We start from the raw sequence: 142113 nt of genomic DNA, 5'->3' as shown, positions 1-142113 counted from the left end.
TACTCCCGAGTGGCCCCTGTTGACTTAGCTGCTCTTGCCTTCTAGCAGCTTTGTGCACACGCGCGCTGGCTTCCCTTGTTCCTCTGCCTCGCTGCTGCCAGACTCCGGAGGCTCCAGAGTCAGCACGCAATTCCCAGATGGTCCTGGCCCCATCTCTGCATCGGATGCAGGACCCTCGTCCAAGTCCTCTCCAGACTGGTCCTCATTCTTCCCCACTATCTGATTCCACTGCTGTCTGCACAGGCAGCCAGTGAATCACAACGACACTGTCAGTAGTTAGGCCCTCCCTTTCCCAGCTGTTTTGCACAGCATATTTCATTTGGGTTACTTAATTGACCTAACTTCTTAGGTTTATACAATGTGTTATATATATATATATATATATATATATATATATATATATATATATATATATATATATATATATATATATATATATAGATGTGTGTGTGTGTGTGTGTGTGCGTGTGTCTGTGCATGTGTGTATACATATATATATATATATTTTCTTAAGTTTTCAAGGGTACTTACATGTATGGTATTCAGCTTTGTTCGGGTATTTTCCCACGGCATTATAGTTGTGCTTTTAAAGTTGTAGCAACGTTTCGCAGAATCTCATCTGCCATCATCAGGCTTCTGTATTGTGTTTGTCTTCGAGTCAGACTTTTACAGCCGTTTCTGTTTTAAATTTGGGGCTAGCCTTGTGCTTTGTTAGAATGGTTTTTTTTCTTCCTCCTGATTGGTTGGGAGTCTTGGTCTGTGTTTATTGGTCTTGGAGTTTGCTGTGTTCTGCTTGATTGGTGTTTCTAATATCTTCTGTCTGTTTTGTGGCTTTTTTTGTCTTGATTGGCTGGCAACATTGTGTTTCCTGTATTGGAGGCTTTTAGTGCGGCTTGGCTGTGAGTAAACGGACGGCTATCATTTATTAGGAAGCTAGGTTTCATCTGGGTGCCTGGCTGGGGTGTGTTTGAGCTGGAGGTATCAGAGGGGGGTTGTTTGTGCCCAGGTGTTTGCCTGGCTTGTGGTGTGGAGATTTTTTTGTTTGTGAGTGCAGGCTTCCAGATACTTGACTGTCAGGTGGAGTCATCTCTTCTTCTTAGGATGGCTGCTATTTTTCTGTCTGTTTTGAAGGCAGTCTTGATGTGATGCCTGTGTAGTATCTTACTGATTTTACGTTGCTACAACTTTAAAAGCACAACTATAATGACGTGGGAAAATACCCCAACAAAGCTGAATACCATACATATAAATACTGGTCAGAACCTGCTGAAAACCACCTCTGCTCCAGGCCTGTCCTGCCACTGCCTTCTCTGCTTGGGGGAGGAGAGGAAGCGGTGTGTGTGTGTGTGTCTCCTCCCTTTATCTAATAGCTCTGGGATTTCCAAGTGTTAAAACACACCTGGGCATACTTTAGCATTTTGGGGACCAGCGAGGTTTGCACCTGATGCTCCGAGGAAACACTTTAACGCCAGTCCTAACCGCCGGTTTTCTTCCAGGGTGTTTTGTTCCTAACCGGGACGGTGGGGTCCGAGGTGGGATGCCAAGCCAGTCCGGTGCCCAGCAGCTCCTGCTGCACGGTTCGAGGCTGAGGGAGGGCCCCTGGACCCTGTAAACTGACCACTCTGCCTCCACTCCCTTTCCTCCAGGGACACGGCAGTCCACGACTTTTGCTCTTCTTCCGTGTCTCACCTGGTTATTGTGTCCTGAAGGAAGCCCTGGCTACCGGTGCAACGGACCACGATGGGTGACAAAAAAGGAAATGGACGATGGAGCGGATTCTCTCGTCCCCTCCGCCCCTCCCACATCCCCGTCCTGTGGTCGTTATTTTTTCTTTTCACGCCCTCTTCCTGGAGCAACCCTTGCTGAAGCGCAATGGCTTTTGAACAACCTTGCCAGTGGCTTTGTTTTTCCTGCCAAAACAAAAAACAAAAAAAGAAAGAAAGAAAGCAACAGCCACCGTCTTTCGTCCTTGCCTCTCGCCGTGGACCAGGCCGTTGCCAAGGGGCTGCATGAAATCCCTTCTTTTAGCGATCCATTCTCTGCAAATTTTTGGGGCTTCGGGGATGGAGGGCTGGCTTTTCTGGGGACATGGCCGAGAGATGTCTTCCCGTCCACTCAGCACGATTGGCTTCGAATTCATCCGCTCGCTTTCTTCTTCTTTCTTCCTTTTTTTCCCCTTTTGTCCCGTTGTCTTTGGCGAAGGGATGGGGGAGAAAGGGAGATGGCCTGCTTTTCCACCCCCACCCCTACTCACCCCACCTGTATCTCTGCTCGTGAGCAGCCTCTCCGCACTTTCATACACAGCATGCCGTGTTTCCGTTCGAACTGTCTTAATGTAGCTGTGTTCTTCGGGGCTTCTCTTCCTCCTCCTCCTCTCCCATCCCTAGCAAGTTTACAAAAACCCAAGCGGTTACCAAGCAGAAAAAGCTTTCACCAAGAAGCAGTGGTACCCCCAGCCCTCCCTTCTCGAGAGTTACGAGGGATGGATGTCCGAAAGGATGAGTGGGCTGCAGATCCTCCCGATAACTCTGAAATTGTTTTTGTCTTCATGCTGGAGAGACAGAGAGCCCTGCGTTAGACAACGCTCCCCAAACATCCGCTCTTTTGAACCATAAATACAAGCCAGAGAGGCTTCCACAATCCTTCCAGAAAGCTTCCAAGTGGTGAGGGAGGGTCCTTTTTTCAGCCTCTTCACCAAATGACCCCTAAAATCGATGGCTGGGAAATTGGTTAAACCGAGCAGCCGAATCGAGTTTGGAAACAGGGAAAATAATTCAGGATGTTGTCATTGTTGGGGACAGTTCCCTTATTTGCACACACACACCCTCTTGCTTTCAGATTGGAGCCCTGTCAAATATCCAAAACAATTTGTGCACATTTGTGCAGTTTGCATTAGGGGAGGCAGTAGAGACTTGGTGGGGGGTTGGAGTTAGGATACGCAAAAGGGCTCGTGGCAAAACCCATCTCTCTCTCTCTCTCTCTTTTTGGGGTGCATTTTTTTCCATGGCAGTTTACAGCAATTTTAACCCTCATTGATGAGAAACTACAAATGTCGGAGACGGAGGGCAAAGTAATCCTTGGAGAGGAATCCAGTAGTTGGACTGACGCTGAACTTGTAGTAGTTGGGTTGGGAAATTAACTGGCCACTTTGGATGTGAGGTCTAAACGCATCCTAGTCAGCCATTCTAAATTTGCACATCCTGATAGATGGCACTAAATTCTGAGACCGTGATTTGTTTGGAAAATGAACTGGCCACCTTTGCCTCTGTGAACTGAAGACCTAAGTTGTTTTGTTTTTAAATTTCTGTGCAGTGTCATCTACATTTTAGAAACACCTTTTAGTCCCTTGTACATTACATTCTAGTTCTATCCCCATTCATGCCTTCCTAAACTCTTGATTGTACCATGCCTTCGTGATCAAAGAAGAAATAATAGCTTGTTGCCTTCAAAATATATATTTCAAAAGGAAAAAGAAAGAAAGAAAGAAACTGAAAAAGAAGAGAAAAATTCAAACCACCACACTGTGATAGGTTCAGATCATGTCTTGCACTGTGTTAGCGTTTTCCCAGATAGACACACAACTACTGCTTAGATGTTGCCTTTTAAAGCAGACACATGACTTGGATGTCTGGAGCGCAAGCTGGTTAATTGTGAGTTTACATAAAGCTGTTCCTGTATGTATGTTTACCTTACTTGTATTCCTCTATGGATTATCAGTCTTTTCTGTAGTTGAAAAAATAAAAATGAGCAGAAAAAAAAGAGAGGGAAGCGCGCTAGAAGAAAAGAGCATTATACCAACGCCGTCAATGAGGATCAGATAATCCATCAAGGAATTTAGCATTTGCACAACTCACTAAGCCAACCAATTGCCAGGCCTGAAATGTGAAGCTATGTTCTAACCAAGCTCAGTCATAAATCCACTAATTTTAACCTTGGTTCTCTGAATCATCTGGACCTGGATGGAAATAATGTCCTTATGGACACCTTGCAACAAAAGAGTTGGGAGGCTAGAGTGGCTAGGAAAATGGGGCCATTCTAGCTGCAACCCTTGTCCTTCTCTATCTATTTTTTCCCCCCTTATACAATTGTCCAAGGGGAGGGAAATAGCTTCTCCTATCCCATCTACCGGTGGTTCTGATCCGAGCTGGGCTACTGCTGTTTCTAGTTTTAGTTTTGCAATCAGAGATTTATTTTTTTTAAAAAAAAGCAAAGGGTAGCTGTTGAAAATGGAATGGGATGACTCACCACGGCCAACTCGCTATGGCACAACTCGGGACAATTCACCAAACATAAAAGTGAAATGAATTTCGATGGAACCGTGGTGTCAGGATTCCAGCAATCGCCCTAATTAAATCATGATTCTCGAGCCAAACTTCAAAAACTTCAAAGGATTCATTAGAGGCGACAGACTGGCACCGCCCTGGATGAAACCAACTCTGGCATACGTCATTCACATATGCCCCCCCCCCCTGAGTATGTCATAAATCACATTCTCCAATTAAGCACAATTCATGGGCTGGGTGTCATCATTCACGTTCTCCAATTAAATATATTCGCCGGCAAAAAACCCTGGTATTTTAGTTACAATCTTTTAAAGATAAAGAGTTGGAATGTACTTTCGCTTTCAACTGCTCTTCCAGATTCCCCCCCCCCCTTTTTTTAATGGCAACTATCAAAACAGGCATAGGAATATTTTATGAGTTGACACGTGGCTAGTAATCATAAAAAAGAAAGTCAATCCAGAAATACGAGGCTTACAGTAATTTTGACAAAAACAGAGTCACCGAGAATAAAAGTGACTGAATGAAACAGTTGACACATGTCGAATGGTGCCACAGCAAGTTGTGCTGCGGCGAGCTGGCCATAGTGACTTGTGGTTGAGTTGTCCTGAAAAAGTGGCTAAGCCACTGGCCACCCTTTGCTGCTAACAGGAAACTGAGCTGGCTTTGGTTTGCTGTATTATCTACATCAACTCGGGGCAAGAAACGGGACCACGGAAACAAGCGAAGAGACCCATCCGTGGGATGCAGGCAGCACATGAAACCAGGCCCCCTCCGGTCCATGGAAAAACCTCTCTCCATGGAACTGGTCCCACGGTGCCCCAAAGTTTGGGGGCCACTGATACACACACACACACACACACACACACATCTCCCTGGCTGTGGCTGGACTGCGCTTAGTCTGTTGTGCAAATCTTTGTTTCTCGAATTCTCCTGAAAAAAAGATGATCAGAACTTTAGAAGGGACCTCGTCCGTTTCTTGCCTGCTGCCTCCTTTTTCTCCTCGCCAAAACCAAGGAACCAAACGATGTTTACAGCCTTTTATTTTCCTTGTGCGCCTCCGATTTCTCTCCCGTGTACAACAACAACAGCAGCAGCAGCAGCAGCAAAAGTGAAGAATCCAGTTTCACAGCAAAGGTTTTCTCTCTCTCTCTCTCTCCCCCCGCCACCTTCCTGGTCCAGCGTGTCCCATGGTGTCCACGAAGCATCTTTTGTCTCGTGAACAATCTCGCTTTGTTGAGCAAAACCATGTGTCTTTTCCGACAGGATCATGGGTGCCCAACAGAAGAGAAACAAGGCAGTTTAATCCAGGTTGATCCCATGCAAAACAGCTGTGTGGAGACTGGGCAAATCGGATTCTGTTGTCCTGTAACTTTCAACACGTTGGTGTGCCAAAAAGGGGGTTGCGGGATGAAGGAAGACCTAATTTGGGGGCGGGAAACAGCAACCTTATAACATAGGCCGTGCTGAAACGTTTAGAGGTGCCCGTCTCCTGGCAGATTTATACCCTTCTCCTCTTCCTCTTCCTCTTCCTCTTTTGCCTTGTCTCCCCAATGTGCCTTTACTTTACTGGTGGCTGCCACCCCTCTTTGAAGATGTTCAAATCCCCGTTGCATTTCCAAACGCAGGTGGGCAGAGCGAGATCGATAGCAGAATAAGAAGAGTTGGAAAGGGATCCTTGGAGGTCTTCCAGTCCAACCCCCCCCCCCCCCGCTCAAGTAGGAGATCCTCTATGATTTCATAGCCTCTTGGAAAACAAGCATCCCACCCCACCCTATTCCACCCCTACACCAGGAAACCTTTTCTTGGGAAGGAGGGAGGGAAGGAAGGAGCTGTGTTCGGATCATAACAAATGCTTCAAGCGGCCGCCCCCCCCCCCTTTTCCTCCACCACCTCCTCCGAGCTCTGAATGCTGCAAAAATCTCCATTTGTATACCGTGCTCAGCACCTCTCTCATGGACTGATACCTGCTCATGTTTGCGAGATATTCCACACTGTTCTACAAGCATGCACCTTTATGTATAGTTTCGATCTGATTTTATGGAACTCCAAAAAAAAAAAAAAGGAAAAAAAATATACTTATGCCTGTTCGCATTGCAATCAATTAAAAATAATAATAATAATAAAAAATTCCATGCCTCGTGCTTGTCCGGCCTTGTGTTTTTTCAAGCTGCTTTATAAATTTCATTCGTTAGAATGGTTATTTTAGCACGGCTGCGGTTTGGATGAGAATTACGCAGCCTCCGGGAGTTAATACGGTTGACATGCATTTGGCTTAGCCTGGAGTGCGGGGGACGGTGGTGGGATTCAAAATTTTTTACTTCCGGTTCTGTGGCCGTGGCTTGGTGGGCGTGGCTTGGTGGGCATGGCAGGGGAAAGATACTGCAAAATCTCCATTCCCTCCCCAGCCCACTAACCTGCTTTCCGGCCCCATTCTCCTGTGCAGGGCAACCAAAGGAGACCCAGCCGATCAGCTGGGACTTAATGGGAGGCAGAGAATAGATGGTGGTGGGGCCAGTCAGGGGTGGGATTTGCCAGTTCTCCAAACTACTCAAAATTTCCGCTACCGGTTCTCCAGAACTGGTCAGAACCGGCTGAATACTGTTGAGGTAATTCCCCGTTAGGAGAATGAGCGCACACAGGGAGACGTAGTGAGAGTGGTGAAGAATAACACACAACCAGCACACAGATACACTGTATAGTAAAATGTAGGTATTTACTTCCAGTAAACGGTTAAGCAAAGTCCAACAAGCAGTCCAAGTCATACACAGTTATAGCAGTCAGTTTTCAGTCCAGGGATAATCCAATAACAAAGTCCAGTATCATAAACAGCTCAGTAGTAGACTCACATCAATCCAAGAATAACGATGATCAGCAACAGTCAACAGGGAAATGCAGGAACCAAAAATAGTGAACATCAGAACATGGACCAACTAGCAACTAGCAACACTCCCTGGGAAACCAGGTTTCTGGCTCCATCTTATGGCCGTTTGAGGAACCACACCCAATTACAATTTTAGCATTTCCTTAAAGAGAATCTAGCCCCTGTGATTTTTGTGCACTCTGATCATGGCTTAGCACCATGTACAGGCACCGCCAATGGTGGGGCTGCTAACAAACTGTGGTTAAATTTATGATGGCTTAATGTGCATGGTAGTGTAGGAAAACATTCTGTAAGCAGTACCTAAAAATGGAGAGCTAACAACTACAGGTTTATTAATAGAAGATTTGGGTTAAATTGTAGGGGCCTTGGCGCCCTCTGAGCTTGGTTGTTTTCTTGCAGACATATTTCATGACCCAACTAGGTAATGTCATCAGTGCTGCAAGGAAGTGGGATTGGAGGAGGAGGGGGGAGGGGAGAGGGGGGGGAGCAGGAGAGGGAGAGGACTGTGGCATTCTTGGTGTTCTCTGAGCTTGGTTGTTTTCTTGCAGACGTTTCATTACCCACTAGGTAACACCATTAGTTCCCTATAGCAAACCCCACACACTCACTAGCACTGATGAGGTTACCTAGTTTGGTAATTAAACGTCTGCCAAGAACACAACCAAGAGAGCACCAAGCCCCCCCCCCCCCCCCAAAAAATACAAGAGTACAATCTATTCTGGTTGCTTGCAGATTTGTTAAGCTCCATTCTCCAACTTGTGGCATTCCAAGGAGAGTGATTTTTAAGGAGTATTTTTAAGACAGCCTTTCGCCATTGTATCATGAAAAGCAGGGCAGTCTCTAAATCCACTAAAATGCTGGAGCCCCCCACATTCTTCCCAGCATTAACATCCCTCCTCCTCACCCTTCTGCCCTAAATAACTGAGAAGACGTATCTTTCCCCCATTGTTTTTATGTGTTTATTTTAATGAGGAGCTCCGAGGTGTGTGGACGGAAGGGCGGGGGGGGGGGAATTGAGCTGAAGGTTGCTGAGATTTCAGCATGAACCAAGGGATCCCCCCACCCAAAAAAGGCAAGCTGCTGAAGAGATCATATGATTGCACCATCAACGAGAAATCCTGTGGTTCTTCTGGTTCTGTGGTTTTGGCCGGGAAGCCAGCGGGTCAAGAAACGTACCCACAAATGTGAGCAAAACTTTCCTGGGATATATTGCAGGATCACTGAAAAAACCCCACTTCCCCCTGCAGCCAAACCTCTGGAGGAATCCGGTAGAATCCACTTTTCCAACTAAGAAATATTAAAAACATCGAGTTGCAGTTCATGGCAGGGAATTCTGGGTTGGGCTTGATGACCTCCAAGGTCCCTCCCGACTCTGTAAAAGCGGCCGGAAAGCCTCCTGCGCCTCTCGAGACGTCCCGCGAGGGAGAGGCGGGGGGAGGAGAACCCTCCCGCCGCGCATGCGCAGGCCCCTCTCTCTCTCTCTCAGGGAGGCTCCCCGGCAGCGGCGGCGCAAGATGGCGGCGGCCGAGCGGGAGGCCTGTGAGGAGGCGGCCAAAGAGGCCGAGGAGCAGCGGGCGGGCCCCGGATCCGCCCCGGCCCCGGCCCCGCTCGGCTTGACGGAGCTGCCCGGAGAGCTGCTGGAGCTCATCCTGTGCTGCGGCTCTCTGGGCGCCTCCGACCTGGGCCGCCTGTCCTGCACCTGCCGCCACCTGAGGGAGGCCTGCCAGCCCCGCGGGAAGGTCTGGCGGGAGCAGCTGCGGCGCAGGTGGGTGGGCGGGCGGGCAAGGGTGCCTCTGGGCGTGGGCAGAGCGCGCGGGGCGGGGAGAGAGAAGCGTTTGGCACCACGGGTGTGCAACAGAGTGCCTGGGCATGTGCAGAGTGCAGGGATACAGGAGGAGCGTCCAGGTTTCGCGTCACTGGAGCACCACCAGGGTGCCTGAGCATGTGCAAAGTGCAGGGGTAGAGGTGCCTGAGCATGTGCAAAGTGCAGGGGTACTCCCAAGCAGGTGGTGCTTCCAGGTTTTGCACCACGAATGCACCAGGGTGTCTGGGCATGTGCAGAGTGCAGGGATAGAAGACAGGGTACTCCCAACCAGGAGGTGCTTCCAGGTTTTCATCAGGGAGCATCAGGGGGTCTGGGCATGTGCAGAGTGCAGGGATACAGGAGGGGGTTAGTCCCAACAAGGAGGACTGTCCAGGTTTCGCACGTAGGTGCTGTCTGGGCATGTGCAGAGTGCAGGGGTAGAGGATGGGCTACTCCTAACCAGGTGGAGCTTCCAGTTTCACACATGGGTGCACCAGGGTGCCTGGGCATGCGCAGAGAGCGGGGATAGAAGAAAAGGATACTCATGAGGAGGAGGAGGAGGAGCTCCCAGGTTTTGCACCAGGGCTGCCCCCAGGGTCTCTGGGCATGTGTAAAGGACGGTGAGGAGGAGGAGGAGGGTGTCCCAAGTCCAAAGAAGCTGCCTGGTTTTGCAACTCATGAGGATGCACCAGGAATGGAGAGATTGATAAAGAGACGCTTCTGAGCATGGCCAGGAACAGAGCGATGAGGCTTCTGAGCATGGGCAGAAGGCCTTGTGGGGGAGGCAAGGAGGACGGATGGAATCCCAGCTGGGAAAGAGCTTCTGGGTTTGCAGCATGCGATGCAATCGGGGTGTCAAATTGGGAACGGGGTGTTTTGGGGCATGTGCAGAGAGCCTCTGGGGCAAGGAGGAGGGTGATGCCCCAAACCTAAAGGACTTTCCAAGTTTGCAACACACGGCTAGGTGGCGAAGGGATGCCTCTGGGCATGGGCAGAGGGCGACCATTTTTTCACACGAGCTTTGTAGCATCTCCACAATCACTTGATCCAAAATTCAGACGCTTGGCAACTGGCGTGTACTTACGACCGTTTGTAGTGTCCCGGGTGTGTGTGTGTGTGTTGCATGATCCCCTTTTGCGACCTTCTGGCAAGCAAAATCAATGCCGGATTCACTTAACGACCGGTTTACTAACTTATCCACTGCGATTCACTTAAAAACTTGGGCAAGAAAGATGGTTGAATGGGGCAAGACTCAACAAATGTCTCGCTTAACAACAGACGTTTTGGCCTCAATTGCGGTCGTAAGTCCAGGACCACCTGTGTAGGTGCCACTTTTTAAAAATATATCTTTTGTGTGCTTCGTTTTTTTGGTTATTCAGAGATTAGAATGAGTCAGTCCTGTTGGCCTTTTCCAAAGCTTTAAAAACTTGGCTAGGTACTTGGGCCTGGAGCTCAGAATGTGTTATTTGGCTGTACCATTAGTTGGTTAATCATCATGGCTGCTGTTTGTGGATGTTTTTACTGTTTTAATGACTCGTTTTGATTGTTTTATAATTTTAGAAGTGTAAACCGCCCAGAGTCACTTGTTGAGTTGGGCGGCTATAGAAATTGAATGAAAGAAAAACAACAGAATGATGGAGTTGGAAGGGACCTTAGAGGTCTTCTAGTCCAGCCCCTGCTCAGGCAGGAAACCCTACACCATTTCAGACAAATGGTTATCCAACATATTCTTAAAAACTTCCAGTGTTGGAGCATCCATAATTTCTGGAGGCAGGTTGTTCCACTGATTAATTGTTCTCACTGTCAGGAAATTTCATCTTAGTTCTAACTTGCTTCTCTCCTTGATTATATTCCATCCATTGTTTCTTATGAATCGTGTGTGTGTGTTTGTGTGTGTGTGTATCTTGCGATCTCCGGAACTAAAATTATATTTATTATACTTAACTAAGCTTTCATCAGCTTCTGCTGACATTGTCCAGAATATTAAGCTTTGTGTGTGTGTGTATACATACACACACATACACACACATCATACATATATACATACTACCATGCTAGATTATCATTTACCTATCTGTTCTCTCTTATTTCAAAAGCTTTCGGCTGAGTCGCCAGTGACATGTTTCCTAGTTAAAAATACTTTTATCTACTCTCTTTAATAGGCATCTGGTTGTCCTTGCTTAGGTTAAACTTTTTTTTTTTTTTATTTTACTATCTGGAGTTGACAAAAGGCAGGGTTTGTGAGGAATGCTTCCAGTAACTGACTTTGCTATTCCCAAAGCTTCTCCTATTTTTTGGATTATTATTATTTATTTTTTTGTATCTGCTTGCTTTCATCTCTGCCTTATGCAGTTCCTTTTCAGTGACAGATGAATTGAGTGGCAATGAAGGCCAGCGGGTGCCAAATGACTCTTTGCCTGGAATACGGTCACACACACACACGGCTACGTTATTATTGCAACTGTTTATTTTTTAGGCAGCGGGTAGAGAATAATTCCTCCCGACCCGAATTTTGCAGGGAAGAGGATTTTAAAGGCCTCCGATGTAATTACTTCAAATGGAGCCCGGCCCAAAGGAACAGGTCAATAACTCCAGAAAGTCTGCCAGAAAGTCTCACGTTCAAAGAAACGGCTGCTTTTGGAAGGCAGGCCTCCATTCTCGCCAGCCCACACGGTTGGATTTGAATCTTCGGATGGTCCAATTTGGCTGCTTGGCAGGCTAAAGCCAATCTCTGAATCGCGGATGCCGCTTGGAAGCAAACTCAGAGTTTTAGCTCGCTGAACTCGCTGGTGGTTCGGCCTCTTCTGCAGGTGCAGACAGTATATCTGCTTCCTTTGAACTGTTCATTCGGAGTTTTACAAGCCAACTGGCAGTTGGAAAAAGGAATTTTTTTTAAAAAAAGGCTTGTCTTCCTTTGCCAAGACATGAACAAAGCCAGGCAAACTTCACCTTCTCCCTGGAAGAGAAAATTTACATATATCCCTTTCCAGCTCTCTTTTGTCATTATTGACTCTGCAAGTGTTAATGCAAATGCTTGCAGGAGTTATATTTCACTCTCCAGCAGGGAAAGAAAGAGAGATTGGTAAAAGTCCTGAACTAAAAAGCAAAAAACATTGGAAGTAGGTTGTGTGGCATCATTGCAAGCTTCCATGGATATAGTGATGTGGTTTATTGGAGTTGTCCCTGGAGATTCTCAGCCATCCAGGCCATAGTTATCCCAAAGGTGCTTTTTTTTCAAGAGGCAACTGGATTGACTTTGTTTTTCCCTTGAAGACACTTCACTTCTCACCCGAGAAGCTTCTTCAGTTCTGAGTGGGTTTATTTGAGATGCATCCTTTTATTTATTAAAAACGTTTATGCGGCCATCCAGATTGAATCAGGCCTCTTCAGCCTATGGACCTGAGTCGTAAATAAATTTAGCAGAATTTGGTGCTTTGGATTACGTTAATCCAATGACATCTTTTAGAACGTTCACATAGTACGGCAAATAAATTTGATAATATTTATTCAGTCACACGTGTATATATGACCCTTCTTTCCCTTTGACTAGGCCATTATAGTGGTTTTTTAGGCGCCAGTGCAGCAGCCTCCCTAGCTGATGGGAAAGGAAGAAGGAATTGATGGCTGCACCCAAATAATATCATTAAGCTGTTTATTTTATGTAATTAGAAGGTTCTGTCATTGAGGAGGATGTGGTGGGTCTGTTACTGATCGGGATTCCCAAAATAACAGCTCTGCAGAGCTGAGTGGAAGACAATTGTTTCCATACTAAGCCATTTGTTCAGGCTCAGCAGCCAACTTTGAAAAATCTCCCATCTTCCCACCCCCACCCCCGCCCCTTCCTCCTCACCCAAATTCAATGGACACTCGGTGTTTCTCAGTCTTGGCCACTTTGAGATGGGTGAACTTCAATTCCCAGAATTCTGGGAGTTGAAGTCCATGCATCTTAAAGCTGCCATGGTTGAGAAGCACTGCTCTACTGTTAACTTTTGGTAGATGGGCAACTACGTAAACTTGTTTAATTTAAAAAAAAAGTCTCTATAGCAAACCTAAAATAAATGGGTAACACTTTCCTCCCCTAACCTGCTAACAAAGGACAACCTTGGTTTGGTCTGCCCGAAGGTTAGCGTTTTGCTCAGATTTTTTAACTACTGTGCGTCGACTAGAGACAAATTTTCCATTCGGTTTGTCTTTCTCTGACACAGGTGGCCTTCTTTAATGAAATACTACAATCAGGCAGACAGTGTGAATTGGCTGGAGCAATATAAAGAAAGACATAAAGCAGGATTGAAAGCTCAAACGGTCGTCGCCTCGTTTTCCAAAAGGTTTTTTTCAGAGCACGTAAGGTGTTTTTTTTTTTCTTTTCCTGGTTGATCTTGCAAATAAAACCCAATGTATTGTCGTTACCTATTTGTATGCTGACTGGGGAATTCTGGGTTTCAAAAATCCACCTAAGCAAACTGGCTGGGGAATTCTGGGGAGTTGAAGTCCACCCATCTTAAAAGTTGCCAAGATTGAAAAACTCTGATCTAAGCAGTGCCTCTCCCTCCTGTCTTTCGAAAGCCGCTGCCACATTTTATCCCCTTTGGAGATAAAATGGAGATTGCTGCCTGGAGTTCCTGGATATCAAATCTAAATAATCGCATGTCAAGAATGCAGGTAGTCCTCAAGTTATGGCCATTTGTTCAACAACCAAGGGCCTCCTCCATCCCCCGAGGAACCCCACGGTTCACCTAATGACCACAACGGGGAGAGCCAGGATTGTGGGGACACCTTGCTTAATGACCACAACAACTTACCACACCATAATTCTGGGTTCAATGGTGGTAAGTCAAGAACTACGTGCAATTTTTTTTAAAAAAAAGGTATATATGCCCCATGAATCAAAGAAAACTTGTTTTCATTCTCAGTTTGGGAGCCCCCCAAACATGGAAACTCTGCCCCACAACCACAATAATTGAAGCAGTTTTGCTTCAAACTCTCATTTATTTATTTTTTTTGAATTTTATTTGGGGCTTGCAGAAATCAAATCTGCCAAAGTGATTTTATTTATTTATTTATTTATGAATTTGGGACTGATTATTCTTGAAAGCTATGCTTTAGCAGTGGAATAATTGCCCCGTTTTTTCCATTTAGGTGCCCTGCGATGGCTTCACTGATATCGAGACCCTCGATTGCCCCAGCCACTTCTTTGAAGATGAGCTGATGTCCATTCTTAATACAGGAGGCAGGTGAGCTGAGTCTAAAACCCTAGGAAAGAACATTTGGCGGTTTCTTCAGGGTGCGTGGCATACACATCGACTTTACGTTTTATTTTTAAATTACACTTGTGGTCCTGCATCTTCCCCAGGGAGCTCAAAACCAGCCTAACTTATCTTGCTAACAAACCTTTGAGGTAGATTCAGCTGAAAAATCATGATATACCTTAGAAGAATTAAGGATTTCTTTATATACCACTAAAAACTCTCGGATATCAGATAGTCAGAGTTGGAAGGGACCTTGTAGGTCATCTAGTCCAACCCCCCGCCCAAGTGGGAGTCCCTACACCATTTCTGACAGATGGGAGTCCAATCTCTTCTTGAAAGTCTGAAGTGATGGAAGCTCCCACAACTTCCGAAGGCAACTTCTGTTCCATGGGTTGATTGTTCTCACTGTCAGAAAATTCCTCCTTATTTCTAAGTTGAATCTCTCCTTGTTCAGTTTCCATCCATTATTCCGTGTCTGGCCTACAGGCGCTTTAGAAAATAGATTGACCCCCTTTCTCTCTGGGGCAGCCCCTCCCTCAAATATTGGAAGACTGCTATCATGTCTCCCCTGGTCCTTCTCTTCACTTCTCTTCTTGTAAGCTTTAACTGCGTAAAACGATGCATCACAGGGCAACAGTTTTTGAACCCAAGGTAACCTCAAATGGGTTGACTTACAGAACGTGTTCAAAATCCTGGACTCTCGTTCGGCAAATTTTATAAAATGTTTTATGACACACGAATGGTCATAAAACGGTTTATGGCATCATACAAAATGTCATAAAATATTTCCTGTGCTGATGTTTGATTTGGCTGCTCAGTTCAGCAAGGGGCTACTTTCAAGATAGATACATCTCGGAATATCTCCTTGAATTTTTAAGAATTGTTCCAGTACGTTAGAAGCTCTGCCGTTGTCGAAGGCATTGAGGGATCTGGACCTCTGAAAGGATGAGCCAAGGGGCCACAAGCTGGATTGGATCTAATCACTTTCAAGTTAAATAGCTAAACAGAAACTTTTCATATGTATTTGTGAAAATATTTCAGATATATAGTTCTCAAGTCTGCAGGGTGCGATTGTTTTTAAATGGGACTGTAATTCTGTGGTGGAGAAACGGTTAGAATACAGCATTGCAGGCTAACTCTGCCGACAGCCAGCAGTTCGATCCTGACCAGCTCAAGGTTGACTCAGCCTTCCATCCTTCCGAGGTGGGTAAAACAAGGAGCCAGATTATTGGGGGACAATAGGCTGACCTTGAAACTGCTTAGAGAAGGCTGTAAAGTAGTATAACATGGTATATAAGTCTCTTTTCTATAAGCTTCCTATCATAAGTTGATATATAAACAAAAAAAATGCTAGTATTTTAATAAAAACCTGCTTTTCTCTCTGGGCTCTTGATTGTCTTTCCTGTTCTCACTTTCCTATTATCATTTTTAAACATTGATCCAGGATTCCTCTTTACAATTGTAGTCTGTTTTCCACTCTTCCAGGTGTTTTAGATGTTTCCTTTAAATGATCAAACCTCTACGCTGCCTGTCTTGCTAAGGTGACTCACCACGGTGGTTTCCTTTACCCTGCAGGAAGGGCCTGACCTGGAAATACTATGCAAAGAAAATTCTTTACTTCCTGCGGCAACAGAACATTTTAAAGAAACTGAAGACTTACCTTGAGTACTCAGCCGATGAGCAATCCTTTTTAGAAGGTTGGTAACGTCCCAGAAAGATTGCCATGGACACTGTGTCACATTTGTAAGGCTGGAAGACACATTTGTAGGAAGCAGTCTGAAGAACTGTACAAAAATAAGGCAGAAGGGTTGCTTAAAGGAATGGGAGATTAGCATAGACGATTCTAAAACTGAAGAGGAAAGAAATTCCAAAGAAGAGCAGTTGAAAAAGACAAGTCTTTCAGTGAAAAAAAATGACCCTGTTAAAAAGTTTAAAAATTTAAATGTTAAAATATATCCATATATTTCACACTGAGGTTGGGCAGCCAACTCTATTTTGGCGTTTCTCAAGCATGGCCAGTTTAAGACATAGGGATGCTGGCTGGAGAATTTTGGGAGTTGAAGTCTACACAACATAAACTGGCCGAAGTTGAAAAACACTGGTCTAGTTTGGTTTCAAGCACCTACATTAGTGGGGCCTTCACCTAAAGGTCTGCTCTGTGATTCTTACCATTCTGTATAAAAACGACGTTTCCGCTTAGGATTGTAGTCTCTCATATCTGTCCTATGTAGATAGATAGATTGCAGTTGATCTGTCTACAATGAGATTCTGAGCTATGGTGGCGCAGTGGTTAGAATGCAGTATTGCAGGCTAATTCTGCCGACTGCCAGCAGTTCAATCCTGACTGGCTCAAGGTTGACTCAGCCTTTCATCCTTCTGAGGTCAGTAAAATGAGGAGCCAGTTTGTTGGGGGGTGGGCAAGAGGCTGACTCTGTAAACAGCTTAGGGAGGGCTGTGAAAGCACTATGGAGTAGTATATAAGTCTAAGTGCTACTGCCCTTCCTTCCCTCCCAGTGGTTAGAATACAGTATTGCAGGTTAACTCTACCCATAGCCAGGGGTTCATTTCTGACTAGCTCAAGGTTGACTCAGCCTTCCACCCTTCTGAGGTCGGTAAAACGAGGAGCCAGATTGTTGGGGCAAGAGGCTTAATCTGTAAAACTACTTAGGGCTGTAAAGTACTGTGAAGCGGTGTATAAATATAAGTGCTATTGCTGTCTGCCCTCCCAAACCCATTTCCTGGATCTGTCTTTGTCTTTTCGTAGGGGCCGTGCTGGTTGACCAATACTGTAACCCTTTGTCAGACATCTCCCTCAAGAGTATCCAAGCTCAGATTGATGACATTGCTGCTAAAGTGTGTACATTTCTCAAATCCAAAAACCCCAGGCATCCCACAGTGGAGCGAAAAGCAGGTATGGCGTTAAGCCCAGTTCTCTTGGGTCAGCTTTTTCTGTGGCAGACCTGCGGTGAAACCCATCCAACCGGGGTAGGCAGTCTCGGCCGCAAATTTTGGACCTGACTCATGGATAAATTTAACCCGTGAGTGCGTAACTTGGATTATCAAGTTATGGGTGGCTAGTTAACTCCCAGAGTTCCCCAGCCAGTATGGTTGATGCTGAGCATTCTGGGACGTGAAGTCCACGCATCTAAAAGTTGCTGAAGGTGGAAAAATAAAGATGTGACTGCACAGCAGCTTCCAGCAGCAAGAGGTCCAGCAGCAGAGCATGCTGGGAGTTGTCATTCATCCACACCTGAAGAGCATAGGTCGACTCAGCCTTCCATCCTTCCAAGGACCATAAAATGAGGAGCCAGATTGTTGCGAGCCAGAGGCTGACTCTCTAAACCACTTCGAGGGGGCTGTCAAGCACAGTGAAGCAGTATATAAGTCTGTTATTGCTATTGCTCTTCCTTCCTCCCTCCCTCCCTCCCTTCCTTCCTGAAGCAGTATTAGAATGCAGTATTGCAGACTAACCCTGCCCACTGCCGGCGGTTTGACCCTGACCAGCTCAAGGTTGACTCAGCCTTCCATCCTTCTGAGGTGGGTAAAAGGAGGACCCAGATTGTTGGGGTTTGCAAGAGGCTGACTCTGTAAACTGCTTAGAGAGGGCTGTAAAAGCACTGTGAAGCAATATATAAGTGCTATTGCCCTTCCTCCCTCCTTCCTTCCTTCCTTCCTTCCTTCCTTCCTTCCTTCCTTCCTTCCTTCCTTCCATCCTTCCTTCTTCCTATCCATCCATGGTGCACAGTGGTTAGAATGCAGTATTGCAGGCTAACTCATTGCTCATTGCCAGGAGTTCGATCCTGACCAGCTCAAGGTTGACTCAGCCTTCCATCCTTCCGAGGTGGGTAAAATGAGGACTCAGATTGTTGGGGTTTGCAAGAGTTTGACTCTGTAAACCACTTCGAGAGGGCTGTAAAAGCACTGTGAAGCGGTATATACGTCCTAGTCCTAAGTGCTATAATGTCTCTATCCTCTGATAGTTTTGTGGAAAAACAGGAAGAGGAGAGGTTACCTACTCCAAAGGGAGAAATGAACTATCGAACTAAGAATTGCCTTCGCTAGTTTAAATAAACCAAACGAGATGATGTGGTGGAAACTCTCGTACCTTTATTTTATTTCTCTTATTAAATTTGTATGCTGCCTATCTGGCTTACAAGGTCCCTTTAGGGACCCATCATCCATCCTCTTATCAACCTGACCAGCCTTGCTGAGAAAACTCGGTGACAACTCTAATGGAAGAAAGATGAGGTACAAATGAAGGAGAACCTTCCTTTCTCTTATTTTCGTTGCCTTTCATTTTATTTTTAAGGAGAGGCCTTGATCGTCTCTCAGGTGGAGCTGCAGAGGCAGGTTCTCGACGCCATGAACTGCGTCCTCTATGAGCAGTTGAAGTACCGAGGGAACGAGGTGGATTATTACAACTGTCAGAATTCATACATCCATCAGGTAAGGCGTTGTTGACCAGGCAAGGATAAATGTTTAGCCTAATATTTCGGTTTTCCATTCACTTCAATTTATTACAGTCCCTAGACCAGAGATCAGAACAAATAAAAACGCTCCGTAAATGTACCATTAAAAATTCTACTACGAAATAATCAATAAAAACTAAAATCACCGTATATAAATCGCCTCTTGGAAAAAAAAAAGCACTGTTGGGACAACCATGACCTGGATGGCTGAGAACCTCCGCCGACCTTCTCGTTCTTCTCTCTTTCCTCCAGGTTTTGATTCGCAGGACGGGAATCCCGATCAGCTTGTCGGTGCTGTATTCGACGATTGCCAAGCAGTTGGGTGTCCAGCTGGAGGCGGTCAATTTCCCCAGTCACTTTCTGCTCAGGTGGTGCCAGGGTAAAGAAGGGTAAGCTTTATTTCCACCCCCTTCCGTTCCACTTCCGTACGTAATTCCTCCCCGGCGAGCGAGAGGGGAGACTCTTGAGACAAGCATAATCTCAAAAGTACCTTTGTTAGAATAGCACCTGGCACATCTGTGGAATCTCAAAACTGAGAGTTTCCCGGACTTCCCACAATGTCCCAAACTACAGTCCATTCCCTTTGGTCTCCCATCATCCCATCCCATGGGCCAATCACGATCTGTCCCAGAGTTAAGATCCTTTTTCTCTGCTGCTTAATAACCTTGAACGAAGCAAAGAATTTTATTTTGTCTACTTAGAACTACTCAATTGAAATCACACACACACACACACACACACACACTTTCTCAGGCAATGTGGCAGCATGGAATATGGCTTCCAAAGCAGACAGGTACATTTAAACCAGGGGTGTCCAACCTTGGCAACTTTAAGCCTGGAGGACTTCAACTCCCAGAATGCCCCAGCCAGCAAAGCTGGCTGGGGCATTCTGGGAGTTGAAGTCCTCCAGGCTTAAAGTTGCCAAGGTTGGACACCCCTGGTTTAAACATTGCCAGGTTGCAATTCTCTTGTTCAACCGTGCCAGAAGATGAAGTCATCGTTTTGTTTTTAAAGAGGGGGGGTGGTATAAATGTGTTTCCACCCATGTGAAAGCAAAATGGTGATGCTCGGTTTAAGAAAGGCCCTGTTCCTTCGTAATAGAGAAATCTGTCCTCGCGAACATCGTCCTACAGCCTCATGAACGCCGGGAGAAGAGGTTGGCATGGGAACGGAAAGCTTATCAATCCAGCCCAATCCTAAGAGTTCGCTTCCCAGGGTTACAGACCCCGATGAGGGCACAGCTGCCTGGAAGGGAAAGAAGCAGATTTTTCCCCGGCCCATGAAGCATCTTTTTTTACTCGCGATGCTTTCAAAATGTTAAGCGGCGCCATTTGGCGCCGTCCAGCCTCACGGGCAGCAGACGGGCGCCTCGCCCTGCACCCCCTTTGCCTTTTGCAAAACCTCCACCGAAGCTTCCCAAACGGCTTTGGGGTCAGCCCTGCAAAAGAGTGCAGTCTTACGCGGTCGGTTGAGCCCAAAATTTATGTTGCTAAATGAGGCGGTGGTGAAGTGAATTTTTGGCCTCATTTTGCGACCTTTCTCGACACCGTTGTTAAACCAATCACTGCAGTTTTTAAGTTAACGAAGTGAATGTGGCTTCCCCCGTTCGATTTTTCCTTGTCGGAGTGGTGCAGTGGCCTAGAAGTGAAGCTCTCGCCTAACCCTCAGGAGGCTGTGAGTTCAGTTCCAGGTAGAGGCAGATATTTCTCTCTCTGGGCACAATGAGGATATATCTGCTGAACAAAACTCCGCACTGGCGACAGGAAGGGCATCCGGCCAGTGAAACACTCCACTCCATTCAGTTGCCCAAACTCCACCCCACAAGGGATTAGGGGGGTCATTAAAAGAGGATGATAGATTTTGCTTGTCAGGAGGCTGCAAAAGGACATGACCCCAAGGCACTGCAACCATCATAAATATACGCCAAATTTTGATCATGTGACCACAGGATTTGCAACGGTCGTGTTAAAAACGGTCATAAGTCACTTTTTTCAGAGCCGGTGTAACTTCCGGTCACTAAATGAACTGTTGTATGTCGAGGGCTAGCTGTGTTTCTCCCCTTCTTTCCTTTCTCCTCTCTGGGAAGCTAGGAAGGTCCAGTCAGGCGCCAGAGATGATGAGCAGAAGCAGGATCAAAAAGGAATCCCCCCCTCGGTTTCGTTTCTCTTTTGTCAGGAGCACAAATATATTTGACTACACGTACATTGATGCTTTTGGGAAGGGGCGCCAGCTGACGGTCAAAGAATGTGAATACTTGATTGGGCACCACGTGACGGAGGAATTTTATGGTGTGGCAACAGCCAAAGAGGTTCTGCAGCGAATGGTGGGCAACCTGCTAAATATTGGAAAGAGGTAAGAATCTAGCAAAGTTAGCATTAGCAGTCCCATTGCATTAGAGGAGTTCCAGGTCCCCATTGACCATGGCGGTCCAAGTCCTCATTGACCATGGCGGTCCAAGTCCTCATTGACCATGGAGGTCCAAGTCCCCATTGACCATGGAGGTCCAAGTCCCCATTGACCATGGAGGTCTAGGTCCCCATTGACCATGGCGGTCCAAGTCCCCATTGACCATGGAGGTCCAAGTCCCCATTGACCATGGAGTTCCAGGTCCCCATTGACCATGGCGGTCCAAGTCCCCATTGACCATGGAGGTCCAAGTCCCCATTGACCGTGGAGTTCCAGGTCCCCATTGACCGTGGCGGTCCAAGTCCCCATTGACCATGGAGGTCCAAGTCCCCATTGACCATGGAGGTCCAAGTCCCCATTGACCATAGCGGTCCAAGTCCCCATTGACCATGGAGGTCCAAGTCCCCATTGACCATGGCGGTCCAAGTCCCCATTGACCATGGAGGTCCAGATTCTCATTAACTATGGAGATCCAAGTCCTCATTGACCATGGAGGTCCAAGTCCTCATTGACCATGGAGGTCCAGGTCCCCATTGACCATGGAGGTCCAGATTCTCATTAACTATGGAAGTTCAAGTCCCCATTGATTATGGAGGTCCAAGTTCTCACTGACCATGGAGAAGTTGTGGTGCTCCACTACTGTAAGCTTTCAAGAAGAGCCTGGATAGCCATTTGTCAGCAATAGTATAGGGTGGTCAATTGTCTGTCCAGTCTCTTCTTGAAAGCTTCCAATGAGCAGAGGGTTGTACTAGAAGACCACCAAGGTCCCTTCCAGCTGTGTTATTCTGTTACTGTTAGAGAACACAGAAGGGTGGTTTAAAAAGGCAGCAACATTTGAGCCAACCGTTGAAAGAAACTTCAAAACTACAGCAGTTGCTTGAGGGTGAAAGAAAGGACTAGGTGCATCATAGCTCTTGACCAGCGGCAACGTATAAGCAACAGCATTAATTATGCATTTGATGCAACGTCTGGGTTGGTGACTGGTCAGCTAAGGGTCAGCTGACCAGCAGATCAGCTAAAGGTCAGCTAACATTGTAGTTAGTTGGCAGTGGGACATCACAGCTAGGTAGTGGTAAATGTATCTATGAAAACATGACTTGGATTTGAACCTGTTGGTGTCCTGTTTGCTAGGGAAAGCACTGACCAGTCATACCCACTCCTGAGAGACTCTTTGGACTTGTATTTGGCCATGTATCCGGACAACGTCCAGCATCTAATGCTCCAAGCGAGACTCTATTTTCACCTCGGAATCTGGCCAGAAAAGGTACTTTTGATTCGTGCTATGTAGGTGAGGCATCCGATGCATGAAATAATCAAAGGGGTGGATGGATGTTGCTTGGAGCGGTGCAGTGGCCTAGAGGCAGGGGTGGGATTCTACCAGTTCGCCCCTATTCGCTAGAACCGACTGTTAACATTCTGAGCAGTTCGGAGAACCAGTTGTTAGAAGAAATTACTGGCCTAATCCTGTAAGGAAGGCAGGAAGGAAACATTCTGGTGTTGCTTACAGAAACCGCCTCTCCGTTAACCCTTATTACATTCTTGGCAGGACTAGACTTCCTGTCTCTGCAACTTCTCTGGAGTTTTTTTTTCCTTCCTTTGCTGGTGCTTTGCTTGTGTGGAGCGACCATTCAAAGTTACAATGGCACTGAAAAAAGTGACTTAGGACCATTTTTCACACTTACGACTGTTGCAGCATCCCCACAGTCATGAGAGGCCAGGCGAGGAGATGCGTGCCTTGTTGTGAGTGATATTGAGTTGGCCACGCCCAGCCAATAACATTAACACCAAGCCATGTCCACCAGTCACATGACCACCAAGCCACACCCACCAACTAAGCCACGCCCACAGAATCGATTGTTAAAAAATTTGAATCCCACCCCTGCCTAGAGGGGGAGTTCTCGCCTCACAATCAGGAGGCTGTGAGTTTGATCCTAGGTAGAGACAGATATATTTCCCTCTCTGGGCACACTGGGAATCTATCTGCTGAACAAAACTCCTCATTGGCAACAGGAAGGGCATCCCGCCAATAAAACACTCTGCTAGCTCCATTCAATTGCCCAGACTCCACCCCACAAGGGATTAAAAAAAGATGATGGTGGTGGCTGATGGATGTTGCTTCTCCTAAAGAGCTTGGTTGTTTCTCCTTCTCCATTCTCTTCCCTTCTGAAAAATTGGAGCACATTAAACTCGGCCACTTTGTATTTTTGACTGGCCAAACTCCTATAAACCTTAAAAACATTGTTGGCAAGCACTATCCTATTAAATCCTCTTTCTCTCTCTCTCTCTCCCTCCCTCCCTCACTCACTCTGTCCCTCCCTCCCCCTCCCCCCTCTCCTTTTCTCTCTCTCTCCTTTTCTCTCTCTCCCTCTTTCTCCCTCCCTTCCTCTCTCTCTCCCCCCTCTCTCTCGTTTTCTCTCCCTTTCTCCCTCTCTCCCTCTCTCTCTGTCTGTCTCATGACTGCATTGTGAGTGCCTGCATTTTTGTTTTTTTGCAGTGCAATTTATGGTTTTTTTATTTTTTATTTTGGCCACAAATCAGCATTTATTTCTGGTTTATGCACACACAAAAAATCCACCCATGGGTTCGCTTACCGATTGCAAATTTGCTTAATGACCACGGTGATTTGCTTCATGATTTTTTTTTTTATAAAATTGAGTCAGTCGCGTGGTAACCTATTTCAACGACCGGCATGACTTAACAGTTGTCATTCTGGGCTCGGTCACCGTCGTGGTAAGTTGAGGATTAGGTCGCCCTATGCTAAACATCTGAAAAGGATGAAATAAATATCCTAAGATTGGATTTTCTAAATGCGGAGTTGTAAGATGATGATGGATTGATTGGGAGCTGTTTCCCCTCTCTTAAAAGGTTCTGGACATCTTGCAGCACATCCAGGCCTTGGACCCCTCCCAGCAGGGAGCAGTGGGCTACCTAGTCCAGCACACCCTCGAACACATCGAGCGTCGGAAAGATGAGGCTGGCCCGGAGGTGAAGCTCCATTCCGACGAGAAACACAAAGACGTCGTCTTTTCCATCGGCCTGGTTATGAAGCACAAAAGGTGAGCCGGGCCTGCCTGCCCATCCCGTCCCACCAGGATTCTGTCGCTGCAGAAGTAGGAATCAACACCCGTAGAACCAAAAACAACAACAACAACAGTGCAAGAGAGGTGTGATTTTGTCAGCCTTGTAAGGTAGACCAGTTCAGGAAAACACATGACCAAGTGAGACTGTTATTTTATTCTTATTAGAGTAATAAGTAGAAGAAATGAAACAAGAATGAATTCCTAAATAGATTATCTTATCTGTCTGCCTTTCTCTGTCTCTGTCTGTCTGTCTCTCTCTCCTGTCTCTTTCTCTTTCTCTCCTGCTCTCTTATCTCTTTCTTCTCTCTTTCTCTCCCTCTTTCTTCGCTCTCTTTCTCCTTTGTTTCTCTCTTTCTCTTTCCTTCTATCTCTTTCTCTCTCGTTTCTTTCTCTCTCTCTTTCTCTCCCTCTTTCTCGCTCTCCTTTATTTCTCTGTTTCTCATTCTCTTTCCTTCTATCTCTGTCTTGTTTTTCTTTTTCTCCTTTGTCTTTCTTCTGTTTCTTCCCCTCCCCTTCTCTCTCTCTCCTGTCTTTCTTTCTCTCTCCTGCTCTCTTCTCTCTTCTTCTCTTCTCTCTTCTCTCCCTCTTTCTTTCTCTTTCTCCTTTGTTTCTCTATTTTTCTTTCCTTCTATCTCTTTCTCTCGTTTCTTTTCTCTCTTCTCTCCCTTCTCGCTCTCCTTTATTTCTTTATTTTTCATTCTCTTCCTTCTATCTCTCTGTCTCTTGTTTCTCTTTTTTTCCTACTCCTTTCTCTTTCTTCTGTTTCTCCTTCCCCTCTCCTCTCTCTCTCTCTCTCTCCATCGTCTCCCAACCAACATTTCTTAGAAGACAAACTTTTGAATAGTTGCTTGTCCCTGTTTCTTAATCTCCCAGGACCTCCTCCATCACCCCAGTTTATTTTTATCCTTCTCCCTACCCCCAGCAACTGGGCAGGCTTCCATACAGCTCTGACCTGCAGCCTTTTCCATCTCTTGTTTGGTTAGAGTATTTCTGAAATCTAGCTTCATGCGAAAGTCTTCTGAAAATAAAGGTGCAGCCCAGTGCAGATAATCTACTTTCCATTTTGGATCATTTTTTTTAAAAAAAATATAGTTAAGTGAATCAGAGAACATGGTGGGAACTAAGGGACATATTGGTGAACGCTGTCTTTGCAATGCCACACTTTTTAAGAGTGGAATATCAGAGGGGAAAGTTCTGGCTCAGAACAAACTCTGCTTCCTGACTTTCGCCCTCTCTTGTCAAGCCAACCAAAACAAACAAACTCTTAACTGCTAGATGAAGCTGCTGACAAGTAACAGCTCCAGAAAGGACATAATCAGTGAAGAAATATGTACTAAATGTGGTTGCAGGAGAGGTGCTTTCCACTGTTAGCAACAAGAGGAGAACATGAATTGTTCTAAGTTGCAGCACGTGGGTGAACCTTCCGTCAGTCATGAATGAGGTTGTGAGCTTATATGTCTACGATAAAGGAGAATATTTGTAGCTTGGTGTGGACATGAGGGGTCCTTGTTGCTCCCTGAGCTGGCCTTTTTTCTTGCAGATGGTTCATGGCCCAGACTAGCTAATATCATCAGTTACGTAGTAGTAGCACTGATGATGATGATATTAACCTAGTTTGCGTCATGAAACGTCTGCAAAAAAATAAGCTCAGAGAGCACCAAAGGACCCCACCATCCTTCTCCTCCTCCTCCACCACTACCACCACTCCACAAACCCCACTCCCTTCTAGCACTGATGATGTCACCTAGTTGGGTAATGAAACGTCTGCAAGAAAACAACCGAGCTCAGAGAGCACCAAGGACCCCACAGTCCTCCTCTTCCTCCCCCCCCACTTCCAACATGCCAAAGAGTTTCCACCCAAGCAGACATCGCTTACGAAGATATTCCGCAGTGTCCATCCTTGTTCTCGATAGAGAATCTCTCAGCCTGCCTCCAACCATTGATGGCGTTGGGCACCCTCTTTCTGCTTGAATTTAGATACGGCTACAACTGCGTGATCTACGGTTGGGACCCAGCGTGCATGATGGGACATGAATGGATCCGGAACATGAATGTCCACAGCCTGCCTCATGGGCCTCACCAGCCTTTCTACAATGTTTTAGTGGAAGATGGCTCGTGCAGATATGCTGCCCAAGGTAGGCCAGCAGTATTCCCAGCAAACTTGTTTATGGTTTGCTTATCCACCACTTGAAAGGAAAAAAATTGGAAGGAAGGAAGGAAGGAAGGAAGGAAGGAAGGAAGGAAGGAAGGAAGGAAGGAAGGAAGGAAGGAAGGAAAAGTAAGAGAGGGAGGGAAGAAAGAAAAAGAAAGGAAGGGAAGGAAGGAAGAAGGGAAGGAAGGAAGGAAGGAAGGAAGGAAGGAAGGAAGGAAGGAAAGAAAGAAAGAAAGAAAGAAAGAAAGAAAGAAAGAAAGAAAGAAAGAAAGAAAGAAAGAAAGAAAGAAAGAAAATTGAAAGAAAACAGCCCAGTGCAGGATAGTTAATTCATATAAAGTTTCCCTTTTCAATAAGTCATGCTCAGAATTAATAGGGTAGAGCTGTCACTTCTTCACAGAGTGGGAGACAAAGAAAGTGGCTGTTGCCACATTTGCCTGCTCAGCAAATCAGGCTGGCAAACTTGAGGCTTCAAGGATGCATTTTGCTCTTGAAGTAAAATGGCCATCATACAAAAGGTAGACCCTTAAATATTAAGGTGTTCCATCTCAGGAATTGATCTCAGTGCAGAAGCGAAGAGTTGCACTGTCATTCCACAGCCCAGACCATTCTTGGGGTCTCCAGTTTCATATCATTTGAATAAAGAAGAACATTCATACTCAAGATTTGAAATGAGGGGAGAACCCTTCATGTTCTCTGGGCTTGGTTGGTTGTGCACTGATAACGTTGCTTAGTTTGGAAAAGGAAACGTCTGCAAGAAAAGAAGCTCAGAACAACAAGGACCTCACAGTCCTTGTTCCTCTTCCTCCTTTCCTCCTCCTCTCTGCACACCCCACTCCCTTCTAGCAGTGATGATGTTGTTTAGTTAGGTAATGAAGCATCTGCAAGAAAACAACCAAGTTCAGAGAGCACCAAGGACCCCTCGTATCACTTCAACAGCAGGATTTTTGGTGATTCCAAATCCATCGGTCTGCAGGACCATTGATGGGATCCAGCAGGGTTCTTTTTACAGCTAATAGTAGATCAACGTCCCATTCAGTCTCTGCTGCTTCTTGATGGCGCTGGGGAAACTTCCAGTGACTCCCAATCAACCGGTGTCCACAGTGCTGGTTGAAATGGAAATTCAGCCCAAGAGAGCTTTCCTGCAGAACAAGTGTTCATAGTAGCGGTTGTGTGTTCCTGCAGAACATGTGTGGGGCTTATCCTTCTTTCACAACGGTCATTGCGTCTTCCACGATAAGAATAGCATCAGAAGGAAAACCAACCTGCAAAGTTCCTGTTATTTTTGGTTACTTTGATCTTTATCCTTATTTAGCTATTTTAGGCTTAGGATAAATCAGTTCCCCCCCAGCAGATGGCACTCTGTACAACTGCAGATTGTGATTGCTAATAAGTTTTTCCTCCTATCTGCCTTTCTTCCCTTCGCCCTCCTCTTGCCTCAATAATCTAAACTTGGTCTACAACTCAACTTCGGTTATAGGGATATAAAAAAATCTCCCTCTCCAGGGAAATGACATCCAGGAATCTCATCAAAAACACACAGGAGCATAAAAGCCTCATCATCAAAGTTAAAATAGGATAACCACGGCATAGAAACAGGGCATGAGAGAAGAACGTGTGGCAGCCACCGACACATGTAACTGTGCAATCTTTCAGGACACATGCGCGCAGCCATATTCTTTTCCCCCCTGTTCCCCTGAGAATTGCCCTGTCCTAAAATTGTTCTTTCCTACAAGAAGGAAAAAAACGCAGCAGCCTTTCTATAAAATGGGCATAATAAATGCAAGTGGCAAACAAAATGTGATTTTGCAAGAAAAAAGGAGATTTCAGCAGCCTGGGCTTTTATTCAGCACCTTCGTTTCAAATAACTCAAGTTGATGGAGAGCAGCGAGCAGAAACTTCCTTCCTGGAAAACCACAGATATTAAGTCCCACCCAGCTTGGCAAGGTCAAATAAAAATTTTTTAAAAAAGGAGCAATTGCATAGATTCCAGAAAGGTGAATTTAATATATTGGCAGTCCTCGACTTATGATCACAATTGAGCCCCAGATTGCTAAGTGGAACATTTATTAAGGGAGTTTTGCTCTGTTTTGTGATCTTCCTTGCCACGATTGTTAAGTGAACCACAGGAGTTACTGTATTTTCCCGAAAATAAGACCCTGTCTTTTTTTTTTGCTACCAAAAAAGGCACCAGGTCTTATTTTGGGGGAGGGGATGTCATCCATTGACTAACATCACTTGCACACATCGCCCCCGGCCTCCTTTTCGCTATCAGAGGCCTTCAGGAACTCCTTCTTCTGTGGCCAGCAAGGCTTTCTTGAAGGCCTCTGCAGCCAGTAATGGAACTCTGGATCGATCCGGAGCTTTATTATCAGCTACAGAGGCCTTCAGGGAAGCCTTGCCAGCTCCAGAAAAAAAATGGGCCAGCAAGGCAGGTGTCGGGGTGTGCGAGGCCTGGCTACAACACCCCAAAGGTAAGTAGTAGGGCAGCTCCACACACACACCCCTCATCCCCACCCTATCTTAATTTTTACCTGTGCATCCTGGAGTGGACGGGATCTTAATTAGGGCTTATATTGGGCGCACGTGTCAAGCTAGGACTTACTTTCAGGGCAGGTCGTATTTTTGGGGAAACAGGGTAGTAACATGGTCATTACGCGAATCTGGCTTCCCCGTTGAGTTGAGCCGCCCAAAGAGCCGCCTCTCGTCTCTCGAGCTCCCTCCGTCTCTCGGTTGCTTCTCTCTTACGCTCCTATCCATGACACTCCCACCCTTCTCACTTTTCCCTTCCTTTCGCAGAGAATCTGGAACTCAACCCAGAACCTCACGAGATCCCTCACCCAGACATTGGTCGCTACTTTGAGGAGTTTGCCGACGCGTACTACGTGGCCAACCCAGAGCTGGCAATCCGATACCCTGAGGATATGGCGCTCACGCGTTTAGCTGGCCAGAAAACGGAAGAGAGCAAAGAATGAGACTTGTTTTATTTATTTTCCCCCTTTCCATCCCCTTCCTCTCTGCAAGGACAGAAGAAACTCTGTACAGTGGTGGTGGGGGATTTCATTACGGGGAGGAGAACTGCTGGTCTGAGGAACTGCACTTTGCTAGCTGGTAGTGAAACTCCGTGTTACATAACCTCTCGATTGCGTTGTGCTGACACTTGTCAAAACCATGTGGGTGGAGCAAAGTTTAGAAACCTCCTCCTCCCCCCCCAAATGAAGAGCTTCTGAGACTTAAAAAATAAGTCCTCATTCTGGAAAAGTTGAGTGACCTGCAAATGGAAGGCAGTGGATAATTTCCAGGTAGAATTTTCTGGAACTAACCCAACATCTGTCTCAGTTCAACTTCAACCAACAATGAGGTGCCAAAACCTTAAGGAAGGACGTTGATGCTTCCTTACTCAAAAGGTCTCCTAGAAAACCCCATCAGGATTTCTCTCCACTGCTTCAGGCCAACAACTCAAATTTTAAAAAAATAAAACCTGCCCTGGATGGATGTCGTTTTCCTGCAGGTTTCTCGGACTCGCACGCCATCCCACAAGACACCGTGCCACATGGGTGATGAATCTGGAGGTGAGCATTATTCTCCTTTTTTGTTCTGCTTGTTCGCTCATGGCTCACTCCATTAAAAAAGAAAGAAAAAGGATAAAACAGCATCACCCTGGGAAGGCAAAGAAAGCACCGAAGGACGTGGCCATCAATTGTCTAAAATGTCCTTTTCTCAGGGAAAAGATCTGGGAAGCTGGTCGATTTGCAAAAGCTGTCTGGCAGAAAGAACTGATCATGCTTTCATCAGTTGTTGTAAATAATATATTTCAAGGCTGTGGAATGTGTAATTTCTGAACTGGGGTGTCTGGGCAGAGTGCTGCTGACACTGGCTGGAGGAGGCAAGCTTTTAATCATCGCATTGTCAAGGATAAAATGATACGCTTCTCCGGTCTTAAAGTCCTGAACGTGGCTGTTTTGTAGCGGTGAAATTGTTATTTTCCAGGATCACCCCTTCATTTGCATGCTGTGTTTTCACGCACTTCGGCAAGCGCATTTCCCTGTGAAATTTAGTGCTAACCTACAGGGAGCAACAGCTCAGAGGTTCGAGTTAGACCGTCGCTCTAGGAACACGTGTGCGCCCTTCGACATGTGTACAGGTAGTCCTCGACTGGCAACCATAATGGAGCCTGCCCATTATGGTCATAGGTGCTCCAATACGAGGCCCAAAACTTGGAAGAGTAAACCTTTGGTTCTGGTGACCGACTCGAATTGGATCCTAATATCAGGTTTCCACATAATATACCCATAGCAAGCGAAACTCCGAGGCAGGTAGATTCCTCAAGGCATAGTTTTACTAGATACATCAAATTGGCACAGATCTGGTGAAAACCGACTCTAAAAGTTCCCACGGTTTTCACCTAATTGAAAGTACGTTTTTCCTCTTCCCTAGTCAATGGTCGACTCCTCTCTCTCTCTCTCTCTCTCTCTCTCTCTCTCTCTCTCTCTCTCTGACCAGGTATGAGAATGACCTTGATTCCCAGGAGAAAGTATTTTGTTTCGACTACAAAGCCCCAGCTATCTATTCCTCCCCTCCCTATCCCTCAGCTCCAGTGTGGCAACACTGAAATGTCTTCAAAATGGCCTCGGTCAGGTCAGCTTCAGGGTCAGTCATAAAGCAGGTCATCCCACAACCAACTCAATTTTTACGCTTTCTTTTGTGTGCTGTGGCCATTAAGCAAATCACCATGGCTGTTAAACGAGGCCATTTGTGCACGATGGGGCATTTTTGCCGAAAACCAGAAGTTACATGCTTGTTTTCGGCAAACACATAGTTATTTGCAGTCAGGACACCGCAAATGATTGCCCACCACCCGAAATGCAGGCACAGAACCGGGAGGACGTAAATCCCTTTTGGGAGATCCAGCGTAATTTTGAACAGTCGCTAAGCGAACGGCCGTAAAATCGAGGACTACCTGTAGATCTTTGGATCGCGGCGGTGGGGAGCCGAATCCACTGGTGGGTTGCCTGCCAGACTGACATAATTCTCTCTCGCAACAGCAGCCGCCAACGAGGATGACCTCCCTGGAGACGTGAGCCTGTGCCGACTCCCGGGCGCAGGGCCGTTGTCAGAATCGTCCTGCGAGATCCAACGACGCAGAAGCCTCAAGGGGGGCCGCGCAAGACCACCCTTCCTTCGCGGTTCCTTTAAAGCCAAACAGGGAGAGCTAACCTATGCAGTTCACGCAGCCCAGCCCTCTCGTTCGTTTTGGAGTGGCTTTAGCAATACACAGTCCACCTTTTAGCAATACGTGGTCTCTCTCGTCGACGGTGCAGCTGAAAAAACGAACCACGAAGCTGCCTCAGACTGCACCCTCCAGCCTGCAGCTGGCTGCGGGTCTCTGTTATCCCTGGTCGGATAATCTTGATCAGAAGTGGTTTCATTTCCCCCCTCTGGATTGTTGTGGGTCTGATGCATGCCTGCCACTCTCTTTCTTTCCTAAATTTCTGTTATTACTTTTTCCTCTAGCGCTTAGAATTTCTCCTTCATCTGAATGGTGCTATATAAATCCATCTTTCTCCCTCTCTATCTATCTATCTTTCTATCTATATCATCTATCATCTCCTATCTATCTATCTATCTCTTTTTGTCATCTATATCATCTATCTAATCTATCCATCTACATCATTCATCTACCTACGGTCCCTATATTTCCTTCTCATTCCATGTGTCCTCATTCTCTCTCTTTTTCCCCCTCTGTCTCTTTCTCTCTCTTTCTCTTTTTCTCTCTCTCTCTTTGTCATCTATATCATATCTATCTATCTACCTATCTACCTTCCAGCATTTTGAAGATATAAAAAAAAGCAGAATTTGTACAGCCCATCAATACCGTATGTAGTTTTGAACATAAAATGCACTAATTATTTTTAGGAGAGTTACAAATGTAGGAATATGTTTCTCTCCCTCCCTCCTTCCCAGCACTTCATGGTATTTCTGGAATAAAATGACACCCTTTTCAGCTTGTAACTGTGCCATATTCTTTCTAATATAAAGCCATTTCTTTTTTGGGGGCGTTTTTTTGGGCAGAAGTCAATGGGAAGCCCTACTCGTAAAGAAACTCGATAACTGTGATTACCAATTTAGGAAATTTGAATCCATGGTAAGTGTTAAGAACATTTGAACTGACTGTCACTGACTCTCCAAAAATACTTTGTGAAATAATGATATTTTACTCAAGAACTGAAAAGGGGTTTTGGCTCTCAGACAATTTGGAATTAATTTCCTTTCTGTCTGCCTTCAGCTAAATGTAAAAGCTCTATGCTTTTCTCTTAAAAAGATAACACATTTTGTACATTGCTAGAAGTATTTTATTTTTTCTCAATCACTTCATATTCCCAATCTACACTCTCCTCCTGAAAATAAACTCTTAAGTCTCAAAAACAGTTGACCCCTGGATTCCATAACAGTAGCTAAACCTTGATCCATAAAAATATTACACATTCAAGTGGGGGGTAAAAAGCATAAAGAATCAAAACTAAGACTGTTACCTTTAAGATTATATTTATTTATTTGGAAAAAATTATATTGCCACCTACTCGCTCACAGCTACTCAAGGTGGCTTACAGGAAATAAAAACCATAAAAGAAGTAAAAATGATAACCTCCCCACCCCCAATAACAACACACTGTCATATCAGCCACTTAATGGGCTCCATCCAGCTCTGGGTTCTCCAGGCTCACTGGCAGGACCACAACTTCAGGGCCTTCCAAAAGATGGGCTACATTCTGGAGGGATGATATTCCAGAGAGAGGTGTTCTGACCTCGGCTTTCCCCCAAAAGCACTAAGCAGACTCTTTGTCCCGGCAAAACCCCTTTTATTAAACAAAGGTGAATTTCTTGTGTTCACATTCAGCCAAAGGCCTGGCCAACAGTCTTTCAAGGGTGTAATTAGAAGCAGGGACCTTATCTAGCTTGGAGAGCGGCCAAGTAAATATTTCCAAACGCAGTGCTGACAAGGAAGGGCTCGGCACAGCGTCTCTTGAGATGCACAGACAGATCTTCACACTGCTGCAATGGAAAAGTTTCCTGCAAAAGCCCCCTCCACTTGCTCCTCTTTTAATCCTGGTGGGAGGGACCATTCACCGTCCACCTGTGGCCTTACTCCCACGTCGATCCTTAGTTTGTAATTGTTCTTTTGGCAGCTACGTGCAGGCTGGGAACCAGCTCCAGCTACTCCTCCACCTCACTGCTGTCCGACTCCGAAGGCAGCTGATGACTGCCAGCCTGCCCTGTCTCCATCTCTGCCTCTGACGCAGAGCCCTCATCCGAGCCGTCCTCAGCCTCCAGGACTGGCCCAGGTTCCTCCCCAACCTTCTTACTGTCTGACTCTGCTGCCAGCTTCACTAGCCGCGGAGAAGGTCCTTCTGTGTCCCACCAGTGTTATCTCCTTTGAGGATGGGACCCCGCAACATTCTTTGCCTTCCCACTCTAGTGGGTTGGATGGATGTGACACATATATTTGTATTGCATTGAGTTTCGGGGGGATTTGCTTCCAAGCATATGAGCAGGTGCTTGACTGAGAAGAACACAGAAAAAGAAGACTACCCTGCCATAGGAACGGACTAGCTGTTTCAGCAGTGACCAACCTGATGTCTCAAGGTTCAGGTATGAAAGACCCAGATTTTTCCTCTTCCTCAGGAATACTGCCTGTTGAAATGACTGTCTTACAATCACGATGTCTATGGAGATTCTCAGTCATCGTTTGCTTGTCCCACAGGTGCAATTGGACTTTTCTTGTTGTTTTTTCTCCCTTGAAAACCTTTTGCTTCTCATCCAAGAAGCTTCTTCAGTTCTGACTTCAGCACCTTGGGGATTACAATAACGATCTGTCCACTGTAAATACACAACTTTGTCTAACTTGGTGTGCTGGGTTTGTCGATGAAATCAAGCAGCTGCATTTATTCTGGATCTCAGTTTCTGACTAGTGCCTGCCTGATACTTCAGGGAACCACAGATAAGGGTCTGGTCTGTTGTACCTAGCTCACTCAGACTTCCAACGAAGATTTTGGGCTTAATTGTGGTCGTAAGTCAAGGACCACCTAGTAGTTGCAGCTGAACTTGCCCTGATCTCAACTGAACCTGTAAGGCAAAGTTTGCAAACCAAGGAACGTGTGTTTTTGGGACACAGAATCATCTTATTCGTGCACCCCAGCTGTTCCCAGATGTTGATTAGCATCTGCATTGCAGAAGGAGAGTCATCAAGGAGAAAAGTGGGGTTTCTGAAGTAGGTGGTGGAAATTTATAATCAGCTTTGGAAATGACTAGTAAGATCTCGGGCAGAAACGGCCGTGGTGGGGTTTATTTTTCTCCCAAGACGAGCTGCGAATCAAAGCAGCTCGTTTCAACGTCATTAAAATTGCTTTGAAATTAACGTTTGACATTTTCTCGACACCCTTGATTGAGCTTTCAAACAGCCGAAGCTTCCAGTTCTGGTTGATGATAATGCTGAACATGAGTCAGCCATGAAATGTGACGGCCAAAACAAGAATCAACTCGATTTCCAAACCGTGGGAAGCAACCGTTCCTGTTCATTTTTCCCTGTTTAACAAATCCAGTTCAAGTGTGAGGACCAATTTCTTGAGGGCCGCATTTTCAGAAACATTTGAGAACAACTGGAAAGTGCCCTCTGCTGGGAATGATGGAGAGAAAAGCAGCAGGAGGAGGAGGAGGAGGAGGAGGAGGAGATGGCAGAGAAGGAGGTGGCTGGACGGAGTCCCAGAAGCAGTCGCCGTGAGGTTCAATGGACTCTGGAGGATGGTAGAAGGCCTGGAGGAACATGGTCCATGGGGTTGTGATGGGTCGGACATGACTTTGCGACTAACAACAACAAAGCTGGATGGTTCAAGCAGAGGTTGGGCAGCCATCCGTAGGAACTAAAACATTACGAACATTAAAAGTTGTTAACCTAATCATACGTAGCTTTTTCTCTGGTAATATCACACTACTAACTAGAGCATACAAAACATTTGCTAGACCAATACTCGAATACAGCTCATCAGTCTGGAACCCACATTACGTATCTGATATTAATACAGTTGAGAAAGTCCAGAAATATTTCACAAGAAGAATTCTCCACTCCTCTACTCGTTGCAAAATACCCTGTGCCATCAGACTTGAAATTCTAGATCTAGAAAACCTAGAAGTACGCTGCCTTCGGTCCGATCTAAGTATGGTATATAAAATCATACATTGCAATGTCCTACCGGTCAATGAATACTTCAGCTTCAACCATAACAACACTAGAGCAAACAATAGATACAAACTCAAGGTTAACCGCACCAAACTTGATTGCAGGAAATAGAGTGGTCAATGCCTGGAATACTCTACCTGACTCTGTGGCTTCTTCCCCAAACCCGAAAAACTTTCACCTTAGACTGTCTACGATTGACTTCACCCCTTTCCTAAGAGGTCTGTAGGGGGCGTGCATAAGCGCACCAACGTGCCTACTGTCCCTGTCCTATTGTTTCTTTTTTATTTTTCTTATATGTATCCATGTATTCATAACTATGTATTTACTTATACCTATTATCTTGTAAGCAATTGACAAACCAAGTAAAATAAATAAAATAAAATAAAATAAGTAAACTCTCTTCACCTGAACGCTTGCCCTGAGCAACAGGCTGTAGGAAAGGGCTGCTTCTACCTCCCACTTTCCCACGGTGTAAATTGACCCCTAAGGGTCAGGCTGATGAGTATTCAAGATCAGGTCCTGTCCATCAAGCTTTGAAAAGTCTGGTGGGTCGGGCTGTCTCCTCCTGCAGGCAAAATGTTCGTCCGTCTGGCTTGCCTCGTCTCCACGGAAAGTAATAGTTTGGTCTAATTGTTACTGTCTCGATCCGGATGTGCCCGGCCAGGTTTCTTTTGGTAGATCATTAAAAGGCTTTTAAGGAGAGCGTGGATCCGAGCTAAGTGGCAGTGGCTTCCAGCGACATCAGGAAGGTGGCGTCTTGGGATTTAATAGACCCAGGCTGTGCCTTGAGCTCCAGCCGATAAAAGCCCAGGTCGCCTTTAGGTAAGGAAAGGGCCAAGGAAGGCAGCCTCTATGCCACAAATAAATAAATGTATTTCAGAGTTGCTTTTCAGAATCAGTCCTGTCTCATTCTGTTAATCTTGGGCAGGACTAGAACTCACCATCTCCTGATGATTGGCCTGAAGTCACCCAGCCAACTTTCATGCTTAAGGCAGAACTAGAACTCTCAATCTCCTAGTTTCTAATCTGGTGCCTTAATCACCAGGCCAAACTCTATCCTTTCTTCTATCAAGAAGCCACTTTGGAGTTATTATTCTTGACTATTTGCCCACTAGACCCGGTTGAAGATTTGCTCCAGCAGCCAAGAAATAAAACAGGAGCAGTTAGGAGAGGAAAAAATAAATAAATAGAACATTATTATTATTATTATTATTATTATTATTATTATTATTATTATTATTATCTCCACTTACTCAGTCTTAACAGCACTCTGATTTAAAAAAAAAGAGTTTTGGAAAAGCCATTTAAATGCAGGTCAGGAAAACCTCTCTGTTCCTTTAAAAGCATGGAAGGTTTAGCTTCAGCATCTGAGGAGTTAATTGCTAGTCTTGTCCAGCAACACCTGTGAATTTTGGGGTCTTCCTGCAGCCATTTTCTTATTTTTAAACACCAAATGTGGACTTGGGCCTTACTGTGCAGGCTTGGAGAACTTTTAGAGGTAAGTTCTCTCAATTTTACTTTTTTGGGGGGCTATTTCTCAGTGGCCTTTATGGAAACCAGTTGGGACAAAATTAATATATTTTTTTGTGTTGCTTGGGGCAAGTTAAAAGGGCAGATAATTTATGTTGACCCACACCTGGCTTGGAAACAATTTTTTATTTTTTTTGCAATGTGTGTAAGGGGCAATGTTGGGTGCAAGTTTTTGGTCCTTGCGTTGTGGGTTGTTGTTTTTTTTTGGTGCTGATAGAGGAATTTGACCCTTTGTGTTTGTTTGTTTATTTTCCTTTCCAAAACAATTTATTTAATCTGTCCGGTTTTCTCAGTCAAGAAACTCAAGATGGCAACCTCATTGCTGGTTTCCTTTGTTTTAGATTATTTATCCTGCCTTTCTTGCTTTATAAGTAATTCAAGGTGGCGAACATACATAATACTCCTTTCTTTTCCCATTATTCTCACCACAATAACCCTATGAGGTAGGTTGGGCTGAGAGAGAGCGACAATATTAACTTTCACGCCAAGAGCCAAGGTGAGTGTAGAATTCACAGCTTCCTGGTTTCTAGGCCAGCACCTTAATTATTATACCAAACTGTCTCTGCCAACCTTTATTTTTACCTTGCTTTTATTATTTTTATAACTAACTCTAGACAGCAACATACCTCATATTCCTTCCTCCTCCTATTTTCCCCCCAAACAACAGCCCTGTAAGGTAGGTTGGGTTGAGAGAGGGATTGGTCCAAACTCACCCAGCCAGTTTTTCATGTTTAAGGTAGGACTAGAATTCCCAGTCTCCAGGATTGACCCAACGTCACCCATCTGGCTTTGATACCTAAGGCGGAACTACAACTCACTGTCTCCTGGGGATTTGCCCCAAAGTCAAGTCTCCAACCTTGGCAACTGGCTGAGGAATTCTGGGAGTTGAAGTCCACAAGTCTTAAAGTTGCCAAGGTTGGGGACCCCTGACCCGGATCACGTTCATGCCTAAGGTAGAACTAGAACTCACTGTCTCCTGGCAATTGGCCCACCCAGATGGCTTTCACACCTAAAATGGAACCAGAACACCCCATCTCCTGGTTCCTTGCCTGGTGCCTTCACCACTGGACCAAGCTAGCATCATAATACCTTCCTTACAACAGTCTTACAAGGTTGCTCTTGCAGTCAGGCCCAAGGTCAGCGGAGGCTTTCAGGGATGTAGTAAATTTGCAACCGGCCAGCATGTTCCCAGTCTTATCTTAACATCCGAAGCATTGCACTATCTCTCTGCTGTGCCTGCAATATATTTTTAGGTTGATTTTAAACTTTATTCACAGAAGTCTTTCCCCCTTGCAACGGCAGGTTGAGGCTTTGCACTGGCTGTTACCATGAATAGAATTGCAAAAGGTTTTGTTTTTTTTAATCCCTACGTGCAGAATTTCCTCCTGGTGTTTGGGGAGTGTTTACTGATAAGGAAGCACTGGAGGAAGTCCGCGTGCCACAAGCCTGCCCAGAATAGATAGAGAGGGGGCCTTTCTGCAAGAGGCATACTAGCCATCTTCCAGGATCGCAGGAAACCACAATTCCCAAATCTTTCCCTTTCAAAACGTCTTTCCAGGGATGCCCAACCTTGGCAACTTTAAGACCTGTGGACTTCAACTTCCAGAATTCCCTGCCATGAACTGCAGCTCGATATTTTCATATTTCTTAGGTGGAGAAAGAGGCTACCACCCAGAGGTTTGGCTGCAGGGGATTAACAGGAACTCTCCTCCTCCAATTTAACAGATTTGCCCTTAACAGAGTAACAGAGTTGGAAGGGACCTTGTAGGTCATCTAGTCAAACCCCACGCCCAAGCAGGAGACCATACACCATTTCTGACAAGTAGCAGTCCAGTCGCTTCTTGAAAGCCTCCAGTGATGAAGCTCCCACAACTTCCGAGGGCAACTTCTGTTCCATGGGTTGATTGTTCTCACTGTCAGAAAGTTTCTCCTTATTTCCAGGTTGAATCTCTCCTTGGTCAGTTTCCATCCATTGTTTCTTGTCTGGCCTTTGTGTGCCTTGGGAAATAGCTTGACCCCTTCCTCCTCTCTGTGGCAGCCCCTCAAATATCGGAATATTGTTATCCTGTCTCCCCTGGTCCTTCTCTTCACTGGACTAGCCAGGCCCAGTTCCTACAACCATTGTGGTCCTTTGTGTCAGGGAAGGGAGGTAGAGATGCTTTTTACTGAGCTGCCTTGCCGTTTATTCCTCGGTATGCAGTTACTGCATTACTGCTGTGGTCTGGTTGCTTACCAGAAATGGCTTGGCACCGTGTCCAGCCAGCCACAGCCAAACGGCGCATTACGTCTGCTGGCCTGGCACCATCTTCTGGAATGAGATCTACCTTTCAAGCTCTCTCCTGCAGGCTTGCATCAGCAAGTTTGTTGTTGTTATTCATCACACAGTCAGCCAGGCACAGCTGATCATAGGAACAGCTGATCGTCGGGAGAGGGAAAAAAGGAAATACCTTAAGGAGTGGGGAAGAATGCAGTTGTCAGCCCCGCTGGGTATGTGATGATTTGTACTGAAAAACCACAGTACTCATGATTGTAGTTTGCAGTAACCAGGGTTTATTTGCTCAGTTAATTTCCCAAAAGGCACTGGATCAATTCCAAGCAAAACTAGCACTGAGAACTACTGCCTCTCAGCGCTTATTATAGCTGCCTGTCAGCCTCACCCTTCCAACCTACATCCGCCCGTCTCCACCCGCATCTCCACCCCACACCTACTTACGCCTAGCCTACCCAAACCCATCACCTACACCTCCCAATACCCCAAAATCCTAACCAGAAAAGCACTACCCCCAATATACTATACATAAACAGTCAAATCCGCGCCCCCAATCCGCTCCGCACACCACAGAGCTGATAGCTGTCAAAACAGGACCGCCAAACAGCTGTGAGTCCTCTCTAGTGTTTCCGCGCAGCCGCAGCGCAGACTTTGATCGGCATGGCAGCCATTACTGTTCTCTCGGTGTGAGCAGTCGCACTGCCGCAAGTGTTGAGGGACAGGCGGCTAGCGAGCGTCGAGACGACACGAACAGGTATGCCCTCCTAACTGCCATGCTAGACACCACAGGACGTTGGAGATAACCAGCTGGCGAGCGTCGGGGCAACATGCTTGATTGTCGGGCTCCAAGGATCCCACCGTAAGTCCGACAGCAGTCAGCAGTGTCAGGCATATGCACAATTTTGCGCATGCACAATAAGGACTGAGTGGGCGGGGAGGCGAAGGGTGGGAAGAGAGAGGCAGGGCCATCCAGGGGCACGATTTGCCAGTTCTCCAAACTGCCCAGAATCATAACAACCGGTTCTATAGAACCGGTACGAACTGGTAGAATCCCACCCCTGGGTCAAGTGATCCTGGGACATGCCAATGGTCGTAACTATGAGTCAATTGCCACATGTCTGAATTTGGATCATGCGACTGCGGGGATGCTGCAATGGTTGTAAGTGTGAAAAACAGTCGTAAGTCCCTTTTTCCTGGTCCCATCGTAACTTCCAGTGGCCACTAAACAAGCTGCTGTAAGTCGAGAACCTGTATTGGCGGATCCTTATATTTAGTATATTCTATTTCCAGGTGGGGTGGTTCTTCATTGGAAACTTCTGCTGTGGCCCACTGTCCCGGTTTCACGACGGTCAACCTTGCGAAATTCAGATAATATAATCGGTAGAGAAATGGGACAAGGCGTTGAAGTGATCGGCCGTTTTAATTTTGTCCAACTGGGGTAACTGGGGGGAAATATTTCGGCTGCTTAGCCCACCTTTTCCAGTTCTAGATTCTTCTTTTGGTTGGCGAAATCTGGATAGATCAGTGCAGTGGTGGGATTCAATTTTTTTTACTACCGGTTCTGTGGGCGTGGCTTGGTGGGTGTGGTGTGGCTTGGTGGGCATGGCATAACAGATAATCAGAGTTGGAAGGGACCTTGTAGGTCATCTAGTTCAACCCCCTGAACAAGTAGGAGACCCTACCCCATTTCTGACAAATGGCAGTCCAATCTCTTCTTGAAGGTCTCAAGTGATGGCGCTCCCACAACTTCCAAAGACAACTTCTGTTCCATGGGTTGATTGTTCTCACTATCAGAAAAGTTCTCCTTATTTCCAGGTTGAATCTCTCCTTGTTCAGTTTCCATCCATTGTTCCTTGTCTGGCCTTCAGGTGCCTTGGAAAATAGCTTGACCCCTTCCTCCTCCCTGTGGTAGCCCCTGAGATATTGGAAGACTGCTATCCTGTCTCCCCTGGTCCTTCTCTTCCCTAGACTAGCCAAGCCCAGTTCCTGTAACTGTTCTTCATATGTTTTAGCCTCCAGTCCCCTAATCATCCTGGTTGCTCTTCTCTGTACTTTTTCTAGAGTCTCAACATCTTTTTTATAATGTGTTGACCTAAACTGGATGCAGTACTCTAGGTGTGGCCTTACTAAGGCCTTACTAAGGCATGGTAGGAATGGTGTGGCTTGGTGGGTGTGGCATGGTGGGCGTGGTGTGGCTTGGTGTGCGTGGCAGGGGAAAGATACTGCAAAATCCCCATTCCCTCCCCACCCCACTAACCTGCTTTCCAGCTCCGTTCTCCTGTGCAGGGCAACCAAAGGAGACCCAGCTGATCAACTGGGACTCGATGGGAGGCAGAGAATAGATGGGGTTGGCGGGGCCAGTTGGAGGTGGTATTTCAAACAACTCAATGTTTCCGCTACCGTTCTCCAGAACTGGCCAGAACCAGCTGCATATCACCTCTGGACCAGTGGGTAGTGATACCGCTTTCATGTTGTGCCTCTGTAGGAAAAAGTCATAGATTAGATATGAGCTGAACAAGAGGAAAGGTGAAACAGGAACTCTCCCTGCGTCATATTCATGCACACCCTTCTACCAACACAACCAGCCATATCTCTATAGTGAAAGAATTGTTCCAACCTAACATAGAATAGCAGAGTTGGAAGGGACTTTGAAGGTCTTCTAGTCCAACCCCCTGCTTAGGCAGGAAATCCTATACCACTTCAGACAAATGCTTATCCAATCTCTTCTTTAAACTTAAAAATGTATCCTTAAAAGAAAAAAAGAAATCTATTGCATGTGTGGCTTTTTTTTAAAAAAACACTTTTTATTGCTTATCTGGAGTTGAATTTTGGATCCTTTGCATTTTGCCTCTGTTGTTAATTTCTAGCTTTAATGGGAAGTTTAGAGAGAATTGGTACAATCCTAGATTAAACTCGCCATAGTGTCATCTCACCACACTTAGGAAGGCTATGGAAAAACGCATCGTTGAGACTCTAGAAAGAGTGCAGTAAAGAACAACAACAAGGATGATTAGAGGCCTGGAGGATAAAACATAAAGGATTAGATTAACAGAGTTGGAAGGGACCTTGTAGGTCATCTAGTCCAACCCCCTGCCCAAGCAGGAGACCCTACACCATTTCTGACAGATACATACGAAGAACAGTTGCAGGAATTGGGCATGTCTAGCCTAGTGAAGAGGCTCAGCAGCTAAGATTCTGAGCTTATTGATCAGAAAAAGGTCGGCAGTTCGGTGGTTCGAATCCCTAGCGCCGCGTCACGGAATGAGCTCCCGTTCCTTGACCCAGCTTCTGCCAACCTAGCAGTTTGAAAGCATGTAAAAAAACATGCAAGTAGAAAAGTAGGGACCACCTTTGGTGGGAAGGTAACAGTGTTCCTTCGGCGTTTAGTCCTGCCGGCCACTTGACCATGGAGACGTCTTCGGACAGCGCTGGCTCTTCGGCTTTGTAACGGAGATGAGCACCGGCCCCTAGAGCCGGAAACGAGTAGCACGTATTATGTGCGGGGGGAAACCTTTACCTGTACCTTAGTCTAATGAAAAGGAGGACGGAGGATGATGTGACAGCTGTCTTCTGGTACTTGAGGGGCTGTCACAGAGGAGAGAGATTTGACCTATTGTCCAAAATACCTGAGGAATAAGAAGTAGTGGATGGAAGCGTATCGAAGAGAGATCCAACCCAGAATTAAGGAGAAATTTCCTATCGGTGAGAACAATCGGTGGAACTCCTTGCCTCCAAAAGTTGCGGGTGCTCCATCGCTGGAGGTTTCCAAGGAGAGGTTGGACATTCCCTTGTCTGGAATGGCATCTAGGGTCTCCTGAAGGTCTTATTCTAGGTTTTATGTTCTAACGTCCAAGCTTTTGCAAGATCCTCAGTTGCTGGGGTTGTCTAGCTTCCTTTGAGTTGAGTTTGGACTCCTGGTGGATCCAGTAACTGAAGCCTGTCTTCGAATGGCCTCCTTACAAGAGTTTGTTGTTTTCTCATGGAAGAGGATGCTGTTCTCCTTTCCTCCTGCCAAAGCTGCGTTGGCGTAATTCGCACCACCTACAATTTGTACCAGTCTTCCCTCCAGACACCAGGTGCGAAGCCAAAAGGATGAGTCAGAGGGAACAGTTCTGGATCATCTGTCTCCCTTCTTGAGGTTCTCCTAAAATGGTACGTGTTCTTTCTAAGAACATCAGTTGCAGGAAAGATTCATCGCTATGAAGAACCTGACCTGCCCCCTTTTTCCCTCTTGGTCTCCCCAAACAATTAATCACCCCTTGACTTTACACTTTTCCTCTTTGATTTTCCTCCTTAACAGAAGCCGTTTCTGAATTGTTTTGTCTTTTAGAGGTCAAAGAATAGTCTAAATAAATCAACCGTGTCCTTGATTTTTGCCTGGCTTCTGTGTCTCTGGGAGATGTTTAAAGGGTTTGCTAGGGTGAGCTGCCAACATATCTCAATAAGAGGATTTTGTTTCAAAAACAAAACAAAACAGAGAAGGGAGGGAAAAAATAGTCTGGTTTTTCTCCCTAATAGAATAACAGAATTGGAAGGGACCTTGGAGGTCTTCTAGTCCAACCCTGTGCTCAAGCAGGAGACTCTATACTAGGGGTCACCAACCTTTGGGACCTCAGGGACCACCAAACTCATAATTTTAAATCCCACGGACCAGAGACCCTGGGAAAATGCCAAAAGAGGTCTGCAGGAAAATTCCCCATTTTCCTACTGATCAATCATTCTTTATTTGGGATCACAGGATACCCTCCCAGCTCCGTTCTGGGCCTCTCTTCCTTGGGAGGAGGCAACCCCGTAGGCCGCATGATCCAACTTTGAAGAAACTAGATGGTTTTCTTTGACAAAAACCCTTTTCCCTTTCCACTGTCTTTCTCTCCTTTTTGAAGAGCACATGAAGACCAGGGATGAGGTTCACTGCACCGGCTGGCTTAACCTGGTGCCAAACAAATGCCATTTTCTCCAGACGTTCCGCCTTGTTTCTCTCCGTAACGGCACCCCGTGGCAAAGCAATTTACAAAATTGAATGAAAAAGCAGCTCCTGGTCGACACAATTGCTTATCTTTGCAAGTAAGAAATGAAGTGGTTTTTTTTTTCCCTTGGCCACAACTGCCTGTTTGTCTAGAAAGCCTCAATATAGTTTGCCAGCTCCTAATTCTCCCAACTTTAGGACACAGTGGAAGGCAGGAGAGCCTGCTGTACAGAGGTGGGTATTCAGCCGGTTCGGACTGGTTCTCCAGAACTGGTAGTGGAAAATTTGAGTGGTTGGGAGAACCGGCCAATCCCACCTCTGACTGGCCCCGCCAACCCCATCTCTTCTCTGCCTCCCATTGAGTCCCAGCTGATCGGCTGGGTCTTCTTTGGTTGCCCTGCACAGGAGAACAGAGCTGGAAAGCAGGTCAGTGGGATGTGGAGGGAAGGGGGATTTTGCAGTATATCCTTCCCCCACCATGCGCACCAAGACACCAAGCCACACCCACAGAACACCACGCCCACCAAGCCACGCCCACCACTGATCGGCTGGGTCTATTTCTGAAGCCCTGGTCTGGAGATGTGACCTCCTGGCTCCTAAAAGGAGGTCACATCCCAATGTTCTTCTGATGTTACCCCATGGGAAAGATGTGCTCCCTGAACCACCCAAACCATCCACTCATGGCTTTCTTGTTACATTATGGCCAATAGGAATATATCACTATCAAAGTCTCGTCTGCTCTTGAGACACACTTTTCTAGCCAAGATGATGAGTTGCCGCTTTGTCACAATTGTGGCTTATCTCCTTTTGCAAACTGGGATGCAAACCTCACCAAAATCTTGTGGAGTGCGGTTCCATGGGCTTGCAGCTTCATGGAGTAGTGTTTCTGTCATGACTGGCTAGGATCTTCAAACAGGGCAGCTTGAAGACTTGTGGACTTCAACTCCCAGAGTTCCTCCTCCAGTCATGTTAGCTCAGGAATTCTGGGAGTTGAAGTCCACAAGTCTTAAAGCTGCCAAATTTGAAGACCCTTGATCTGCTGTCTGTCTGTCTATCTGCCTGCCTATTCCTATTCTATTCTATTCTATTCTATTCTATTCTATTCTATTCTATTCTATTCTATTCTATTCTATTCTATTCCATTCCATTCCATTCCATTCCATTCTCTCTCTTCTACCTCTTTATCTATTCTATCTATCTATTCTATCTATCTATTCTATCTATCTCTCTTTCTCTCTATCCTACCTCTCTTTCTCTATCTATCTATTCCAGGGGGTCTTCAAACTTGATAGCGTTTAAGACTTGGGGACTTCAACTCCCAGAATTCCTCCTCCAGTCATGTTAGCTCAGGAATTCTGGGAGTTGAAGTCCACAAGTCTTCAAGCTGCCATGTTTGAAGACCCTTGGGCTAGGGAATTCTGGGAGATGAAGCCCACCCATCTTAAAAATGGCCAAGGTTGAGAAAACGCTATCTTACAGCAGGAATGTCTAACCTTGGCCCCTTTAAGACGGGCAGACTTTCACCTCCCAGAATTCCCCAGGCAGACATGCTGGTTGGGGAATTCGGGGAGCTGAAATCCACAAGTCTTAACAAGTTGCCAGAATTGAACCCCTTGCCGCACACAGGAGCCTGTTCAATTTGTCTGATCTCAGCCGAGATCACACACATTACACGACAAAAAAAGGGCCCAAACTCTTGTTGCATTCAGATTCTCCTTTCCATGCCCCAGTGGCAACCCAAGATAATTCCTTCCCTGGGTGGCTGGGCCAACCCTGGGCAGCCTCCAGCTCCCAATATGAATTAATCATGATTTGTTAGCAAGCAAAAGAGATCGGAGAAGAACATCCAGTCCTCGGTGAGCTAATGGATCAAAGTTCCCACTTCTGGAGGGGGCGGGGGGGGTGTTCGAGGCTTTGAGCCAGACCCTCCTCTCCCTCCTTTGCTGACTTTAAAATGTCTCCCCCCCCCTCCAAATAAATAACATCTTTTACTTCCCCTCTTATCACATTTGCAAGCGATGGAAATGTTTTCTGGTTGCTACGCGCTGCCTCTCACCCCCAGGGACAGCGGGGACCAGTGGGGGGAAAGGCGCATTCCCCCAGGATAGCAAGGCTGTTTAGACAAATCAGCGCAGCTCCTGCGCTTTGGTGTGTCTCAGCCACGGGGAGGCGGGCGTTGGGACCCTGGGGAAGCCTTCTTCTTTCCTTCCTCCTCCTCCTCCTCCTCCTCTCTTTCTGGATATTCTCCTTCGCCTTCATGCTTCCCCCCAGACTTAAAACTCCACCGCCGCAGCCAAGTGGGCGCTCCGCTCCAACACTCCGGGGCCCATGCGCCCCTTCCCCGTCTCCCACGCTCGCCCCGCCGCCTCTCCCGCCGCCCTCCCCCTGCCCTGATCCAGCCGGGACCCCCCAACCCTCACCCAGGCATGGGCTCTTCCCACTCGATCCCCGAGGAGACCCGCGAACTCGCCCACAAGACCGGCTGTGAGTACAAGGAAGGGATTTTCCCTTCGTGGGTTTTGGACTCTTGACGTCCCCCGAGGGGCCGGGGGTGGCATCTCCAGCCCCTTCCCCAGGAGGAAGAGGAGGAGAAGGAGGAGGAGGAGGACGAGGCTGATGCCCTCCTCATCCTGCACCGCCCACCCACCTCTTGCTGGGCGGGAACGGCACCCTCAAGGGCACCCGGGACTGGGTCGGGGGTCGCGGAACGGGCCAGGCGTCTGGAGCAACTTTGCGCTCGCTTTCTCGCCGCCGCGAAGGCTTCCGACAGCGCCCTGCCAGTTTGGGGAAGTTTGTTACCGGGGGTGGGGTGGGGTGGATGGGGGGAACCTTCGTGCTTGTTAAGCAATTCCTGCCCACGAGCCTTGGTGTCGCGGCGGCCTTTGCAAGCTGCTTCTGCTTTGCGCTTGGGAAACTCCCTCGCTGAGGGTGGGGTGGGGAATCCTCGGGAGTTTGGGAGAAGTGTGCCCTGAGAATGAGAGAGAGAAGGAGAGAACGGGAGAGAGAGAGAGAATGAGAGAAAGAGAGAGAATGAGAGAGGGAGAGGGAGAATGAGAGAGAGAGAATGGGAGAAAGAAAGAATGAGAGAGAGAGAGAATGGGAGAGAGAATGGGAGAGAGAGAAAGAATGAGAGAAAGAGAAAGAATGAGAGAGAGAGAGAGAGAGAATGAGAGAGAGAGAATGGGAGAGAGAGAAAGAATGAGAGAGAGAGGAAATGAGAGAGAATGGGAGAGCGCATGGAGGAGAGAGGGGGAGAGAAAGAGAGAAAAAGAATGAGAGAGAGAGATGGGAAGGTTTTCAGGGAAACCCTGGAGTTTGCAGAAGATTGTACAGCCAGAATAAAAATAAAAGTCCTTGGGAAAAACAGGACAAGCCAAGAAGGAAGGGAAAGATTAAAATGGCGGTGCAACAGCCCACCCTTGGCATGGGGGAGCCGAGGAGAGGGGAGACTGAGAAACTTTAAGGAGAAGGGTGCAATGGGCTGGGGGCTGGCAGGCACCATGCATGGGAATAGTCTACCTTGCACCATTCTGCAGCAGCACACAAATCAGTTTACGGAATGGAAACAAGGCTGGGAGATTAAGTCTGTCCTGCCTTCCTGGATTTAAGAAATAAAAAGCTGAAGAGGAGGAGGAGTTGTGCTGTAAGTAAGAGACACCAGAGATTCTCAACAGCCCAGGTTGAAAAGGCTCAGAAATGTATTTAATTTGGCTGCCTCCTTCATCACCAGTAAAATTGGGCGGCAATGTCTTGCAGACAGACTTTCGCCAAGGAGGAAAAGATTGATGTCCAGTCTAATGTATCGAACGCTTCCCTTTTAAAAAGGCAGCTCTCGTTTCTATTAAATTTTCCACCCTTAGCGCCCTAGGTAAAACTGGCAAGTGGAATGCTTTAGTTTCTGTATTTTTATTTCATTGTTTATTTGTTTGTTTATTTGTCAGATTTATGTAGCCACTCCTCTCACAATCCAGTGACTTTGCCCTGCGCACAACAAGGCTAAAAAAAGAATGAGTGAAGTTTTTCTCCAGAGTTGGCTCTTAATCTCGAAGCGCTTTTGAAACCCTTCTTCTGGGTTTTTATTTGGGGAGAAATTTTGGAGCGGGTTTATTATGCCAGGAAGCAGTCAAGAGGGGGTTGTTGTTGTTGTTTTGCTAAAATAGGTTGGGGTTTTTTTTGAGTCACCTCTTTGGTTCAATAGACAGGCTGGCTGCCCAGCGGTGTTTCCAAGCTGTAAAAATCTCCTGGAAAAAAGTTTTTTTTTGTGAATTAAGTAACACTGAAAGCCAGGGAATCTATCAAGCGATAAGACAAAACAAAAGGATATTCGCGCCAGCTCTTTGCCCTGATGTGGTGGGTCGTTTGTGTTTGAATCTTGCAAGCTGTCCATAGTCCCTTGTGGATAGGTCAAGAAATAAGAATTATGTCGCTAAGATGTACCCGAACAAGCAGAACTCACCTGTGCAACTTCTCCCAAGAACAAGACAAAAAGTAACAAAATGGATGCTTATCAAAGAGAGATCCAACCTAGAATTAAGGAGAAATTTCCTGACAGTTAGAACAATTAAATCAGCGGAACAACTTGCCTCCAGAAGTTGTGGGTGCTCCATCACTGGAGGTTTTCAAGAAGAAACTGCACAATCCAGAAATGGTATATAGAGTCTCTGACTTGAGCAGTTGGACTAGAAAACTCCAAGGGTCCCTTCCAACCCTGTTCTTCTGTGAAGGAGGAAAATACGACCAATTCTTTTTCCTTCACTTTAGTTTTTCCTTTTAAAAAAAGGCAGAAAACCTCTTATTGAGATGTAACTGGTTTGAGCTGGTAGTTTCTGTTTTCCCCACAACAACCCTGTGAGGTGGGCTGAGAGGGAAGGACTGAGCCAAAGTCACCCACCTGGTTTTCATGACTAAGACGGGACTAGAACTCACCGTCTCCTGGTGATTGGCCCAGAGTCAGCCAGCTGGCTTTCATGGCTACGGTAGGACTTGAACTCATGACCTCCCACTTTGTAGCCCAGCACTTCAACCACTTGTTCCAGCAGACAGACAAAGCCACTCTTCCCACATCTAGCAAGGCAAGCCATCTTCTAAAGATGGTTATTGCATTCCAGGCTCTCTTCCTGCTTCTGTTTTCCTGGGCAGAGATGAGATTTTGGATTAGATTACAACAAAACAACAAAACAAGAGAGGATAGTTTCTGGGGAATAAAGCAACTGTACACAACACTCCAGGCTGCCATAACATCTTCCATCCAAATGTCCAATCCACCCTCTTTTTCCAAACAGACTGAAATTGTTTTCCTTGGGGCCCTTTGGCTGAGCTCACGGTGGCTGATGGGCGCTGGAGTCCAGCAGTAGCTGGAGAGTCACGGCCTCCCCTAAACTGGAACAGAAGAGGTGTATAAAGATGGAATAATTTATGCCCCTGTTACAAAACTGTTTGGCATCTAAGAGGAGCCAAAAACTTTTATTGCCTGCAATTGGGCAAGGCTGCTAAAAGGTTGCATTGTTGAAACGCGGGCTAATTAAAAGAGGGAATAAAATGGAATGGGCGAAAGTAACTGGGAAAAACATCCATTATGAAATGAGAAGAGAGAAAATGATGCCGGTCATTTGGGTTTAGTTTGTCTAACTGTAACCAATGGGTAGAAAGACAGGATATAAATCTAGTAAATAAACCCCATTTTGTGTTTATGGAACACTTTCTGATTGCTGTACTCAAAGAGGTTTGCAATATGTTTACACCATCTAGAATTACTATGCATCTCTCTCAGCCCCCCCTGTGTGTGTGTATGTTATGGAAGACAACATTAAAAAGAACCATAACTATAGCAGAAAGACAACTGTGAAAAAATAAAATTCTTTTTGGGGGGGTGTTTTACAAACATCCGAAAAAGCAGGTTCCAAATCAACAGTGAAGACACACACACACACACACACACACACACACACACACACACACGTGTGTGTGTGTGTGTGTGTGTGTGGCATCAAAGCTGCATTTGCTTTGCTTTTATGGATATTGTGTGTGCTGCTCTTTTGAAGATTTTGTTTTTTGTTTGGAAAAAAATACTGTGCTAAGTTTCCAAATAAAAATAAAATACAAAAATTCAGAAATTAAAAAAATCAAGAACATTTAAAAGTAGAGGTGAATGAAAAATAGATAGATAGATAGATCAGACTTCCTAAGTACAAATACAAATAGTTAATCAGGTAATGTCTTACTCTAAATTAAACATTACACAAAACATGAAATGTGGGCTTAGTTTTATGGTTATTCACATGCTTTTATGTTGCTCAGGGATATCGGCGAGATATGCTCTAGAATAAAAATAATCAAATTAAACGTTACATGACTTGGCTATTCTTGAGCATATCTTACCAATACCTCTGAGCAACATAAAAAGCATATGAATAACCATAAAATGAAGGCTTTTTTTCCCAAAAAGCATTTTTTTTTACAATTATCTCTAGTGTCAGCAGTTAAAACTGAAGTGCAAATAAGTCCCCAGTGCAAATACAGTATAAATAAAAGCTGCTTGAAATAAAATTGGTCTTCAGTGAATAAGGGCCATTTGTACCTGTCAAAGAGAAAATTTTAAGGAAAAATATCCCTCTCTCACTTCTCCAGTAAACAAACTGGATGTTCAGGCAAGTTTATGCAGATAATTTACCCTGCAATTACTCTAGAGCTGAGCTGTCATTCGATGGATAACAGGAACTTCATAAAGATTCTTGGCAACAAAAAAGACATGTCAATATTTATGATGAACAGGCATCATTCAAAAAGCCTGCGGTTTTAGATAATTTGTATTTTCAAACAGTTATCATCAGCCAGTGCCAATTTTAGTGCAACGTATCTTTATTCCAGACCAGAGGAAAATGCAGTAATAATAATAATGATTTAAGGGTTTAGGAAATGCAAATACCTTTGGTCTGGAATTACAAATAATTTGCTGCTCATTTATTAATCCTGCCTTTTTCTCACGACACCTATTTATTTATGCTATTGATTTTACAAACAGCCTGGCCTGGATAAAACAGAATGATAACCATATGTTATTTTTAAAATATCATTTGAAACATGAGCCTTTCATAGAAGCAGATTATAAATTGATAACATTGTTGTAAATAAAGAATATAAACCTACCCTAAAACCGCAAAAGACAGAAAGGCCGTTTGATGAATATTCTCTAAATATTCAGATTTAAAGTTCCCCGGAGCTACTAAACTGTTAGAATTGACTTTGTACCAACCATTCTCTTGAGCCATGACCTGCCTTTATAGGTTAGCGATGAGAATATGGGATGATTTAAAAAGAAAAACATAACTCTTAATAGGACAAGTTATAGTGAAAGACTGAAAAAGTATCACTAGGATGAATATTCACCTATTAATAGTAGAGAGGGCAATGCAGCAGACTTAAAACAAGAATGAAAGATTCACAAACCCAGGCTACAGCTTTGGATAGAGAAATATTCATTTCATAAGTGAATGTTATGACCCTATTTTGCAGGAAAGGTACCCTGTTTGTAATTGCAGCTGGTGGCTTATTCTCACATTCCAAGTTGGCTGCTAATGGAAGAATATTCTTTCAAATGTGGGATCCCTCCCTGCATCCTAATTGCAACCTCCCCCCACCCCGGCCATCCTCAAGAGAGGAGGAAGGAAGCTTATTTCCCTCTCTTGATTGCCAGAAGAAACTTCAGCTCTCTGTTTACAAACACAAAACCTTCGTATTTCCCTGCAAATTTTTGCTTCTGTTCAGATGTAGGAAAGGGAGTCGGTAGGGATATGATTCTAGCATAGTGCTTCCTAAAGTCGATCCTTCGTTAGCCAAAAATACTTGTAGAACGTAGGATAATAATATCAAAAGGGATCTCGGAGGTCTTCTAGTCCCACCCGCTGCTCAAGCAGGAGAATCCATATACCATTCTGGACAGTTTCTTCCTTCTTCTTCTTCTTCTTCTTCTTCTTCTTCTTCTTCTTCTTCTTCTTCTTCTTCTTCTTCTTCTTCTTCTTCTTCTTCTTCTTCTTCTTCTTCTTCTTCTTCTTCTTCTTCTTCTTTCTTCTTCCTCCTCCTCCTCCTCCTCCTCCTCCTCCTCCTCCTCCTCCTCCTCCTCCTCCTCCTCCTCCTCCTCCTCCTCCTCCTCCTCCTCCTCCTCCTTCTCCTTCTCCTTCTCCTTCTCCTTCTCCTTCTCTTCATTTCTTATTTTAATTATAAGAATAAACAGGGTGCAGCTGTTCTGGCATTATAATTGTTATACATATATAAATTTTACTTCACCATTTACAATCCTCTTGTTCGATACATCGTTTACTAATTATTCTAATCATCATAGCTACTTATGTTCCAACCTTGCCTTCTTCTATGCAACCACTGATAGAATTTATTCCACGTTTCATAGTACTCAGATTCCCTCTTATTTTTTAATTCTAGGGCTAACCTGTTGGATTTTGCACAGGCCATAATTTTCCTTATTATCTCTGTTTTGCTTTGCTTCTTCCAGTATTGTGCATATAGCCATTCTAGCCACTGTTTCTTCTTAAAAGCCTCCAGTGATGTTTTCCACTGGATATAAACAAGAGAACAAATCCCACTGGGGTCTCCAGGTTCATATAATTTCAATAAAGACAAATATTCATACTCAAGGTTTGAAATGAGGGGTCCTTGATGCCCTTTGGGCTTGGTTGGTTGTGCACTGATGATGTTGCCTAGTTGGGTAATGAAACGTCTGCAAGAAAACAACCAAGCTCAGAGAGCACCAAGGACCCTACAATCGTTGTTCCTCCTCCTCTTCCTCCTTTCCTTTTCCTCCTCCCCCTCCTCCTTTCCCCCTCCTCCTCTTTCCTGCAGACCCCACTCCCTTCTGGGACTGATGATGTTACCTAGTTGGGTCCTGAAACGTCTGCAAGAAAACAAGCAAGCTCAGAGAACTCTAAATACCCCCGCAGTCTTCCTCCTCCTCTCTTTCTCTGCAACTCCCTTCTAGCACTGATGGTGTTACCTAGTTGGTGAATGAAACGTCTGCTCCGCAAAGCCCCAAGGACCCCTCATGTCTACCCTGAGCTGCAAATATCCTCTTCTATTGGTAACAGAAGAGTTATATTTTTTTGCAAGGAGAGGAATTGCAATCAGGTTTTTGGCACAGCACAGCTTTTCCGGGAGAAAGGTCTTTCTCTCCAAATTGATGCCCTCTGACAACAGGAAGGCATTCCTGGAGTTTTGTCGTGCACAACATTTCTTCCACCCAGGTGGTGTTTTTTCCTCCCCAACTTCCCCAGGAATTTCCTGGTGACCTTTCTTCCAATTATAACTAGTCCTTCGTTGCTTCGCTGTCCCCAGCCATTTTCAAAAACGTCTCTCCGTGGGGTGCCTCCCCCGTCACAGCTGGGATTGTGAAAGGGAATAAAGTCACGTCTGAATGGTAGATTAGGTGACTTTGATGTAGATTGGCGGGACCTTCCCTCCTTCAGTCATTAGCTACCCTGTTTCCCTGAAAATACAACCTACCCCGAAAGTAAGTCCTAGCTTGATTTTTTACACATGTGCCCAATATAAGCCCTACCCCCAAAATAAGCCCCAATTTAGACCCCAACCACTCCAGAGTGCATGGGTAAAAATTAAGCTAGGGTGGAGATGGGGGGGGTTGGAGCTACCCTAACTACTTACCTTTGGACAGTTGTAGCCAGGCCTCGCACACCCCGACACCTGCCTTGCCGGCCCATTTCTTCTGCAGCCAGCAAGGCTGGACAAGGCTTTCCTGAAGGCCTCTGGAGCTGGTAACAAAGTTCTGCATCGATCCTGAAGGCTGCAGAGGCCTTTATAAAAGCCTTGTTGGCCACAGAAGAAGTTCCTGAAGGCCTCTGACCGCGAAAAGGAGGCCGGGGACGATGCACACAAGTGAGGTTAGTCAGTGGATGACTTCCCCCGAAAATAAGACCTGGTGCCTTTTTTGGTAGCCAAAAAAAAATAAGACAGGGTCTTATTTTTGGGGAAACATGGGTATAAAGAAATATCTTCGCCTGACTGCCTTTTTATATCACAGTGCCTCTGGGTTTTCTCTTATTATCTAACATTTTCTAATCATCAAAACCACAAGTCATAAGTGCCAAAAAAAAAAAAGGCTATCCGGAGTTTCTAGCCAGCTATAAATGTAGATATTGTCTATTCAAGGAAATCAGTTTAGCCATCTATACAAGTACCGTCAACTTTACTAAACGTTCTTCCATTGTAGGAAAACTCAAACTTTCCCCACTTTTGAGCATGCATCACAACCTTCCCTGGGTGGGGGAGAAAGGGTTTGAAAACCATTTCATCGATATTTTTTTTTTCCTCTTCCATCTGAATTTTATGTATTTGCCTCGAGTGCTCAGCGAACCGAGGAGAGATTGTATATAGGAATGTGCATTTCAGTCTTAAAGTGTATACAGTACTGCAATAATATGGAAATTGTGACAAGAACATTTAAAAGGCCAGTATTTATAAAAGCAAATTCTTGGAAAAGCCAGAAATAGAGAAATCGTTTTAAAGAAATCCAAGAACATGAACTAGGTATTAACAAACAAATTTCACCGGCTGAACATTCTCTCTTCAGCTGCAGTTTGTGGAGGAGAATTCTGAAAAGTTCCTGATGTGTTTTTGCCAAACTGCTTTAAAAAACCCACAATCTTGTTTGTCTTCTCTCGGTAGTCACTACGGATCAAATTGAGAATCTGCACAGGCGATTTAAGCAGCTGAGCGGAGACCAGCCAACCATCCGGTAAATCCCTCTGCCTACTTTTAAACCATGGTTAGCATCCTCCTCCTCTAACCCTACACAGGATACAGAATAACAGACTTGGAAGGGACCTCGAAGATCTTCTAGTCAAACCCCCTGCCAAGCAGGACACCCTACTATACCAGTGATAAGTAGTTCCACTGGTTAATTGTCGTCACTGTTAAGTTTCTCCTTAATTCCGCATGAAATGTGAGTCAGTTGCCCAAGCGTCCGAATTTGGATCATGTCACCATAGGGATGTGGCAACGGCAGAGGTGGCATTCAGCCGATTCAGACCGGTTCTGGAGAACCGGTTGCAGAAATTTTGAGTCGTTCGGAGAACCGGCCAATGCCACCTCTGACTGGCCCCGCCCCCATCTATTCCCCGCCTCCCACTGAGTCCCAGCTGATTGGCTGGGTTTTCTTTGTTGTCCTGCGCAGGAGAACGGAGCTGGAAAGCAGGTTAGTGGGGTAGGGAGGGAATGGGGGTTTTGCAGTATCCTTCCCCTGCCATGCCCACCCTGCCACACCCACAGAACCAGTAGCAAAAAAAATTTGAATCCCACCACTGGGAAATGGTCGTAAATGTGAAAAATGATCCTGTCCCTTTGTTTTAGGGTGATAATGACTTCGAACAGCAAATGGTTGTAAATTGAGGAGTATCATTATTTACAACTCTCTTATAGAAGCTCTACCCCAGGAATCTCCAAACTTGGCTGCTTTTAAGACTGGTGGACTTCAACTCCCAGAATTGCCCAGCCAGCATGACTAGCTGAAGAGTGCTGGGAGTTGAAGTCCACAAGTCTTTAAAAGTGGCCAAATTTGGAGCCCCCCTGCTCTACTCAAACTAGAACAATTAACCAGTGGAACTCTTTGCCTCCATAAGTTGCGGGTACTCCATCACCGGAGGCTTTCGAGAAGAGATTGGACAGCTGTTTGTCCAGAATAGTATAAGGGGTTGGACTAGAAGACCTTCAAGATCCCTTCTATCTCTTGTTATTCCATGTTCTATGTTCCAGGGCATTATTCTGAGGGATCTGGGGTGAGCTGCAGATGTGGAAAAAAATGTATTGTTTCAGGGTAGCTGAGCTGTAAAAATCCAAGGGTGAGATAATCGTTAAATGGTAAATGCCTGATCTAATCAGTTGCAATATCTAGTGAAGTGAACAGAATATTGAATTAAGAAGCATGTGGAGCTTCCGCTGATTCAGGCTTTGAATGGCGTCTTTTTCTCATCTCGGTCACTTTACTGTCTCTGAGACCAAGAACGCCAAGAACATCCAGCTTCCTTGGGAGAAATTCACCAACGATGTTAGAAAAAGGAGTTTTTCCCAGTAGAAGGATGCCGAGTCCATTGTACTAAATGGATGAGAATAAATTACAGAATGTCAATATACAGAGTTTCAGTTCCCTTTACAAAATAGCAATCAAAAAGAGAAAAAATGTTATAAAATATGTTGAAAGAGTACACAGACAGAGAGAAAGAGAGAGAGAGAAAGAGACAGAGAGAGAGAAAGAGAAAGAGAGAGAGAGAGAGAGAGAGAGAGAGAGAATGAAAGAGAAAGAGAGAGAAAGAGAGAGAGAGAGAGAGAATGAAAGAGAAAAAGAGAGAAAGAGAGAGACAGGAAAAAAGAGAGACGGAGGACTCATTGAATGAGAAGGGAGATATAGATAGAGACTGTAGTTGGATGGATGAATAGCGATGATAGATAGATGTAGATGGATAAATTAGATAACGATAGATATAGGTGATAGATGGATAGATGGAGATGATAGATAGATAGAGGGATAGTCCTTGACTTACGCCTTGGGTGCTTGGCTATTTATGACAATTGCAGCATCCCATTTGTGTGACTTTCCTAGCCAGCTTCCCCACAAGCAAAATCAATGGGGTAGCCAGATTTGCTTAACAACACTGTGCTTCACTTAATGACCAAGGTGGTTTCTAACTGCAGCAAAAGAAGGCTGTAAAATCTCCCTCCTTCCCTCTCCCTCCCTCTCTCTCTCTTTCTTCCTCTCCTGGAAGACATATCTGCACAATTTAAACTTAATATCCATGCATACCCCCTGTGTGTGTGGGTGTACGTGGGTGTGTCTATGTTTGTATACTTGCATAATACATTTCAAATGTGCAACTGTATCTTGCAAGCATTCTCTTTTGCACTTGGGTTCAAAAGAGAACAATGGCAGGAATTGGACAGGTCGAGAATAATGAACAGAAGGATTAGGAGTGATGTGATAGCAGTCTTCCAATATTTGAGGGGCTGCCCCAAAGAAGAGGAGGGAGGTCAACCTATTTTCCAAAACACCAGGAGAAGAAGCAACGGATGGAAACTAATCCAGGATAGAAGCAACCCTGGAACTAAGGAGAGCTTTCCCGACCGAACAATGAATGGCTTGCCTCGTGAAGCTGTGGATGCTGGAGGTTTTCAAGAAGACACCGGGCAGCCGTTTGTTTGAAATGGTCTAGGGTTTCTGCCTGAGCAAGAGGGCTGGACTAGAAGACCTCCAAGGTCCCTTCCAACTCTGTTATTCTGCCTCCAGCTGCTCCCAGAAAATGGAGCAGTCAGGGAAAACACGGCTCCCTCCCAGCTTTGACAGTTCTGCCTTCTCTCTCCTGGTGGTTCCTTCCTTCCTCTGCCTGCTTCATTAGGGCAGCTTCTGCTGTGCGGAAACCCCAGGGCTGACCTTTCTACAGGACGTGCAAAATGCAGGCTGGCACCACGTGCCCTGGGGGCTGGTGGTGGTGGTGTGAGGAACAGGGGGACTTCTGGCAGGGAAATATTTATTTTATTTATTTATGACTCTTGAGGAAGGTATCTTTCTTTTATGTACACTGAGAGCATTTGCACCAAGACAATTTCCTTGTGTGCCCAATCACACTTGGCCAATAAAGAATTCTACTCTACTCTACTCTACTCTACTCTACTCTACTCTACTCTACTCTACTATTATTGTACCCTATGTATTATAAATTGTTGTACCTTAAAATTCTTGACAAATGTAGCTTTTCCTTTATATACACTGAGAGCATTTGCACCAAGACAATTCCTTGTGTGCCCAATCACACTTGGCCAATAAAGAATTCTACTCTACTCTACTCTACTCTACTCTACTCTACTCTACTCTACTCTACTATTATTGTACCCTATGTATTATAAATTGTTGTACCTTAAAATTCTTGACAAATGTAGCTTTTCCTTTATATACACTGAGAGCATTTGCACCAAGACAATTTCCTTGTGTGCCCAATCACACTTGGCCAATAAAGAATTCTACTCTACTCTACTCTACTCTACTCTACTCTACTCTACTCTACTCTACTCTTATTGTACCCTATGTATTATAAATTGTTGTACCTTAAAATTCTTGACAAATGTATCTTTTCTTTTATGTACATTGAGAGCATATGCACCAAGATAAATTCCTTGTGTGTCCAATCACACTTGGCCAATCAAGAATTCTATTTAATTTGTCAAGCATGTATGAGAAAACAAGTATGAACATAACATATAAACATATAAGTGTGAACAGGTATAAGTATATACATAATAAATGAGTATGAATAAATGGGAACAGTAGGATAGGGACGGTAGGCACGCTGGTGCATTTATGCACGCCCCCTTACAGACCTCTTAGGAATGGGGTAAGGTTACAGTAGATAGTCTAAGGTTAACGTTTTGTGGGGGGTTGAGGATGTAACAACAGAGTCAGATAGGGAGTTCCAGGCATTGACCACTCTGTTGCTCAAGTCGTATTTTCTACAATTGAGTTTGGAGCGGTTTACATTGAGTTTGTACCTATTATTTGCCCGTGTGTTACTGCGGTTGAAGCTGAAGAAGTAATTGATAGGTAGGACGTTGTAGCAGACAATTTTGTGTACTAAGCTTAGATCAGACCGTAGGTGGCGTAGTTCTAGGTTGTCCAGGTCCAAAATTTGAAGCTTGGTAGCTACAGATTAAACTTGCCGGGATGGGAGGGGAGAGAGAGACAGCAAAATGTCATTTTTTCCCAGAATTTTCAGGCCTCAAGGAAGAACCATAAACTCTTTTTCTTTTTTCTTTTTTTGCCAAGGAGGAATAAACTAAAACTGGGAAAAAACAAAAACAAAGAAAGAATCCCATTTTGTGGATATTGGCAAAGTGTTCTGTTAGCAGTGAAGCTAAGCGTAAGATTTCACCCCTGGCAACACAAACACACAAACACACTCCCAATCGTCTGACACTTTGTCCCTCGGAGGTCAAAACAAACCAGAAATAATTTGGGGCGGGGTGCAGAACTGACCCCACCTCCCAATAACTTAAGAATAGGGTAGGGCTGAGAATTCATGGCCACCACAAGAAATCAATCTCTACTGCTTGCACTGGCACTAAAGTTAGAAACAAAATGGTTGCCTAGAATTAGGATATAGTGGCTGGTTGAGCCAAAACACTTAATCCATTAATTATTAATGTCTTTAATAAAAGACACATGTTCCCCTGACATGATGTGGGGCCAGCATGGCATTGGATGAACCTTAAAGTGGACCAGATAGCACAAGCAGCTGGAATTATGGGTGGGTTTACTAGGCTGAATTGTAAAATGCCTGATATGATTTAATCCTAGTTTAACTGAATTGTAGGATTGTAGTTTCTCAGTTTCAGGTACTTTAACACGTATGGACTTCAACTCCCAGAATTCATGGCTGGCTAGGGGATTCTGGGAGTTGATGGCTTCAGCCATAATAAGGCTGCTGGGAATTGTAGTTTAGCAACATCTGGACAGGTTTTCTGCCTCTGCAGAAAACATTTTGTTCTTTGTATTTATTATCTATTGACCTTCCATCCTATAATCAATCAATTAATCAATCCTATCCATCCATCCATATCTATCTCTATCTCTCCCTGTCTCCATCCATCCATATATATATATATATCTCCCTGTCTCCATCTATATCTATCTGTCTGTCTGTCTGTCTGTCTGTCTGTCTATCTATCTGTCTGTCTATCTATCTATCTATCTATCTATCTATCTATCTATCTATCTATCTATCTATCTATCTATCTATCATATCTATCTATCTATCATCTATCTACCTACCCACCCACCCAAACCCTCCATATCTCTCTCTTTCTCTTCCTGTTTCCATCCATCCATCCATCCATATCTTTTTCTTTCTTTCTTCCATATCTTTCCTTCTTTCTTTCTTTTCTCTCTCTTTCTTTCCTTCTTTCCTTCTTTCCTTCTTTCTTTCTTTCTTTCTACTTACCTACCTACCTACCTACCTATTTTTTAAAGTGCTGAATCCTGGGTACTTAAAAGCAGGAAGTTTATTTTTTTTATTAAATTAATACGTCACCCAACTTGTGGTTTGAGGCGGTATTGGGAGGAAGCTAGAATCTTCATTTCACTCTCTCTTTTTTTTGGCAATAATTTTTATTAAATATTTTTCAACAGTTTATAACACATGTACATTCTTCACAACGCTACAGCATCGCAAATACTCATATATACATAATAATTACATTGTTAGTCTTTACTTTTATTTTTCCAGCCCTTTTTTTTTTCTTAACCAACTTTCTTCCTCTCTGTTTTCCAGCAAGGAGAACTTTGATCGTGTTCCTGACTTGGAATTCAACCCAATTCGGTCAAAAATTGTCCAAGCCTTTTTTGACAAGAGGTAAGCAGGAGGGGGAACTCACTCTTCACCCATTTATAGGGGTTTTATTTATTTTTTACAAATCAGAAAAATGGACCTCTAAACATAGCCAGGATAGCCAGACTAGTCAAGATTCATAGAATCAAAGGGCTGGAAAGGATCTTAGAGATCTTCTAGTCTACCCCACTGCTCAAGGAGGTGACCCTAAACCATCCCAGTCAAATGGCTGTCCAGTTTCTTCTTGAAAACCTCCAGTGAAGGAGCAGCCACATCCAGTTCAGGTAGTCCTTGATTGGTTGACCGTGATGGGACCGGCAACGGGAGCACTAAGTCAGACCACAACTGTGTTTTTTGATCCTAGTTCTGCTTTGCTTCGCTTTACTGACCTGCAAAAGTCATAAATGGTGGCACAGTGGTTAGAATGCAGCACTCTGGGCTAATTCTGCCCACCTCCAGGAGTTCGATTCTGAGCAGCTCAAGGTTGACTCTCAGGCTTCCATCCTCCCAAGGTCGCTAAAATGAGGACCCAGATTGTTGGGGGTAAAAGGCTGACTCTGTAAACTGCTTAGAGAGGGCTGTGAAAGCAGTATAAAAGTTTAAGGATTATTGCTGTTGCTATTCCCCTTCCTTCCTTCCTTCCTTCCTTCCTTCCTTCCTTCCTTCCTTCCTTCCTTCCTTTCTCCCTTCCTCCTTCCCTTCCTTCCTTCCTCCTTTCCTTCCTTCCTTCCTTCCTTTCTCCCTCCCTCCTTCCCTCCCTATCTTCCTTCCTTCCTATCTTCCTTCCTATCTTCCTTCCTTCCTTCCTTCTTTCCTTCCTATCTTCCTTCCTTCCTTCCTATCTTCCTTCTTCCCTTCCTCCCTACCTTCCTTCCCTCCTATCTTCCTTCCTTCCTTCCTATCTTCCTTTCTCCCTCCCTTCCTATCTTCCTTCCTTCCTATCTTCCTTCTTCCCTTCCTCCCTACCTTCCTTCCTTCCTTCTTTCCTTCCTTTCTCCCTCCCTCCTTCCCTTCCTATCTTCCTTCCTTCCTATCTTCCTTCCTTCCTTCCTATCTTCCTTCTTCCCTTCCTCCCTCCCTCCCTTCCTTCCTATCTTCCTTCCTTCCTTCCTATCTTCCTTCCTTCCTTCCTTCTTCCCTTCCTCCCTACCTTCCTTCCTTCTTTCCTTCCTTCCTACCTTCCTTTCTCCCTCCTCCTTCCCTTCCTATCTTCCTTCCTTCCTTCCTATCTTCCTTCTTCCCTCCCTCCCTCCCTACTTTCCTTCTTTCCTATCTTCCTTCCTTCCTATCTTCCTTCCTATCTTCCTTCCTTCTTTCCTTCCTATCTTCCTTCTTCCCTTCCATCTTCCTTCCTTCCTTCCTTCCTATCTTCCTTCCTTCCCTCCTCCTTCCTTCCTTCCCAACTTCCTTCCTTCTTTCCTTCCTATCTTCCTTTCTTCCTTCTATCCATCCATAGTCCACCCATTCTTCCTCCCCTTTCTTTCATCCATCCATGGTGCACAGTGATTACAATGCAGCGTTGCAGGCTAACTCATTGCTCATTGCCAGGAGTTTGTTTGACCCTGACCGGCTCAAGGTTGGCTCAGCCTTCCATCCTTCCGAGATGGATAAAAGGAAGGGTCAAGAGGCTGACTCTGCAAACCGCTTAGACAGGGCGGGAAGCGCTGGGAAGCGGTCTATAAGTCTAAGGGCTTTTGATCATGGCTGTAACTGCAAGGGACCACCAAATGAGGCAGCCACTAAACAAGGACGACCTGTAACTCGCTGTGGCATTGCTCAGCGACTATTACATTTCCCGCCTGTTGCGTTCACATTTCTAAGCCACCTTCCTGTGATTAAGTTTGTCTAGCACCTTTAATCTGATTACTGGCTTAATCCAATGATTGAGCCATGGAGTGAGTCACAAGCTAGGTTAAGGGTGTGTGTTTGTGTGCCTTGCTTGATGTGCTAAAGAAAGTGGGGGGGAAACTAGCTGAGCTGAATGTATGGTCTGAATGCGATCGCTTGTTCTTTCGTTGATTTTATTCCCTGGAAATATGGGAAAGATACTAGACAAAAAAAAACTCCCCAAACAGAAAAGCAGAATAAGCGTAAAAGAAAGGGTAAGAGGTAAGCCAGTGGCACCTACCTCTCTAGTCCTCGACTTACGACCACCATTGAGCCTGAAATTTCTGCGGCTAAGCAAGACAATTGTTAATTGCCTCATGTTACGACCTTTTTTTTTTTGCCCCAGTTGTTAAAGCAAATCTGTTCTGACCCAAACCTGGTTCCAAGGAAACAAACACGAAACAGAGGTAACAGCAAAACCTTTTAATGATTCTTTACAAATTCTGTTCTTCCCGGTTAAAAGGCTGTTTCAAGCTAATTGTCTCTGATAAGAACGAGCCTTGCCAAGGTGGTGCAAGGCTGCCAAGAACACTAGATAAAGTTACTAAGAAATATTTCAAACACAAAGAGTCTCCAAACACCAACCAAGATATTCCAAACATCCACAAGGCTTGAGTGCAAAAACTTCTTTGCTTCCTGCAAAGAACTCCGGTTTCTCAGCTGGCTTTTATCCCTTAAGAGAGGGGCCATCACCTTGCAGCCTTTCTCCCGAGTCGCCCGTGCTGCTGCAGCTGCTCTTTCCTTCGAGCAGCCCTGCGCGCATGCGCACTGGGCACAGGCTCCTCAGGAACCTCTTCATCACTGCTGCCAGCCTCCACAAAATCCGTAGGCAGAACTCCACTCCCTGATGGTCCTGGCCCCATCCCTGCCTCACATGCCGGCCCCTCGAATGAGTCCTCGCTCTCCAAGACTTCAGCCGTCCACACCTGCTGCTGGCGAACCATAACAGAATCAATGCAGTTAGGATGTTAGTCACATGGTTGTTAAATGAATCCCCCCCCCGCTGGCTTTGCTCGTCTGAAGGTCACAAAAGGGGCTCCCTGGGATGCTTCAACCGTCATAAACGCGAGTCAATTGTCAAGCACCCAAATTCCCAGGCTTGGCAACTGTTCCGTATTTATGACGGCTGCGGTGTCCCAGAATTGTGGGATGGCAACCTTCAGATTCAACGGGGGGAAATGTATTCACTCACAACGGCCGTGTTACTCCCTTAACAATGGCAGCGATTCACTTAACAACCGATGTAAAATGGGGTGCAAACTCGCTTAACAAGGGTCTCAGCAGCGTAAATTTTGGCCTCCAGGGTGGTCGTAAGTTGAGGATTCCCCTTAGAATAAGCCCTCTGCAGTTCAAGTTTTACGAGCTCGCTTGGGGTCGGGAGAAAGCGATGCGCAGCCAGCAAAGCCGGCCCTGAATCTCTTCTCCGCTTGCAGGAATCTGCGGGCAGCCTCGGAAGGTTTTGTGGACGAAATCAACTTCGAGGATTTTCTGACCATCATGTCCAACTTCCGCCCCATCGAGCTGAACATGGATGAGGAGCAACAGGAGCGCTTCAGGAAGCAGAAGTTGAAATGTAAATAGAGGAGCCTCTTTTTGAACCCGGCATAAGTGTGTCTGCAATCGGGGTTAATGTGAACCCAGCCCAGACGTGGCTTTAGCGCATCCTTTTGAACCTAGCTTGTTTATGCCGTCGTCTTCTAATTAATATATATATATTTTTCAGTCCCTTAGTAAGAGGCTGTCTTTTCTTAGGGTTCCCAAGTGATTTGAGTGATTTTTGGTAATGCCAAAAATCAATCAATGATTTTTAAAGCGGCAATCAATCCATCAAACGTTGAAAAACAGATAAAACAAAATAGTAGGTCTCCCACAACAATCCCATCTTTGGTAATTGATGTCCAAGCTGACATGCGTTCATTTTCAAGCATCCGCCACAGCAGTTGCTCTTGGTAGTCCTTCGATCCTGCCAAAAATTGGTCCAATCCAGTCAGCTAAAAGGGACATTTCCGTCATTTCCCCCCTCCAAAAAAAGTTAGCACTGACACACACAACCCACTGCATTTGGGAGAAAGCTGTGTTAGTCCCCAGTATCCAAAAAAACAACTGGAGGGTTTAATTAGCAGACTAACGGGTTTTTATTAAAAGGCATTAGCTTTTCTGAACTGCAGATTTAAATGCACGTTTCTCCCCCCCCCCCCATAAAATGTGTTAATCTGAAAAGGCGCTAACAGATGTTTGCTACTGAATCTGGAATCTCAGTTGCGGCCAACGCCAGCTGATCATGAATATTTCTGCCTAAAATCTCGCCCTCCCTTACCTACCCCCCCACCTTCAGAGTTGTAGAGATTGTAGAATTGTGTTATCAATCTTGCAATGGAGAAAACGTGTTATGGAGAAGACATGTTGGCAATCGTGTGCATCCTGGTCGTAACCTTGCGGGACGATAACATTCTACCAGAATGTTTCTGAAGATCCTCAGTCATCCAAGTCGTAGTTGTCCCAAAGGTGCTTTTTTTTTTTCAAGAAGCAACTGGACTTTCTGGTTTTTCTTTGAAGACTTTTCACTTCTCATCCGAGAAGCTTCTTCACCTCTGACTGGATGGTGGGGGAATGGAAGGATTTATACTCCTTGCAGACAGCTGGTCATTTGCATCCTTTTAGAGGGTCGTTGAGGCCACTTGGAGGTTTATCTATGTCCTCAGTTGTCCCAAATGTGCTTTTTTCAAGAGGCAACTGGACTTTCTCATTTTTCTTTGAAGACGTTTCGCTTCTCATCCAAGAAGCTTCTCCAGCTTCGATTCTACCACCAAGATGTATTTGGTAGAACTTGGATTCTACCAAGATGGACCAAAACTTGCATTATGGGTCTCAACCCAGGTTGGGTTTTAACTGTTGCACCTCAACGGATTCAGCAGTTAATGATGGATGTTTATCTTGCGATCCAGGCTTATTTTTTTCTCTTTGTCTCTTCCAGTCCTCTTCCACATGTATGATGGAGACAGTGATGGCAAGATCACCTTACAGGAATACAGGAATGTAAAGTATCAGTTTGGCCTTCCACTCAGCCTTTTGCTCTTTCGGTGACCTGTTGCTCCTCCTCCTCCTCCAACCGGTTTTACTTGTTTCTCCTGGCCAGGTGGTACAACAGATGCTCTCAGGAAACCCCCACCTGGATAAGGAATCCGCGAGATCCATAGCAGACGGAGCCATGATGGAGGCCGCTAGCATCTGCGTGGGACAAATGGTAGGTTGGGGAATGTTCCTCCAGAAAAGAAGGGGCTGCAGCTTGGCCATCAAACATGGAGAGTTCTTTCCCCAAAAAGATGCTCTGCCTTTGGTCAAGTCATTCATTCATCCAAAAATATTGATTTATATTCTCCCATTTATTTATCCAACTTGACCCCGGGGCAGCCAACACAGAATTAACATAATAGCCAAGATAAAGCAAAGCAGAAGTTCAAATCCAAGATAGGTCACCCAAAATAAGAACGTCTATCTATCCTGCCCAAATGCCTTGGGGAAAAATTAGACATTTTTTTTTTTGACTTTGGAGAGATTAACAGGGCTGGGACCAATGGAATGTTGGTTCTGGTTAGGGCACTGCTTTTTTTAAATACTAATTTGGCTGTTGTTTGAAGTCGCCTTCAAATTCCTCAGCCCTTGGATGTAGGTCAGGTCAAAAAAACCAACACCAGAAGAATGCTGGAAGTCTAGTTTACTGAGATAAGCTCTTACAGCATCGTGAAAGCCTAATATTTTCCCTTCCTTCCTTTTATGCCAAGGGTAGCAAAGTTAAATGTCATTCTCATGTGGTCTTGTTTTCTTGCGCTGACCTCATGTTTTGCTAATGATCTCTGACTATCTTCTCCAAGGTCAAACTTATGTTTGTCTGTGCCGTTTCTCTTTCAAATGGTTGGTATTTTAAATGGATTGTGTTGCCCTCCATGGATGGAGGTGTTCTAGGATGCCACACCTTCACAGAAAGGCCTTGCGCAGCTACACAAAGGATGTTGTTTGCAAGCCATGGATTCCTTGCTCGTAAGGACCGGGTCCTTGGGTTGACTCTGAGGATGCGTTGAGGACTTTCTCAGATGTGTGTCCTTCCACTCTGGCTTTCAATGCCACCATCAGAAGGGTTGGGTAGCTGTGCCCAGGCCTGTCACAGCACAGGCCAATTTTACAAGCAACTCCATGGAGCATGTCACATTCCCCAAGTAATATTGGCAAACTGAGGGATGAGAAATGATGAAGAGCTTGGTCTGGTCTGGTCTGGTCTGGATGGAGGGAACTTTGGTGCCTTCTAGGGTGATTCATCTTGATCCGCATATCAACTTTTATTGTTTGCTCATCTTTATCAAGGGCATGCTAGAAGAAAACTAGTCATCATGCTGAAAATAGATTTCCAGATGTTGTTGGACCACAGTCCCCAGCATCCCTTACTCTGGCCTGAGGCTGCTGGGAGTTGTAGTTTAGCAACATCCGGACAGGTTTTCTGCCTCTGCTACTATTTTGTTCTTTGTATTCATTCTCTATCTATCGACCTTCCTTCCTATAATAATCAATCAATCAATCTATCTATCTATCTATCTATTATCTATCTATCTATCTATCTATCATCTATCTATCTATCTATCTATCCATCCATCCATCATGCACATCTACCTACCTACCTATCCATCCATCCACATCTATGTATCCATCCATCCATCCATCCATCCATCCACATCTATGTATCTATCTATCCATCCATCCATCCACATCTATCTATCTATCTATCTATCTATCCATCCATCATCTATCTATCTATCTATCTATCTATCTATCTATCTATCTATCTATCTATCTATCTATCTATCTATCTATCTATCTATCTATCTATCTATCTATCTATCATCTATCTATAATTCAATCATCTATCCATCCATCCATCCACTTCTATCTATCTATCTATCATCTAGCTATCTTTCTTTCAATCATCTATCCATCCATCCATCCACATCTATCTATCTATCTATCTATCTATCTATCTATCTATCTATCTATCTATCTATCTATCTATCTATCTATCTATCTATCAATCATTAATACATCCATCCATCTATCTATCTATCTATCTATCTATCTATCTATCTATCTATCTATCTATCTATCTATCTATCATCTATCTATCTATCTATCATTCAATCATCTATCCATCCATCCATATCTATCTCTATCATCTCTCTCTGCATCCATCCATCCATTCATCATGCACATCCATCCATCATGCACATCTACCTACCTACCCATCTATCCATCGATCCATCCACATCTATCAATCGATCTATCTATCCTTTATCTACCTCTTCTGTCTTTCATCTGTCTGTATCTCTCTTTTGTCTATATCTCCACATTTTATCTCTCTTTATCTCATCTATATTTCATCTGTTTATCCATTTTCCTATTCATCTCTCTATGCCTCTTCTTTTTCCTCTTTCTCACTCTCCCCCCAAAATCTTTTTTTTTTTTTTTTTGCTTGTAACCCATGGAATGGAGTGGGGTATTACACGTATCATAAATTGAAAATATGCTTTTTGTAACGTAACTGCTGCTAAAAGTGAAATGAATGTGGTAGTCACCATACACCAACACTATTAAAAATACCAGTTGTGTGGTCTCTCACTGGCTGAATGATTTAAGAGACATAGTTGTTATCGTGTGTGTTCAGTTTTCCTTCTCCCTCCTTCCTTGTCTCTTTCCTTGTGTCGTGTCATCTTGATATAAATGTACAGGCCGAATGGTATGAAAAACTTTTTTGCAGGAATGTTAGCAGCTTCGTTAATATAAGATAACAATGTGATCCTTCATGCAACCCATGTAAAAATAGACAGGTGTTGATAGGATGAGCACAACTGCCCTTGTGACTTTTTTCCAAGCTCCCTGGAGGGTTGTGTAAAACACACACACACACACAATGCTCTTGTATCCCTTTTTTATTTAAATAAATACCAAAAAAAAAAAAAGCACCTAGTTCTAAGAGGAGAAGCTAAAAAGAGAAATGAAAACATGCAGGATATATATATATTTACAGAATGTCTCCATCAATAAACGGAAGTGATGATTCATTACAGACTTTCATAGCTAGTCTATATTAATCAATTGTGCAAACCACAGAAGCCTTGCGACCATATGTTTGTCTTTCCAGTGCTGAACAATACAGTAAGTCGCTCAGCTATAAATGTATTTCAGTTGTGCAGATTTCAATTCCCACTTGCGAGAAAAACATTTCCAAAGGATCTAAACATCTGAAAATATTAAATCTTAAAAAGTCAAGTCATTGTACGTGGATTCCTTCAGCCCTAAAAGGAACAATATATTTAAATAAAGCATTATTTTCATTGCAGTTCTAACAACATGAAGGCCTCAACCACAATATTATTTCTGGTTGAAACAGATGTAGAGTAGAGTGGAGTAGAATACAGTAGAGTAGAATAGAAATAGAAATAGAATAGAATAGAATAACAGAGTTGGAAGGGACCTTGGAGGTCTTCTAGTCCAACCCCCTGCTTAGGCAGGAAACCCTACACCACTTCAGACAAAATGGTTATCCAATCTCTTCTTAAAAACTTTAAAATGTAACCTTTAAAAAAAAAGAAATCTATTGGATGTTTGGCTTTTAAAAAAACCTTTTTTATTGGTTAAGTAAAAGCTGCAAACAAAATTGTTGCAATTTTTAATTTTGTTCACAAAGTCACTTCTTGAGATAGGAGCCACACAATTTGAATTAATAAATAATAAATAAATAAAAAGATAAAGCACAGAAAAAGATGCCTATACATTACTGGAAGGATTTAGAAGAAAAAGAAAAAAAAAAAAGATTTCAAAATTATTATAAGAAGGGCATTCTATTTCTATACCCCTCCCCTTTTCCTCCAAACGTTCAACTGATTGTTAAATATTTTTATACTTTGGACATTTCTGTTTGCATCATTTTAATTATTATAGAGTTTCTTTTTCATCATAAACCACATTTTAGCTTGCCTTACTGTGTGATGTGTTGCACATAATGAAACCGCCTGTGTGAATTTGGTTAGACTTCTGCTGTACATATACAGTATTTAGTCAGTATTTCCATTGCTGTATATTCTTTCATTTTTAGTGTTCAAATCCTATAGTTTTCCTACCCCAATGTGATTCTTATATCTTATATCCCTTAGGGTCAGACCTAATAAAGATATCCCTTGTTTGAATTCAGATTTCATCTTTAGAATTTCCTGAATGTTAAAGAGGGTGTATTTCCTTTTCGACGACTTCTGATTATTTCCTTTTTATTCTCCCTTCCTGAAATGAATCTTTTTTCCTTCCTAATCTTAGGAGCCGGACCAAGTCTACGAAGGGATCACATTTGATGATTTCCTGAAGGTGACTCAATCTTTTTTTTTTTTGCATTTTTATCGGCTTAGACGGAAAGAGGAGGCTGGCCTCCTGCCCTTCAGGGACGTATCTCTACTCAGCTCTGCCAAGCAAACCCCTTGCAATTTGTTTTCAAAAAATAGTCATTTCCAAATTCACAGAAATAATCTCCAGTAATGGGTTTTTTTTCCCCCCAACACAAAGTCTCCCAAATAATCAGTGTAGGGTAGAGGTGGTGGATTAGGGTTGGAAGTCCTCTGTTAGCTATCTTGCAAAAACTGCTATACGGGTAGAGTTTCTCTGCCTACAAACTTTACAAGGGGTGGGTAGGATTAAGTAAATTGACGAAAGGAAAGCGGAGAAGATCCCTCCTTAAAGGATATGGGCAAAAGGTTCACAACAGAAGACTTTGGGTGCCTCAAACAGGACCAAGCGGAGATAGGGAAGTCCATGCATAACCTTTGGATTGCAACGTTTGCTCCTTTTTTGAAGCACAATTTAAAATGATTGCAGGATCGGAGATTGTCTTCTCCTCTACTAACTCTGGGTTCTTCCCCCCTCTTTCAATGCCAGATATGGGAAGGCATCGACATAGAGACCAAGATGCACGTTCGCTTCCTCACGCTGGAACCCATGGCGCTCTGCTACTGACGGCGGCGAAGTAGCTGCAACCGGGTGGTTGGGAGGCTTTGGAGGTGGGTGGGAGGGCCACGTGTCTGATGGGGCAGCTGCCACGGATCCATGAAGTCCAGACCCATCTGGACCAGCCACATGGATTCCCACCTTGAAGACCAACCTTCTGGCCTCCAGTAAAAGGACCTCAGTTCTGATGCAATTGTAGTGCTGGCTGTATGTGTGCAGGCTGTGTTTTACTTCTAGCTTCCTGGACTGAGATCAGCCCCCCAAACACTAACAGGACCCTTTATTCCAAGTCAGAAGGGGGTGCTATCTCTGCCCACGGTAAGTCAGCTTTTGGGGGCAAATGGGTATATATATTACAGGTAGTCCTTGACTTAACGACCACAAGGGAATCCAATTGTTCGTCAGTGAGGCATTTGGTTACAAGCGAGTTTGGCCCAAGTTACAGCTCTTTCTTAAGTGAATCCCTGCAGTTGTTGTTGAGTTAGTAACGTGGTTCTTAATTGAACCTGGCTTCCCCATTGACTTTGCTTCTCGGGTCAGAAAACACGATCACGTAATTCCAGGACATTGCAACCGTCATATATGCATATATATCTCTCTCATAGAATAACAAGAGTTGGAAGGGACCTTGGAGGTCATCTAGTCCAACCCCCTGCTCGAGCACAAGTCTATTCCAAATATTAGCCTCTACCTAGGATTGAAGTCACAGCCTCCTCATTGTGAGGCGAGAGCTCCACCATGTGTGTGTGTGTGTGTATATATATACACACACACACACACACACACAAACATATATTGGGCCAAACACTTTTTTTTCTTTTGTGTGTGTGTGTGTATCTTTGGTTATTTGGGTTTTCTCCCGCATAAAATTGGTATTCCTGCAACATATGGACATTGCTTCGTGTGCTGTTCTCTTCTTTGTCTCTTGTGGAGGACAAAGGTCCTACTGGATCTTTATCTGGGTTTAATGAAGGCCCAATTGGGATAGCCACAGGTTCTGAGGGCCTTTGATGTGTTTTAGTTCTTTTCCCTCTTTGGTAAACCTTCAGCCTTGTAGGGTAGAGCAGGGGTCTCCAACTATGGTCACTTTAAGCCTGGGGGGGGCTTTAACTCTGGGAATTCTGGGAGTTGAAGCCCCCCAGACTTAAAGTGGCCAATGAGTCCCATGTTTTTGCTCCAGTGGATGGTGAGAATAAAATGTAAAGACAATGTGAATTTTCTGTTTACTTCAGTGTTGAATCTTATCCTGATGCGTTTGTTCTCCTATGTCGTGCCATGCGTTTGTGGTTTTATTCACAAACACATGGCACAACACAGCAAAACAAACCCATCAGGCCAAGATTTAGCAGTCCATCTGTCTATGGAGATTCTCAGTCCTCCAGGTCACAGTTGTCCCAAATATGCTTTTTTTTTTTCCCCCCTCAAGGGGCAACTGGACTTTCTGGTTTTTCTTTGAAGACGTTTCACTTCTCCTCCAAGATGCTTCTTTAGTTCATCACTTCAGCTGAAGAAGCTTCTTGGATGAAAAGCGAAACCTCTTCAACAAAGGAAGCCCAGGTGCCTCTTGAAAAAAAAGCACCTTTTGGGACAGCAGCCCCGCCGAGTTGGAAAGACGAAGGTTGCTCTTCTCAAGACAGCAACGTCCACATTCTGGACAGAAAGGGGGGCCCCAAAGAGGTCATCTGTGTTAAAACCAACAGCTCTTTCAACAGAAAGGGTTACGATGCCACCCATCTCCAGCACAGACCTCTGCACCCCGATTTAGGTGACCCCGAGAGTACAGATAAAACCCCCAAGTGGCTTCGATGACTCTCAAGAGAGCTAACGGCCAATCTTTGGAGCGCCAATGACCAGATGAGTGCGAAGAATATAAATCCTTCCATCCCCCACCATTCTGTCAGAACTGAAGAAGCTTCTTGGATGAGAAGCGAGACAGCAAACAAACAAAAAAACCACCCCAAAACATAAGCACCTACCCCACGCACACACATTCAATTATAGTCAAGTCAAGGAGTGTCTGGGCCATTGCCATAGGTTAAGACAACACCCCTATTACTGTGTGTGTGTCTGTGTACATTATCACAAGATACATACAGCCACATAGGCAAAGGTGTGTCAGGGCCTTCTTCCTAATAGATCTCAGCCTATATTACTCTATGTGCCTGTATTAAGACACAGTGATATAGGCTAACATCTCCTTAGGAAATCCCCAATAGATCTTAGCTTAGGTGACTGTATGTATGTGTGTTAATGTACACAGACACATACAGTAATAAGAGGTATATTCCCTAATATATGGCAATATGTTTATACTTCTACATATTACCATATATTAAGGTGTGTATACCACATACTAAAGTTACAAGTTCTGGGCTGCAAAGGAAGAAGAAAGCCACTAGAGGGCAGCTAAACTTTATTTTTTGGGCCCTCTAGTGGCCTACCATGTTTCTACAGCCCAGAGCTGGTAACCCTTAGAGCAGTCTTTTTCAAACTTGCCAATTAAGACGCGCGGCTTTCAACTCCCAGAATTACTCTGCGTTAAAGAGTTTTTGAGAAGGAAGTTCCTAGAAAAAGGAAGTGTCTTCATGGGGGCATCAGTCACCTCCAGCACACCAAAACCATCTTCCTATTCTGGAAAAGGTTCCTTTGGGTAAGTGCTCGACTTACCTGTGGTGAAACATGTAGCAGGACGTTCTCTGGATCTTCTCCCAATTTGGAGGTTTCCAAAGCAACCACTGACAATAAGACAGCCGTTTTTCAAGCACACCTACCCCTCCCCTCGTCCTGAGACCATCGCTTAATAAAGAGATTTTATTTACAAAAAAAAAAAAACAAGCATTCCCGAAGTCCCTTCTTCTCCAGATGTTGCAGGAAGTTCTCCAGATGTTGCAGGTAGCGTGGGTGCCTGCTCCAGAAAAGCAGCGCTGAAACAGGTGCAAGGAATGGACACCCCCTGCCCCCAGTGTGGTCTTTGTACGTGTGGGGAACAGACTTTATTACCACCTCCTGGCTCTTGAGCTATCGCCCTTATTATTACCACCTGATTCTTGGGCTACAGCCTTTGTTATTACCACCTGATTCTTGGGCTACTGTCCATTGTTACTATCTCCTGATTTTGGGGCTACAGCCTTTGTTATTACTTCCTGGTTCTTGCCTATCTATCATGGTTCCTGTGGGCCACCATCTCTTCGTTCCTACAGTGCTGTTATTAGAGCTTTGGGGAGACTCCACGCGTCCCCCTTCTGATGCTGCCTGCTTGGCAGCCCGAGTCCCCTCCCAAGACCTCCATCCTTGGGGGGTTCCCCTTCTCCAGAGTCCAGCTTAGTTGGTCTTTGCCCAAAGGTGCTTTTCCAAGAGGCCACTGGGCTTTTCTTTCCCTTGAAGACGTTTCGCTTCTCATCCAAAAAGCTGCTCAGTTGAGAAAACAGCAACAACAAAAAACAACAACCAGAAAGTCCAGCTGCCTCTTGGAAAAAGCACCTTTGGGACAACCATGACTTTTGGCCTTCCCTTCTTCTTCTTCCCGCGCTGCCTAGATGTTGTCGTAAGGGACCACAAGGCCAATATTGTAGTTGTAGCCCGTCGTTTCGTTGTATGAGGAACGGCAGATAGGAAGGACGCTCTCTGCCACCAGTTGGTCCACGGAGAACTCGTAGGAGTAGATGATACCTCGATGCCTACGAGAAGCAATGAGAGAGAAGGGAAAATAAAATAACCAGAATGCTTTTCAACCCACCTGGTTCCTAGCAGTTCAAAGCCCACACATCTTAAAGTGGCCAAGGCCGAGTAACACCAGTCTAAAAGTAGAATAAAAGTAGAATCTCCCTCTTTGGAAGAGCTTTAGAGCTCCCGCTGCCTTAAGAAAGTTCAAAACATCCTCAAAGATCCATCTCGTCCTGGAAACCCTTTTTTTGAACTATTACCATCTGGCAGACGGTACAGGATAATAATAAAAACAAGGACAAATAGGCTGAGAAACAGCTTCTATCCCAGGGCAGTAAGTCTATTGAATTCTACTGTATAGTGCAATATTAATGCAATATCAGGGGTTTTCAGTTCAATTGTCTAGAATGTGATGTGTGTTTGTGTTTTATTTTCATAGTCATGATGTACACTGAAGATGGTATTTGATTTTGTTGTACGAGGTGCAATGACAGTAAAGTAGACTGATAACGAAGGACCATCAAGAGTGCTTCTTCAAGCCCATGGGCCAACTTTGAATTGATGTGTCTTGCATTTTAATACCTCCTCGGCCCTAGAGAGGAACCAGAAACCATGTGCTTCAACCTTGGCAACATTAAAAAATAAAATATAATATTTACAATATTACAGTAATGATATGACAATGTAATGATATGCTATAATTGATTTCAATGAAACGAAATGATATTATGAATTAGGTTTTGTAAAGTTGAGATCTGCTCGAAAAGGATGGTATGAATTTATAAACAAAGTCTAATAAGAAGTTATAATATGTATAGTTGATTTATATAATATAAATATTTAGTAATGCATCTTGAAGGGAAAGACTGTTGATATTGTGCACAAAAGATATCTACCAACCGACAATGGGAAGATGGTTTTATTTGATGTTTTATGTTTGTATTTGTTAATGTTTGTTGTCAAAATAAAATAAAAAGCTTTTGGGGAAAAAAAAACCTTGGCAACATTAAGATGTGGGCACTTCAGTTTCATGCTGGCTGGGGGATTCTGGGAGTTGAAGTCCGCACACCTTAAAAGTGGCCAAGATTGAAGCACGTTGTTTCTGGATCCTCTCTAGGGCCAAGGAGATATTAAAATGCAAGCACACCAATTCAGAGCTGGCCGATGGGCTTGAAGGAGCACTCTTGGTGATCCTTGGTTGTTCTATTTTTAGAGGGGTGTTTCTTGATCTTGGCCGCTTTCAGATGTCTGGACTTCTATCCCCAGAAGCCAAGGCTGAGAAACACCACTCTAGATATGTCAACTCTCTGGTATCCAGCTTCTTGGGAGTCTGCTCAGAATATGAGGAAACAGGTAGGAAGGGAGAAGGTGATGAGAGATAGAGAAGAGAGGGAAGAGGGGAGTGGAGAAGAGATTACAGAAGAGAACAGGAGTAGAGTAGAATAGAGTAGAGTAGACAGGAGAGATTTATTTAACTTTTTTTAAAGATTTTATTTAATATTGTCATTGCACCTCGTGCAACAACATTAAATGCCATCTTCAGTGTACATTATAAAACTATAAAAATAAAACACAAACACACATCCTTCACATTCTATACAATTGAATCGAAAACCCCTGATATTGCATTTATGTCTGTCTGTCCATCCGTCCGTCTGTCCATCCGTCCGTCTGTCCGTCCGTCTATCCATCGTCCATCTATCCATCCGTCTGTCTGTCCATCCGTCCGTCTGACGGACAGACGGAGGGACGGATGGACAGACGGAGGACAGACGGACAACTGAGACGGACAAGAGGGACGGACAGACAGAGGGACGGACAGACAGATGGACGGACGGATCGACAGACAGATGGACGGACGGATCGACAGACAGATGGATGGCGGATCGACAGACGACAGACGGACAGATGGCGGGCGTACAGACAGATTGACAGACGGACGGATGGACAGGACGGAGGGACGGATGGACAGACGACGGACAGACATACGAACAGATGGACAAACGGATGGACAGACGGACGGAGAGACGGACAGACGGACAGAAAGACAGATGGACAGACGGACGGACAGATGGACGGACGGACAGACAGATGGACGGACGGGCAGGGACAGATGGACAGACGGCGGACGATGGACAGACGGACGGACGACAGATGGACAGACAGATGGACAGCGGACGGACGCGGATGTACAGACAGACAGATGGCGGACGACACGACGGACGGATCGACGAACGACAGCGGACGTACAACAGATTGACGAGCGGACGGATGGACAGCGGAGGACGGATGGACAGACGGATGGACGAACATACAGACAGATGGACAAGCGGATGGACAGACGGAGAGAGACGGACAGACGGACGGAAAGACAGATGGACAGAGGACGGACAGATGGACGGACGACGACAGATGGACAGATGGACAGATGGACGGACAGACAGAAGATGGACAGACGGACGGACAGACAGATGGACAGACGGAGGGCGGATGGACAGAGATGGACAGACATACAGACAGATGGACAGACGGATGGACAGACGACGGACAGAAAGACAGATGGACAGCGACGGACGACGGACGACGGATGGACGGACACAGACAGACAGACGGAGACAGATGGACAGACGAGACGGACGGACAGAGTAAAGAAGAGTAGAGTGAAAGGAATGGGAAGGGGAGGGAAGAAGAGAAGATTTGAAACAAGATTTGGGTAGCTAAATTGCTCTGTATTCCAAGAGGAGGGGAGGCCAATAGCAACGGAACTATAATTCCCATCACCCTTAGCCAGCTCAACCCATAATAATGGGTGCTGGAACCTCTTGCCACCCTTCTCCCATCATGTAACATTGCCTAGCCGAGACTGCTGGGGATTGTAGTCTAACGACACTGAGAGAGTGATGTCACAGGGCGCCTCCTGCCGGTTTAGATCAAAGTACCACTGGGAGTGGTCAGTTCTCACCTTCGGTGAGCGGTCAAATCATCGTCCGTGATGCTGGCACCTCGGGGAGTTTTTTCATTGGGGATGTTGGCCGTGATGAGACTGTGGGAGTTGAACCGGAGGTGGCGAACTGGGTGCCTGGGGAAAAAGTGACAGTAGAATAGAATTAGAATAGAATATAGGAATAAGAATAGAAATAGAATAGAAGCTGGAAGGGACCTTGGAGGTCTTCTAGCCCAATCCCGTTCAAGCAGGAAACCATTTACCCTTTCAGACAAGTGACTGTCCACTGTCTTCTTAAAAACCTCCAATGATGAAACACCAATGATTTCTGAAGGCAACTTCTGTTCCACTGGTTAATTATCCCCATCCCTGATGGTTGTTAACTTCACCACCACAGTGATTGATTCAACAATGGTGCCAAGAAATGTCCTAAAATGGAGAGAAACTGCTTAGCAACTGCCTCGCTTAGCAACAGAAATGTTGGGCTCAGTTGTGGTTGTAAGTTGAGGATGACTTGTATGTATGAAAACCTCAACGCCCCTCTGATTTTTCTTTTTCTTTTTGAACTTCTCCCCCAGGGCCTGGAGGATGTCCCATTCTGCCTAAGTAAGGCTGACCCGTGGGGGAAAATACAGTTTGCTAGAAATGCCTCTCGAAGCGAACACGAGACTGGCTGGCTGGCTTTGTAAAGTCGGGCAAGAAAATAGAGAGAGGAGACAGCAGAAAACTCACGTTTCTGAAAGGAGAAAAATAGTTTTGAGCGCCCTCAAGTGGAAGCTTTCTGAAATGCAGCTGCAACAGGAAGAAATGGAATAAGAGAGGAGGAGAAGGAAGAAGAAGGAAGAAGGGAGGAGGAAGAGGAGGAGAAGGAAGAAGGAGGAGGAAGAGGAGGAAGAGGAGGAAGAAGGAAGGAAGGAGGAGGAAGAGGAGGAGAAGGAAGAAGAAGGAAGAAGGGAGGAGGAAGAGGAGAAGAAGGAGGAGGAAGAGGAGGAGGAGAAGGAAGAAGAAGGAAGGAGGAGGAAGAGGAGGAGAAGGAAGAAGAAGGAAGGAGGAGGAAGAGGAGGAGGAGAAGGAAGAAGAAGGAAGGAGGAAGAAGAGGAGGAGAAGGAAGAAGGAAGGAAGGAGGAGGAAGAGGAGGAAGAAGAAGGAAGGAGGAGGAGGGGAGGGGAAGAGGAAAGTGAAGGGTAAGTGGAAGAAGGAGGAAGAGGAGGAGGAGGAGGAAGAGGAGAAGGAAGAAGGAAGGGAGGAGGAAGAGGAAGAAAAAGGGAGGAGGAGGAGGGGAGGGGAGGGGGAAAGTGAAGGGTAAGTGGAAGAAGGAGGAAGAGGAAGAGGAGGAAGAGGAGGAGGTGAAGGAAGAAGGAAGGAGGAGGAGGGGGAGGAGGAGGAAAGTGAAGGGTAAGTGGAAGAAGGAGGAAGAGGAGGAGGAGGAGGAAGGGGAAGGAAGGGAAATTTCTTCTATTGCATTTCTTCCTTGCTCCAGCTGCATCTTACAGAAGTACAGGGAGTCTTCAACTTACGACCACAACTGGGAACAGAACTTTCATCCCTGAGTGACGCAGTTGTTAACTGAGTCACCCTCAATCTCATGAGTTTTTGCCTTGGTTGCTAAGCGGATCCTGTGGCCGTTCAACTAATCCAACTTCTCCCACTGGCTTTGCTTGCTGGAAGACTGCCTGGGAAGGAGAGATTCAACCAGGAAATAAGGAGGAATTTTCTGACAGGGAGAACAATCAACCCGTGGAACAGAAGTTGCCTTCAGAAGTTGTGGGAGCTTCATCCCTGGAGGCTTTCAAGAAGAGACTGGACTGCCATTTTTGTCAGAAATCGTGTTAAGGGGCTCATGCTTGGGCAGGGAGTTGGACTAGATGACCTCCAAGGTCCCTTCCAGCTCTGCCAATCAGTTTAAGCAGGCAGGGTCTCACCTGGCATGCATTTCCCAGAGCTTGCTACCCATGCGCTGGTCCCACACGCAGACCAGCCCTTCCTCGCCTCCGCTGACCACCTTCCAGTCGTCCATCTGCACCCCCGAGACCCCCAACTGATGGCCGTGAAATGAGGACACAGGCTCGCTCCTGCGGAGGTCATACACCATTACCCTGCAAAGCAAGAGAAGGGACTGTAAATGTTGAAGTGGGCGGGAGGGAGGATTACACCTGCCCCGTCCTGCATGCTTAAATAGGAAGACAATCCACTAGTCCCTAAAGAGGAAACAACGCCTGGTGTTCTGGCTTTCGGTTTCTTTGCCTCAAACAAGAGAATGCAGGTTGCCACTGGATACGGGTGGTCCTGGACTTACGACACAATTGAGCCTAAAGTTTAGGTCACTAAGTGAGAATTTTGGTGAGTTTGACCCCCGTTTTATGACTTTTCTCGCCACACTTAGGCAACTGACTCATATTTATGATGACCACAGTGTGCCAGAGGTCACGTGATCCCCTTTTGCGACCGCCTGACGAGCCAAGTCGACGGGGGAAACCAGATTCGCTTAACAGCCTTGTGACTCGCTTACCAAATGGCAGCAATCCACTCCACAGCTTGTGGCAAGGAAACTTGTGATATATAAAATGATACCTGTGAAAATATAAAGCAATGATAAGGCCATTTTTAACCTCTGTCTTAACTTAAGATAATTTACTGGAATATTATGTGAGAATTCTCTATGGTTTTGTATAACGGTTATATATTTGGCAGGTCACACTGTCCAGGGTCATGTTAATGATGGCGATTACTGGAAATGGAAACAGGTAAACAGGGCGAGTAAACAGATGGTATGCTACAATAATAGGGGTGTTGCATAGCTGGATACGTAGCTGGACAGATTGTGAACCCGAAAAGGGGCAGAGACTGTATATTTGAACCTGTATATAAACCCCAGCCTTCCTGGGAACCATGTCTTCTGCCCATGAGCAGAATTCCCTTTTGCAAAAGCTTCATAAGAAAGCTCTTATATATTGTTCACCTGTCTCCAGTTGTCTGAATACCTGAATGGTTGATCATTATCACAGATAAAATGGGGCAGCATTCACTGCTTCCCTTAGCAACGGAAATTTTGGGCTCAGCTGCGGTCGTAACTCGAGGACTTACCTGCATATAGAAAAACCTTGTCATGGCCCTGGTGGAGACTGACTCTGAGGGAGAGGAGGAAGAGCAGACAGGGAGTGGAAGTGTGGCTCTGGAGGTTGTGGAGGAGGCTGGGGAAGGGCAGAGGCCGGCTGGGCAGTCAGAGGAGGACCCAGGCCCATCCCCTCTCCATCCTAGGGCACGCAGGGAGGAAAGGATAAGGGAGAAATGTGAATGACATGGTCTCTGGGGGAGGAAAGGGCCTTGATCCCCTTCACGGGCTGCAGCTGTGACAACTGGATAAGAGGACGGACCTGCGTACGGGCGAGTGCTGGAAACAAAGCGTGGGAATAGCTCTAGTTTATCGTTCCTCTCTGAGTTCGGCGTCCTTCCCAGTGTGTGTTCTATTATCTGTGGATGTTTTCAAGCCCTTATCTTGCCTGGTTCGTATTGTTTTTTTACTCTTTATAATTTAAACGGCATTTCCTCCTTCTTGTAACTACTTGTCTGAGAGTTTTTTGTCTCCAGTCAAGGATATTTGGAGCTTGGGAGCAAAGTGAAGGAATAAAAGGGGCTTCACCTGCTTTTTGTGACTGTGTTCATTTTGTATCCCACCTTGGGTCATCACAGACCTAAAGGGTTAAATGCCCTCATCAAATAAAAAGAACAGACTGATAAGCTGTGGGATCTAGTTGTTCTCCTTCTTACGAGCCAGCAAGGTATTTTCTGGCAAGCAAGGCTCTCTTGGAGCTGTTCCATGGCAACGAAGGTAGACTGGATCTGGATCTGGCAGCTCCATTTACATCTCCCAAGGCAGGATCAGCAAAGGCCCACATCCACCTGGGAGTAGGTCTAATTCCCTTCTACAGCCGGCAGCCGCCTCTTAACTGCGTAACATTAAAATGGGAGGGCAGATAGTCAGAAGCGAAGCCTTTTGAAACCTCTTGGGCCCTGCCAAGCCCCAGGATCGGGGTGTTAGGAAAAGCCAATCAACGGCTTCTGCTGGGATTATCGCGTCGGCTTTATCAAAATGAGAAATCAATGTATGAGTTCATGCGATCCCGTCGGGAGCCGAACCTTGCACGAGGATTGATGGAAAGTGTCTTGGTAAATTACCCTCTGGAGGCAACTTGGAGGCCAATCTACTCGAGATGGGGTGTGTTGGATTCTTAACACCCAGCCCAGAAAAAATAGGAAAGGGTTATATGAATGTTTTTTTGAATAAATATAAGATATATTGTAGAGTGAGGGATATACCATGTGGATCCTAAATATATTAACTTTATTTTTTTCTATTTTTTACTATGTGTTGGTCTTGAGAAAGTTAATGAAGATAACAATGTACAATGTAAAATAAAATAGGTGGCAAGCTGAAAATGGAAATAATAGGGGATAAAGAATTGGAAGTATATGCAAGGATGAAATGATTTTGAAACTGAATTAATGAATTGAAATGTGAAATGGAAACTTATTTAAAGATTAGTAGAGTGGATAATAAAATGATGTGATATTAAATGAGAAAGTTGAAAATGTAATTATGACTATGTATAAATGTTGTAATCTGGAATCATGTTGCCCACGTGAAGAGATGTCTAAAAAATAAAAATAAAAAACTTTTACAAAAAAAAACAACACCCAGCCCAGCAAGACTTGTGGTGAGGGGGAGAAAGAAAGGGAGGGAGGGAGGAAGGAAGGAAAGAAGGAAAGAAGAAAAGAGGAAAGTATAAAGAGGAAAGAAAGAAAAAGAAAGAAAGAAAGGAAGGAAGGAAGGAAGGAAGGAAGGAAGAAAGAAAGAAAGAAAGAAAGAAAGAAAGAAAGAAAGAAAGAAAGAAAGAAAGAAAGAAGAAAGAAAGAAAGAAAGAAGGAAGGAAGGAAGGAAGGAAGGAAGGAAGGAAGGAAGGAAGGAAGGAAGGAAGGAAGTAGAAAGAGGAAAGAAAGAAGAAAGAAGAAAGAAGGAAGGAAGGAAGAAAAAGAAGTAGAAAGAGGAAAGAAAGAAGAAAGAAGGAAGGAAGGAAGGAAGGAAAAGAAGGAAGGAAAAGGAAGGAAGGAAGGAAGGAAGGAAGGAAGGAAGGAAGGAAGGAAGGAAGGAAGAAAGAAGAAAGAAAGAAAGAAAGAAAGAAAGAAAGAAAGAAAGAAAGAAAGAAAGAAAGAAAGAAAGAAAGAAAGAAAGAAAGAAAGGAACCAGAGAAACTGCCACCCACCCTGAATATGTTTTCTATACTTTCACCAAACACAAATGGCCCAACAACATCAGCCAAAGTGATGTGCTGCAGATGTTTGATCCTCAACGTCCACCAGTTTCAGGCAGAAGGGCCAATGATGAGGAATGGTAGAAGGTGCAATCCATAACACCTGAAATATGTTGGCTTGCTTTACCTTGATTTAAGCAAGACATTAAGGCTTAGGCCATAACTTGGTTTTGTCTGGGAGGAGGAGAAGGGGGAGGGGAGGGGGAAGGAGGAGAGGGAAGAGGATGAGAAGAGGAAGAGGATGAAAAGGAAGAGGAAAAGGAGGAGGAGAGGAAGAGGAGGAGGAGGAGGAAGGGGGAAAGGAGGAGGAAGAGGAAGAAGAAGAAAAGGAGGGGGAGAAGAGGAAGAAAGGAAAGGAGGAGGAAGAAGAGGAAGAAAAAGAAAGAAAAGAAAGAAAAGAAAGAAAGAAAAGAAAGAAGGAGAAAAAAGAAAGAAAGAAAGAAAGAAAGAAAGAAAGAAAGAAAGAAAGAAAGAAAGAAAGAAAGAAAGAAAGAAAGAAAGAAAGAAAGAAAGAAAACTTCTGAACTGCAGCCCACCAAGCCGAGCAGTCGCAGTGCCAGGACTTCCATTGTTCATCCAAAAATAAGCCCTCCCTTTAGCCTCCTTTAATGAAACCGCTCTACGGGAGCCGGGCAAATAACTCTATTCCGACAATTAGAGCACAAAAACAAAAAACAAAAAAAGGGGACGACAAAAGTCTCCAGCCGTGCGGGAACCATCTGACAGGTTGGAAGGAGGAAGGGCGCGCGGATGGGCTGGGCCTCTCCCAACACCGTGCCTCCCGCTTGTCAGAGCATCCACAGATGGAGTCAACAAAGCCCCCGTCCCTCTTCCTCCGGCTCCGAAGGGAAGGAAGGAGAAGCTCGGCGAACGTTGTTCCTGGGCTCCGGCAGAAAGGCTTCCAAGCCCCATCCCTGACGGCGCGCACACACGGGGCCTGGCTCGCTGCCCGCTGGCGCCACGTAGGCTAATGAGCCTGCCTTCACATTTCCCCCAGCCTTGGCTGAGGCTTTGTGGCTTCGTTAGCAGAGAGAGTGCGCGAGGGTTTCCAGGCGCCGATGCCCAAGGAAAAGAGAGACGTGCATTTCGAGTTCTTTCCCAAGATCTTCCCAACCGGCCCGTCTCCTATGCACCTCTGTAGGGTTTGCCAATTGCACCGTGGCAGATAGGATGTCACTCCAGAGGGTGAAGGTCATTGCCCCTCAGAGGATCCTGGGTTGCCCTCTCCCTTCTTTGGAAGAGCTTTATGGCTCCCGCTGCCTTAAGAAAGTTGAAAACATCCGCAAAGATCCATCTCATCCTGGGAACCCTTTTTTTGAACTATTACCATCTGGCAGACGGTACAGGATAATAAAAACAAGTAGAAATAGGCTGAAAACAGCTTCTATCCCAGGGCAGTAACTCTATGGGATTCTGCTGTATAGTGCAACTAGCTCGATACCCATGCTTCCCTATGAAACTATGTGGTCCGGCTTACTTTTTGAGGACGAAAATAAGGGGGGGGGGAATTGTGCCTCTGCCTACCAGCATCCATCAGTATTCATCTGGCCAGCGTCCTGTCAGTGTGTGAGAGAGTTGAGGGCTGTTTGGAAACTAAAACAGTATTTGCTGTGTGAGCAAGGAGACAGCAAGGAACCTGGGCGTGGCTTAGCTCAACTGCAGTCGGAACATATTTCTTTTCAGGTGGGGAGGGGGAGTAGAACTCCTTAGCATCAGAGCGTGTTAATAATAATAATATAGGAAATACTAATAGCTCTGATGGTCATTTTGAAAAATCCTTTCTTAGTGAGCACCTAGAAGCCAAGAGGAAGATACGTGGCAAATTTCAAGTTTGTAGGCTTGATGGTTCTGGAGGTTTTGTGATGGACGGACGGACGAACGGACAGAAAGAATGAATCAGGGTTTTTCGATTCAATTGTATAGAATGTGAAGGATGTGTGTTTGTGTTTTATTTTTATAGTTTTATAATGTACACTGAAGATGGCATTTAATGTTGTTGCACAAGGTGCAATGACAATATTAAATAAAATCTAAAAAAAAAAGTTAAATAAATCTCTCCTGGCGCTGGGTTGGTGGTGGCTCCAGGCTGTTCCTTTCTCCAGCAGATACAGAATTGGCCGGAGAAGAGGAAGGAATGGAGAACTCTGAATTTCTTGGAGAGGGGGAAAATTGGTTAGCGCCAACACTGGGCGGCGGGGTTGGACTAGATGACCTCTACAAGGTCCCTTCCAACTCTGTTAATCTGTTAGTAGGCACTCTCATGTAAGTTCCAGATTCCTGCATGGACTTCTTGGAGGAGGTTTATTTCCACGGCTGGATTCAAATGGGGGAGGGTCCCCATTGCCATTCTGCCACGAAGCTAAGCACGTGGGGCCCCCTTTGTGGTCGAGGACTACCCATAGGGAGTTTCCTGCCTGAGTAGGGGGGGTTGCCCTAGAAGACCTCCAAGGTCCCTTCCAATGCTGTTATCCTGCTCTGTCTGAGAGACTAAGCAAAGGAAGGTGAGCTGCATCTACCCTTCTCAATGAATCCACATTTCTGCCAAGGGGAGTTAGGAAGACAACGGGAAAACTAACTAAAACACGACTGGCAGAGCTAAGGACAGGAAGGCAATTAATCTGTTCAACCTGGAACCTGTTCAGGAAGTGAGGTTTTCCATGCCAGGCTCATTTTAGTGACTGTCAGTGAGAAAGGCGGCGGAGGCATCCCAAGGATCTTGCTGGGACATGCACCAACTGCGTCCACCACCGGATGCGATTTTATTTTATTTTTTTTAAAAAAGGAAGAGGGCAGGAGACCGATGATCTCGGTGGAAGGGAAACAGCAGCCAATCAATTACCTAATGCACAAAGGACTAGATTAGCAGAGTTGGATGGCACCTTGTAGGTCATCTAGTCCAGCGGTCGCCAACCAGTGGGCCGTGGCCGGCAACCTTGCCTGGTAAATTGCTATTTTTCCTTTATCCGACCATCAGCTGTTCTGCTGTGCCAGGAGATTTAGATTAGCTAGAAAGCAGGAAATGGTTGGATTTCTTGCTTTTAGGCACAGCCGAACCTCCCTTAGGACTGAAGGTCCTATGACTCAGCGCAGACTCTCGGCAAGCAAATTTGAGAGACTGAGCTAGCCGATGTGCAGATAGAGAAGATCACTGAATGAATCTGATTCTGTGAGCAACTCAATCTGCCTGCCCGCTTTGCCTGATTTTGGGTAAAAGTTGCTCTTTTTTTTTTTTTTTTTTTTTGATAAAAAAATCCAATATTTATATAAATATTTACATACAAGCCATGCCCGGCCAGCACATGACCACCAAGCCACACCCACAAATTAGGCCACACCCCACAGAACCGGTTAGTGCTCCCTGGGATTTAAAATTATGAGTTTGGTGGTCCCTGAGGTCCAAAAGGTTGGCGACCCCGGTCTAGTCCAAGCCTCTGCCCAAGCAGGAGACCCTACCCCATTTCTGACAGAGGGCAGTCCAGTCTCTTCTTGAAAGCCTTGGAACTGGGCCTGGCTAGTCTAGGGAAGAGAAGGACCAGGGGAGACAGGAGAGCGGTCTTCCAATATTTGAGGGGCTGCCCCAGAGGGGAGGAAGGAGGGGTCAAGCTATTTTCCAAGGCACCCAAAGGCCAGACAAGGAATAATGGATGGGAACTGAACAAGGAGAGATTCAACCTGGAAATAAGGAGGAATTTTCAGAAAGGGAGAGCAATCAACCCAAGGGAAGAGAAGTTGTTTTCAGACGTTGTGGGAGCTTCATCCCTGGAGGCTTTCAAGAAGAACCTGGACTGCCCTTGGTCAGAAATGAACCTCCCGCTTAGGCAGGGGGTTGGACTTGATGACCTACAAGGTCCCTTCCAACTCTGATTATCTGTTGCCTGTTATCATCCTGCCTTTGGCCCCGAGACGCCTGCCCCAAATTTAAAACATGCCCCGACAACGTTAGCCCAACCACCCTGGCTTAGATGTACCTTCTGACTTTATTTCCAGCTACCAGCATGTTGGGGGGGCTCTCCTGGAGGTTGAGGCACGTGAAGTCACCCAAAGGACCTCCGAGTTGCGTTACACACTGCCCCGTTTCCACGTTGTAGAGGAGGATCTGGAGAAGGGACACAGGGAGGGAAAGGGGGGGTCAGCTGAGGACTTGGGATTGTCTGCAGCTTGGATTTCACTTCTTTGGCTCGGTCTTCGGTTTTAGCAATTTATCTCCTGGGCAGAACATTCATTTGATTAAAATAAAATAAAACAAAACAGCCGGGTGAATCATCAAAATAGAATCATCATTCTCTTTTAATGATCCCCCATAATCCCTTGCGGGGTGGAGTCGGGGCAACTGAATGGAGCGGAGTGTTTGAATGGCCCGATGCCCTTCCTGTCGCCAGTGTGGAGTTTTGTTCGGCAGATACATTCTCATGGTGCCCGGGATCGAACTCACAGCCTCCTGATTGTGAGGGGAGAGCTCCCCCTCTAGGCCACCGTATCATAAAAGGAGAATGAGAAGGATAAAAGAAAGAGGTAACAATAGCAGCCTCAAAACATGGCTTTCATCCAAGGCAACAAAGCTTGGATAAAAGTTTTGAGGAATGTCCACCTGGAAGTCTATTGCTTTTGGGTTAAGAGTGTCATTTCCCAGGTGGGTTGGTCATGCTAGTTGGAAGCTCTGGACAGCGTATGTATACAGTGATACGTTGATAAAAAAAAAAGCATTGGCCTTCTAATGCAATGTTTCTCAACCGTGGCAACGACCTGTGGACTTCAGCTCCCAGAATCCCTTGGCAAGCTGAGGAATGGGGAATTCTGGGAGTTGAAGTCCACAGGTCGTTGCCACAGTTGAGAAATACTATTGTAAGGTCACTGGGTTGAGCCTCCACTGGCCACCTGGTCTTTGTGGCATGCACGCCTGCAAGAAGACCGGCTGGCTGGCGCGCATGCGCACACCGGAAACCAGAAGCTAAGCTTCCTGGCTCACGCATGCACGCCAGGGAGCTGCTCTTCCGGTTTCCGGCACTCCTGCGCGTGCACACCCCAGAACCCAGAAGAGCAATGGGCGAACGGCCGGCGTGCCCGGAGAAGTGGCTTTGCATGCCACAGGTTCACCATCACGGCTCTGAACTATGTCCTTTGGCCAGGGACCGTCTCTGTCCAACAGATATGCCCAACGAAGCCAACCTTTCTAAACCCGACAACTTCCAAAGCTCTCAAAATCAAAAATGTCTGGATTCCAGTTGACCCCCCATTCTGCTTTGCACTGAATAATTCAACATGTCCCCGAATGACTTAAGTCAGCCTTCCCCATGACGCTGAGTTAAAGACCTCGGAGATAAAGACCTCGGAGATAAGGGGGAGGGTGGGGGGGAAGACAACACAACGGCCTCCATTTCGTGGCCGATTCTTCCCATGTTACAAATCCCTCAACGGCCTTTACTTGTCTCACCCCCCCCCCTCACCCCGCTTTCTCTTTTAATAAGGCTGAGCAATCGAGACTTCATTGGGCTACAGGAGAGCAGAATCAATTATTCATGGCTTGGCTTTCTCTAGCATTTGGGCCATGCATTAGCCTAATGCCACCTCTTCGCCAGGATGAAATTATTATTTTTATTAATGCAATACCAGGGGATTCAATTCAACTGCATAGAATGCGGAGGATGTGTGCTTGTGTTTTGTTTTTACAGTTATAATGTACCCTGAAGGGGGCATTTAATTTCATTCTATTGGGGTGCGATGACAATAAAGTAAACTAAAAAAAACTAAAAGTTGGTCACTGGGAGGCTTTAGCCTTGGGCAGAAAGGCAGGGAAGGGCAGATACATGGGTGCAGGGATAAAAAACAATTGGGTTATTACTTTGTAAATGGAGTTTTTCTTGCAGCCACATCGGCCCCGACGCAAAGATTTGGAAACTGAACGTCCCCTGCTGCCCAAATCTGCCATTCCAAATCAAGCGAAATCTTTTTCTGAAGTTGCCTTCAGAAGCTGTGGGAGCTTCATCACTTGGAGGCTTTCAAGAGACTGGACTGCAATTTGTCAGAAACGGTGTAGGGTCTCTCATGCTTGGCCCGTGGGTTGGACTAGATGACCTACAAGGTCCCTTCCAACTCTGTTAACCTGTTAAACTTTGCTTGCCGGAAGCCGGATGGGAAGGTCACAAATGCAGATCCCGTGATCCAGGGACCCTTGTAAATACATGCCGGCTGATAAGTGCCCGAATTCTGATCATGGGACGCTGCTACAGTCGTTAAGTGTGAGGACGGATGGCGAGTCACTTTTTTCAGCTCCAGTGTGACTTTGAACAGTCTCTAAACAAAAGGTTGTAAGTTCAGGACTGCCATATCGATAACACCCCAGCAAAAAGCAGACTCGCTGGAATAATAAATCTACTAAATGAGCTGAAATTTGAAAAAACCAATTAGAGAGGAAGGAAGGGACAAGCGGAGGAGAGAGCGAGAAGGCACAGTTAGGTGAAAAATGAGGAATGAGAGAGAGAGAGAGGGAGAGGGAGAGAGAAAGTGTGGATTAAAAAACAAAACGGGCGGGAAGGAGAACAAAACAGTTAATATGCATGAATAATGGATGCTTGATTTAAAAGCCGTTTGCTCCGATATGATGTAATTTTTTGACAACTAGCCAGCCAGTCTGTCTTGCAATTCCTTGCCACAGAAAACTCAGCCTGGAGAGGGGGGAGAGAACAGCCCCCCACCCCATATTTTATGCTATTCCAAAGGTGATTTTCCCACTGGCAGGTGTGGGTGGGCAAACGCGCCCTCCACTGCTTTGCATTCAAGGAGTGGGTTGTTTCTACATCAGCGGCCCATAACCCTTTGGGTGCCAGGGACCCAAAAGGGGAGAGGTGTTTTCCATGGACCGGAGGGTAGGGAGAAGCTTGGTTTCATGGCTTCGCTCGATTGCGCTGAACGCGGATTATAGAAGGAACAGATCAGACATCCAGCCCTTGCTTATCCATGGAGACCGAGTGGAGCAAGTGGCCAGTTTTAAGCTTCTGGGTGTTACCCTAAAAGAGGACCTGACCTGGGGGGCTCACATTGCAGCCCTGGTCAAAAGGGCCTAGCAGAGATTAGACTACCTGAGGCTTCTCAGAAAACAACTGAATGAAAACCGCTGGTGACCTTCAACCGCTGCACCATAGAGAGCATTTTAACCTACTGCACCTCTGTATGGTCTGCCAATTGCACAGGGGCAGATAGGATGTCACTCCAGAGGGTTAAGGTCATTGCCCCTCAGAAGATCATGGGTTTCCCTCTCCCCTCTTTGGAAGAGCTTTATGGCTCCCGCTGCCTTAAGAAAGTTCAAAACATTCTCAAAGATCCATCTCATCCTGGGAATCCTTTTTTTTTTTTTTTTTTGAACTATTACCATCTGGCAGACAGTACAGGGTAATAAAAACAAGGACAAATAGGCTGAAAAACAGCTTCTATCCCAGGGCAGGAGCTCTTTTGAATTCTGCTGTATAGTGCAGTGTTGGTGTGGTGTCGGGGGGTTTCCGGTTCAATGTGTGGAGGGTGAAGGATGTGTGTTTGGGTTTATTTTCATGGTCATGATGTGCACTGAAGATGGTGTTTGATTTGGTTGTACAAGGTGCAGTGACAAGAAACAAAACTAAACTAAACTAAACCGTTTCTGGCATGCCATGGACCAGAGATTTGGGACCCCTGTTCAAAGGGATCCCGAATAAAAGGGATTTAATCAAACAGATCTACTGGGAAGGCTCCATGGGACATTTTTGGAATCAACAGGCTGCCTTGGGGCACCCCACTCCACCCCAAAACCCACATTCCCCAACTCTCTCTCTCGTATCTAGCTTTGTGCACCAGGGCCTGCCGATGCTTTTCGATAAAACCGGGGGGGGCAAAGGAGTCCCTCTCCTTTCAGGTTGGGGCTAAAAGAGAGTCAAAGCCATCGGCTCAGAGGTGTTTTTGCCAAGTAGGGCCAGACCAGGGGTACGGAGCCATGCCAGAGCACCTGCAGTCTCTCCTGTTTGTGCCCGGGATCCACGGTGGACGCATCCTGCCAAGCGAGGAACCCAGCCAAGCCAGGCGAGGTGGGGAAGAGGCGAACGTCTGTTGGAGGCGGAACGGAGGGAGCCAAATTCGTTTGAGCCCTGAAGATAAGATGAAAAGGTGAGTTCCAATTGGCTGAAGTTGGACTGGGGGTGGGGGTGGGGGGGCGTGACAACCACGAGGGGAATCTTTCCGTATCTTTTGAGCGCAGGAAACCCAGATCTAGCCCGACTTTACTGCATTTCTTAGTAAAAATAACCCTTTCACTTCAACCAAATGGGAGTCGAGGGTCTTCCTTTCCTAAGGGATCAGATTGGGACAGGACTGACACTGGTAGTTGAGAGGTGGGGCCCTGATTGCAGGTCTTGAATTAAGAGGCTGTTCATCTGTCGGGTGGGGATTCTGGTTTTTTAAGGAATAGGGTCGATCTGGACTGTGAACATCAGTGAAAAAAAGGAATTGCAGCCAGCAAATATTGAATCTTCTTTTGGAAAGGAAAGGAGTATTTTTTCCCGGGTGTTACCAATGAGTTTAGGAAAAGGCGAAGCCTAAAACGCTCTCAACTCTTTTAGCCAATATAATTGGTGAGCGCAGTTCTACATCGTTTTTAGAAAGGGGGGGGTTAAACATTTAAGGGTGCGTTTTTGATTATTTTGAACCTGCTTTGGTGGTAGGGCAAGATTGTAATCGGGAGCCAAAAATTAAAAACAAATTCTTTTAAATAAAGCAGCTAGCTTTGAGGGTTGCTAGGTTTTTAAGTTTCTCAAAAAAAAAAAAAATTTATTGCTATTGCAGTAAGGGGCAATTTGCGTTTGGAGCAGAACGGAGACGGTCCAGTCGGGTAAATTAGCCAAATGAAAATTACTTGATGGGCTATAAAACAGCATTAAAAGAAATAAAACAAGGGGTGATTTTTAATCATGTGGAAGAATCACAACACCCACTTAAAAACCTGATCTAGGCCATCTAATGCTTTGGACGGGCATGTGCAGAAACCTGGGCCAGCAACACACAACATGCCTGAATTTATTTTTGTGTGTGTGTGTGTATGTGTGTGTGTGTGTTTCTCATCCCACCCAGGAGAGTGCCAAAAGGTACCGATACATCTTCTGTTTCAATCTAGAGACAAATCATTGACTTCTGACCAGATTAATCCACTCGTGTAAAGTCCCTTTGTGTCTGGGGAATAATTATCATAATAGACATTAGTAATTAGTTTTTGGTGTGATGTCAGCCAGCCTGGCAATGCCAATCAGCCACTGTCCTTGTCAAACACATCCCAGCTGTCTGGGCTTTTTCAGCTCCATCTCCCTGATTAAAATAAACACTGATGCGCCACTCGGAAGCCATCTGTCCAACGTGCAACCAAAACTGGAATCTATTTGGAAGATCACACGGATGCCTAGACTGGCAACTGGGAGGCCCCCACTAAATCTCTTGTATTGGAGGTGGTTGTGTTGTTGGAGGGACTCTTTAACTAGAACCTGAAGATTCATCCAAGATCTTAGGGATGGAATCAAGGATGAAATCGGCGATGAGATGCCTCATGTTCTTAAGGGAGACACGATCGAGAAACATGAATTGCAGCGACTTTTTGTAAAGCTACGGTTCACTTTATCAGATGAAATCAATAAATGGACTGGAAATCCAAAGGCACCTGATGAAGTCACTAAAGTTTATGCCTTCTAGTAATTTAAAAAAAACCCACTGTTTTTTCACCTCGGCCATACATTAAAAGAGCCCTCCTACGAGGTAACATTTGTAAGCACCATTTCCAACCTACTCGAATTCCATTTCTTCTTTCTACAAGTAGCTAAGGCCATACTTGGAAATACTGCATCCAGTTGTTTGCTACGGTGTAAAAAAGATGTTGAGACTCTGGAAAGAGTGCAAAGAAGAGCAACGAAGATGATTAGAGGGCTGGAGGCTAAAACATACGAAGAATGTTTGCAGGAATTGGGGATGTCTAGTCAGATGAAAAGAAGGAGTAGGGGTGACATGACAGCAGTCTTCCAATATTTGAGGGGCTGCCACAAAGAAGACGGAATCAAGCTATTCTCCAAAGCACCTTAAGGCAGGACAAGAAACAATGGCTTTGGGCTTCTGGTTTGAGTTCCTTCAGCGACAGACAGAAATCCGCGATCGTGCGCAGTTTTGGTATGGGCTCACCACTGGAGCGCTCCGAGCCGGCTGGTTTCGGGGCTAAGCCACCCTGTAGAGGTGGTGAAGAGGGGGGAGACCACCAGCAGGGTTGAGGAGAGCCGCATCTTTCCTCCTCAGCTGGCCATTACTCCCTTTCCCGAAGGCGGTTGCAGTGGTGATCAGAAATGGCCACCTCAAAGAAGAACTCGACTGGAAAAGAATGTGCAGGAGGAAGATAAGAAGTGAAAGTTTTGGCTGACCGGGTTAAATTGCAAAAGCAACAACTAAGGTACCCTGGAATTTAAACTTACAAAAAAATAACATTGCTCCCAAAGAAGAGTCGGAAGCAGCGAAGGAAAGTGAAAAGGGAAAGGTTTGGTTTTTTTTTTTTCTTCTCTCTCCTTCCCTATAACTGACAACTAAGAGACTTAAATAAGAAATTGGAAAGATCCGCTTTGACATCAACAGACAATTAAGCTGAAAATAAAACAAAATGTCAAAGGGATAATAAAGATTTCTGGACACTAAAAAATTTTATAAGCAGGAAAGGAGAAAAAAAGAATAAAAGGGCAGGATCTGGAAAAAAGGGAGGAGACTGCCTGGAATTAAAAGGAATCTACAGTAAAACTTCAACAAGACTTCTAAAAGATACATTTTAACTAAAACTTGGCAATTAAATAGTAGAACCCCAGGAACAGAAAGTGAAAAAAAAAAGCAAAAAGAAACAGCTTGCGTGTATTTGGATTACTTGGTGATCTTTGGATTCTTGGTTATTGCATTTGAATGACTAAAATTAATCGGGTGGTTGTTTAAAAATTTATACAATGGCACCACTTCTGGATGAATTGGAAATGGAACTTAAAAAGTACAAAGAAGATGCACAAGAAGGGAAGGGTTCTTTTGGCTTCGCTTTTCAATTCTTAGAAATGGAGATTTGGAACTATGAGAAACAACAAGAAACGCCTGCAAAACAAGAAGACTGGGACAAAGAAGAAACCATCTTTAATGAACAAGTAATTCTATGTGGGGAAGAAAAAGGAAAGGGGGGAAAGAGAATGGAGAATTTAAGACTTAAAAAAACAACCAAAGAAAAGAAAAATAATTCGAAAAATAAGTATAACACTGGAAAGCAACAGAAGAGGGGATTACAGAAGAGAGAAATAGAGGTAGAGAGACAAGGGGGTAAAAAGGGGAGAGAGAAGAAGAGAGGGAAGAAGGAAAGGAAAAGAAGTTACAAAGGACCGAAACAAGATATAGAGAAACAGGGCCTATTTAGAGATAATGGGTGAAAATTTAATTGAAAAGGGGATTCTGTAAAGGTACATAAGATTGTATTGTTACATTAGTAATAGAAATAACTTTAGAAAATTGGAAACAATGTATGATTAAAATGAGGGATAAAATAGTTAGTGTAATTTAGTGAAATGTTTGTGAATAAAATAAGTGAAATAAAATAAATGAGAAAATTGAATTAGGAAGGGACAGGAACATTTTAATTAGTTAATGTTTTATAAAATATAAGTGAAGAGGGGGGGGAATTAATTATGGAAAGCTTATAACTGTTCCCATAGAAGTATGATATTTAATTGAAAAGTAATGTTAAAGAAGTTAAGATTTTAATGAATATTAACATTAATGATAGAATTGAATTGGAATGGAATGTGTTGTTTTAATTACATATATTTATATTTTTTTCTTTTTTAAAGAATATAGTGTGTATTTTAAGAATGTACCAAGCAGAATCCAAATGGAAGTTATGTATTATATTGAATGTTATTACTTTAAGGTATATATTGAAGCCTAAATAAGAGTTAAATGGATAAACTTAAAAGATATAAAGGTGTCATACTCCAATCAGCAACTACAGGAGAATGAAAAAAAAAAATAGATAATTGAAACAGGACAGACAAAAAATATAAATATAAGGATTTGAATTGAGACGAGATAATTAAAATAAAATTGAGAAAATTAAAAGAGGGGAGAAGCTATGAAGAAAATGTAAAACAGTAACAAGATATGGAATAGAACATGAAAATGAGCATGAAATTGAATTTGTGTCTGTACGAAGAAATGTAACCCGGGATTACGTTACTTTCAAAAAAGATGTTTTATTTCTATTTTTTTTTTTTTTTTGTGAAAACTCAAATAAAATTTAAAAGAAAAAAAGAAAAAGAAGCAATGGCTTTAACGTAGCTCTTTGTTTCATAAACCTCAAGTTTGACGAGGGGGAAAAAAGATAAACCACACAGACATTCCTGCATAAATAATAATAATAATAATAATAATAATAATAATAATAATAATAATAATAATAGTAATAATAATACAACCTAATTGTTGTCCCAATTGTAATTGGAGCCCTTGGAGCAATACCTAAAGGGCTGCCTCGCTATTTGGAAATCCTGAATTTATCAGACTTGAATACCCCGATTCTACAAAAATCCACCCTACTTGGAACAGCTTATATCCTCCGACGCTACCTGAATAGTTCCTAGGTCCTTGGTTGGACTCGAGCTGTTGAGCTACCAACCAGCCCCAAAGGCTGTGAATCTCACTAAAGATTAACCAGTAGTAGTAGTAGTAGTAGTAGTAGTTGTAGTAGTAGTAAAGCTAAAGGTTTCTCCTGTCCAGTTATGTCAGATTCTAGGGGGCACTGCTCATCTCAGTTTCTTAGTCAAAGGAGCCAGTGTTGTCCGAAGACGCTTCTGTGGTCATGTCACCGACATGGCTATACGCCACGGCACATGGAACTCTGTTACCTTCCCACCAAAATGGTACCTATTGATCTACTCGCAATTGCATGCTTTCGAACTGCCATGTGAGTTGGAGCCGGAGCAAGGAATGGGAGCTCGCCCCACCCGGTGGTGCTCGGGTCTCGAACTCTCTCCAGCTGACAAGCTCAGCGTCTTCTTTAACCACTGAGCTATTGTGCCCACCCACCCAACACATTCATTGCATGCTCCACTTTTTAATATACAACCCTTGGGATAATAAGACACACCTGTTAGCGATATTACAATCTTATTATACGGCACCTCTTGATCGTATTCTCTGGAGATTCAACTGGCCCTGACTTTGCTGGCATTTCAGAAAGCTTTAAAAATACGGAAGCCTACCTAGGCACGGGGTGGAGAGGTTAATTGAACCTCTGAGACTGATGGCGATTTATGGATGCCTTCTGTTGTCCTTGGTTGTCACGACGTGTTTTAACATTAATTTGTGCTGAGTTTTTAGCCCTGGGTGAGCCCTCCTGTAAGGTGGCCGGCCATGTAAATCATGTTAATAAACTCATAAATAAATAATCTGAAATAATATTTTCATACCTAAAATCCTTGGCAGCCGTTAGCATCTCCTGCCTCGCTGTATGGTTGCAACAGTGATCGGTTACAGGTAGTCCTCAAGTTGCGACCACAGTTGGGTCCAAAATTTGAGTGGTGCAGTGGCCTAGAGGCGGTGCTCTCGCCTCACAATCAGGAGGCTGTAAGTTCGATCCTAAATAGAGGCAGATATTTTTCCCTCTGGGAACATTGAGATTATATCTCCTGAATATAACTCTGCATTGGGGACAGGAAGGGCATCTGGCCAGTAAACATTCAGCTCCATTCAGTTGCCTAGACTCCAACCCGCAAGGGATTATGGGGGTCATTAAAAGCCGATGGGCTTTTGGGCCCAAAATTTCTGTTGCTAAGTGAGACAGGGAATTTTGCCCCATTTTATGACCTTTCTTGCCACCGTTGTTAAGTGCAGGTGTTAAGTTAGGAACACGCTCACTAAGTGAATCGGGCTTCCCCGTTGAGTTTGCTCATCCGAAGGTCGCAAAAGGGGATCGGGTGACCCCGGCACACTGCAACCGTCACAAATATGAGTCAAGTTGCCAAGCGTCTGAATTTTGATCACATGACTGTGGGGAACAGTTGTAAGTCTGAAAAACGCTCAACTTTTAAAAGTCAACTTTTTTCAGTGCCACTGTAATTTCAGTCACTAAATGAACTGCTAGAAACTCAAGGGCTATGTGTATTTGGTAAATTTTGGAAGTTTGCAACAGCTCCACTTCTGCAACAAGTATTGTTCGGGCACAGAAATTTGTTGGATGCAACTTTTAAACTGAGGCTGCCTATTCTATTGGTCTTCCTTTACGATGCCAGCGAGGAGGTTATGGAAATAAACAAGCAAACGTCTGTATTGATTCAGTTAGCGTCTGTCTTTTAAAACGTCGGTGAGCGGTGCCCATAAACTTTCAACCGCCTATTTGTAGCTGGAAGAACTGTGTTTAAAAGAAAGCTGAGATATGAAGGGAGCTGAATCGTGCACCTAATAAAACTTACGGATCGGGAAGCTGTCCATTTCAATTTAATTCAGCTGCTTAATTTTTTCTGGGCTGCAAGGTTGCCTTTGCTCCAGTTTGCCAATTCAGCATACTAAGAAAAATCCATGGGTGCTTTCATGCACCTTTATTGCACTGCACACATTTTAATGTACCTTTAATGCATCATTCGATACATTAGCGCACCTTTGTCCTAACACGCACATTTTTAGATCACATTGCTTAACACGCATGGGTCTTAGCATCGATATTTCTCTAACATTGACTGTTTCCGAGTATGATTTGATTGCTGATTGTACCCTATGACTATCTTTAAGTGCCGTACGTTATGATTCTTGATTCTTAACTAACGTTATCTTTTCTTTTATGTATACTGAGAATATTTACACCAAGACAAATTCCTTGTGCGTCCAATCATACTCGGCCAATAAAGTATTCTATCTATTCTAACAGTGCACATCAGTGTGTAAAAAAATACGCTCTAAGAGAGTATAGATTTGGAAAATACGAAGGTTGTGAACACCGCGCCGAATAATTTTTCCCATTCTGCTCTTCCTCGTCTTCTTATCGTTGCTATTTTGATTTACATAAGCAGCCCGCAGTCTACGAGGATTTGCATAAAGGAGTAAATAATGATACAGCCTGTGTTATTTTGAAGGCCCTGCTGAAGCAGTTGCACAGACCCAGGCTCCAATTATTTGTTCGTCCTGCTCAGGAAGGGAGAGGTGGAGGAAAAGAAATGAATTTGCTGGAGGCTATGGCGGACGAGATGAACTCTCTTCCAGATACCTTACGAGGCGGATTTTGACAGGGGCTGTGATGGGCATAAATTTGTGATGAGCAGCGTCGCTAACTAGGAACACAAAGCCCACGAGCCCTAGGATAGGCAGGCTCCCTCCCCAACCACCCCCGACCCATATTATCATGACCTCAGGGGTCAGCCCAAGACATTTAGGAGCACAACAAAAAGGATTGCTCCCCTCCCTTTTCGAGATTACAGTCTACAGGTAGTCCTTGACTGACGAGCCTCACATTTCCGTTTGCTAAACGAGATGTGTTAAATTGGAAGGAACTTTAGAGGTTAACAGATTGACAAGAGTTGGAAGGGACCTTATAGGTCATCTAGTCCAACCCCCACCCACCCAAGCGGGAGACCCTATACCATTTCTGACAAATGGCAGTCCAGTCTCTTCTTGAAAGCCTCCAGGGATGAAGCTCCCACAACTTCCGAAGGCAACTTCTGTTCCATGGGTTGATTGTTCTGTCAGAAAATTCCTCCTTATTTCTAAGTTGAATCTCTCCTTGTTCAGTTTCCATCCTTGTCTGGTTTTTGGGTGCCTTGGAAAATAGCTTGACTCCTTCCTCCTCTCTGTGGCAGCCCCTCAACTATTGGAAGGCTGCTATCATGTCTCCCCTGGTCCTTCTCTTCCCTGGACTAGTCATGCCCTGTTCCTGCAACGGTTCTTCGTATGTTTTAGTCTCCAGTCTCCTCATCGGCCTGGTTGCTCTTCTCTGCACTTTTTCTAGAGTCTCAACATCTTTTTTTATAGTATGGTGACCAAAACTGGATGCAGTACTCTAGGTGTAGCCTTACTAAGGCTTTATACAGTGGTATTACTACCTTACTCCTTCTCCTCCAACCACTACTCAGTACTGGAATTCTCCTAACGTTCTGGGCAAACGACTGTCTAGCCTCAAACCCTTCCAAGGATGGAGGACCCATAATTTCAGGCTGTTCCATTGTTTCATACAAGGGGTGGGATGCAAATATCTTTACTATCGGTTCTGAGGGTGTGGCTAGGTGGGCGTGGCTAGGTGGGCGTGGCCATGTGACTGGGTGGGTGTGGATTTTTTGCCTCCTGGGCCTCAAGGAAGCCTCCTGAGTGAATCAGTAAGACAGCGAAGGCGATCCGGGCATAGCTAATCGTCGGGGGAAAAAAGAAAGCAATACTGGTTTCGGCTGAACCAGTAGCTGTTGTTTTACTACCGGTTTGGCCGAACGGTGACTTTTTTTTACTACTGGTTCGCTTGAACTGGGCCGAACCGGCAGAATACCATCACTGGCTTAATAGCTCTCAAACAATCCAAATGCAACAGAAAGGAAGCCAAGGCCTGAAGTACCTTGTTGGTCTCGTTTATCAACCAGCCGAAGCCCCTGACACCAAATGCCACCTCCTTGGCCGAGACATCCAAACATGTGACAGGCTGGCCGTAGACACAGTGCAGGACTTTAGCTGGCTCTCCTTCTTTCAAGAAGTAAATGGCGTCCTCAGCGGCTACTACGGCAGCTGGACAGCCCGAAGTTTGGGGCATGAGACAGAGCAAGCTGACCTGCAAAGAGTTAATGGATTGAAGAGAGAATTGAGTCTCAAGACATCTTCCCCCATCAACGTTTTTCTTTCCGCTTTCCCCCCAAACATTGAAATAGCTGTCCTTTCCCCTTCAATGTCACGAGTTCCAATTCTCTCGGATAGGGAAGATGAGCATCTCAATAGGACCATGTCTACTCACTCTGTTACTTCAACGGATTAGATGGTGGGTATGGGAAGAAGAAAGCTTGGTGCTCTCTGAGCTTGGTGGTCTCTGGCAGACTTTTCATGACCCAAGTAGGTAACATCATCAGGGTTAGAAAGGGGGGGGGGTTGGAGGAGGGGGGGGAGAAAGACTGTGGGGTCCTTGGTGCTCTTTGAGCTTGGTTGTTTCATGACCCAACAAGAGGGGTTGGGAGGAGGAGGAGGAGGAGGAGGAGGAGGAGGAGGAAAATGACTATAGGGTCTTTGCTGGTCTCTGAGTTTGGTTGTTTACTTGCAGAAGTTTCATTACCCAACTAGGTAACATTATTAGTGCTAGAAGGGAGTTGGGGGAGGAGGAGGAGGAGGAGTAGAGGGGGAGGGGTGGGGAAGGAGGAGGAGGGCAACCGTGGGGTCGCAGCTTGGCGGTTTTCTTGCAGACACTTCATTACCCAACTAGGTAGCATCATCAGTGCTAGAAGGGAGGAGGAGGAGGAGAATGACTGTAGGGTCCTTGCCAGTCTCTGAGCTTGGTTGTTTACTTGCAGAAGTTTCATTACCCAACTAGGTAACATCATCAGTACTGAGGGCTAACATCATGAACCCTGTTTTCTGCAAGAAAACCCACCAAGCTCAGAGAGCCCCAAATGAAGGACCCCTCATTTCAACCCCGAGCTCCAAATATCCTCCTTTATTAGAAGAAAGCGTTGATGAAAGAGTGCCTCTGAAAGCGAAAAGCTTGGCCACTACCCCAGATGACCTCATCCTGGCAGAGTCCAGATGCAATGGACCAGCCAGCACCTCCATCTCCATTCAGAATAATCTACTTTTTTTTTTTTCAGCTGAAGGATTCAACCACCTGGACTCACCTAAGGGAACTTCCTTTGATCCTTTTTCTCCAATCAAAAATCAAAGAAGAAGACCCAAACACCTCCTCACCAGCAATCAAAACCCAGAGGAAATTAACCAAGATTAACCAAAACCAAGATTAGCACTAAGACCAACAATCAACGCTGGAAGTTTTTAAAAAGATGTTGGATAACCCTTTGTCTGAAGTAGTGTAGGGTTTCCTGCCTAAGCAGGGGGTTGGACTAGAAGACCTCCAAGGTCCCTTCCAACTCTTCTATTATTCTCTTATCTTCGCCTCTCCCCTCCCTTCCCCACCTTCCTCCCTTCTTCTCTTCTCTTCCCTTCCATTCTTCCATTCTTCACTTCTCTCTTCTCTTCTCTTCTCTTCTCTTCTCTTCTCGCCATAAACAATACCCTAATACTACCAAATCAGACAAAAAGCTAACAGCTTAAGCAAGGAACCACCAAGGATGCTCCCACCAAGATTGACAGGGCAAGCCGCCTAATATGTAGACAGAGGGGCCAATCCCTTTCCTTTCTGGCACTGATGACGTTACCTAGTTGGGTAGTGAAATGCCTGCAAGAAAAATGAATTACAAATATTCCATCGATCCTTCCTTTCTTTTTCGTTTTGAGCTGCATCTCTGTTCCCTCACCCGCGCGGCGCATTGATCTTCACTAATTGGTCCAAGGTGATGTAATCCGACACGTTGAAAGGGCTTTTTTTCCTGCGGCTAACAAAGAGAACTCACCCATTTCTGAATCTCAAACTCTGCCAGAGTCCCCCAGTATCCTTTGTCGTTGGCACTTTCCACTCTGACCTGGAACCCGGCTGCCGTCGCTACCGTGGCCCCCTCGGTTGAAAGGGCCATAGTCTGAACCTTCTGGTTGTGCTGGTACCGGTGGATTGGCTCAGAACCGACCAGCAGGCTCCACACTTTCACTGACCCTGCATGCCAAAAAGGAGAAAAATGGTGAAAACAAGAGTACAGGGTATAAACCTACCTCTCCCTATATAGGATACAATGCTGGTTTTTAATTCCCAATGTTAGCTTATTCTTGTGCTAATATTTTCAAACAGAATGGAACTTGTCCTTTAAAAAAACACACAAGATGAGAAAGAAAAAGAACTCATTGTTTGGACTGAGGAACTTTATCCAATTGAGATGCCTTTCGAAAGGAGCCATTCTTTGGAATTAGGATGTGTGTGTGTGGAGCCCTTGCGATTCAATCTGTTTCACTGCTCTGGGGTTTCGTTTACGATTTTGTTCTTAATGTATGGCAGGGTTGGGTTTTTTTTAACCCTACATGTATTACTACCTATAACTTCGTCTAATATAAAACTTTTTATGCTGATAGTTTTGTCTCTCTAAAATGTACTTTTAAAAACTAGCTATGATATACATATTTAGTGTTCCTTTTCTCAAATATATATTTCCTATTCTGTTTCCTATTAGAATAGAATAGAATAGAATAGAATGGAATGGAATGGAATGGAATGGAATGGAATAGAATAGAATAGAATAGAATAGAATAGAATAGAATAGAATAGAATAGAATAGAATAGAATTCTTTATTGGCCAAGTGTGATTGGACACACAAGGAATTTGTCTTTGGTGCAAATACTCTCAGTGTACATAAAAGAAAAGATACATTTGTCAAGAGTCAAGAATCATCAGGTACAACACTTAATAACAGTCATAGGGTACAATAAGCAATCAAATCTTACCAGGAAACAGTCCATATAAACCGTAAGGATACAAGCGACAAAGTGACAGTCATACAGTCCCAAGTGGGAGGGGAGGGGCGATAAGGACTGATCTTCTATCTATCTAAAGCAATCCTCAAAGTTTGCTATCAGGCTGCTCTCCGGGGTCCTGAAAGCCAGCTGCCAGCCCTACAAGGACAAAAATCACCCACAAAATATGTTTTGGAGATATACTGGTTCATACTAAGTGTTGTATCTTATGATTCTTGATGAATGCATTTTATTTTTTGTTTATGTACACTGACAGCAGATGCACCAAAGACAAATTCCTTGTGTGTCCGATCACACTTGGCCAATAAAAGAATTCTATTCTATTCTATTCTATTCTATTCTATTCTATTCTATTCTATTCTTATTGTACCCTATGACTATTATAAATTGTTGTACCTTATGATTCTTGACAAATGTATCTTTTCTTTTATGTACACTGAGAGCAGTTGGCCAATAAAAGAATTCCATTCTCTTCTCTTCTCTCAACCTGCATGATTGACAGAACTCACAGCACCTGGGTTCATATGTGAAAGGCAGAATGGGTTAACAAGTTGGGCCACAGAATCTTTGCCTGACTGAATACAGAGAGGTCAAGAGTTCCTTGTAAGTTAGATTAAAGCCACATCAGGGAGTGCTGGTTTGGCACCCCTGCCGAGTTGCAAATGTTTCTTCCCTCCATTCAAAGATAGCAAAGCCAAGAAAAAGGATAATGAGATGGCATCCCAGCAAATTTAGAGGATTATTTATGTGCACTTTGGTAAGGATTATTTCCATGCCCATGAAGCATTTCCACGTGGCGAAATAGCACCAGCAATCTCAGGAGCTATTTAATGGCGCTGCCTCTAAATATTTATGGGCCTCGTCAGGGGAGCGAGCACAATCGAAGAAGCCATTTTGGGGTGGGTTTTTTTTTGCGTGTGTGGGTTTTTTTATTATTTTATTAGGGAATGCATATTTAAATTAATCTATTTGCCTAAACAATTAGCCGGCTCGTTTTGTGCGCACGGTGCCAAAATTGCAATTAGACTTCCATCAACATGCAAAAAGGCCCGAATGAAACTGCCCCAAAGGAGTCGTAAGGCCGCCTGGAGTTGGGTTATTCCAATTTTACTTCGAGACCTAATGATAATTGTCTGGATTGTTTGAAAGGTAAATAACAACTAAGCTGGTTTAAAAAAATAAGAATGCCTATGGAACAAGCAGCCGCCCGACATGGAAGCAAATTAACTCCTTTTTATAAAAAAAGAGAAGAGTCTCATGAGACACTAAGCCAACTTTTGAAGCCCAAAGCGGTCTGGGGAAAAAACTGCACGTTAAAACTTTGTTCCACAGCCACTGATTTCGACTTTGAATTTTACCTGGAGACCCCAGTCAAACATACCGTGTGATTATTGTTAAGTGCAGGGACTGCTCGTAAGTCACTTTTTGTCACTTCAAACATTTGCTAAATAAAGGGTTGTGTTGAGAACAGCCTGGATGGGGAGATTAACTCTCTACATTTGTCCTGGAACTCCAATTGCAAATCACTTAAGCAGTTCCCAAGGATCTTGACACCATTCCTCTCTGGTGGCCAACGTAACACGGCTGTTATGAATTGACGTTTCATTACCCAACTAGGTAACACCATCAGTGCTGAGTGCTAACATCATGAGCACTGATAATGTAACCTAGTTTGGATAATGAAATGTCTGCAAAACAACCAAGCTCAGAGAGCACCAAGGACCCCAGAGTCCTCTTCCTCCTCCCTTCCTGCACACCCCCACTCCCTTCTAACACTAATGGTGTTACCTAGTTGGGTAATGAAATGTCTGCAAGAAAACCACCAAGCTCAGAGAACACCAAGGGCCATGTGGCTGTACTACGTTTCTCACCGAATGTGGAACATCCTGCCTTTGCTCACCCAAATGCAGTAATGAGGGAGAAGGCTGTTTTTGGTCCAGCCTTCTCTCCCGTGGCACAAAACTTTCCGTGGTGCAAAGCAGAACGGTTGAGGGTGGGAGGGCTAAAGCAAACAGTTTCCCCACCACCCACCCACCACCCTCCCACATCATCAAGGCCGTGGCTGCATGCCAGGCCCAGGCAAGCATGGAGCAGATGGAGCCCTGGCACGGCCCCGACGGCTCCTGCATTAGCAGCATCTGCTCATTAACCAGAAATTCTTCCCTCGCTTTCTTCTAATGCTCCAGGAAAAGCATTTTGATTTGATTCATTTCGGGTAAGGCAAACGTGGAAGGCAATTAGTGGTAGGGAAAAGGGAGAGAGGGGAAAAAAAAAAAGAAGGAAAAAAAGAAGAAGAATCAAACTGGATGCCTGCCAGTGCTGAAGACGCAGAAGACGCAGAAAGATGGTCAGTTGGAATTCAAAACATCACAACTGTGGATTCGGCTGCCAAGGCTTCCCAGGTGTGGGTGGGTAGATGGCAGGCAAGGGAGGAAGGTGCCCGCTGGCCGCAATCGTTTTCCACCCATCCTTTGATTTCTCCGCAGCTGATCCTGCATGACTGAGGCCACGAAGTTATGAAAAGGACATCGGGTCACACAGCCCAGGCACTGGCAACTCCTTTTCCCAGAAAAAAGGGAATTTGGGTAAGATAAGAGTAGAATAGGATAGGGCGGGGCAGAGCAGAGCAGAGCAAAGTAGAACAGAACAGAACAGTGAGGAGGAGGAGGAGGAGGAAGGAGAATGGACTGGACTAGAATAGAATAAACTAGAATAGAATAGCAGAGTTGGAAGGGACCTTGGAGGTCTTCTAGTCCAACCCCCTGCTTAGGCAGGAAACTCTACACAACTTCAGACAAAGGGTTGTTCAATCTCTTCTTAAAAACGTCCAGTGTTGGAACATTTACAACTTCTGGAGGCAAGTTGTTCCACTGGTTAATTGTTCTGTCAGGAATTTCTCCTTGGTTCTAGGTTGCTTCTCTCCTTGATTAGTTTCCACCCATTGCTTCCCATCCCACCTTCTGGTGCTTTGGAGAATAGCTTGACTCCCTCTTCTTTGTGAGATATTGGAAGACGGCTGTCGTGTCCCCCCCATGCCTTTCTTTTCATCAAAGTACACATACCAAGTTCCTGCAACCGTTCTTCGTATGTTTTAGCCTCCAGCCCCCTAATCATCCTGGTTGCTCTTCTCTGCACTCTTTCCAGAGTCTCAACATGTTTTTCACATCGCGGCAACCAAAATTGGATGCAGTAGTCCAAGTGTGGCCTTACCAAAGCCTTATAAACTAGTATTAACAAGTCACGTGATCTTGATTCTATCCCTCTGTTGATGCAGCCTAGAACTGTGCTGGCTTTTTTGGCAGCTGCAGCGCACGGCCGGCTCATATTGAAATGATTGTCCACTAGGACTCCAAGAGTGGGTGATTTGAGGCTGTTGGGGCCACCCATAACTTTCCCACTCAAGGTTCGGCAGGCCCTGAAGCTCAATTTCAGACTATGCTGTGGAAATTGAGCAGCGAATTGCTGGTTTGCAGTGGGTTTATTTTTTAATCAAATTATCCATGAAACTAGGTGTGTGAAACTCCTCCTGCAGCCTTCAGGGACCCTCCTCCTCCTCATTATCATTTGCAAAAAGATAATCTCCTGTGGAAATGTTTAAAAAAATTCCCAACAATGCCTTCTTGTCCACTGAAGACTAACTTTTTGCAAATTGGTGTGTTCCAAACGGACTGGACTTCAAAACTACCATCTACGGGACCCTCAAGAAAATGTCTTTTGCTGGAAAGTGATATGTGTGTGTGTGTGTCTGAGAATATTACCAGATTGAGATTGCTAATGGGAGAGGGGTGGAAATAAACGTCGATTTGCTGAATGGATAGCCAGTTAGGAAGGCCAGGATGTTACCCTGTGAAATGAGGGGTGTTTTTTTTTATTCCTGTTTGTTTTGTCCGCTTTTTATTCGGGTTTTATTGGTTTTTAATTGCATGCTGATAAGAGTCGGTTTTTGAGTCGAAGCGGCCTTATAAATTGAAGTCATAAATAAATAAAATGACTTAATTTAACCTTTATTGGGTCTGGGATGGCAAATCAAGAAGGAAATTACATTGCGTTAAATTAAATAAATGAGACTCGATGCGTCCCAGTGATGAGATGCGCCCCATCCACATATCGGCTAGAGGTGCCACATTACAACATCTGGAACGCCTTCAAAAACAGTAAGATTACTATCATTTCCTCTCCCCACCCCTTACTTCAAGCATTCGGTCCCTCAACAGATTTGTTTCGAAGTCAGAGCAGCTGACAGATTCAGGATAGCCCGTTTAGACTTTGAATGGGGGTATTTGGGGATTAAAATAGTTCACTTAGAGCATTGTGCATATTGGATCGGATCCATATTCTTCTCGATCAACATTTCTCCACCTTGACAACTTTAAGATGTGTGGACTTCAACTCCCAGAATTCCCCAGCCATGGAAGGGGAAGGCTAACAAAGGGGAGGAGAAGGGAAGAGGGAAGGGAAGGAATGGGATGGGAAAGGAAAGGAAAGGGGAAGGGAAGGAAAAAGGAAAGGGAAGAAAAAAGGAAAGGGAAAAGGGAAGGGAAGGGAAGGGAATGGAAGAAGAGATGAAGGAAAGGGAAAGGGAGTAAATGGAATGGAAAGAGAATAAATGAATGAGGAAGGGAAAGGGGAAGGAAGGAAGGAAGGAAGGAAGGAAGGAAGGAAGGAAGGAAGGAAGGAAGGAAGGAAGGAAGGAAGGAAGGAAGGAAGGAAGGAAGGAAGGAAGGAAGGAAAAAGAGAAGGAAGGAAGGGAAGGGAAAAAAAGGAAAATGAAGGGAAGGGAAAAGAGAAGGGAAGGCAAGGAAAAAGAAAAAGGAAAAGGAAAAGGAAAAGGAAAGGAAAGGACAGGAAGAGAGACATTTGGTTTTACTCCAAATTGGCATTTGGAGGTAGTATTTTACTGAATGTTTTCTGTTTAATAAACTGAGAATAAGCATCACCTGCGGTCTTCTTTTAACTATTGTATTTTGCATTTTTTATATTTTTGTAGCATTTATATAAACTTTTTAATATTGGAAGCTGCCCAGTCATCCTGTGGTAAGATGGGCGGTCCACAATTTTAATAATAACAACAATATAAATAAATAAAAGTAAATGTGTATACGAATGGAAGAGACAGGAGACATTTTATCTCTCTAGGGCAGTATCTGGTTTGCTCTTTGTCTTACTGGCCCCTCTTTCCCTACATCTTGAGGAAAATAAAGAAAACAAAATATATATTAAAAAAAAAACAAAAACCCAGACAGGCCAAAACAAGCTGTTTCCTCATGACAAGCTTGGCTGGGCTGCAGCCTGGCACCCGTGCCTCCAAGCTGCAGCTCCAGGAGGAATTAAAGCCATCGCTTTAATGGGCACCGCGATCCAAGGCCTCCTAATGCAATGAAGGTTATCGGCCAACTTTCCCACATAAAGCCAAGTTTGAGCCCACACACACACACGTGTGTGTGTGTGTGTGTGTGTGTGTGTGTGTGTGTGTGTACACAGAGAGGATTAGAATGGCTCTCAGAAAGAAAGAGAGAAAGAAAGAAGAGAGGGGGAAAAAAAAAAAAGCTGGACACAGCTGTTTCATTTCCAGAAAGCTTTTAAAAGACAATATTAGGATGGGCTCGCTGTTAACTTACCGTCCTCGTACGCTGACGCAGCCAGGGAGCTGTTTATTCTCACAAAGGAGGCATGTGGCCGGGGGCCAGGCTCCACCGAGCCGTGCTCCGGTTCCAGGATGGGGGCCGAATAGTCCCAGGTGCGCGTGTCCCACAGCTTCACATCGCCCGACGTGTACCTGGAACGGAGAGCCAAGCATGAGGTCCAAGAGCTGCAGGGGCCACAAGGACGTCTGTGATGACCCAAAGGGGCGTGGCACAAAGGCCACGCAGTCAGATAATCAATAGGAGCCCCTTTATTAGCTCCAACTTTGCCCCCAATGTCCTGGTTACCTTCTGGGCCGGGGAAAAAAACTCTCCCAGGAACAGCCTTGGGCTGCAGAAAATCAAGTCCAAAACGTGGTCAACAAAAACTGTAACTATAAGTCCAATCAAGGCAAAATTCCAGACATGAAAGCACGGCAATAACTCAACACGGTTGGGAAGACGCCAGGAACACAGATAAGCAATGTCAACACAAGATAAACTCATGTTTGTTCCCAGTAGACACCGCACTTAGCTTGCGTCTCTTTTAAACTCCCTTCCCAGCTGTGGCTAATGAAGGGAATCAGGGCCCTTTCCTCCCCCGTAAGCCACACAACCCATGTTGCTCCCTTCTCCATTCCACCCTGCGTGCCCTAGGATGAAGAGGGGCTGGGGCTGGGTCTTCCTTTGAACTCCCTCTCCCTTGCTCTACCTCTCCCCTGCTCTGCCCAGCCGGACTTTGCCCTTCCGCAGTTTCCTCCACAGCCAACGAAGCCACACTCCCACTCCCTGTTGGCTGTTCGTCTTCCTCCTCGGATTCAGACTCCGACAGGGGCATGACAGACTCTTTGGTGGCTAGTGTGGAGTTTGTTTCGGACCCAAAGTTCCTTCCTAGGAGGGACGGAGGTTCTTTCTGCAAAGGAGAGTAGGGGTCCTGCTCCTTGGCTCCTGCCGGGGGCTGAGCTTGTGGCTAGGCCAGGGAATTCAGCAGGGAGCCTTTCGTCCTTACAGCTACGATGGACTTATGGCTACGATTGAGCTGTGGCTAAGCGAGGCAGTTGTTAAGTGAGTTTTTGCCCCGTTTTATGGCCTTTCTTGTTGCCGTTGTTAAGGGAATCACTGCAGATGTTGAATTTGTTGCACCAAGTGAATCTGACTTCCCCACTGACTTTGCTTATCAGAAGGTCACAACCCCAGAACGCTACAATAGTTATAAATATGAGTCAGTCACCAAGCATCCAAATTTCGTTCAACATGACCATGAGATGCTGCGACGGTCTTAAGTGTGAAAAACGACCATAACCTTTTTTCAGTGCCATTGTTAACTTCAAACGGTCACTAAATGAACTGCGGAGGACTAACTGTGATAGCAATAGCATATATTGGCCCATAGTGCTTTACAGTTAAAATCCAAAGCATAGTTTCTTGGCTTCATGTTTTCAATTTTAAGAACCCAAGTCGTTCTCTAAAGATTGGCATTTCTGTGGCCAACATGACACCCTCTGGATGGGTTCAGTAGAGCAGGAGAAACTAATCAAGGGGAGAAGCAACCTGGAATGAAGGAGAAAGTTCCAAACAGTGAGGACAATTAACCAGTGGAACAGAAGTTGCCTTCAGAAATCGTGGGTGCTCCATCGCTGGAGGTTTTTAAGAAGAGGCTGGACAGTCACTTGTCTGAAATGGTATAGGATTTCCTGCTTAATCAGGGGGCTGGACTAGAAGACCTCCAAGGTCCCTTCCAGCTCTAATCTGATGTGCTGGGGGGGAGGGGGGCGGAGAGGAATGAAATGCCCTCCCAGTTTTTGGTCAAGCATGGGAATCTAAATCCCAGCCCTTAGCATCCGGCAGCTTTTTTTAAACTGTTCAAACTTCAGTTCAACTTAACTAAAAGGAGAAAAGCTGGGATAGACCTAACTTTAAGGTACAGTAAAAAAACAAACAAACACTGACTTCCTGATAACATCCACCTTTCGATAGAAAGAGGAGAAACAGAGAAGCTGACGACAAAAGGAGTCTTTTGCAAGCGGGGGAAAGGCGCTGGGTGCTAGGCCAACCAAGTGGGGCTGAAGAGGCTGGCAACTCCCTGGATAACTACCCCCTCCATCCCCCCACAAAAAAAGCAACAACAAGAACAACAACAACAAAAGGACAAAGCTGCAAAAAAGCTCGAGTGGCCACGCCAAAAACCCATCTCTCCAGGGCCTCAGATGTCCTCATCACTGCCTAATGACAACCCGACTCTGCCAATTAAAGACTCGGTGATCGTTGTTAGTCAGCTTTTGGCCCCACGACGTTGATGGCTGTCTCATTAGCGTTGGGTGCAAAAGCACAACTTTTAAATGACGCACGCGAGCTGAGAAATGCGCCGCGGGGGGGGGGGAGAAACGAGGGGTCGATAAAGAGCGGTTCAAAGCCGTTGCACCTGCGCTGGCGTGTTAGGCTCGCTCACAAACTCTGCTTCCTGTTGGAAAGGTGAGGGAGAGGGGGAGGCTAGGTGAGTTACACCAGGGAGCTGTTTGGAAGTTGGCTAGTCGGGTCGCGGAGAGGAATCGGGGCCCTCAAAGTTACAGCGTTCGCCTGACAAGCGAGCAGAAGGCGGAGCGAAGGAAGGCAGAAGAAAAGGAGATGGTGGCCCCCGATGCTCATTTCTATTCGCAAGTCCTGTAAAAACATGAAGTGACAGAATCCGTTTGAAGGTGGGTTACTAAAAGCCCCCCCCCCGAACGCGATCCATTTGTTCAACGCATAACTCCAGGAAGGAAGAGGGGGGTTGACCTCCAGCCCAGCCCTATCCTGGTTCACCTGTGAGATTCCTTCGGCAGAAGAGTTGCTTGCACAACTATAATGATGTGGGAAAATACCTGAACAAAGCTGAATACCATATACATCACTCTGAGAAGCACAGAGCTGAAGACAGAAGCCTGAAGATGATGAATGAGACTTCATCGAAACGTTGCCTAGATACTTCCAATCTTACGCGGGAGAAAACCCGAATAACCAAAGATCCATATATATATATTACCTGGAGCTCCTAAATGAAACATAGGACACAACCCTAAAAATACATGCACACCTTACACAGGTACATGACTTGATGCCCAGAGTCATTGGGGGGTTAGACTAGATGACCTACAATGTCCCTTCCAACTCTGTTTATCTGTTAAGAGTCACCAATACCCTAAAAAGATTTAACCACCAGAAGCTGCTAATAAATTTCAATGTTTAATATGAGAAGAAAATAAATTCACGGGGAATAATCGTGGCAACCCTATTTAATGCGTTTAATTTAATTCATGTGTCTTGTTTCTCTCCAACTTTTGAAAAAGTGGCCCCCAGCATGGCCTTAGCTGAACTAAATGCAGAAATCCACCTCAGTAGCAATTATTTAAATTGTGTCCGAAGAGAAAGGGAGAGAAATGTATTTTAACAGGCGCCTTTTATATTTTTCTCGCGTGGCCATCAAAGGCCGTGTTCTAAAGCTGCAGAGCATTTAAACAAGGAGAAGAACAGCTGAGGCTCAGCCCCACTCAATGGGGCTGTTTTACATTTGCATGTACTTCTCCCCTAATTAATATGCAAAAAGGACCGGGCAACGAACGGGCTTCGAGAATAGCTGGGCCCAAGGCAGAAATTACCATAGGGGGGAAAAAAACAGCTGGAGAACTCTCTTTCATCTTGCAGATAGAACAACTCTCCCTCTCCAAGCTGTCTGTCTCCATCCATCGAGGGAGAAGAGTCTGGATCAGGATGAAGGATAGAGGGAGAAAAGTCTGACTCTCATCGATTAAAAAAACCATGTTGAGACTCTAGAAAGAGTGCAGAGAAGAGCAACCAAGAGGATTAGGGGGCTGGAGGCTAAAACGTATAAAGAACAGTTGCAGGAACTGGGTATGTTTAGTTTGATGAAAAGGAGGACTAAGGGGTGACAGGATAGCAGTCTTCCAATATCTGAGGGGCTGCCCCAAAGAAGAGGGAGCCAAGCTATTCTCCAAAGCACCTGAAGGGAAGGGAAGAAGCAATGGATGGAAACTAACCAAGGAGAGAAGCAACCTAGAACTAAGGAGAAATTTCCTAACTGTGAGAACAATTAATCTGTGGAACGACTTGCCTCCAGAAGTTGTCAATGCTCCAAAACTGGAGGTTTTTAAGAAGAGACTGGACAGCCATTTGTCTGAAGTAGTATAGGGTTTCCTGTCTGAGCAGGGGGTTGGACTAGAAGACCTCCAAGGTCCCTTCCAACTCTGTTATTCTGTTAGTTAGGGGGAAATACGGAATGCTTGAGACCTATCTTGCAACCAATAATCTGCTTTCAGTTTGAGGGGTAGAGGAGAACAGTTTGGGACTGAAGGAAGGATGGAAGGAGAACGGTCTTGGCCGGAAGCGGGAGGGAGGGGAGAATGGGGTGGGTCTGTATCTGAACGGCTCTCTGCTTTCTCCTTGCTTCTTCTCTGACATCGGAGACCTCCTTCTGGAGGGAGTGTGTGTGTGTGTGTGTGTGTTTTCATTGCGAACACTCTGCCCGGCAGTTGTTTTGTGTGTCAAAACCTTGGATTCTTTTCATTGGAGATTGGCGATGTTTGTGGTTACCTCACTCCACAATCAATGCGGCACACACACACACACACACACAACCAGCCTTCCATGCGGACAGGCACCTCCAAGGGGGCTTAAAGCAACAGGGTCCCTGGTCACGTGGGCCTGGGTTTCAAAACAAGACGCCACCTTCTGCCTCTCCGGTCCGCCCACCCACCCAACGCCCCCCCCCTCCCCAAACTATAGAAAATGCTGCGAAACGCAGAGGCTTTTCAAGGACACTTTCCACTCGCAAGCAATTAGCCTGCACACCGGCAGGGTTGAACTAGGGGAGGAAATTGTATCTGCAGATTGAAATTTGAGTAGCTCTTTCATCCTTCCACTTTAGAGCTTAAATTCTCTTTCCTGCCTTAAGCAAACCGAGTTTTAAATTACCAGGGGGGGGGGAGAATAGTGGCTTTGATCTGTTTCGCTCGAGTTTTTCAACACCCTCCCAGCAATGTCTAGTCACTTGATGAAAATATGTCATCCTTGTTCTTTTTTTCTCTCTCCCTCCTCCGTCTCCAGTTCTGTTCCAAAAAAAAAAATGTATGCACGAGGCAGCCAACAGGTAAGAATGAGCAGGTGTGCGTTCAGCAATCTTATTTTTGCAAAATAACACCAAGAAGCAAACTAAAGAAGATAATTTAGTAGCAAGGAACGTATGAAAACTGAAGTCTTGCCTGCTGCTTATTTAAAATTGTGGTTTGCTTATTCATTAAACCAGTTATACGAAAAAAAGGCAAGGCGTAAGCCATGATAGAGCACTGTGGATTAATAATTCATTAAACCACAGTTGGTTGCTATACAAAAAGAAGGCAAGGCATAAGCCATGATAGAACACATAAACCATGATACACCAATGTGGTTTAATTATTCATTAAATTATTCATTAAATTATCATTGAATTATTCAATAAACATTATTCATTAAACCACAGCTGATTGCTATACAAAAAGAAGATAAGGCATAAGCCATGATTGAGCACATAAGCCATGATAGAGCACTGTGGTTTAATTATTCATTAAATTATTCATTACATTATCATTGAATTATTGAATAAATATTCATTGAACCACAGTTGATTGCTTTACAACAAGAAGGAAGGCCATAAGCCAAGATAGACCGGCTACAATGTATGGGTTCAAACAGGCACCAAAACACTAAAAACTGTACGAAGGCTTAAGAGCAGATCAGGTTTGCATTACTCTAAGCAATGATTAGAAGGTGACTGTGGTTGTGCAGAAAATTAGAAATAGAGGTTTAATGTGATGTGTGGGTCCACTTTAAGACTCGCTTAAATTGTTTTCAGCCTGAGATTTTGGGCAGCTGTTGCCTAACCATAAGGGATAACAGGGGTTAGTTAGACCACTAACCGACATGGCAGCTCCGTCTGATCCAAGGCAACTGAAACATCATTTTAATTGATTAATGGTGCTTGTGTTATCTGCGCTATTCCCCAAGGTCCACTGACTCAATCTTCATAATGGCAGCTTCAAAATACACAAATGATATCATTTGCGTTATGACATCTGCGTAATGACATCATTACCTAGAGGACATTAAGGAGGCCTTCTGCATAATGGCAACATTATCCGGAGAACGCGCCACGGAATTTCCTCCACCGTGGGCAAATAAGTGTTCAGCCAAGATCCAGAAAAGCGAGATGGCGCTATATTTCCTCTATTAAAAAAAAAAAAAAAAAAGCAGTTCCTGATATGGACTGTTATTGTTTTTCCTAGCCAAGAAGAGAATTTCACGATACGTTCACTACTCTAGACGGCTTTGGAGTGTGTCAAGATAGCAAGGCAGGTAGCGATTGCAATGCCCACGAGATCCTACCCTCTCGTTACGGGATTCTAAAATTAGCCCTGTTGATTCTCGATGCTCAACCACACTGCAGGTGTCACGCCACCTCTTGCTGCTAAAATAATCTCTTTATTAGGTCGTAGGAAGAGAGCCCTCTGTAGGATCAGATCTGTTCAATCCCGCATCCAGCCCGCAGGAGGGCCACGGGGAAGGAGAAGACCACAACCGAGAACGGGTCACGAAGAACTGGACAACATCTTACCGCTGCAAACTTGCAATGGAAGCCCTTAACAATTTCTACCCCTGTGGGGAAAAAACAGTCACTGCAGGTTTTTTAATCTTCTACCCTGTTTCCCCGAAAATATGGCCTACCCTGAAAGTAAGTCCTAGCTTGGTTTTTACACGTACGCCCAATATAAGCCCTGGGTCTTATTTTTTTGGGGGGGGGACATGGTAGCAAGAGGTCTAATCCCCTTCATGCCATCAAATATTACAATGACCATTGCATGCTGACTTAGCAAATTCCCTTGGGTAAAAATATGTGCTGCGTGGTAACAGGCACTATTTCACGTATCGTCAAAATCCGCAGCTGTTCAGCTCTATTTTCTCCTAAGGCTTCAGAATGTTATTTATGCCTTCTGTACATATAGGTAGCCCTCGACTTATGGCAGTTCATTTTGGGACCATTCCAAGTTTCAACAGCACTGCAAAAAGTGACTTACGACCGGTTTTCACTCGTACAACCGTTGCAGCTTCCCCAGTCAGCTGCCAAGAGTATGGATTTTGATCACGTGACCCCAAGGATGCTGCAAACGGTCGTTAAGTATGACAAATGGTCATAAGTCACTTTTTGCAGGGCTGTTAAAAACTTTGAACAGTCGCTATATGAACTGTTATAAGCCGAGCACTACTAAAAACAACAACAGAATGAAAAACTGGTGACCTTCTACCACTGTACCATAGAGAGCATTTTAACCTACTGCACCTCTGTATGGTTAGCCAATTGCACAGGGGCAGATAGCAAAGCACTCCAGAGGGTGAATGTCATTGCCCAGAGGATCATGGGTTGCCTTCTCCCCTCTTTGGAAGAGCTTTAGAGCTCCCGCTGCCTTAAGAAAGTTTGAAACATCCTCAAAGATCCATCTCATCCTGGACACCCTTTTTATTTGAACTATTACCATCTGGCAGACAGTACAGGATAATAAAAACAAGGACAAATAGGCTGAAAAACAGCTTCTATCCCAGGGCAGTAGCTCTTTTGAATTCTACTGTATAGTGCAGTGTTAGTGCAATATCGGGGTTTTTCCATTCAATTGTATAGAATGTGAAGGATGTGTGTTTGTGTATATTTTCACAGTCATAATGTGCACGGAAGATGGTATTTAATTTCGCTGTATGAGGTGCAATGACAATAAAGTAAACTAAACTAACTTTTAGCAATATCCCGGTCAACATCCCATTTAGATTTTCACAAGGCATAAATCAATTTCCAACGTTTTTTATCCTGAAATCAAGCAAAACTGGCTACTTTGGGAATTTGTTCCAAGCCAGGTCACTCACAGAAGCTGGCCTTGGCAGGGGGGACTGGGGAGGGGGGAAAAAATAAATAAAAAAATAAATAAAAGCACACGAGACAATTGACTCTAATTCCACTTCACAAAAACGCCTTGTTAAAATGAAGTGTTGCTCTTAAACGTGGTACATTGATTTATTCGGAGGCCCGAGCCAATTTCACAACCTCCGATGACATCACCCCTTCTCTACACTGCCTGGTGTTGTGACTTGGGGACTGTGAAGCCGCAAAAGAGGAGGAGGGAGGCCTTCTCACACACACACACACGTTTAAACACACCGCCCATGCAGCCGTACAGGGCTAAGAGTAAGGGGATTAGCGATTATCCTTGGGGGGATCCATTCTTGAAATTCCCTACTGTTTTTAGCCCAGAAATAAGGCTAATGAGGTTCATGACATCTAGAGGCTGGGGGAAATCACCCTTTTAAACCCGAGTGCCAGGTGGTGATAAATAGAAATGATGGGCCATTACAAGTGTGTTGAAATCTCTCAATGACTCAGAAAACGCAGCACAGGGGAGATATTTAGAACCACCATGCCAGCAGCCCCGTTTCGGGCATTAAAAATCGTTTTGCCGTTAACGACTTTCGCAGCAGAGCTGGTTTCTACTTAAAAGCCACAGTGATAAGTTTGTCTCTGCTTAATAATATTTCTTTTAATGGACTGGGAGGTGGGGGATAAAAAAAAAAAAATCAGGATTATACAACTCCCGTCCAACAGTATGCAACAGAGAGGGAAATTTTCACATGCCAGTGAATTAAGTTCAGAAATATTATCATCACACAGTCAGCCAGATGTTCAGACTGGGTTTGGCATTTTTGTCTACCTATCGAGTCCTTCCCAAGGACCTGGGATAGGTAAATCTGGATGTTGGACGGTGTTACAGATCTCGCCGCAGGATGGAAGCTGTTCCAAGGACAGCTGCCTCCTGCAATTGATGGATGGCAAATGTGTCAATGCCACTGATGGGGTTCAAGTGATGCTCTAGTTGATTTGGGACTGCACCCAAGGCGCCTATGACTATTGGTACTACCCTTGCTTGCCTTTGCCGTAGTCGTTCTATTTCTATTTGTAGGTCTTTGTATTTTGTTATCTTCTCCAGTTCTTTCTCTTCTGTTCTGCCACATCCACTATCCAGACTTTTTTGTTTTTCTTATCGACAATTGTTAAGTCTGAGGTGTTATCTATTATTATTATTATTGTTGATGTTGTTTTGTTGTTGTTCGTTATTATTAATGTTGTGGTGGTGGTTAATCTTTGATGAGATTCACAGCCTTTGGGGCTGGTTGGTAGCTCAACAGCTCGAGTCCTAACCAAGGACCTACGAACTGTTCAGGAAGTGTCGGAGGATATAAGCTGTTCCAAGTAGGGTGGATTTTTTGTAGAATCGGGGTTATTCAAGTCTGAGGCCAAAAAACAGGCCTTCGGGATAACTATCGGGTGAGTGATGAGATGTGATAATCTTTTTTTCAGCCCTGGCCCGAGCCTAGCAAGAACCTAGGAACTATTCGGCATCGGAGGAAAAGCTGTCTCATAGGGTGGTTGCGAATCAGGCCTCAAACGAGGCCAATAATCAGCTGGAAGGAGTGCGCATACACAGTGCAGGTAAGGGGGCGGGGGTGTTGCACGCACATGTGCAGGGAGGGGGCGCATTGCGCTGTGGGTACCAGCACGCGCAGGCACGCTCTCAGCACACCACAACAAAAAGGTTCCCCATCACTGACCTCATGAAACAGTTTTGTCAATTCCCGTTCTATTCTCCGGACCACAAATGGTCACAAGAAACATTCAGGTGGCCAAGGAGACAGGAGGAGAATTCTAGATGAGCCCTCAGCCCCAGACTCACCCAGCAATGACCACTCCGTTGCAGGAATGCACGTCACACAGAATGTTCCCGACTTCGTGCTGCAACTGGCTCATAACCCCGACGCGGTTCTGCGAAGGAAGACAAGGATTGGGTTTGGTCCAGTCCCTCAGGTCCCCCACAACAGCAAACCCCCCGCCAGCTTTTGGGCACCGGGGACCGGTTCCATGGTGAGAGGGTTTTTTTTGTGGACCGGAGGGGAAGTAGTTTCGCACGCTATTTGCATCGCTTACAGAAACTGCCTCTCCGTTAACCCTTATTACATTCTTGGCAGGATTAGACTTCCTGTCTCAGGAACCTCTCTGGAGTTTTTTTCCCCTCCTTTGCTGGCACTTTGCTTGTGTGGAGTGACCATTCAAAGTTACAATGGCACTGAAAAAAAGTGACTTATGACCATTTTTCACACTTACGACTGTTGCACCATCCCCACAGTCATGAGAGGCCAGGCGAGGAGATGCGTGCCTCCATGTGAGTGATATTGAGTTGGCCACACCCAGCCAAAAACATGACCACCAAGCCACGCCCACCCAGTCACATGACCACCAAGCCACGCCCACCACCTAAGCCATGCCCACAGAACCGGTTGTTAAAACATTTGAATCCCACCCCTGCTGCAAACCACTTGGAGAGGACTGTAAAAGCACTGTGAAGCGGTATATAAGTCAAAGGGCTATTGCTAGCAAGCATAGAATCAGGCCTGGAAAGGACCTCGGAGGACGAGAGAGTCCAATCCCATGCTCAAGACAGAAGAATTTCGACCATCCTGGTCAAATGGTTGTCCAATCTATTTTTGAAAACTTCCAGTGATGGAGCACCCATAAAGGCAACCCGTCCCACTGATTAATTGTCCTGTCTGGGAATCCCTCCTTATTTCTAGGCTGGATCTCTCTTGGGACAAGCTTATAGGGTGTTTCAAATGAGAAGTTCTTCTCCCTTACTTTCCAGTTGGTGCGCAGAGTCTGCTCCTTTTCCCGACATTCCCGGAGGGTCTGTTTCCAACAGGGGAAGTCCGAGATTTGACAGTCAGACAGATAACCTTCCTGTTGACAAAGCCGGAACCACAGGACTTGGTCTTCCGCCAGTATCTTCCACGTTCGGCTCACCTGAAAGTAGGACAATTGCTCATTGCTGAGAGTTCTCTCATTCGGTTGGGAGTGGGAGTGGAAGCACGATGCTCTCAGTGACTATGATATGCATCGCCCCAAAACAGGCCCTGCACTAACATTAAAATAGGACTTTAAAAAATTCTTAAATGTATGTTATGTCAGGATTCCGGCAGTTACCCCCAATTAAATCATGAGTCTCGAGCCAAACTTCCAAAACTTCAAAAGGATTTAGACTGGGAGTTAACATGTCCAGCAGTGCCTGGGTGTAGCCGACTCTGAGACCCATCATTCATTGTCACCCTTGACCCTGGTTTTCCCTCCACCCCCTGGGTGTATCGTAATTCATATCCTCCAATGGGACACATCCATAGCCCAGAGTCATCCATCGTGCTCTCCAGTTAGGATTTTCTAAGGCAGAAACTTCGGTCACCTAGGAACTATCTTTGAAAACATTTATGGAATGCAGTTTTGGTTTGCAAGCTACCTCACTGCTCCTCCCTCTCTTTCTGTTGGCAACTCTAAAAAGACCATAGAAATATTTTATGAAATGACATGTTACCTAGTTGGGTCATGAAACATCTGCAAGAAAACAACCAAGCTTTAGAGGGCACGAAGGAAGGAGCCCTCCTTTCAACTCTGAACTACAAATAATTCTCCTTTCTTGGTAAAACATAAACGGCAGAGCCAAGACCAGAGATCCAAATCACGGACACGCTTTCTTTCTGTCCCCAAAAGTTAAGGTTCAAGTTTATTTACTCAAGGAATCCACACTGAAGACACCCACATCTCAACGAATTCTTAAATTCCAATTTGTTTACATTTTAAAGGCAGACTAGCGGGGGTGGGGGGGAAACATCTCAGGGAAGCCAATTTCCAAGCAGCTCCAAAATTATCAGTGCTGAAAAACTCTGCAAAAAAAAGAAAAGACAAAAAAAACACCCCAAGCCCGGAATTATTCCCCCCCCGCCCCCCACTTACTTTTCTCAAAAATAACCATGCAAATAATAAAGGGACATAAACACAACGAAGCCCTGTGCCAGGGGCAGGGACGGGCAAGTCTGGAGAGCGACACTCAAAAGACTGGAGATTGGTTGCCTCTGGTTACGAAGACGGAAAAGCCGGAGATGTGAAGTGTTGCTATGAAAAGAAAATCTCGGTTATGCAAAGGAAGGGAGCGAGGCGGCCTTCCCCACACAATGGCTCGCTCGGCGTTTACGGCCTAATGAGATAGCAACGGGGAAACAGACTGCAGCCTGCAGGTAAAACATGACATTTTTAATCTCTCACAATAATTACATCCTTGTTGGGTTGGGGGGAAGAGAGAGACAGAGAAAGAGAGAAACACACACACACACACAGAGAGAGAGAGAGAGACAGAGAGAGAGACAGACAGAGAGAGAGAGAGAGAGAGAAACACAGAGAGATAGGAAGAGACAGAGAGAGACACACAGACACACACACACACACAGAGGCAGAGAGAGACACAGAGGCAGAGAGAGAGGACAGAGAGAGAGAGAGGAAGGAAGGAAGGGAGGGAGGAAGGAAGGAAGGAAGGAAGGAAGGAAGGAAGGAAGGATTTTCCTTGCAAATAAGAAATCAGCACATCGAGGGGAAAGGATGCTTGCCCAAGAGGTCCTAGCTGGACATATGTACAGGCAGTTCCTTGAGTTATGACTGTAATGGAGGCTGGAAACCGTAACAGACATAAAACAGGTTGGTCATGTGACCAGCCTGAATTTACAGCAGTCGTTAACCAAATGCAGTGGCTTTGGCACTGTTTGCTTATGCGCGTGGTTTCACCATATGTATCAGAATAGAGCTGGAAGGGACCTTGGAGGTCTTCTAGTCCAACCCCCTGCTCAAGCAAGAGACCTTGTACCATTTTAGACATAACTTCTGGGGGCAAGCTGTTCCGCTGGTTATTTGTCCTCACTATTGGGAAGTTTCTCCTTAATTCCAGGTTGTTAAATGAATTAATTGAATCTGCAGTGATTCGTTTAACAACTGTGGCCATAAAGGTTGTAAGATGAGGGCAAAACTCTCCTGAGAACTGCCTCGCTTAGCAACCTGTTGGACTCCATTCTGGTCGTTATGTCGAGGACTAGCTGTACTCAGCTCTGACCTGCTTAGCTCATTCTTGAATTTCTTTTCTATACAATTCTATTTAATTCTCAAAAGCTGCCTAGGCAGCGGCTGAGTGTTTTCAAAAGTGGCTTGCCATTGCCTTCTTCCCAGGGCTGAGAGAGAGGGACTGGCCCCAGGTCACCCAAAGTTGCCTCCTGCCTAAGGTAGGACCAGAACTCACCATCTCCCAGTTTATAATCTTGACTGTTTAACCGAGACACCAAACAGTCTGTCATGCCCCTGTTGGAATCTGATTCCAAAGGGGAGGTTGAACAGCTGACAGGGAGTGGGAGTGTGGCTCTGGTGGCTGTGGAGGAAACTGGGGAAGGGCACAGTCTGGCTGGGCATTCAGAGGAAGACCCAGGCCCATAGGCACGCAGGGAGGAGAGGATAAGGGAGCAACATGGCTTACGGGGGAGAAAAAGGCCCTGATTCCCTTCAATAGCTGCAGCTGGGAAAACAGGATAAAGAGGATGTTTGTGCACAGAAACTTGCTGGAAGCAAAGTGTGCATTATCTTTGTTTGTCAAGTCCTATCTGGGTTCTGGCATCCTGCCAACTGTGTGTGTTTCGCTATCTTTTGAGTTCTGCAATTCCTTATTCTGCCCTGTCTTGTTAATTGCTGCAGCTTGTGGTTTGTGTTGGTTTTTATTTATAATTTATATGTACTTTTGGTTCGGACTGAATTTCTTCCCTTTAAAAACTGTTCTTGGGAGAGTTTTTTCTCCAGCCGATAATAACTGGACATCGGAGGCCAAGTTGGAAGAAAAGGGACTTTATCCACTTTTGTGACTTTGTTGCTTTTGTGCCACACCCCAGGTCATCACACAGTCTCTCTCAAATGTAGCTAGATGTACAGAAAACACTCACTTTGCTACGAAGAGCAAAATACTCCACTGTTCCATCCACCTCCGTGGCCGCAGTGGTTCTATACTTTACTAAAACCAGGCCAGCCCCCGACAGATATGCGAACTGGACGTTCAGCTCTTGTGCCACTTTTCCTCTTTCCACAACAACAACACACAACATGATTTTCAGAGTGGAGCCGTTCAACGCCGTCTGTTTTCCTAGTTGTGGGCTACAGCGGCGTTTTTAAAAGACGGGGCTGCCTTATGCAAAGAGGCAGCTGCTTGGCAGGAGTAAAATACTTCGAGTGTTTAAAAGGAGACGCTCTCGTGCCCAGTTTCCATGGGGGAGGTTATTTGCGTTGATGAGGCTGAGATTTGTGAACTCAGTGGCAAACAAACAAAAAAAAGGATTTGTCAACTGCGGCTCGTTCGAAAGGGAAGATGGGCCAATGCAGGAGGACGGAGAAGGGAAATCTTTTCAAGTTGCTTCTTCTTTTTACCTTTTTTGGAAGGGGGGCGAATTTAAGCGAAAGAAGCTCTTTTTAAGAAACCCCATCAAAGGACCGGGTCACGGAAGGGAAGGGACGAATAAAACAAGGGTATTTTATCCCCGCTGTGATTTTAATCAGGTTAGTCTCAAGCCCTGCGGGCTTATCAGGCTGAAAATTTCTGAGGACGCCTCCAAGTCGAAATGGCCCATTAAGAGGCTGGAAACTGGCACAGCCGAGCCGATGGCGGCTTTGTCAAGTGAGGAGCAGCTGCAAAAAAAAAAAAAAAAACCACACAAAACACAACCCTAATGGAAAGTGTCTTAAGCACTTCGTACGCTGCCGTGAGCGGCTCCATTTAACGCAGGCGGCTGCACGCCTCTGGCGCCAACCCAAGCCCAGGAGCGCTGCTGGCGGTGACAACAGGTGAGAAAGTCAGTGCCAAAAAGCCTGAAAGAGCCCCCACTCACCGACCCCTGCCTTGGCTAGAATTAGAATAACAGAGTTGGAAGGGACCTTGGAGGTGGTCTAGTCCAGCCCTCTGCTTAGGCAGGAAACCCTACACCACTTCAAACGGTTGTCCAATCTCTTCTTAAAAACTTCCAGTGTTGGAGCATTTACAACTTCTGGAGGCAACTTGTTCCACTGATGAATTGTTCTGACTGTCAGGAAATTTCTCCTTAGTTCTAGATTGCTTCTCTCCTTGATTCAGTTTCCATTTGTTGCTTCTTGTCCTGCCTTCAGGTGCTTTGGAGAATAGCTTGACTCCCTCTTCTTTGGGGCAGCCCCTCAGATATTGGAAGACTGCTATCATGTCTCCCTAATCCTTCTTTTTATTAGACTAAACATATCCAGTTCCTGCAACTGTTCTTTATACATTTTAGCCTCCAGTCCCCTAATCTTCTTTATTGCTCTTCTCTGCACTCTTTCTAGAGTCTCAACATCTTTTTTACATCGTGGTGACCAAAACTGGATACCATATTCCAGGTGTGGCCTGATCAAAGCATTATAAAGTAGTATTAACAAGTCATGTGATCTTGATTCTATCCCTCTGTTTATGCAGCCTAGAACTGTGTTGGCTTTTTTGGTAGCATCAGCACAAACACTGGCTCCTATTGAAATGATTGTCCACTAGGACCATGTTTTACTGAACAACTGCAGTGATTCACATAAACAGCCGTGGCAGAAAACATCGTAAAATCGAGCACTGAACAACCATCTTGCTTAGCAACAAAAATTCTTTTCTCAAATGTGATCGTAAGTAGAGGAATACCTGTACACAATTCTAACTTATTAATCAGCCTTGACAGGACAGTATCAAGGAAGGAACATTCAGACCTGACAGTATCAAGGAAGGAACATTCAGACCTGACTAACTTCTGCCTTGGTGAATTATTTACTCTTTAAAATCTTCCAAAAGAGAAAAATCTCTTTGATGAGTTTCGATTTCTAGCTGCAAAATCGTTCTCACCCTCTCCTTTTTTTTTTTTTAAATCCAACCATTGTGATCTATCTTATCCTTACCTGTAGCTAGGAGACACAGAAAGTCCCAATTAAGAAACCACAAACACAACTCTCTCTCTAAACTAAGAGGCTCTCTGGCCCTTGATTCAACACGAGAGATTTTGAATTATGTTCAAGAAAGGCGCATCCTTTGAATGTGTGAACTTGCAACTGCTAACAGAAACTTTTCTTTGCTGTTTACGACAACAAAGACATAGTTTAAACAGGGGATCGACACTGGCAGGGAAGGCCCGGGATTGTCATTTTTCTTTTGTGTAACAATCTCAGTTCAATTCTGCAGATTTTGAAGAAAGGAGCTATTTTCTAGGGCTGTTTTTCTTCTGCTATCAGTCAGTTGCCACTTTGGCAACCATCCAAGCTTAAAAACTCTCTCTCCAGGGGATCCTCTGCTAAGCTAACCAGCTCCATTAACTAGCAGAGTTTTATGAACTCTGCTAAGCAATCTTTTTTAAAAAAATAAATAAATAAATAAATAAATAAATAAAAAATCTATGGAAAAGGCAATGAAAAGACAGCAGGGCATTCCATTTAGCTGAAGAAGTATGCCGTCTTTTCAAAAAAAATCAAAAGCACCGAGAGAAAAATGAAAACAGCCCTTCGTATTTACGACTTCGCTTTTTGCTCCATCACTTTGGAAGTGGGCTAAAAAGCCTTTGGCTTACCTCATATTTCACTTCAAAAGCCTTGTAAAACCCTAGAACTTTGCTTGGCCCTCCACCACCTCTCAAATTATCCAGGGATTTCTTCTACAGACATGGTCCTTGTAGGGTACGATAAAAGCCATTTATAAAGAAACACGCAGATAAGAAGAAGAAGAAAAGTTTTGGGAAACTAAGAAGATTGATAGAGGCACAACAATTCTGTGTAAAAGATGATGGATGGGTACGATAGGAAAACATTCCCAATTTAAGGAAACAGAACTCAAAGCTATACAAAAAAAAGTCATGTTTTCCCTCCTTATTCCTTCACATGCTTTTATCCTCATTCTAGGATTTACACCTGGAGTGATCAAAGCCAATCTTCTGGGATATTTATACCAACACTAGTTTATTATTATTGTTTTCTGGAAAAAAGACACATTTAGGATTGTTACACTCAGAAAAAGTTACAACTTTAGGATTGCTACACATCTAAGATGGTTTACACTTCTGTGTAAATGTGTGTATAAAATGGGTATCCAAGTCAGGAGTGTTACCTTCAAATATAGAAATATATACAATAACATCTCTTGGTCAGTTTCATGGCTATGTCCAAAAGCAATACTGACTTTTTAAGATGAATTCAGGTGCTCCTTGTCTTATGACAATTTAATGACCGTTCAAAGTTACAATGGCACTGAAAAAAAATGACATGACCCTTTTTCATAGTTTTGTGAAAACTGTTGCAACATCCCTATGGTCATATGATCTGCATTCAGATGAAGGAGAAGACAACTGACTCACATTTATGACAATTGCAGTGTCCCAGGGGGTCATGTGATCCCTTTTTGTGTCAAATTGGGAAGCCAAATTCACTTAACAACCACGTTATTAATTTAACAAATGCAACAAGTCCCTTAACAATTATGGCAAGAAAAAAAATCGTAAAACGGGACAAAATTCGCTTAACAACCGTCCTGCATAGCAGCAGAAATTTTGGGGATTGCTTGTACGAGTCAACAGCATGATGTGACTACCAAAAATGCAAACACCATTGCAGACTGCATCAAAAGAAGGATAATTTCCCAGTCAAAGGCACCAAAATTGCCCATTTTATTTGGTATTGATCCGTCCTTGCTCCAGCTCCTTCCAACCTAGCAGTTCGAAAGCACGAATGTGCAAGTAGATAAATAGGTACCACTTCGGTGGGAAAGTAACAGCGCTCCATGATGTCATGATGGCCACATGACCGCGGAAACTTCTTCGGACAGTGCTGGCCTTGCAACTGAGTGGAGCACTGGCCCCTATAGCCAGCAATGTCCAGCAAAATAAAATCCACGGGGACTCCTATAGTTTAAGACAAACTGGGGTGAGGTGGGGATGAATCACAGACATCATCCCAGAATAACAGTAACAGGAAAAGCATTTCTGGCTGAATGTTAGGAAAATCTTCTGAGCAATTAAAAGAGTTTGACAGAAGATCCAATTTCCCTTCAATGCATGTGTTTAAAGTTGAATGTCCTTCTACCAGGAATACTTTAATCTAGACAGAAGCTGGCATTGAGAATCCAATGGGACTGTGGGGGACAAATGACTTTTTCCAATTATTCCATTCCATAATATAAACTACAAAGGATGAACCGGTCACATGAAAATGCAGAATTCCTGCATATCTATGAGAGAAATTCCCCCCCTCCAATTTCTGTTTATCTTAGGAAAGAGAGGAGATTGGGGGAAGGGGGGGGGGGATTCTCCAGGGCTAAAATATGTCAAACCAAGTTACAGCTCCAATGCTAATTTGAAGGCCGTTTCTCTCTCGGAGGCCTGGAAAGGATCATCGCTCAATTGCGTTACTTTCCCTTCCACTACCTCTTGCTGAATTTTGTCACCGAAAGCAGAGTAAGACTTACCTGAGCACACCTGCCCAGCTCTAGTCTGCCAAGGGACTGAAATATTTTTAATGCCAATTCGTAAGGCAACTGGACGTCAAAGAATGGAACCTCGTTGATTTCGTTCTGAAAATAAGCACAGGAAAAAAAAGAGGTTTTATTTCACTGCTTGCAAAGGTTTCTCTCCTGACAAGAGGAACTAAGTGACGGCTAAGATGGCTTGCAGGGTGACATGACACCACTATTCCAATATTTGAGGGGCTGCCACAAAGAAGAGGGAGTCAAGCTATTCTCCAAAGCATCTGAAGGAAGTGGTGGAGGGAAGCAACGGATGGAAACTAATCAAGGAGAGAAGCAACCTAGAACTAAGGAGAAATTTGCCGATAGTTTGAACAATTCCTTAGTGGAACAGCTTGTCTCCAGAAGTTGTGGCTACTCCAACACTGGAGGCTTTTAAGAAGAGATCAGACAACCATTTGTCTGAAATATGGTATAGGGTCGCCTGCTTGAGCAGGGGGTTGGACTAGAAGACCTCCAAGGTCCCTTCCAATTCTGTTACCCTGTTAAAAAAGACACTCTATCTGAAGATGAGCTTTAGCCATGAGCCAGCACATTCTATTCACTCACTTACAGTCCCAATTCTCATTGTGGTGACATATTTGGCTATAAGGCCCACCTCAAATTATACCAACTTGTTTCATCCTTAACATTTCACCAGGTGTGATTATAACTTCAGAGAATGTGTTAAGTTTTAGTGTGCAGGTAGTCCTCCACTTACAACTGTTTGTTCAACGACCGAAGTTACAACAGCACTGAAAAAACCGACTTATGACCATTTTTCACACTTAACGACCGTTGCAGCATCCCCCAGGGTCACGTGATCAAAACCCGGGCGCTTGGCAACCGGCTCATATTTACAACAGTCTCGGTGTCCCAGGGTCTCTTGATGCCCTTTCGCGACCTCCTGACAAGCAAAGTAAATGAAGCCAGGTTCATTTAACGACCGTGTTTCTGACTTAACGACTGCAGTGATTCACTTAACAACCGAGGCACAGAAGGTGATAAAATGGAGTAAAATTCACTTAACAAATGTCTCGCTTAGTTAACATAAATTTTGGGCTCCATTGTGATCACAAGTGGAGGATCACCTCTAGCGGGTTTTGCAAAAGGTCCGGTTTGCAAATCTGTTCTGACCCAAACCTGGTTCCAAGGAAACAAACACCAAACGGAGGTAACAGAAAAACCTTTTAATGATTCTTTACAAATTCCGTTCCTTCTTGGTTCAAAGGCTGTTTCAAGCTAATTGTCTCTGATAAGAACGAGCCTTGCCAAGGTGGTGCAAGGCTGCCAAGAACACTAGGTAAAGTTGCCAAGAAATATTTCAAACACAAAGAGTCTCCAAACACCAACCAAGATATTCCAAACATCCACAAGGCTTGAAATACAAGAACTTCTTTGCTTCCTGCAAAGAACTCCGGTTTCTCAGCTGGATTTTATCTCTTGAGGGAGGGGCCATTACCTTGCAGACTTACTCCCGAGTCGCCCGTGCTGCTGCAGCTGCTCTTCCCTTCGAGCAGCCCTGCGCGCATGCGCACTGGGCACAGGCTCCTCAGGAACCTTTTCATCACTGCTGCCAGCCTCCACAAAATCCGTAGGCAGAACTCCACTCCCTGATGGTCCTGGCCCCATCCCTGCCTCACACGCAGGCCCCTCATCTGAGTCCTCGCTCTCCGAGACCTCAGCCGCCCACACCTGCTGCTGGCGAACCACAACAAAAAGTGAATGACAATATAAATATATTATAACTTTTCTGTTCAGCTAGGTAGCAGAAACTGAAGAATACGAAATGGGTTTCCCCCCCCCACAAAACAAACCCCAAGGAAATCAGGAAATGTCGACAGCTTTAAATTTGGACAAAATCTAGCAAAACAATCTGATTTTTTTTATACGCGGCACGAATATCTCAATCCATTTTTCCGACATCCACAAGTTGCTGAAATATTTATATTAAAGGAGGGAGGATCAATAAAGTGCATTTAGGCTCCCCAGGGTTGGAGGACTTTTCAAAAAGTGATTCACCTTGGAGGGAGGGAAAGATTTAACCTCAAATCTCTTCTCTAAAGACCCCATGGAAACTTTTACAGCTTCTGGTATCCAGAGCTTCAACGTTAACCACGATTTTTGGCCCACAGAGAATGCTAACGGTTTCTAAGCAAGCATTTTTTTTTTCTGCCTGATTTTTAAGACCGGAGTAAAACGGAAACCAAATATATGGGTAGTCCTCAGCTTACAACCACAATTTCCATTCCTAAGCAAGATTCCTTGGCCCTGGGGGATGCTGCAACAGTTATGTGGGAAATGGTCACAAGTCACATTTTTATTGTGCTGCTGTAACACTGAATGGTTGTCGGTCAAGGCCCAACTGTATTGTGAGTTGCCCATTCGGCGGGAGGCCAGTGGCAAGAAAAGTGAAATCAAATAAATTAGTTAGCAGAGATGGCTAAATTGACTGTTTTGATTAAAGAAAAAAAAATCTTTATTTCTACTTGGAAACCACTTCTGGACTTTGTGTTTGAGGTGGGGGGAAAAATGAAACTTTGATTTGGGGTTTTACCAATTAGATAGATTCGTTGTGATAGAAATGCCTAATCTATACCATTATGTCCAAGTAAAAAGTTGAGGTTTGATGTTACTGTTTTATTCTACTGCACCAATGGGTTCAGAAGTTAATGGCTTTTTTTTTTCTTTTTTCCCCTTGATTTCCCTCACTTTTCCCTTACCTAAATTCCCTATTATACGAATATGCACGAAGACAAATTCCTTGTGTGTCCAATCGCACTTGGCAAATAAAGAATTCTATTCTATTCTTATTCTACTATTCTATTTTTATTCTACTATTCTACTACTATAAGCCTGATTTATGTACATATGCTCTCAGTGTACTTATGTATACTGAGAGCATATGCACCAAGACAAATTACTTGTGTGTCTGATCACACATGGCCAATAAAGAATTGTATTCTACTGTTTACTTTTGTATTTTCTTTGTATGCTATATTATAAACTAATAAAATGTTTTTAAAAAAAACAAAACTGAATAATTAAACCCCAACCAAATAAATAAGTAATATCATTTCTCCAGAGTGGCCAGAGATGGCTGATTACACCTCAGTCTGCTGGGGGGATTGTGTGATGTAAAATCTAATCCATGTTTCCCATACTACAATCAATGTTTATCCAACACATTCAGCCAAATGCAAACAAGCCATGTTATAGTTTATTGTGGGGTGAGACTCTCGTTCTTTGTTGTCTCTAAATCTTATGATGGAAAAAAGGATTGATTCAAGCAGTAAAGAAGAAAACTAAACACCGTCCCCAGACAGGGGTGCTTCTACAAATAAGCCCATAAATGAAATCAGTTTCTTGGATTCAGAGGATTTTCGAGTGGCATCGTTACTTTTACTTTATGCTTATTGCTAGATCCGAATGCCAATTAGCACAAAACACAAAAAAGAATGAAAAAAGGGGAGGGGTCTATCTGGTTAAAACAGCTCCATCCCCCCCCCCCTTTTTAAATGTGATGGACAAAATCCAAAAGATAAACATTGGCCTCTGCTCCTTGGAGACACACATTTACACATCAGTGCACTAATGGAACTCTAGTTCGGTAAATGGATTAATTTGCTGCCATCAGAAATTTAATCCGTGGCTTTTTAGAAGGAGTGAAAGAAAGAAAAGTGCAGTTAACCAGAATTAACTCCTTTTAAACAATGTATACAGTGTGTTAAAAAAAAATAGCTATCAGAAATAACTAAGGTACATACTTCGGGGGGGGGGGGAATAACAGACAATTCTTGGCTGGGAAAGCGTAAGTATGAGCACTATGTGCATATTTCAAATTGAAATAAACACGGATATTTAGAGAGTCGCCGTGAAGATCCTGAAGAAAATGACTGAAAGGGCCTTGAACGGCACTCTAGTCCCCTTTTAAGACTGTGATATTGTCAGCATAGAACAATTTTATATTTGCATTACTGCTTTTATATTTAATTGTTTTTATATCTTTGTTTTATTACACTGTAAGCTGCCCAGAGTCGCTTCAAACCAACGGGCGGCATATACATTTACTAAATAAATTCTGCTCCCACCATCCCTGCTGCTATTGCTCTGAGAATATGTAGAGGTGAAAATGCAAATGACAGAGCATCCAAAATTCTGTTATTCCTCTGACATATTCTCTCCCCCCCCACCTCCCAAAAGTGGAGCATAAAGCTGTCTTTTTATTTTTCCCTTCCACTAAAACCGTTCAGAGAGAAAAGGAGGTGAGAGGTGGATAAGATTGCTTACTAATTATCTGATCTGGCTTGAAAATTTGCTACCTCCCAACCTGGCGGTTTTCCTCACTACCTCTATTGTGCCACTCAGATACACAGCTTGCTAGACTACTTTAACGAAAGAAATGTTTTCCTAAATTTAAAACAACCACACTGTCAAAAAGAAAGAAAGAAAGAAAGAAAGAAAGAAAGAAAGAAAGAAAGAAAGAAAGAAAGAAAGAAAGAAAGAAAGAAAGAAAGAAAGAAAGAAAGATGGATGCACTCGATTTACAATCATTCATGTAGTGATTTGTTAAAGTTACAGTGGCACTGAAAAAAGTGACTTATCGTTTTTCACCCTTACACTGTTGCAGCTTCCCCACAAGCAAGTGAAATCTGCCTGCCTTAAAAGATTATGTTTGGTTTGGTTTTTATACACACACATACACACACATACTAGATAGATTGGATGGATGGATGGATGGATGGATGGATGGATGGATGGATGGATGGATGGATGGATGGATGGATGGATAGATAGATAGATAGATAGATAGATAGATAGATAGATAGATAGATAGATAGATAGATAGATAGATAGATAGATAGATAAGAGATAGGTGAATAGAGGTAAAATAGATAGATACTGATCGGTATAGATGAGAAAAACATGGAGATAGTAGATAGATAGTTATGATAGATAGATGATAGATAGATAGGAAGATAGACAGACAGATACCCACACACATGTATAAAACATAAAATACAAAAACACACCAGCAAAAATAGGAAAAATAGGGGAGGGGAAAAGAGAAAAAAAGGCGTTGACTTCCAACTCCTTTCGGTGCAGTAGAATAAGAAATTGAAGAGGAATCAAAAAGCGGGACGAGAGGCGGAGAATAATGGATTATGTAATCCAATCCACCCTGAAGGGCACCAGGTTGGGGAAAGAGATTTTCTTGAAGGGTGCGGGGCAGGGCCTCCAGGGCCTGAAATCTGGCCGGGGGCGGGGGAAACCTGCTGAAGCCAAAAAGGAGCAGAGAGTAAAAATGAGAACACTCCATCTGATGGGGACCTAATTCGGAAGATACTAGACTGTGCAGAGATGGATAGACTGACATTAAAAACAAAGGACAAAGAAGACACAGAATATGACTTAACATGGAACAGATTTTACGAGTGGCTAGAGGTAAGAGGTAGAAAATAGGCGAAGAAAGACTACTGTTATTATGTATGAACTAAACTATAAAGAGGGTTTACCATTATAAACAGGTTGATATAATTAACAGAATTATAAACAAGCTAAGATAAAGGAGAAATCTAGTTAAAATGACTCTGTTGCACTATTGTTATTAGTCTACATGTCAACATGTTTGTTTTCTTCATTTTTTTGTAAATGATATGCCTGAATACACTGTATTCAAAAATTTTACGAATAATATATATACGTGTGTGTGTGTGTGTATGGTATTCAGCTTTAACTTTAACTTAAGAAAACAAATTTGTATGTATGTAGGTAGGTAGATAGGTAGGTCTAGGTGTCTTCGGGTCTTTTCCCATGTAAGATTAAGAGTATCTTGGTGACGTTTTGGCGAGGTCCCACCCGCCAGCCTGAGGATGGCGAGTGGGACCTCGCCAAAACGTCGCCAAGATACTCTTAATCTTACACGGGAAAAGACCTGAACACACCTAGACCTACATACCTGTACCCGTGAAAATCTACGAAAACATATATATGTATGGTATGTATGAGTCAGACTTTCACAGCCGTTTCTGATTCACAGACGAACATAATACAGAAGCCTGATTATATTATATTATATTATATTATATTATATTATATTATATTATATTATTATATTATATATATATATATATATACACACACACACACATACATACACACACACACACACATATATATATACACACACATATACATGTTATAATGTATATGATATAATGCATGTTATAATGTATATGATATATAAAATGTATATAATACAATATATATATACACACACATATATGTATGTATATAATTACAGTATATTATATTTTATATTTTTAACATTATATTATATGTAATTTATTATTATATACATAAAAAAGGACAGGAGAGTTCAGTTCCCGTACCAAGTCTTGAATGAGCTGCCCCAGAAGGTCCTCCTTTCCTCCTCCTCCGGGGGCCTCTGCAGCGGGCTCGGGGCCCCGCTCAGGCTCGGGAGGGTCGCGGAGCAGGAGGCGCTGAAGCGGCGGCTCTCCCTCCAGCAGCCCCCCAAGGAGACCCCCGTAGCCGCCCCAGCTTCGCACCGGCTGAGGCGGCTCTTCGCCTTCCGCTTCCCGAGGCCTTTTCCGGCTCCCGCCGCTCTTCCTCGGACGCTTCGGACCTTCCCGGGACAGCTCGGCTTGCCAACGGCGGCGGAACGAATCCAGCGCCGCCGCCGCCGAAGACGAGGAGGAAGCATTCTCCACCATGGCGGCCCCGGAGGAGGCGCGCCGACGGACCGGCCACTTCTTCCGGTCGCGACGGTCCGACCCGCAAAAGCGGCCGGCTGGGAAACTGCGGGCGGCGCACAAAACGTTCCGACCAGCAAAGGGGCGCTGCCGTACCCCCAAAAAAAACCTGGTTTCCCGCCTATCCGTTCCCTGCGCGTCACGTGACTTAGTTCGGCGCGGTGGAGGAAGTGTGACGTCCCCCCCCCACTTGCGCGCGTGTGTGTGTGCGCGCAATACACCGTCGTCCGTCTGCAAAACTCGGGTGAAGAGGGATGCTTGGTGTTAGAACGACTTTGACTCCCGAAGTTGTGGTTGCTCCGTCAATGGAGGCTTTTAAGAAGAAGAGATTGTATAACCGTCTGTCTGGAATGGTATGTAGGGTCTCCTGCTCCAGCAGGGGGTTGGACTAGATGACCTCCAAGGTCCTTTCCAACTTTGTTTATTCTGTATTCTGTGAATGTTAAGAAGAGAAGGACTAGGGGTGGCATGACAGCAGTCTTCCAATATCTGAGGGGCTGCCCCAAAGAAGAGGGAGTCAAGCTATTCTCCAAAGCACCTGAAGGCAGGACAAGAAGCAACTGATGGAAACTAACCAAGGAGAGAAGCAACTTAAGGACTAAGGAGAAATTTCCTGACAGTCAGAACAATTGATCAGTGGAACAGTTTGTCTCCAGAAGTTGTGGGTGCGTTTGTCTAAAATGGTATAGGGCCTCCTGGTTGGATAAGAAGACTTCCAAGGTCCCTTCCAACTCTATTTATTGTGTCGTTTTCATCTTTTCCGGTCCTTAGGGGTGAAAATTCTGCAAAGCTGGTGGGGACCACCAGGTTGTCACAGAGATTGAGTTTGCCATAGCTCGTGGCTGCCACCTACTGGCCCCTTGGCGATTGGCATTCATCTCTAGGAACTGTGGTGGGGATAGATCTCATTCAGCGGTAGAAAATTACAGATGGACAGTGTGAGACAATGCAGCCTTCAGTGACTGGATCCTTGCCGTATGTGTTGGAAACCAAATCCCTCTTGTTTCCACTTCACCATGGCTAGGAGTTATGGAATCTGTAGTCCAACCCATGAGCCACATCTTGCACCATTGGTTATGCTTGCTTAGGTTGAATTTCACAACACCCAGAGGTCTACGCGTTGGCTTAGTACAGTGTTTTAAGATGTGTGGGGCTTTCAGCTCCCAGAATTCCCCAGCCAGCATGCAGTAAATGTTCACTTGACTTATGGAAAGCTGTTGGAGCAGAGAGGGATGTTCTGTAGGTTTTGGGAAACTGACCAGAAAACCAGCAGAGCTGACATGTTGGTTTGTGAAATTGATTTTTGTATTGTAATGATCAATTTTATTGTTATGTCCCAAAAGGGTGAGGTGTTTCAAGGGTGGGTTTGATTTCCTGGAGCCTTCCTTTATTTTGGAATATTTGCTTTATTTATTCTCGTCACAAGGAGCTAAAGCAGAGGTAGCTAGTCTTAAAAAAAAAAAACACAGTTGATCGGCTGCGTCTGGCCCAATCTCAAAATATAAAGTTGTCTAGCATTTCTGTATATTTTCGCATTTAACTAAATATGCCTCACTCTTGTTGTCTCTCAATTTGCTGTTTCTCTTTGCTTGTACATATCCAAAACTGTGAACTATTAAAAAAAAAATCAGCAATTTGTCAAACACTCAGTTTATCCTGTGGGTGAATTGCCTATTGGGGACTTAGAATTGCACAGCAATTAAAAGTTAACACTCCGGTGTCAAAGATTTTAAAATGTAGGGTGGCTTCACACCTTGCATGAAATGCTAGTCTGTGCTTTTCCATAAGTCTGAGTGTGCAAGCATGCAAGGACTAGGAGGTACCCTCCAAAGAACATGTTTTCTCATTTCTTTGCAAAACCTGCTTCAAAGGTGCACAGAGGTAGCTGCTTCCTACATTACCTGGAAGGACCATAGGACAATGCTTTTTTAAGAGGTCCTTGGTGTTCTTTAAGGTTGGCCGTTTCCTTGCAGATATTTCATCATCCAGACTAGGTAACATCATCAGTGCTAGAAGGCAGTGGGGTTTGTTCCCTGTTTATACTGGTGGCTTGCTCTGTCAGTGTCAGTGGGTGTGTTCTTGGTGGTTTCTTGACTAGGCTGTTTGAACAGAAAGTGAATCCTGCTGCCTTCTAGCACTGATGATGTTATCTATGATGGTGATGGTGGAGATTTATTGGTAATAAAACGTCTGCAAGGAAACAATCTAGCTCAGAAAGCACCAAGGACCCCACATATCTCTTCTTCTTCTTCTTCTTCTTCTTCTTCTTCTTCTTCTTCTTCTTCTTCTTCTTCTTCTTCTTCTTCTTCTTCTTCTTCTTCTTCTTCTTCTTCTTCTTCTTCTTCCTCCTCCTCCTCCTCCTCCTCCTCCTCCTCCTCCTCCTCCTCCTCCTCCTCCTCCTCTGCAACTCCACTCCTTTCTAGCACTGATGATGTTACCTAGTTTGGTAATGAAACGTCTGCAGGAAAACAATCAAGTTCAGAGAGCATCAAAGAAAGCACTCTTATTTCAACCCTAAGCTACAGATATTCTCCTTTATTGACAGTGCTTTAACCCAGGTCAACAAGATATTCAGAATCTTGAGTTCAGCATTTTTTCTCTAACCAGAAATGGCTCACTGGAATTCTGAGTGTTTTTTCCCTTGTTTTCCCTGGAAGCTGAGTCAGGACCCTTTCCACACGGAAAGTAACTTCTTCAGACCTTTCCATGCAGAAAGCATTGTTTTTTCCCACATGGAAAGCATTGTCCTCCTTTTTTTCTGCATAGAAAGCATCTTCATCATTTTTCAGAGAGTCTCCGATGGCAAATATGTGGGCTTCCCCCTCATTTGATCCTGACAGCAACCCTGTGAGGGAGGACAAGCCAAAGTTCAAGATGGTGTTTACACTCTGAATCAAATGGTAGCATGTACATTGCTTGGTTTGGGTGTTGTTACTTGGTGCGGTCCTTGCTTTGCAGGGTGTCATCCATGGTTTGTGTGTTTTGTGTACAGCCATTCCATTTGAAAACAAAAGGATGGTGTGAGATCTAAATGCAACATAACTTGGGGGTATTTTAAAGTGTAACAAATTTGCTGTTCCCTGACAAAGTGAAATAAATAAATCCACAAAAGGTTATGTGGTCATGCATTTGCTTGACTTTTAAGAATGGCACAATTAAGGAGAGGAGGGGGGAGGAAGAAGAGGAGGAAGAGGAGAAGGAGAGGAAGAGAAAGAAGAGGAGGAGGAGGAGGAGAAGCGGAGAGGAGGAGAGGAGAGGATGAAGAGGAGGAGGAGGGAGAACATTTGTAAAGAGAGAGGTAAAGAAACATACTGAAGCAGAGAGAAAGCAAAAAAAAGGGAAGAAAGAAAGAAATGGAAAATGGGGAAGGAAAAAGAGCCTGAGAAAAAAAGAAAGAAAGAAAAGAGAGAAAGACAGGTATAAAGGGTAGAATCAAGAATAGAATGAAAGAGTACAGAGGAGGGAAGGGAAAGGGAGGGAGAAAATGAGAAGAAGGACGGAAGGAAGGAGAAGGAAAGGAAATCGAGAAGAAGGAAAGGAAGAAAGGAAAGGAGAGGAAAGGAAGAAAGGGAAAAGAGGAAAGGAAGAAAGGAAAGGAGAGGAAAGGAAGAAAGGGAAAGAGGAAAGGAAGAAAGGAAAGGAGAGGAAAGGAAGAAAGGGAAAGAGGAAAGGAAGAAAGGAAAGGAGAGGAAAGGAAGAAAGGGAAAGAGGAAAGGAAGAAAGGAAAGGAGAGGAAAGGAAGAAAGGGAAAGAGGAAAGGAAGAAAGGAAAAGAGGAAAGGAAAGGAAGAAAGGGAAAGAGGAAAGGAAGAAAGGGAAAGAGGAAAGGAAGAAAGGAAAGGAGAGGAAAGGAAGAAAGGGAAAAGAGGAAAGGGAGAAAGGAAAGGAGAGGAAAGGAAGAAAGGGAAAGAGGAAAGGAAGAAAGGAAAGGAGAGGAAAGGAAGAAAGGGAAAGAGGAAAGGAAGAAAGGAAAGGACAGGAAAGGAAGAAAGGGAAAGAGGAAAGGAAGAAAGGAAAGGACAGGAAAGGAAGAAAGGGAAAGAGGAAAGGAAGAAAGGAAAGGAGAGGAAAGGAAGAAAGGGAAAAGAGGAAAGGGAGAAAGGAAAGGAAGGGAAGAAAGGGAAAGAGGAAAGGAAGAAAGGAAAGGAGAGGAAAGAAGGAAGGAAGGAAGGAAAGATGCCGGAGAGAGAGAGGGCAAGAAGCGGGTGGGTGGGGGAGGAAAGGGAAGAGGGAAGGGAAGAGTTAAGGCTCTCCGCCCGCCCGCCCGCCTCCCTCGCCGCCGTCTTGCGGCCGCCCCGTCGAGGAGGAGGATGATCTCAGCCAGCATGTGACGCCCGAGCGCGCCTCGCTCCGCGCCAGACTGACAGCCGCGGCAGGAGGAGGAGGCGGCGGCGGCGGCGGCGGGCGAAGCGGGCGCTGGGCTGGCGATCGGCGCTGGGCTGGCCGGAGGGAGCAGGAGCAGCGGCGGCGGCTGGAGGAGCGTCGCGCCGTCGGCGGCGGGCCCGGCCATGTGCCCCTGCGCCCTGCCCGGCCGCCCCCGGCCGGCTGTTTCTGCAGCAGCCACGGCGGCGGCGGAGGAGGGGAGGCGGCGGCGGCGGCAACAGCAGCAGCAGCAGCAGCAGCCCGGGCAGGGCGCGCGTCTCCGGAGCGCAGCTCACCGCGGCGCGCCTCCAAGCGATCGGCGATGAGCTGCAGGCGCGGACGGCGGCGCGAAGGGCGGCCAGGAGCCGCCGCGCCTCCGCCGGCACCGGCCTGGCCACTTCCTTGGCGCTGCTGGCCGCCCTGGCCTGGCTGAGCCACCGGGGGCGCATGTAGGGCGGCCGGAGCGACGGCCCCTCGACGGGTGGCCGAGCGAGTCAGCGACATCCGAGGCAGGTGAGCAGCGGCGGCGGCGGGGAAGGAGGGCTGGTTGGGCTGTGTGTGTGTGTGTGTGTGTGTTACCTGGGGGTCCCGCTGGGGAAGCGGCTGAGTCCCCCCTTCTTCCTGGCCTGTGGGACTACAGCTTCCATCTTCCCCAGCCCTCCTGCCTTGGCTCTGCGAGGGTTTCTGCAGACCGGAGCACCTGCCCCATGGAGTTTGCAGCTCCAGTGTTCACCTTTGGGGCTCACCTTTCTCTGCCTTACCTGTGAAATGGGGGGGGGAGCCGAGGCTGACAGTTCAAGGATGTGCAGGGACATACTTGGGCATCCTGCACATGGGTGTAGTGAGAAATTCCCTCTCCAGTGATAGAAAGTACCCTGGACTCAACGAAACACGAGTGGAATCCAGTGGAACTCATTGCCACAAGGGCCCAGGGAGTAGCTGTTGCTGTGGGACGCTTGGAAAGCAAGGTGGGTCAAACCCAAGGAGCAGGGGGTTGGACTAGAAGACCTCCACTGTTCCCTTCCCTCTGTTATTCTGTTAAGGAGGTTGGTGCAAAGCTTTTCACAGCTTCCAGGAGAATATTACCCAGTAGCTCTGGGTTGACAGGAAGGTGTCCTTGGTTGCTCTCTGAGCTGGGTGGTTTTCTTGCAGACATTTCATGACCCAACTAGGTAACGCCATCAGTGCTACAAGGAAGTGGGGTTTGCAAAGAGAAGGAGGAGGATTGTGGGGTCCTTGGTGCTCTCTGAGCTTGGTGGCTTTCATGACCCAACTAGATAACACCATCAGTGCTACAAGGGAATGAGGCTTGCAGAGTGGAGCAAGGAGGAAGATTGTGGGGTCCTTGATACTCTCTGAGCTGGGTGGTTTTCTTGCAGACCCAAACTAGGTTACGTCATTCCAGGTACTTTTGCAGCTCCCATGAAATCGGGCAGTGGGTCCGTTCTGTGGTTTGCGTTTGGGCTTCCCAGGGGCAGTTTGTTTTTCCCCTGCCGTTCAGGTGGTGGGGAAAAAACAGTGGCTGGAATACTGACCAAGTTGATTGGACCTCGCAGGGCTCTTAATTTCCCAGCCCTCCAAAATATTGTGGCTCTTGAAAATGGCGTGGATTGGATTCGTTTTGCCTCCCGGGGCATTGGCTTCTTGCTAGCCAGCCAAGGTGGGGGGGGGGGTAGAAATGGTACTTCAAAGCTGGGCATTGAGACATACCTGTGAGATTCGCTCTTCCGTCTTTGCTCCGGGCTAAAAAGGTGGCATCTTTCATTCGGATGGGGCTAATTGCCACTCTGAGCGAGCAATCCAGATCGAGCCAGGAGAAGAAGAAGAAAAAAAAGAGAGAGCGGAGTTTGAGGTCAGGAGTTTGGGGGGGTTGTGGGTTGTTTTTTTTTTTTGTTTTTTTTGGCGTTGTCAGGTCTGAGCCAGGAACAGGTTCCAGCTGCCTCGCCTGGCACTGCCGGCCACCAATTCTGCAAAACCTCCGTTGGCATGGTGGGCAGAGCTGGAGGCAGCCGAGGTGACGGGCAGTTTTGGACGCTGAGTTTTCCCAGACCAGGTGTGCCTTTTGTTAGCCAAGCTGTAAGTTCCTCTCTGCTGTGGGCACTCGGAGGCCCCGATTTTGCCCGTAAAAAGTTCCTCCTGGAAAGAATCTCAAGCAAAGCACCAGAGGGCAGGAGAAGAAGTTAAGGGGTGGAAGCTCATTAAAAAGAGATTTCACCTAGAAGGAGAAATTATCTAGACAGTGAGAGCAATTAATCCAAGGAACATCTTGCCTTCCAGAGCTGTGGGCGCTCCCATCACTGGAGGGTTTCAACAATAAATTGGACAATCCTTGGACTGGAAGAGTATACAAGGCCTTGAGATCTCTGAGGTCCCTGCCAGCCTCAGGATTCTGCGTTCTATGTACGGAGCTATAAAACAGTCCCCCAAACAGCCTGCAGGCCTTTTCTATGCTTCGAAACCTAGCAGAATATGCTAAAGTTGATGAATTTTATCACGAGTGGCGACTGCAAAGGAATTTTAGAAATAAGAGTCTCCATTTCTTGGGGTAGTTTATGATTTGTGTCATTAGACTACATTCCCAATGCCCAGATCTAGGCTAGGACTTCTAAGACAAGGTTTAACACTGGCAATGCTTTCTTTTAGACTGCAACTTTTTTGAGAGAGAGAGAGAGTTATGCATTCCCTTAACACTGATTTTGCCCTTTCTGATAGAAACCTGACTTGGACAGGAAGAGAAAACTGGAAAAGCTGATATATAGATTATATACCATTATCACCCGTTATAAAAATGATGTTGAGACTCTGGAAAGAGTGCAGATAAGAGCAACCAGGATGATGAGGGGACCGGAGGCTAAAACATATAAAGAACGGTTGCAGGAATTGGGTATGGCTAGTCTATTGAAGAGAAGGACTAGGGGAGACATGATAGCAATCTTCCAATATCTTAGGGGCTGCCCCAAAGAAGAGGGAGTCAAGCTATTCTCCAAAGCACAAGAGGGCAGGACAAGAAGCAACGGATGGAAACGAATCAAGGAGAGAAGCAACTTAGAACTAAGGAGAAATTTCCTAACAGTGAGAACAATTAACCAGTGGAACAGCTTGCCACCAGAAGTTGTGGGGGCTCCATCATTGGAGGTTTTTAAGAAGAGATCAGACAACGAATTGTCTGAAATGATGTTGAGTTTCCTGCTTGACCAGGGGGCTGGACTAGAAGACCTCCAAGGTCCCTTCCAACTCTTTGTTATTCTGCACTCTGAATCTCCTTCCCCTTGGAAGCAACCAGGTTGCTTAACCAGCCTCTTTTCACCAGGAGCCACAGCTAACTTAAGGACACACATTTCCCTTTATGGGTCCCCAACTGCACTGAGAACAGGGAAGGGACCCAGTGGGGGAGGGGCAAAGCCAAAATAAAGACTCCCTCCTCCAATCTCAGTGATCAGATCAAAAGTCAGAGACCGCCGGCAGCTTCTGAGCCAAGCAGGCTGTCCGTTTTGATTCCTCAGTTTGGCTGTAGAGGACACATGAGTGTGTGTGTGTGTGTGTGTGTGTGTGTGTGCGTGGTGTGTATGCGTGAAGGTCTGCCTGTGTCCTCTTTTCCTAAGTTGGGATTATCTTCACAGTTGGAGAAGAGGGTGGATTTTCTATTTACTGCTTTCAGGAAGGCTTGTGCACCGCACACCAACTCTTCCCCCCGCTCTGCTTTCTCGTATCTTCCGTTTCAACGAAGTGGAGTGGCGGAACAGGGAAAATTATCCCAATTCTTAATGCAGGCAGCTCTGTCGGGAGTAAGCAAGATCAGACTGAGGGATTATGGGCCATCAAGACTCGGTTGATCCTCAACAACCAAAACCATTTTCAAAAACAGATCAGACATCCAGCCCTTGCTTATCAAGGGAGACCGAGGGGAGCAAGTGGCCAGTTTTAAGCTTCTGGGTGCTACCCTGAAAGAGGACCTGACCTGGGGTGCTCACATTGCAGCCCTGGTCAAAAGGGCCCAGCAGAGATTAGATGACCTGAGGCTTCTCAGGAAACAACAACAGAATGAAAAACTGCTGGGGACCTTCTACCGCTGCACCAGAGAGAGTATCTTAACTTACTGCACCTATGTGTGGTTTGCCAATTGCACAGGGGCAGATAGGAAAGCGCTCCAGAGGGTGAACATCATTGCCCAGAGGATCATGGGTTGCCCTCTCCCCTCTTTGGAAGAGCTTTAGAGCTCCCGTTGCTTTAAGAAAGTTCAAAACATCCTCAAAATCCATCTCATCCTGGGCACCCTTTTTATTTGAACTATTACCATCTGGCAACCGGTACAGGATAATAATAAAAACAAGGACAAATAGGCTGAAAAATAGCTTCTATCCCAGGGCAGGAACTCTGTTGAATTATCCTGTATATAGTGCAATATTAATGCAATATCAGGGGTTTTCAATTCAATGTATAGAATGTGAAGGATGTGTGTTTTTGTTTTATTTTCATAATCATAATGTACACTGAAGATGGTATTTGATTTCGTTGCACGAGATGCAATGACAATAAACTAAACTAAATTAAACTCTGTAAGGAATAGTCCCTCCCCTGATCTTCCCACCAGTCAAGATCCATCAGCTTGTAGCTGACTCCATCCACCTGGCCTCTGGTTATCCTCTTCTTCCCTTCCCTTCCAAGATCAAAGCCTTCTCCATCAAGATGGATGGACTCAGGTATGGTGGTGATGGGAACCTGAA

At 45.0% G+C, this 142113-nt stretch overlaps 5 protein-coding genes across 17 annotated transcripts in view; 3 read left to right on the top strand and 2 right to left on the bottom strand.

Moving 5' to 3' along the window:
- RFC5 (replication factor C subunit 5) overlaps positions 1 to 540 on the bottom strand; it is a 352752-nt gene extending 352212 nt beyond the window's left edge. Inside the window, exon 1 of the mRNA XM_087942816.1 lies at positions 532 to 540. The gene's annotated coding sequence lies outside the window, so the exon portion shown is untranslated. The remainder of the gene's footprint in view (positions 1 to 531) is intronic.
- Positions 1 to 4553, top strand: part of NOS1 (nitric oxide synthase 1) — a 107768-nt gene extending 103215 nt beyond the window's left edge. Inside the window, exon 29 of one of the 2 annotated variants that reach the window (XM_087942811.1) lies at positions 1647 to 4553. In XM_087942811.1, coding sequence (XP_087798937.1) covers positions 1647 to 1707 — 61 coding nt within the window. In that variant the 3' untranslated portion in view covers positions 1708 to 4553. Of the gene's footprint in view, positions 1 to 1496 lie in introns of both variants that reach the window. The other variant, XM_087942812.1, reaches the window with a different exon arrangement.
- Positions 4554 to 8646: 4093 nt separating this feature from the next.
- On the top strand, positions 8647 to 32328 carry FBXO21 (F-box protein 21). 10 transcript variants are annotated; one of them, XR_015745269.1, is made up of 13 exons: positions 8647 to 8929; positions 13174 to 13309; positions 14105 to 14199; positions 15790 to 15911; positions 16979 to 17125; positions 18524 to 18660; positions 18936 to 19072; positions 20859 to 21035; positions 22221 to 22353; positions 23955 to 24145; positions 26147 to 26304; positions 29121 to 29893; positions 31370 to 32328. XR_015745269.1 is itself a non-coding variant. In XM_087942807.1 (12 exons), exons 2-12 carry the CDS (start codon positions 13187 to 13189, stop codon positions 29294 to 29296), a joined length of 1578 nt encoding a protein of 525 aa, XP_087798933.1. In that variant the 5' UTR covers positions 8647 to 8903; positions 13174 to 13186; the 3' UTR covers positions 29297 to 32328. The 10 variants fall into 10 exon arrangements, 6 of the variants coding, with proteins under 6 accessions (XP_087798933.1, XP_087798931.1, XP_087798930.1 ...); XR_015745267.1 differs by having other exon boundaries at positions 31367 to 32328; XR_015745271.1 differs by lacking the exon at positions 26147 to 26304.
- Positions 32329 to 46557: 14229 nt separating this feature from the next.
- On the top strand, positions 46558 to 70826 carry TESC (tescalcin). The gene is made up of 8 exons (XM_026684363.2): positions 46558 to 46805; positions 55011 to 55080; positions 60656 to 60736; positions 64033 to 64172; positions 65574 to 65635; positions 65736 to 65843; positions 69953 to 70000; positions 70565 to 70826. The coding sequence occupies exons 1-8, from the start codon at positions 46748 to 46750 to the stop codon at positions 70640 to 70642; spliced, it is 645 nt and encodes a 214-aa protein (XP_026540148.1). The 5' UTR covers positions 46558 to 46747; the 3' UTR covers positions 70643 to 70826.
- A 2607-nt stretch (positions 70827 to 73433) lies between these two features.
- FBXW8 (F-box and WD repeat domain containing 8) lies at positions 73434 to 133163 on the bottom strand. 3 transcript variants are annotated; one of them, XR_015745266.1, is made up of 12 exons: positions 132648 to 133034; positions 126220 to 126324; positions 118521 to 118685; positions 117565 to 117653; positions 107762 to 107919; positions 101137 to 101333; positions 99147 to 99356; positions 86518 to 86645; positions 79163 to 79336; positions 77259 to 77375; positions 73708 to 74310; positions 73434 to 73673 (listed from the first exon to the last, which is right to left on the bottom strand). XR_015745266.1 is itself a non-coding variant. In XM_087942800.1 (11 exons), exons 1-11 carry the CDS (start codon positions 132987 to 132989, stop codon positions 74166 to 74168), a joined length of 1830 nt encoding a protein of 609 aa, XP_087798926.1. In that variant the 5' UTR covers positions 132990 to 133163; the 3' UTR covers positions 73434 to 74165. The 3 variants fall into 3 exon arrangements, 2 of the variants coding, with proteins under 2 accessions (XP_087798926.1, XP_087798927.1); XM_087942800.1 differs by having other exon boundaries at positions 73434 to 74310; positions 132648 to 133163; XM_087942801.1 differs by lacking the exon at positions 79163 to 79336 and having other exon boundaries at positions 73434 to 74310; positions 132648 to 133035.
- Positions 133164 to 142113: the final 8950 nt, after the last annotated feature.

The sequence above is a fragment of the Notechis scutatus genome, chromosome 13 (genome assembly GCF_049901735.1).
Source record: "Notechis scutatus isolate UNSWTSFEM ecotype Mainland chromosome 13, rNotScu1.2, whole genome shotgun sequence".
NCBI classification, from domain to species: domain Eukaryota; kingdom Metazoa; phylum Chordata; class Lepidosauria; order Squamata; family Elapidae; genus Notechis; species Notechis scutatus.
Note: the sequence above shows the minus strand (reverse complement) of the source record. Positions and strands in the feature narration are given on the sequence as shown.

Bases quoted from the DNA above. Each gene is read 5' to 3' on its own strand.
- FBXO21 (XM_087942802.1), top strand. From the start codon at position 8,679: ATGGCGGCGGCCGAGCGGGAGGCCTGTGAGGAGGCGGCCAAAGAGGCC. The intron at 13,310-14,104 runs GTAAGGTGTTTT...TTTTCCATTTAG, and splicing joins AAAGGTTTTTTTCAGAGCAC to GTGCCCTGCGATGGCTTCAC. The intron at 22,354-23,954 runs GTACTTTTGATT...CTCTCTTAAAAG, and splicing joins TCGGAATCTGGCCAGAAAAG to GTTCTGGACATCTTGCAGCA.
- TESC (XM_026684363.2), top strand. From the start codon at position 46,748: ATGGGCTCTTCCCACTCGATCCCCGAGGAGACCCGCGAACTCGCCCAC. The intron at 46,806-55,010 runs GTGAGTACAAGG...TTCTCTCGGTAG, and splicing joins ACTCGCCCACAAGACCGGCT to TCACTACGGATCAAATTGAG. The intron at 55,081-60,655 runs GTAAATCCCTCT...TCTGTTTTCCAG, and splicing joins GGAGACCAGCCAACCATCCG to CAAGGAGAACTTTGATCGTG.
- FBXW8 (XM_087942800.1), bottom strand. From the start codon at position 132,989: ATGGTGGAGAATGCTTCCTCCTCGTCTTCGGCGGCGGCGGCGCTGGAT. The intron at 118,686-126,219 runs GTAAGTCTTACT...TCCTACTTTCAG, and splicing joins AGCTGGGCAGGTGTGCTCAG to GTGAGCCGAACGTGGAAGAT. The intron at 101,334-107,761 runs GTAAGTTAACAG...TTTGGCATGCAG, and splicing joins TGCGTCAGCGTACGAGGACG to GGTCAGTGAAAGTGTGGAGC.